Source organism: Pholcus phalangioides, unplaced genomic scaffold (genome assembly GCF_987345545.1).
Source record: "Pholcus phalangioides strain wild (caught in Gottingen) unplaced genomic scaffold, Ppha-v1.0 ptg000004l_1, whole genome shotgun sequence".
NCBI lineage: Eukaryota > Metazoa > Arthropoda > Arachnida > Araneae > Pholcidae > Pholcus > Pholcus phalangioides.
In genome coordinates, this window is record NW_028301597.1 from 30,972,017 (window position 1) to 31,083,512 (window position 111,496).

Genomic DNA, 111,496 nt, shown 5'->3' on the forward strand with positions numbered 1-111,496 from the left:
AATAAAGATTCACGCGCAACACTAGATACGCACTCAAACTGTTAGGTATACATACTCATTTCCGGCAGAACTCAATCGTTATTACACTGCCCACATGGCGATAGACCGGAGTTGTGCTTGGTTTGAAATAAAGAAATAGAAAGGGTGCTCGATCGCACCCACAGCATCCCTGGCTCCGACGTCACCGTCCATTCCATACGGGTCATTTATCAGTTTTTACACTAAATGCGTCACCTAAACTTTTGGCCGAAAATCCACCGTTCAAAGGCCAATTCATATTTGAAACACCCCATGACTAGTGACCTGGGGAAACCAGGGCCCTGCTCCTGAGCCCCAAGCCCAATGGGGGCCCTATAGAAGTTCATATTTGTTTTGCACAATAATAATAAGCTCGATGTTTGAAGAGAAGCCAGAGCAAAACCCTTACAAAAGAGTTGCCCTAAGGAAAAGTCTGGCCCGGGGCCCCGCGAAGGCACACTACGGCCCTGAAACACCCCATCATGTTATTTCCACGGCACTGCAATATTTGTACGCTCCCCATAAGGAACGCCAAACACAGTAAACAATAAGAGACACGTGACCGTCCATTGCCGTAGATTTGCGTAATGTAAGTGTGAATTCCCAGAGATCCCCCCCCCCCCCACCACAGTCGTTTTCCTTTTGAGAAGCTCGACGACCTCTATATCGTCTTTCACTTATTACAAAATACAGTACAATAAAACAAAAAAAAAACGTCCGTAATAAACAAAGAGACGGCTTTACGGGACGGTTTTAATGAGTCCATTGTATTATGAGTTAATGGTCCACCGCGATGGGGGGGGGGGGTTCCCTCTCTTTCCAGAGAACATTCAAGAGTTCCGAGAGTGAATGAAAACAAAAATGTGTTATCCGTTATTATATTCAGTATGCAATAATCACCGACGAGAAAAAGGCCTTGAACTCGAATCTCGCGGTGTTGAGTTGCGGCCCGATCGTCATTTTGAATTGAATAACAAAAACTTTTCTCATTTATGTTTTGATTTTGCGTGTTTCGATTATTATATTGTTCGCGTGGCATCTTTTGCGAATTTCCCCCCCCCCCCCGACTTTATCGGGTCGTGTTTATTTGCGCAATGTTCACAGGCGTCAATATGAATAATCGATTCGTTTCTCCGACTGATAATAGAATTGGCAGTTGTGAGCGAAATGACACAGTTCCCAGAATACAGGCGTCCCTCGCTTTACACGATTAATTGGTTCCACAAAATGATCGCGTAAAGACTGTATTTAATATGGGTAAGGGGCCGTTCAAGTATTACGTCAGCATCAATGAGGGGGGGGGGGGGTTTCCGATTTGCTAACTTTTGATGAGAGGGGGAGGGGGGAGGGGTTTGGATAATGCTTACGTCATCAACCAACCTTTATGAAAATATGAAATATTCTTAATGGCATCTTATTCAGTGTGCCAAAAACGGGAAAACTTTTCGATAGTTTGTGGGCACTTGAGGAATGTTGCATTCCTCCCTATTGATAAGTGCCCTAGACAGAGCCACTTTAGTGATCTCTAAATGCTTCGCGGATCCAAGTGATTTGGAAATGTGCAAGTGCTGTGGAACTGCGCCACGCATCACTCAAGTGATCCGTAATTATGTGTCGCGGATCACTTAAATAATCTGAGAATGTGCCGCGGGTAATTTGAGTGATGTAGAACCCCACTGAGGGCCACTTAAGTGCTCTAACACTATGTCACATGTCACTCAAGGGATCCCTAAATGTGTCACGGATCGATTAAATGTTCTGGAACTGTGTCCCGGGTCATTTAAGTGATCTGAAAATGTTCCGCTTAGTTCATTTTTACAAAATTAGGTTTGAGGAGGGCAGGCCACATCAGATAACCCCCCGAGCGATATTCGGTCCAAGGGCCTTTATGCGATTTATCATTGTATGGCTTAGAGGGTGGGTCGCAATGAATTTATTAAAGATACATTTTGAGTTCATGGCCTTCAAATAACATTGAAATTAACAGAAATTGATTGTAATAACACATTAAGGTATCTCCTTCCGAAATTTCAATTAAAACAAATATTTTTTTGTATTCAAAAAATAAATTTTTGATTTCCGGGGGGGGGGGGGGGGAGAACGAGCCTCCATGCCCCCCCCCCCCCGTGTACGTCTCTGATCCCACCAATATATGGCGGACAAAGATATGGCGATTCAGAGGGGGCGGACAAAGCTGATGACGAAATTTTGCTGACAAGGGGGGGGGGTCAGAATTTTGCTGACCAGGGGGGGGGGGGGGTTTATCGATTTAATCGAGGGGGTTTTAATCGATTCCCACCCTTAATAATAACTCATATGATGGAGAAAAACGAAGTACATATGCATTTGATTAGCGCCGTATGTAACAAAACTTGAGGAAGATGTTCATCGCTATTTATAAAAAGGGGTCTTCAAACACCGTAATAGATTGTGTGTCACCAGCTGGTGTTATACAAAGATCCCGTATAAGTGTGATACCGACTCTAGAATACATAATACTAAACATAATGATTCGAAAGACCCTAACATTCCTTTCCTGAAATCCCTGGTATGATTATTGAACGATTCCACGATTTTTTTCTTCGATGCAACGTCCTCTATCGCCAAAAAAAATAAATAAAATAATAATTTATTTTTCTATTCCCAAAAAAAATAAAAACTCCCTCCGCGAGAATTACCTTTTTTGCAAAACGCATTCAAATACACCAAAATTTCTTCAATTTTTATGAATTTTCAAACTATTTACGAATTCATGGGTCTTAAGTATTTTGCTGCCCGGTGCAAAAAAACCAGCTTCGCAGCCCTCTATAAAACAGGTTCTGTCAAAACCCTAGGCTAGAGCGTTCGATGGGTGAATTTTAGATTTTAGATGTCTGAATTTTTTTAGTCTTTGACAAAATTTTAAACTATTGCTGTAAAATCAAAATGTAAATTAAAGTCATTTTTTGAAGTCAAAATGTAATCAAATAAGTTTTATCCCGTTTTGCGGCCCCTAAAATTTAGTGGCCCGGTGCGGCCGCACAGGGGCGTAGCCAGAAATTTCGTTCGGGGGGGACCAAAGTGACAGAACAATGGATTTGGCCATCTTTTTCCCTTTTTTCGGTCATTTTCTCACATTTCGGGGGGGGGGACCAGACCCCCAAGTCCCCCCCCCTCGCTACGCCCTTGCGGCCGCACCCTTTGCACCTGCCAAAGTCCGCCCCTTAAGGCACCCTGTACATTCCGTAAAAGCTGACTCTCATCCTTTCAATTTTTGAATTGTTCAAAGTCCCCTCCAACACCCATTCTGCTAAACTTCTTAAGGGGCCGTGCAAGTATTACGTAAGCAAATTTCTTGCCATTTTTAACCCCCCCCCCCTCCGTCAGCAAAATTTCGTCATCAGCTCTGACCCTCCGAATCCTAACGCATATTGGTGGGATCAGAGACGTACACGGGGGGGGGGGGGGGTCATGGGGGCTCGTGTCCCCGACAATCAAAAATTTATTTTTTTAATTGAAATTTCGGAAGAAAATACCTTTATATGTTATTACAATCAATTTCTGTTAATTTCAATGTTATTTGAAGGTATGAACACATAAACCTAATTTTGTAAAAATGAACTAAGCGGCACATTTACTGGTCGCTTGTGTCCCGTGGTATAATTCCAGAGCATTTAAGCGGCCCGTGGCACATTTTCAGATCACTTAAACACCCGGGACACAGTCCCAGAACACTTAAGCGATCCGTCACACATTTATAGGTCCCTTGAGTGACATGTGACTTAGTCTTAGAGCACTCAAGTGGCCCCCAGTGCGGTTCTACATCAGTCAAGTTACCCGCGGTGCATTCTCAGATTATTTAAGTGATCCGCGACACATAATTACGGATCACTTGAGTCATGCGTGGCACAGTTCCACAGCTCTTAAGCAGCCCGGACACATTTTCAAATCACTTGGATCCGCGAAGCATTTAGGGATCACTAAAGTGGCTCTGTGTAGGGCAGTTATCAATGGGAAGGAATGTAACATTCCTCAAGTGCCCACAGACTATCGAAAAGTTTTCCCGTTTTTGGCACACCGAGTAAGATGCCATTAAGAATATTTCATATTTTCATAAAGGTTGGTTGATGACGTAAGCATTATCCAAACCCCCCTCCTCCCCCCCCCGTCATCAAAAGTCACCACCACCACCAAACCAGAACATGGCTCCCCGTCACCAAAAGTGAGCAAATCGGAAACCCCCATCGATGCTGACGTAATACTTGAATGGCCCTTAAGCAGTGGCGTCGGAGCCGGGGGTGCTGTGGGTGCTGGAGCACCCACGGTAATTTGTGGCACGGGTCTGAGCACCCCCAGAATTGATTGAGAAATCTTAATTTCCAATATAACGCTCAAGACGAGCACCCACAGGTTCGAAACATTTCCGACGCCCGTGCCCTTAAGATACTATTTATGTGATTAAAATATTTCTTTCAACGATTATGCCATCACAAAATACAGGGTGGGCCAAAAGTCCATAGAATTTTTAAAAATGAATAGAAACCGGAAAAAATAACCGAAATAAAAAATGGTTTGTAGGGGTTATCACCGCTAGGTCACGGGAATTTTTTTGACAGGAAAAAAGACTCAAAAACAGCCGCTAGGTGGCACTGGTACGAGTGACTTCGGTGAAAATGAGAACGGTTATAAGAACTTGCGTTCCTAATCCACAATCATTTCACCGTTGTAAGCCGTGTATGTGGACCTGCTGCACTCTGAATTTTTCCCACTCTGCTGTTGCTGGATTTGTGACTAACCCGCAATGTGTTATACAATCACGTGGTTATGTTCTTTGACTTGCGTTCATCAGCGCCACCTATCGGCTGATTTTCTGTTACTTTCATCCTGTCTTAAAAAAATTCCCATGATCCAGCGATGCTAACCCTGTAACCGTTTGGTTAATTTCGGTTATTTTTCCGGTTTTTACCAATTTTTGAAATTTCTGCGGACTTTTTGCCCACCCTGTACAATTTATCCTTGCGAATCATTCGATCCCCCACAGCAGAGCCGAAAGCAGAGCCGTCTTAACGCATGGGCACCCCCAACTCCGGCCTCGGGTGCCACAAGAGAAAATGGGGGAACCTCATACAAAAATTATATCTGGTTGAAATTTTGTAGAGTAAGCATGTAAATTTACCAAGTAGGGCCTCAGAAAAATCACTCACTTAGAACGGGGACCCATCAAGGGCGGCTTAAGCGAGGATGCATGGGATGCGGAGAACCCAGGAGGCACATTGTAAGGGGCGACACAATAGAGACTTTAGTTAAACTCCAAAAATTTAAAAATTTCACACAGTAAAAATTCACATGACATCACGCTTTTGTTGAGCCATCATTCAACGAGATATAGTGATAGCAGATAATAGACAGGGCCTGGGATCGTGGTCCCAGAAACAAGAATGCAATCTATCAGGGGCGGCTCGAGGCAGAATCGCTACCAGTGCGGGACTTATTTTTTTTTTAACTTCTGTCTATCCCTTCCCCAGGGACCCACATCCTGCGTCGGGGCCCCCATCTGGAATATTTCGTGGCCCTCAAGCCAGATTTTTCATGGAAGCTCCCTTGAGTGTCCTGAGCCTCCAAGCTAGAGCCCTGTCATCCCCCTCCCTCACAATTTATCAAAATCCTAACAAAACAAAACTTATTCTTTTCAATTTTTTTTCTTTGCCCTTTCATCTCAAATTTGGGGCCCCTCCAAAGCGGACAGAAATAATTTTCTTTGATTTTTTTCAATTAATGAAACTTATTTTCCACCCCCTCGGACTTGGCACACCTCTTAAGCGGTGCCCCTGCGGCCGCAATGGGTCACGTGGACCAAGGGCAGCAGCCTCTATACTCACCACAAGGGACAAATATGTATTTTGGTTCTCTCTCATGTAGCATTTTTTCCAAAATTTGTCAAATGAAGGAAAAAGGAAAAATTCAGGTTTTCACTTTTCCGGCCCCTGGAGCACCAGAAACATCTTCGAGATAAATTTCTTACTAAAAATTACCTCGTTATACATCATTTCTAAAGGATAAGTGCAAGTGATGATGATGGCTCACCAATTGTTGTGTTTGGAGGATTAACTTATCTAGCATTATTCAGAACGATAAAATAATTCTGTATAAAAGAAAGCGGGACGTACGTTCACAACATGCCCCCCCCCCCACAAGGTTAGGGGGCTAGGAACCCCGAACGATTCTCATAATTTTTTTGTTTTTTCATGCTATAAATTCACTGTAAAGGAAGCCCGTGAAAGTTGGTCTCTGGGGCCAGTGGAATATCTCAGCCTGGGGGGGGGGGCCCATGCTCTAGGATGTGGGGGGCACAGATCATGAATATTTTTCACGCTACACAATAATGAAAAAAAATCAGGTTTATTTCGAGGTCCGTGTAAATTGGACACCTGCCAACCTCTCACCTGGGCCGTCTTTAGGGGCGACCAAGGCCGTAACGGGGGGGGGGGGGAGGAACCTGGGGGCCTGGTTCCCCCTTCCCCGAAATGTGAGAAAATTTCAGAAAAAAGAGAAAAAGATGGCCAAATCTATTGTTCTATCACTTTGGTCCCACTCCCGAACGAAATTTCTGGACACGGGCTTGGGGGCGGCACTTCAGGCTTCGCACTCGGGTAACAGGTAAGCTCATTGACCCCACAAGGGGGTGGTCTGGCAAGGCTCTAGCCCTGGGGCCCGGGACGATTTTCACAATTTTTTTACTTTGTAACGCTATAAATTCATCATAAAGGGGCCCGTGAAAGTGCGGTCGGGGGGCCCCCGCAAAAGATCCCAGCCTAGGGGCCCCTGCTCTAGGATGTGGGGCCATGGGTAATCTCGAGCAGTCCCTGGGACCCATGACAACCTTAAGACGGCCGTGAACGAAATGCTTATTTTTATATTTTGTTGGGGACCCCCACGTCCCCCCCTCCCAAACTCGTTAAGGCAGCGCTATTTATGTGAATAAGATATTTTTTCAGTGTTATGAAATCGTAAAATATAATTTCCAATATTTCATCCGCGTGAGAAGATCCAACACATACGCACGTATTTTTATGCATTTTGTTGAGGGCCCCCACGATGAAACCGGAACATGCTTTCACTATTTTAGCCAATGGCAGATGAGGTCCACCCTCCCCTGCGTCTTGGCAGCAACGGAAGGTGATACGCACGCTCAAATGCAACGCGATAAGAAAATTTGGGAAGAGGGGGGAAAAAAAATGACAAAACAACAAACGTCGAGTGACGGCCATGTGCTGCTGATCCTTGTGTGTGAGTGTCTGTGTGTGTATACTCGTCATCATCAACTTGCATTGGATTTACAAAACTGTTGTTGTTTCACCCTCCGTAATTTTCCCGTGTTGTGTGTACGTACGTAGAGCTGTGTGTTGTACACGTGCTTGTCTTGATGTCACAAAGGATTCAAGGATGGCTCAAAGTAGCAGGTAAGTCAATTCATGATGCTTTTTGGTGCCCTATATTTCCGGCATCAGCGTGGGGGGTCCAGAGCATCTCCCCCCGCGTTTCACCATTTCGATGGTCGGAAAATCGGCAGCAAATGCGCCAGGGCCGCTCTTGCCAGAAGCGGGGCTGGATGCGAAAAATAATAGCCGGGGCCACAGAGGCAGGGCCGTGTCAAGAGCATCGTAGGTTCTCCCTCCCCGGGGCCAAGGGATTTTTCTTACGATCTAACTGGCGAATTCTCGAAAATTTCAATCAGATCTCATTCTTGTGAGACCCCCCTCTTCTCTTGAGGGCCCTGGGTTAAGACGGCACTGCTCAGAGGTGTCTTGATGACATAGGCGGGGATAGACTTGTAAGTCTGGGGGGGGAGGGCATGATGCTGATGGCCGTTCATATATACGCATACACAGGGCCGCAACTGGGGGGGTGCAGGTGGGTCAGGTGATCCGGGCGTCGGACTCATAGACTTAAGATATAAATTAGATAGTATTATTACTCTGTGGTCGGACTAGAAGGGGGCTCTTTAACCTTTCCTTCAACAAAATTCCTTAATTACAGTATCAACAAACTTCCTTAATTACAGTATTAACTAATTATTAATTTATTACCAATCACAGTAAAACCCCTCTTAACGGACACCCCATCCCCCCCCCCCCATGTAGTTGCGGCCCTGCATATTTGTTAGATAAGTCGGCTCACCTTTGACGATGGGGGCAACAGTGCCCTCTCCCGGTATCTCAGCACATGATTGATAATTTGGGACACCTTAGCTGTTTTAGCACCTTTCTGTGGGAGAGGGGAATTGAAAATTCAGAAAATTAAATTCATAAAAATTCAGAATAAGTGCAAGAAATGATTCAAGAATCTCTCAAACTTCAGAATAAATGAAAGTATAGTAATACTTTCAGAATTGATGTAAAATTCGGAATTCTAAAAATGATGAAAGTCATGGGAGGAGATACGGGGGGGAGGGATACATATTCATATATACAGGGTATATAGCCATAATATATATTCAGGGTATATATATTGATATTTACTCTGATCTAATGTATATATGAATTGACATCCTCGTGCGCCCCCGCCCCCAGCAATAATGACAGTGCCCCCCCAGATTTCCAAGTCTATCTCCACCTATAATGGTGCGACCGCACCTGTTGCACACCTCTTAAGGGCGTCTCCTACAATGAAGCTCTAATTATCAGTTTGACTTCAAAAATCGTGATTTTTGAAGTGATTGATTTCAATTGATTGATTCAATGATTGATTTCAATTGTGATTTGGGACATATTAAAAAAAAAATGCATTAAAAGCAGTTGTAACAAATGGTTAAATGATAATTTCATGTGAGAAGTAAAATTCATTGAAAAGCGTTGCAAAAATATTAATAAATACATTGAAAATTGAGAATAAATGAAAACAAGCGCTTTTGTTTTAAAAAAAATTGTTTTAGAATTAATGAATTTCAGAACCAATGAAACTTGACTAAACCAAAATCAGTATTTTATAAAAGAAATAATTTATGAAATTAGTGTTTAATGGAAAGTAATTATTTCAGAATTACAGACAAAAAAAAAGGTTTTAGAATTAGTGAATGAAATTTTTTCAGAGTTTATGGAAATGCGTAATTAAGGAAAGTCTTCATTTCTCTCAATAATTTGAAGGGACCCTGCTTTATTTCCATATGCGATCGGGAACACGTTATTGCAGTGTTTCCCAAAGTGGGCGATATCGCCCCCTGGTGGGTGATGGAATGGTCCAGGGGAGCGATAGAAGCTACGAGTATAACATAGGATCCTATGGGTTTGCTCGACGAGGGTTACGGTTTCCTTGAGTTGGGGGCAATGTGGAACAAAAAGTTTGGGAAACTATGTGTTAGTGCTTCATACAGCCAGTATAACAGAGACTCTAGCATTATTAAAGATCTTCAGTGATTTGGAACTTACAGGATTAACTAATTATTCATTTATTACCAATCACAGTAAAACCCCTCTTAACGGACACCCCCCCCCCCCAAATGCGGTGATCTCTTACGTGCAAATAATAATTTCCTCTTGTATAATAAACGTATGCATTTCAAACTCCTGATTAACGGTCACCCCTCTTTTACGGACAATTTTTTTTTCCCCCATCGGTGTCCATAAAAGACAGGCTTTCCCGAATTTCTTTCATTTATTCCAGGGCTTGACAAATCGAAAATAAACTTCGACGCCAACCGAATTCTTTAGGAAGCCAAGCATTTTTTCTCTAGTTTTCAGGGACTCGCTGATTCCTTTTTTCATGCTGACAAAAATTTCATGTTTTCAGACTTTAAAAAATTTATAATCACACATAGAAAATTTTAGGTGCCAAAGCCAATTTTTCAGTCGCCATGGTGACCTGGCGCTTGGAATTTGTCCATCACTGATTTATTCTCAAGCTATTTCTTTCATTAATTCGGAATTTCCATAGTCTGTGTATATATTTCTAAAGGTGGCGTTTTTTTCAATATATCTATACATTCCATAGTTATGAAAGCCTTCTGGGATGACGACTGCTCTCTTCTGCAACATTTATAAAATAGGAGCTCGAAAAGGTCCTGAAGAAATTTCCGCCCCGGAACTCGTTCAGACGGCATTGTAGCACCACGGTGCAGCCACCAACAGGTTGAAAATACCCGGCATAAACCTTATAGGAGGAATAATTTCTTCTCTAAAGGCATAGACCTGTGCTCCGAATTTAAAAAGAAAAAAAAACAAAAAAACAATCAAGATTTCTGTCCTGATACTTGTCAATCATCGTTGTTGGGTATTATTTCAAGATTTTCTTAATCCATCGCTTTGTCTTTTTATCAACCAATAGCTCACGGACAACAGGAAAACCAGTTCCTCCATTTCCCATCTTTGGATGTTTCTCCAGATACTTATCTCCATAAACATCACCGATACGCCTTTTTCCCGTGTATTCTCTTTATTTCAAGATTCACGTTATCTTTTCCAATAACCTCAAGGGTTATCGCGAGTTCAAACGTCTGTGAGGGGACTTCAGATAAATTAACACTCTTTTATAAAATAGAGAAATTCGTATTGTATCAATTAAATCATTATTTTCCGATCGAGCCCTCACAACTACACGGAGAACTTAATAGAAAGTTTGGTGTCTCCGGACTGAGATGTAGAATCGGTGTGTGACTTAATTGCCTAAATGAGCAGGTGTGTAAAGGTAATAATCCGGGTCATTAGCTCGGCACGATAACCAGCAGGTGTTCTTGCGCCATTTACAGCCGAATAAATAAATGACAAGTTGAATTAGCACCGCTGGAAAAATACATTTATTCGCATAAGGCTGCTGCTGCTCTCTGGCGAACAGAAACATTGACATAAATATCCAAGGACAGAACAGAAGAAAAATCGTTATGAAATGTATCAACTGAGACTGGATGTTTTAATAAAAACAGCTGTTTTGGCCAGAGCTTGAAAAATCTCAGGGCCCCAGGTCACCCATGTTGACTGAAAGTGGTTGTGGCCCCTAAACTTTTCTGTTTGTGACTGCTAAATTCGAGTCCATGAACGACTCAAAATTTTCTGATTTCATGGCAGTGTCTTTTAAAATAGGATAGAAAATCCCGGAAAAGTAGAAACATTATTTAGGACTGTTTTTCTAAGAGATTAAAATCACTCTCTTGGCTCCAAAAAAATTTGTCTACTACTTTACAGCACACTAACTCCGGTTTCTATCGCCATATGGCAATGTCCATTCAGTACAAGGAGATTCCATAATTCTCCTTTGCCGCATTTTACTTGTGAACCGATTATCTTGGAGGCCTTCTTCCAATTAGAAAAAATATCCAAATAACGTGTAGACCTCAGATACATCATTCATGTTGTAAGGAGTTGTACAGCTATTGGAATTAAAAAAAAAAAAACTTTTTTATACAAACACCCTGTCCTCAAAAACTCAATTAGAAACTTGTTGCTCTGTCTCAGAGAGATAGGACAAAACTTTGTAACTGGGTTTTTTTTGAGGAGAGGATGTCCGTATTAAATGGTTTATATTTCAATAACTATACAACCCCTTGTAACATGAACTTCGTATCCCAGTTCTACACGTTATTTGGATACTTTTCTAATTGTGACTCTAGGATCAACGGTTCGTCAGTAAAATGCGGTAAGAGGAATCATGGAATCACCCTTTATATTGCGTAGTATATTGCCTAATATGTTTTCCTGGAAGAAAAATCATCCAGCATTACTGGAAGGAAATTTTCATAATTTGTAAGATTTATGTTCGTATTTTCGAGAAGACTTATGGAAATATGATGGTTTTCAGCTGTTGAAAAATGCTAGCATGGGAATAATGCACTGGTCTATGCGTGCACGGAAAAGGATGCGAGTAAACATGTAATTTATTTATTTTTTTCGCTACTGTATATTATATGACGGATACTTGGTGTGCTTGGTCGATCTATAATTTTATTTCCACAGCTTAATCCTTTGATTATAAGTCTTTGAATTTGGTTTTCATGTTTAGACAAAGCAAGCCACGACCTGATGCAGTCGTCTCTGGCCACTCAGAAGCAGAGCCGGAGGCTAGGCCGGAAGAGGAACAACGCCGCGGCCACGCAATCGGCCTGGCAGTCGTGTTATTGCAGCCTGCAGTTATCTGAAAGGACCTTGACTCATTCCCAGTCCGAAAGAAAGGGATCTCGGGTACGTTGACCATTCTTCCGAGTTTTCTGAGAAACCTATCTTGAATAATTATGTTGAAGAATCCGTCCACCACACCATTTTGTTTTTGTTTTACTGGACAACATTAGCGATGGTAATTCATCGCTTATCGCTCATTAAAAGCTAATTTCTAAACAGCAATTAATATAATCTAAATTATACATGCTCATTTTTCAACCCATGGTCCGTGGGATAAATATGGCCCTCAGAGTCATTTGATATATCCCGTGGCCTCAAACCTAATTTTGTGAAATTGAACTAACCTGCTGAATTTATATATCACTTAAGCAGAACGCGTTTTCTGGTAGGGATGCTAGTTCACATTTCGTCGCTGTGGTGGTCAGAGAGATGGATTCGCATCGCTGTTCGAACCCCACCGTCGCCACAGTGGTGGTCGGCTGGACTTGGTCTTCTGTGATTCCCAACTTCGAGGTGTGAATGCGAGCCGATCTCCCCGTTAAAAAGTCTCACCACAAAGAGCAACAGGCTGTAACGGTGCAAATATTCAGTCCACTGCAGAAATTCACACACAACACTATACGCACACTCAGACTGTTAGGTAGTGGTCACGCTCGGTACTACAGGTTGTACTCGGTTTGAAAGGAAAAAAAAAGAAAGCTTGCAACGAATTTTTACACCGTTCTTGTCAGAAAACTTTCCTGACACGGGTACAACAAAAACGGCGACATGACCACAGAAAAATTGCTTCCGCAGGGAGTCCTCCATCTAAGGGTTAGCGCACCAACCTCTCGGTGAGCATAAAAAAACACGCCTGCCGTTCGAAATCGGCAATAAATTGTACGCCCCGGTCTAATTAGCCCTCGTGTGCAGAAAATGACCGTGGTGCGACAAAAACGATCAAATGATCAAATCGAATTTTTACACATTACTTAAGTGTCACTTAATTGCCGCGGTACATTTACAGATAACTTGAGAATCCCTCCGTAAATTTCCAGATCACTTAACTGACCCTCGGCATAATTTCAGATCGCCAAAGTGGCCCGCGACTCATTCTAACTTCAATTAAGTGGTCTGCGACGAATTTACAGATCAATTAAAAAGCTCTCGTCACATTTACAAAAGACAAAATATATCACTTAAGCAGGACCGTAACTAGGATTTTCGCCGCCCGGGGCAAACATGAATCGGCCGCTCGGGGAGGGGGGGGGCAAACATTATTTTTCCGCCCCCAACTTAAAAATTCGATAATTCTATGACGGTGTTCTTTGTTCCCACCTAAAATGCCGCCCACGGCAGTTGTCTCCCCCCCCCCCCCAGTTACGGCTCTGACTTAAGTTACCCGCGGTACATTTACAGATCACTCAAGTTGCCTGCGACATGTTTTCAAACCAATGAAATGACCCTCACTCTCCAAAAGGTTGCGCACCCTTGGTCTAAATTTTCTTTGAAATTTCTTTTAACTCTCTCACACATAAATGAACTAACTTTCCATTATTCAGATAAGAAATTCTGTTCCTTATTTCTCTCTGAGAATCCCAGCAGGTTTTGAACCCTCGGATTTCTAAGAAATCCTATTCAAAAAGTGACAATCCCCTCCCTTAAATTCCCTATTCTGTTCACTTCTATTGTAGGACCAGAACTTGCTGAATGGATCAACCCTTCTTTTGTATTCCTATATCCCCTTTTTACTGAATACAATAATATAATTTGTCAGCTGCGCTGCTGGGAAGGAGAGGGGGGGGGGCCTGCTATCTTCAGGATTAGTGCGAACAATGATGGCCCTAATAGAACTTGGATGGAAAGTATGAAAGAGTGTGCACTAGGTCAGCAGTCAAAGAACTAAATTGATGAAGACAATATTCGCATAATTTCCAAATTACATTATAATAATTATGATTGTAAATATTCATTTCACATGTTCGTCATGGTCAATCTTTTCTTTCTAAAATGCATTTTAATTCACTGCCATTTGTAGTAATTCTTTATTTCCCGCCCATTGGTGATTGTTTTCAGCAATTCGGCTTTAATTTAGCAGTTTCAACGGTTGCCTATTGGCGCAAATAGGCCCAGATAATTTTCAGTATTCCAGTGCTTTCTGCAATGATATCGTGCCTTTTCGGGGTTCCGACCCCCCCCCCTCCCTCCCTCCCAATAACTGTATATGAAATCATTGTTCAAGAAATCCCCCAGAAATATCTCTAAGTCCCAGCATAGGCAGCCGAAATCGTCAACCCGCCCCTGAAACCAGGGGTGCAACAAATGAATTCATAACCGGATCTAAAGTGGATCCGTACGACCCATCTTAGGAACTGGGTCGCAACACACAGGTTGAGAACGCCTTCTGAATGAATGAACGCCAGAGAGCTTTGCCACCGGACCTATCCCGTTGCCTAGATCTCTTCCCTGTTCCAGCCCATCTTCGTGGCAGAGTCTGGAACATGAGAACGCCTGCTGTACATTCCATTATAATCAGCCCTAGTACGCATTAAATGAACTCGAGGCGACCGCCGATAGACAGCGCCTTCACTTCCAACCTATCTCACTAATGGCAGTAAATTGCAATATAGCGATTTGGCCAGAGTTGGTGTTTGGTGAAGTAGTAGTAGTACGCATTAAAAGAGTGTTGTACGGCGAAGTTATCCAATCAGACGCCGTTACAAAGCAGGAATTTCTCTTTCGATTTGCTTTCTTGAAAACAAGACTTTTTTTTTTTTATGAGAATATTCATTCCTCATTAAAATAAAGAATTTAAATACGAATATCTCTACATTTATATTATTATCTTGGCACAAGAACCTCTCTCTCTCTCTTTATTATCTTGATCTATTTGCTGTGTAAACGTTATTGCCTCATCCTAGAACCAACGTGTCATTGTTTTTGTTTCCGAGGCACTGTTGTTAGAAGAAAAGGAAAATTATAAATGAGATTTTGTTATTTTATCTCTCTTTTTTTTTTGTCGTAGCCTCTTTCATCTCTCTAAGTAGAGATAAAAGCTCTCTCTTTAATTTCCACACACACACGCGAGAAATTAACTGCCCCAATAATCTTCAAAAGCTTTTCCATTTGAGATAAAGGACTCTTGGAACTGGCAACAAGATTGGATGTGGAAACATCTGTCTTCTTTTCCTTTGCAATGATGGAGTAATCATTCAACTGCTCTCAAGAGTCACCCGTGGAATCAGTCGACAGCTCATAAAATCATTGATTAATTCATGCTTGTCTGAAACAATCAGTTTAATTAGTTGACGTCATGTTTGTAACATTAGGAGCGTTGCAGTTTTTATCGCCGTTATCTTATCATTTTCATTTGCTAGAAACCGACGTTATGCTTAAGAATGATCACATTTGTCGGATCTGCAATTTTCATATCGTTAACGTGAAATATGATGATAATATTTCATGTCTAAAGGTCAATCAAATCAACTCTGTTCGAGCGGATTTATTAAGATGGATGGAATGATAGAATTTTTACAGTGCATATAGGGTGATGCTATTGTATACCAATTTCCTTTGGCAAGCAACGCTGGGTGCGAATTCATGATATACAGTGGCGTATTTACAGGGGGGACTTGGAAAAATTTAGAATTACTAAAAGAAGTAATTTTTTGAATTTTGTGAATTTTTGCGAAACAAATAATTTTAGAATTAGTAAAAAAATGACTTGTATAATAAAAATGATTTCACAATCAATAAAAGAGTAATTGCACAATAATTGCAAGAAATTATTTCAAGATATTCACAAATGTCTTGTGTCCCGCCCCTAGAGGCATACACGTATAATGATTTCAAGATAATATCGAGAAGGAAAATAACTTTTCAGAATTACCGAAATGAATGATCAAAGAATAATTTAAAGTGATTACAGTTCAAAATTAATTTCGGGGTTAATTAATTTAATCAGTGAATTAATCAAACCTTTTTCACAATTAGTGAAAAATAATAATTTCAAACTAAATGAAAAGAAGGGATAATTATTTTTGTCCCTCCCTGTTTAACTCGGGGGAGGTCAATTAAGGCGTCACTAAATTGCATCAGCTAATCGCCCACGGGCTTCGTGGGAAGTTTCAATTTAGCCCGCCGTGTCTGAAAGGTTGAAGGCTCCTGCTCTCTGTGTAATCATTCGCTCTACCTCAATGAATACGAGTACTTTACATTATATATCAGTGTGATAATTTGCATTACCTCTACTTAATTATTTGCATTATCTCCATGGAATCATTTACATTTTCTCTACGTAATTATTTGCATGATCTTTATGAAATATTCATAGGGAATAAAATAATTAAATTCCGACCGAACTTCTACGGCAGATATCACTCTCCAATGACACATCGGGACTGGCATGGCCCCATATCCTGGAGCAGGGCCCCTAGGCTGGGGTTTTTCACGGGCCCTTCTATACAGTTGATTTATTGCGTAAAAGACCAAAAAATGATGAGAATTGTCCCTGGCCCTGGGTTCGGTTTTGGAAGTCATTTGGGAAAATCACACCACAGGTAGAGCATACAGAGTCACATATTCTTTATTAAGCTTGCTCAACGTGTGATTGTAAGCCTACTGAAATAGGCGGAGCAGTAATTAGGATTTCGGGGGAAGAAGAGGCGAACATGATTTTGCCGCTCGCACTACTGTGAAATTCAAGGATTTCATGATGGTATTTTTGTCCTTCCTGAAATTTGCTTCTCGGGGCAGTTGCCTCCTTTGCTCTCCCCCCCCCCCCCCACAGTTCTGGCCCTAAGTGAACTAACCGAAGCACAATCGGACGGGGACGGTATCCACCATCTCCTTAAAAGTTAAGGATTGTTTTTTGATAAAAGTGAAGAGGAAAAAAAACACGGGAGTCGATTGATCAAACTTTTCTGGGAACTCTGCTCGAGAAGTTGAATAAGAGAGAAAGAGGGAGAGATCAAAGGTTTCAAGCTTCTTTACGGATTAAATTGTTTTAATTCCGCCGCACCATCAGATGGGAATTTTGAGCAGCCCATAATCCATAAATCGAACGGGTTCCTCATTTGATCGTCCCTTCAAAGTTTTCAAATGATTATTTTGTACGGTCACTGCTTGACTTTTAGAACCAACACGTTTTTGGGAACTGGCCATCTGGTCCCGAACAATATGCAGAGGCGGATTTGTGGTTTTGCCACCTACACGAAATTTGCTGCACCAGTCTAATTTTTTTGAGCACTCATTACTCAAATTTGCCAGCCCGAGCTATTACCCACTTTGCTCCCGCCCTTGTAATTACGCTTCTGTCATAAAGTCACTCATTTGGTCACTCCCATGCTATCACACTCTTTTAGTGTCACTGACTTGCTTCCTCACTGTTTTGGTCTCACTGACCTGCTACTTCACTCTCCGGGTCTCTTTTTTTCTTCACTCACATGCTTACACACTGTTTTCGTGTCTCATATACTTGCAAGCACTTTAAGTCATCACCTCGTGGGCCTGGTTCCTTGCTCTTTGAATTACTCTTTTGGTCGCTCACGTGCTTGACACTGTTTCGGTCACTTACATGCGTGCAAACACTTTAGATCCACTCTTCTGGTCACTCACCGACCTAGTCCCTATAGCTCTTAAGGCAGGGGCGGATTTATTGTTTTACCACCTGTGGACTTTTTCAATTTTTCCGCCCTTCTCCATTCTACAAATATTCTTGACCATCCGTTCCTCAGTTTTGCCGCCATGGGATAATGCCCCCCCCCCCTAAACCCGCTTCTGGCAATATGCCATTTCTAACGTCTTTTCAATTTAGGAACTAATTGTTCGAGTCCGTTAGAGTTGGTAAAAATTAGCGTATCAAGCAGCATGTAAAAAGTATGTTTATTGAAACAATCTACCACATTTCGTGAGTGGATTATCTTGGCGACTCATAAGTCCACCATAAAATAGCTAAAAAAGGACTTCTTTATAGAGATGAATATCCTCCTATTTTATTTGTTCTTAACTCTAAATAAACAGTCTTTTCTTTATGGAGGAGTTCGGTGAACTCTCTCTTGTCTTTTGAATGTCGCGTCTTTTGTCTCCATGTTCTTTTTTTCTCCCACCATGTTTCTTATTACAGTCTGTAGCATACTCGCCTACGTACGTCCCTCCTGTTAAAGATGGTCGGGAACTTGAGAGCAAACAAAAAAAAAACAACCAAAGAGCCCTTGATCTTAAAAAAAACATAAAAATTTCCTCCCACGTGTTTTAAAGGAAAGGGGGGGGGGTCTCTTTCATATTTATCATCATTATTATTATCCATAGCCGGCATTGTTTAAGGAGGATGACCCGATTAATCTTATCTATATAATGCAATCTTTGAGATGATAATTGCTTTAAAATTGTGGCTTGATTGACAAGAGCTATTGTACTCGGGTTTTTTTTATTTATACCAGTTGCGTGACTTATTATCCTTGCAAAATCCGAATATCTGTTTTTGTTTTCTCTCGCGTGTACACAGGGCCACCCTTACCAGAAGTGGTGCCCGATGCGAAAATAATAGCGGGGGGGCCCTCCTTAGCCCCGATTTTTTTTTTTTTTCTGTGAGAGTGGGGAATCGAAAATGTTCGGAAAATGAAAATCCTGAAAATTCAGAATAAATGCGAGAAATAATTTCAGAATTGGCAAAAATACAGAATAAGTGAAAGAAATACCTTCGGAATTGATGAACATTTAGAATCTCAAAACTGTAAAAAGTTCAAATTCTCAGAATTGATGAAAATTTAGAATTTATTAAAAAGAAAATTCAAGAAATGGTAGAAATTCACAATTTGTGATAGAAATAATTCCAGAACTATTTATTTCTAGATTATAATGCAAATTTACAGAATTGAAGGAAATGCAAATTTACAGAATTGATGAAGATTCTGAATTTATGAAATAAATTTTTTTTACTGTAAATGTGGGAACCCCAAAACACGACTGCACCTGTTGCCCACCCCCTAAGGACGGCTCTATACAGAAATGTTTAGTTTATAGGTGGCCCGTGATTCACAGCCAATATACAGGGTGTGCATAATTAAATTTCTTCTAGTCTGGGAGCTGTCTGCGCCAGAGAGGCGTGGTGGTAAGATGCTCGTCTACTACCGTGAAGGTTGCTGTCCCGGGTTCGAACCCGAGGGAGGATATAGATAGGTAAGATATTTTCCCTAACGAACTTGATGCGACTACCATAATAGAGAGAGCCTTCATTTCCAACCCATCTCATTAACTGCAGTAAATTGCAATATAGCGATATGGCCAGAGTTGGTGTTAGGTGAAATAGTAGTCTGAGCTGTCTACAGCGTCAACTACCGATCAGAAAATCATTAAAGTTTAGGAACGTCTCGATGAATTACGAGACGGGGTGAATTTTAAAAGCCCCCTTTAAAGACAGAAAATGTCTGCATGCTTTTTGTGGTGCTGAATGTCCCCATGTTTTTAAGAGTTTTGTCAGTGAACACGTTCTTGCAAAGTCAACGGTATAATTTTTAATGAAGAAATTGGGATGGAAATGTGGTTGTGCTGGAGGTGTTTAGATACCCTGCCATGAACCATGAGCAGTTCGGTTACATTTTTGAAAAAAATTAGGATGCTACAATTTTTTTGTATAGACAATGGCCCCTAATGTTAGATGTAGAAGCATTTTTTTTCTCATCCCTTCATTAAGGCATTCCAAAAGTTTTGTAATTTTTTGGTGAATAGTTATGGCGGTCGGTAGGCTGCTCAGAACCAATAACAGTCGGTCCCACTAAGTCGGGTAACGGATAAATGGATACTTCACTTAAACGGACTGGAATCGAAATTTCTCCTATAGAGACAATGTTGAAGTTTCCCGCTTTACAGAATAATTTCAACGACTTTTCCGTACTCAATCAAATATTACGATTCACTCGACAACTGTAAATGTATAGTAATACTATGTACATAGTTGTACTGCCAATTTTCGGTTCAAAATATGTCTTCCACTCATGAACTTTCTTAAAATTTTATCAAATGTAAAATAATAGTCACCTTAAATATACTGGATCGATTACACGCCCATTAGTATAATATGGTTCTGGACGTGACTCTACGTCTCTTAGGCCGGGATTACACTATAAAAGTTTGATAAAATCCCTTTTATAAAACTTGAATAATCTAACCAATAAGGTTATTGGTTACATTCTAGAAAATGCAACCGGTGACCATATTGGCTGCATTTTTCAAGTTTTATAAAAGGATTTTTACCAAATTTTTATAGTGTAATACCGGCCTTATATTTTCTTGTTTCTACATCTTTTTCGATATTTTTTGTCACCGTTTCCTTCTTTAATGGAAAAAGAAAAATCCTTGGCTTCTGTTGATTTTTTTTTGTCTTTTTTTCTTTTCCTTTTCCGTTTTGTAAGTGACGTGCACGAAAGTCGATACGTCCGTGATCACATCACGTACTCTATCACGAAAACAAGAAAATAATTTTAAAAGAAAGAAAATAAAAACCTTTTGTTGCATCGTCCATTCCTGTCAAATAACAAGAATGGAGCTCGAGCACGAAAACGGTTTCCGTGTAGGAATAGAGTATAATACACACACACACTCCCTCATGTAATGCGTGGGCTCGTGAAAGACACTGACCTTCTTGTAATGCGTAACTCTCTTCAAGAAGAAGACACGGAGGATCGGTCACACACACACACACTCACTCAACATGAAAACAACAAAAAAAAGCCGTATTCTTCCGCGGAACTAACACAATAGATTCCCATCGGTATTATGCATTGTATATCTATCGGCCCAGTGCAATTTCCAATAATTCATTTCTAAAACTGACCATGATAATTGCTTACATCCTGTCCCGGAAATTCCAGTTATATAACTATTTTTAAATTCAGAAATAAAATATGATAGTGGGATATTGAAAGAAATCGGATCGAAGATGGGCTTAAAAATATTTTTAGAAGGAAATAATGAATGTCTAGTCATGACCTATATCTATTATCTTATATTTTTTATTTTTATGGTGCTAGATTTGTTTCATTTATCCTTTCAACGTCGAGTTCAGACTTCTCATACCGTCGAGTGACGTAGTAACTACGTCGCGGTGGCTAACTGCATATCCTAATGTTTTTAATCCATTATATTATTTCGCGATCTCTGCATGTTTGGTATTCTTCGAAGAGAAATAATGTACTTTGTACCCCAACATGGCTATTATATTATTTTCATTTGTCATATTTTATTGTGGGTAATGAACGTTTGCTGCTTGACATGTGGGGGATCCGAGACGTTATTGCAAAGATCATGTTTCATCCCGTTGAGCTAAAACACCCTGTATAATAGAGTTAGTAGTTTTTTTTTTTGTTTTTTGACCACGACACTGAGTTATAAGTCTGATTTTTCGCAGCGGTAGAAAAGAAAAAAAAATTACCAAAGAAAATATCGTATAAATTTTTAGGTAATTTAGGTAACACAAGCGATACTTACAGTATATAATATACAAATAAAAATACACCAGGCAAAATGCCCAACGAGGTGGCTGAGAAAAAGATGCCCATAACAAATATGGATGCCATATATTTAAAAATTCAGCAACCCAATTAAAAATGCAATTACAAACAATATATATATACATAATGAAATATACAATGCCCATAAATACTTATACGCCATACTTATGGTTGTGTCTTATTCTAAGTGGATAGCTTCTCGATTTACCCCAACATGTTTATCGTATTTCTTTTTAAACGTGTCAATTGTGTTAGAATTTACTACCTCCATTTGCTATTTCATTTATTAACAACCCTATTAGAGAAAACTTCCCTGCGATACCATAACTTAGAATTGCGCCTTACCAATCGATACTGGTATCTCCTTTGCCAAAGTAGTCGATTGACGACGTATTAATAACTCATGAACCATCCTATCTATCCCGTTGAAAATTTTGAGCACTTCGATCATAATACGCAAGACATTATTTTATGAACATAAGAAAAATGAAATTAATTCAATGATTAGTTTAAAAGTTATAGCTAGAGCCCGGAAGTTTAGATAATAAAAATGGTAACAATAGGCAGGCAAAAAAAAAAGGCACTAAAAATGCCTAAAATAGGCGTTTAAAAAAACCTTTATAATTAACAGAAAAAAGGAAAAGTAACTAAAAGCTATATGATAGTAAGGGTTCGAAAACTAGCTAAAATTTTACCGCACTCACTGATTCTATTGATTCAATAATGGATTGTAAATTGGCGTAGAAATAGGAAAAAATATATAAAATATAAACTGAAGAGCCAAAAAAACTGGTACAGGCATGTGTATGCAAATAAAGAGATATGGAACCAATCAGAGTACGGCACTGCGGTCGGCAACGCCTATATAACACAAGTGTCTGGTATTGTTGTTAGATCGGTTACTGCTGCTACAATGGCAGGTTATCGAGATTTAAGTGAGTTTGAACGTGGTGTTATAGTCGGGGCACGAGAGATGGGACATAGCATCTCCGAGGTAGCGATGAAATTTGGATTTTCACTTACGACCATTTCACGAGTGTACCGTGAATATCGGGAATCCGGTAAAAAATTAAATCTACGACATCGCTGCGGCCGGAAAAAGATCATGCAAGAACGGGACCAACGACGACTGACGAGAATCATTAAACGTGACAGACGTGCAACCCTTTCGCAAATTGCTGCAGATTTCAATGCTGGGCCGTCAACAAGTGTCAGCGTGCGAACCATTCAACGAAACATCATCGATATGGGCTTTCGGAGCCGAAGGCCCACTCGTGTACCCTTGATGACTGCACGACACAAAGCTTTACGCCTCGTCTGGGCCCGACAACACCGACATTGGACTGTTGAGGACTGGAAACACGTTGCCTGGTCTGACGAGTGTCGGTTCCAATTGCTTCGAGCTGATGGACGTGTACGGGTATGGAGACAACCTCATGAATCTATGGACCCTACATGTCAACAGGGGACTGTTCAAGCTGGTGGAGGCTCTGTGATGGTATGGTGCGTGTGCAGTTGGCGTGATATGGAACCCCTGATACGTCTAGATACGACTCTGACAGGTACGTAAGCATCCTGTCTGATCACCTGCACCCATTCATGTCCATTGTGCATTCCGACGGACTTGGACAGTTTCAGCAGGACAATGCGACACCCCACACGTCCAGAATTGCTACAAAGTGGCTCCAGGAACACTCTTCTGACTTTAGACACTTCCGCTGGCCCCCTAAATCCCCAGACATGAACATATCTGGGATGCCTTGCAACGTGCTGTTCGGAAGAGATCTCCACCCCCTCTTATTCCTACGGATTTATGGACAGCCCTGCCTGATTCATGGTGTCAACTATCTCCAGCACTACTTCAGACATTAGTCGAGTCCATGCCACGTCGTGTTGCGGCACTTCTGCGGGCTCGCGGGGGCTCTACACGATATTAGGCAGGTTTACCAGTTTTTTTGGCTCTTCAGTGTACTTTGAAAATGTACGGGAAAAATAGTACAAGAAATTTACAGTTTTTGGAATTAGTTCATAATCACCAGCCGGAATATAATCTCATATCAAATGATACAGTCGATCCGGCGTATAATGTTTTTCAAAAAACAATCATGAAAAAACGTTGTAAGCGGGAAAACTTTTTAAACGGAAAATTTCGATGAGTACTAGTGAAAGTTGGGGACGAAAATAATTAAGCGGGAAAATGTATAACGAAGTGAACATATGGGAACATAAAAAAATGTATGTCCGGTCGAAATTTGTCTAGCCCTGTTTCCTACATTCAAAACTTAATACATAAATAATAGAAATGCATTACTTTTAACGTTATTTTAATATTTCAGAATCATGAAAGCAGAAGAAACATCGTATTGACCGATATTTCACTGAAGCCGATTATTTTATAAGTGTGCGCAACTCATCAGAATAATCAGTTATTCCACAAATTATAGACAAGTTGATTTCTAGGATAAAAAAGAACGATAGAATGTAAAAAAATATGACCAAAATTTTATACGTGTAAAATTAGAAAATAATATTCAAGTTCGAAGATAGATGACGCTAAATACCGAAACTACGCGCACAAAATCGAAACTTGAACTAACTCGAAGCGGAATAAAAATTGCCCACTGACCAAAATTAAAATTAAAAATTATATTAACGGATATTTGACTGCATTAAATTTCTAAATAACCGAGTTTGACTAGAATAAATTTTATTTAAAATAATAACTTAAAATATAAATTTCTCCAAAAAAAAAAAAAAGATTGTTTCTATTATGTTCGTCAATTTAGAAATTTGTTTCAAGTCAACAGCAGAGGACGCTAGTGAGCATTTCTCCTTTCTTTTCGCAGGTGAATCGATTCATTTTGATGAAAATCGGGTTGAGGGGAAATCGATCAAGCCCTTTAGAAAATGGTTGAAAATTAAAAAAAAAGTTTCTGAATGTGCTAAAATCATCTAAGAGTATGTATATGTGTGTAAATATATAAACTGTAATATCGGTGACTACTACTATAGTCTATATGTGTAAATTATATAGACTATAATGTCGGTTACTACGTTTCTGTGTTTACCACAAAATAATTTTACGGAAAGATGTATAATATTATGATACATAAGATTTACATCAGTATTCAGCATGAAAATAAACGATTTTTGGCGTGGGTAGCCAACCTTTTAATCAAGATTATTTTCGATGCTTGTGCTACTCTACAAATTTCAACACGCAGACCATGCATCCCGTTTTTAGGGGTACTCGAGCAACCTCTTTGTTCTTGCACAATATTGTTCGGCAGTTTTATTTTCGTAAAAATATTCAGTTTGTCACTCTTTTGAGTTCAAATTATTATTATTATTATTATTTTTTTTTTTTTTTGGTCGTAAATTCAATAATGCAGGTTGTGTATGTTCGTACATCGGTAGAAGTTCATCTTAAGACGCCTATACACTAGCGCGCGAATCATGCAATGAAAGAATTCGAAGTTGTTCAGTAATTAGTACGGTGTTGTGAACGATTGTTTCAGTTGACCCAGCTGGAATCGGTTTTTTCAACGAACACAAAGGAAAGAAAGGAACGCAAAGGAAGTTTGTGTTGCCACGAGCGGATTAGAACCTCTGCAGGGGGTCGTGCGTTGCAAGATCGGCGCGCTAGTGTATACGCACCTTTATGTACTCCATGTTGGGCATAGACACCGGAAACGTAGGACGTGGAACACATTGAATAGTCATAACATAATTAGGCTTATTACACTGCTGGCCACCGTAAATGCAACACCCTGAAGGAAGCATGCAAATAATATGAAATTTACAACATGCATTAGCGGAGGTGAGATATGCAAATGATTAGAATTTCAGCGCAGACGCACATCACGCGCGCCTGTGGCGCCACTTCAAAGCGCTATTTAAGGCTTGGAGATTTCGACGATTTGAAGTACGGCAATTGTGTTTTTCTTGTGGTTTTTTCAAAAAAACGATCAATTATGCCTCGTAGGAAACAGCGATCATCTTTTGATCAAGTATCCGAGTTCGACAGAGGAAGGATAGTGGCCTACCGAGATTGTGGATTATCTTTCAGGGAAATCGGTAGTCGTGTTGGACGAAACCAAACAACTGTAATGCGGATATGTGATCGTTGGATGCAGGAGGGTACGACGGACCGACGTGTTCGATCGCATCCACCTCAGTGTACCCCCCCCCCTTATGACAGGCGTATTGTGCGTATGGCAGTGACGGATCGCTCAGCCACATCACGAACCATAGCACAGCACATTCAGTCTGTACCGCATCATCCAGTGTCTGCGCGTACCATTCGACGCCGTTTACAGCAGAGTGGTCTGTCCGCAAGACGTCCATTGCTTCGTCTACCCTTGATTGACGCAGAACCACAGACGTCTCCGCCGCCAATGGTGCGATGAAAGAAGGATGTGGACGGCACAATGGAATGAAATTGTCTACTGACGAGTCACGCTTCTGTCTGCAACACCACGATGGTCGGATTCGAGTCTGGAGACACCGTGGAGAGAGGATGCTGAACAGCTGCGTTACGCACCGCCACACTGGTCCTGCACCGGGTATTATGGTATGGGGCGGTATTGGATATCACTCTCGCACTCCTCTAGTATGCATTGCCGGTACTTTAAAAAGCCAGCGAGCTCCTCCGAGGTGTTGGAGCCAGTTGTCCTTCCTTACCTTCAGGGCTTGCCCACAGCCATATTTCAACCGGATAATGCGCGACCACACGTGGAACGCATTGTCCAAAGGTTCTTCGTCAATCGCCAGATTGAATTGCTTCCCTGGCCAGCTCGCTCTCCTGATCTTTCGCCGATAGAAAACATGTGGTCCATGGTTGCTCAACGATTGACCCAGATTACATCCCCAGCTGCCACACCAGATCAACTTTGGCAACGCGTGGAAACTGCTTGGTCTGCTTACCCCAAGAGCACATCCAAAGTCTCTTTGAATCAATGCCGAGGCGTGTGGCAGCGGTGATCTCCAACAATGGCGGCTACTCTGGCTACTGATTTTGGCAGGAACCACACTTCACAGAAGTCTATAAATTTAATCATTTGATGCTTGGTCAACATGTTATCTACAAAATAAATATTGTTGCGATATCTCTTGTCTTTCTTGGTGTTGCAATTTGGGTGGCCAGCAGTGTATTTTAAGAGCGCGTACCTTTTTTTCTTTAGTTTCCGAATCTTTTCTCTTCGAATTTCTTTGATTGTAAAATTGGAAAGAATTTCTTTTTTGAAAAATGCTTACGTGCCACTTGTGGTTCACCACTTCTGATACATGGTATCATACCATGTAGCTTTTTTTTTTTTTTTTCAAGCTGCACCGGTGTAAAACCAAGTCAATTTTATTTGGAGAATTTATAACAAAAAGTTTTGTTTTATTTTAATAGGTGGCGCGACAGAGGTCCCAGCGCAAAGTTTCTATATTTCAATCAATATTCATACGCATTTCTCTTCGATACAATTGTATCGAGAAAGCAAATAGAATTCGAACTCATTCATCAATGTTTTAGACAACATAATGTATCATTCTGGCATTAGCATTTTATTCATATAGTATCAATATATGAGGGTTTTGCTCGAGAATTCGGGGGGGGGGGGGGTGAAGCGGGATGTGTATATAATTCAATGATCAAGAATTCGTTGGTACGCTATACTGATTACTATACTTTTACGCAAACATTTCTGACAAATAAGAAAAAAAAATTACGCTGGGACCCCTGCTGCCATCTATGAAATAAAAACTACCTTATTTGCTATAATTCTTTAAGTAAAATATACTTTTGGTCTTAAACGGGTGTGCAGCATGAAATTAAATAGTGCCAGGTATGATATCATATATTTTTTATTTTCATGCTACGTATTGATGTAAATTTTAGGCACAAGCATCGAACACCAACTAGAAAAAGAAATGCACTCTTTCGCCTGGGGGCCAATTATCATTTTGGTTGAAAAACAGTAAACTCATCGCTCTTAATGAACGAGCGCCCGGCACACCAGAACTCCCAAACTTTCCTTAGTTGCGGCCTTGTCGAGCAATCTTGGATGCTTCCGCAGGCGTGCACCGCGAACAATAATAGAATTGCATTCTTCAATAGATTTTCACTATAAATTATGAATTAGAGATTATTGAAATCATGTAAAGACGCACACGAAAGATTTTTCCCCTTATTGATGCGAGTAATTAAAAATTCATTCTTTTCTCATTGTAACGTAATAAATAATCCCCAAAATCGGTGGAAGTAGGATTAGCTTCATCTCAATGTCAAAATAATCGTATCCAAAAGATGACATGGCTCAAGGTGTTTATTCACGCATTAATTCCATTTTCGACATTCATAGAAGATGTCTTTGGAACTTAATTGCTAGTAAATAGCTTTTTGAATGACAGCTGGAAATCATGTTAGTGAAGTTCGAAGCAGAGGAACGTTCTGAATGACGTGCAGTGAGAAATATCGATAATGATAACATTAGCTACGACAGATGGCGACACTGCTCTGGTTAACCTCATGAAAATGTATAGTTTACTGCAGCTTTTCTTGGACTTCTTTCGCCCGTGACCTCTTTTGGAATATATTTTGTACTCATGTCCCCCCCCCCCCCGGTCTTACCCAGTCCCTCCTACCCCCTTCACATAACAGCAGGACCCTTTCTACTTGGTGAATTGATTCTTCAATGAATATATAGTGAACAAAAAAATTTCATAAATAAAATCGGTCTCCGGACTCGTGAACCCTCTTCTGGTTCCACGCTGGGCCATCAGAACATTATGGGCCCCTGGGAAAGAATTTTACGGGGTGTCGTAGATAGCTGGAATTAATTGCTTATATATTTACAACTCTACTTTAGAAAATCATCGTACCAGATCTCATCATGCAGGCTCCCTATACCAGTGTCGTCTTAACGCGTGGGTCCTCCCGGGCACGACCCGGGGCCTCAAGAGGGGGGGGGCTCATAAAATTGAAAACCGGTGGAAATTTTGGAGAATTTGCCTCAGAAAAATCACTTGGCCCGAGGGCCCATGATGCTATTAAAACGGCCCCGCGCCTATGGACATGAACCCTCTTCCCCGGATGGCCCATGCACTGAGGTGCATTTACGGGGGGAGGCTCGGACTATATCCGAGGGTGGCTATTTTGAGGAATGAGTGGTCATGAAGATTAAAGTAGAATGTTTGGAAGGTGGCAGAATTTTATAGCCTCCAACAGGTGCCATAAATCCACGTCTGCCTAGAGAGTGAGGGGCTTAATAAGTGAGCTCCCGAAAGAGTGACCTAGAGTAAACATATGAGATGGGGGTGGGATATACAACGCCCCCTTATATACGCAAAACCATATTCACTCCTCTGTTCATTCGTTAAGCTGGGCCTCGTATGGGCACTGCTACTAGATTCTTAAAAATAGTCACACTTTTTGCCTCATTAATATAAAAACTTCATGCCTGGATTTTTCCACAGTTATCTGTGGCTTTCCTTAACCCATTATTTACCATTGTTTCTTTTTTTGGGACATCCATTACTAATTAAACAGTAGAATTTTTAACTTTGATTGTTGTCCTTATATTTTGAAGTGACTGCTATGAGCGTTACAAACTCAATAAAAAATATACATAAATTTTTAATAAATTTATGTTAATAAATTAAATTAATAAGTAATGATTAATAATCTTCAATTTGATGAAACTTTTTCCCCCCAAATTTTTTTTTTTTGAAAAAGTCGAACAATAGAGTTTTGACATATGGATGGTCAACCATCTGTCATAGCTTCATTTCGACTTCATTTCCACCTATGGCCTCATGAAAGATCCCAGGGGATCCTATGGCTCCCGGTTGAGAACCGCTGATTTACTGGATTCCTCATTATCAATTCACGTCATTCGGCAGTCTTTTAATGAGACCAATAATGTGACACACGTTCGTTATTTTGTGAGGTTATCGAGAGAAGTTGGTATTCACAAAGGACTTATTAAAAATAACCTTCCATGCGAATAGAACTCTTTTGTTTTTCTTGTATTAAAGCGCTCCTTTTTTTTTAATATTCTACCCTATCATATTATTTCTGTTATCTGGGCGTCGTCTCAGGATGGTGTTAAAAGCTCATCAGTCTTTACGTCCGGAAGGTCAATGGGTTGATTCCTGTTGAAGACAGATAAAAGCACATGTGTGTGTGTGTGTTTGCTTTTGATTTATACTCTAGCTGTCAGTAGTATCAGCTGCTTTTTTGGAGTGTCAAACACTCCCGAGATTACAGTATTATTAGCCGAGATGCCTATCTTGCTGCGTGCAAAGTGTTTCCAGATGTTATTATTTAGGTTACGGTGTTGGGATTTTTAGCAACCCTAGCTTCTTTTCTCTCCCGTCAAGTGGCTGTGGATGGATTAACTTTGACGTCTGTCCAGCGAGAAATTATTCTTTAAGTTATTATCTCTACATCTACTTTTATATTAAAATAGGAGTTGGATTTTTGAGTTACGTGTAGGCTACATACGCGTGGCTAAACAGAATTTACGCTTATGATTCATTTCCTCCAAATTATACATTGTGACAGTGGTTCTCATTGTATGCGTCGCAGCTCCTAGGGGCGTCGCCAACCTCTGTCAGGGGTGTCACGAAGCATGGGTGGAGATACGGAGGGGGCATGCCCCCCAGCATCAAAGGTAAAGTCGACTGATCTAATGCATATATGTATAGATGAATTGACATCATCATCGTGCCCCCCCCCCCCAGCAGTAATGACTGTGGCCCCCCAGACACCAGTCCACCTATGTCACGAAGATTTGGGGTAGGATTTGTAGTGCAGGGGTCTTCAACTGCTGACACAATTAGGGCCACATTTGACGTTCTAGTCTGGCCCGTGGGGTCACGCTATCAAAGAGCTCGGCGGGCCACAATTATCCCGTGCACCCTCGTGTAGTGATTTCTGCATGTTTAGTGCTTTCAGGTGATTCTTTTCTAGACTATTCTGGGGGCCACGGATAAACGATGATAAATTTGAGAACCACTGCTTTTTGATGTTATTTTGAAATGAAATTTTTGGTGTGAAAATATGAAAGTTCAAAATTTAATGAAGCCATCGCGCAGGCACGAAATTAGTGTTCCCATATGTGTGGTTTGAATATTCGGGTACAGCAAAACATTTATATTAGTGCTGCCATCTATATTTCAAAGTGCAAGTTAAGTGTAATGATTGCATATTTATATGGTTGTGCGGACTGTTGCTTTCTGCGGTGAGACTATTTAAGAGGGAAATCAGCTTACATTCGCCTCTTGAAGTTGTAAAAACACAGATAACCAACTTTGTATGATTACCCACATGAAAAACTGCAGAGAAACAAACTTGCGACACACTAAACGAACTCCTCTCAAAGCTCAGTTAGGCATGCTTGCCTCGGCTGACCACTTGCCTATTTAGTATTTTAGTTGCGAACTGCAAGCTGGACACGGTATTGCATTAGTATAATTTTTCTAATTATTATCCTTATAATCTGGCATTCATATCACAGTTCATTCACACCCACCAACGAGTTCATAAATCCAAAAATTCCATTCCAAAAACTTTCTAGAAAATAATTCTGTCTTGAAAGACGACATCAACCTTCTCTGAACACGCATTTTCCTGAGTATCGGATAACCGGAGTTATAAGCTATAAATGTGTGTACTTTATTTGTATGACATAAATCACTGTGGTTTGATTTGATAATAATTAATTTTTATTTTGTTCCAGCAAAGCCGTGGACGTACATTGAATGATCTTCGTCTGCGATTGGAGCGAGGTCGCCGCCTTGGAGGCAGCGGCTACGATGTCCAGACGCCATCTCCTCTCACCGAAGAGGACGACAGTGAACTTTCCGAGACGACGTCCCTCAGAGACGACCGACTTCTCTTGCGGTCGGCACCAAGTACTGGTAGCGGACAGTTTCTTCAAATACCGTCGATAGCCAGTACGTACGGTTTATTTATTAACTTTTCGCTGAATTTTCTTGAGGGGGTTTTCAATTTGTTTTTCTTCTCCGGGGGGATGGGGGGGTTTAAGTTTTTTACCTGAAAAAAAAAGCACTATAATCTCGGCTTGAGTGGGGGTTAGAACCCCAAAACCCCCCTTTGCATACGCAATGCACACGTGCAATCGATACCTAAATAATGCATCAGAAATAACACCCTGTTTAGAACGTTTTGGGACTACCTCTCTATGAAAATTGAATTTCCACACGCCTATGACAATGTTCATTTTCATCATTCGATGTACAGGGTGTCCGGGCTAGAGGTATTCAAAACTGATAGCTTATGGTGAGAAAAACGCACGTGATCTGTACATAAAAAGTCATAATGTCCTGACTGACTGATTCATTATCGCCGGGCCGAAACTGCCGTAGTTAAAATATGAAATTCGATCAGTTGTTTTATTTCATGGCGGGAAGACTAACTAAGAAGGGGTTTTCCGAAATTTAACCCTTAAAGGGGTCATGAGGGGGTTCAAAGGTAACAGAAATCGTGCCGAGCTGAAACCGCTGAAGCTATAAATATAAAATTCGGTCAGCATTATCTTATAATGTAGATACCCTCTAAGACGGGATTTCTGAAAATTCACCCCCAAGGGAGTCATGACGGGGTTCAAATGCTATATGGGGGAATCATCACCGAGTAGTTTTCAGATCACCAAATCCACGCGAGCGAAGCCGCGGGTAACAGCTAGTTACTTATAACTTCAAGTTGCATTCAAGAAAGCGGCTTCCCAAGTTTACTTGCAGGTTAGTAAAGTTCAATGTGAATACCATTAGTGGCTCTGCAGATGTCCCATGTATTCGTTGGAACATTGTTGTGTGGTAGGAAATAAATTTCCCCACATCAATTTTCACATTTCCGTTTTTACAATCGCTATGAACTTTTCTCGTTCATTTCGATTTCAGTTCAATACCATATAGGATTAATAATGGCGAACGTTCGATATAACGTATCTAGAGATATAGTTCTAAGGCAGGTCTCTTCAACCTATGACCCGCGGGTCACCGAGTGACCCATTTCATAATTTCAAGTGACCCACTTGAGTTCCGAAAATAAAGTATACTTATATTCGGGTGTGGTAGGTGTATAAAATATATACCCGAAACGTCTTCTTAATACACACATTTTGGTTGATTTTGACCCGCAGCCAAAAAAAGGTTGCCTACTCCTGGTATAAGGTAGGTATAGTCTGTATAATATGAGGTATATAGACTTATAGTCTTTAGTTTTTATGGCTGCATTTTGAATTGGGAGTTGGTTGCTGTTGTTTTAGAAATATATGACATCCATATTTGTAATGGGCATCTTTTTCTTAGCCACCACGTTGGACACTTTGCTTGTTGTGGCCTTGTATTTATATTAGTAGAATACGGGAATATTTCCGTTGAAATGCGATTTTGACTGCTCTTGTAGATCGTCGTGAAGTTGATCGTATTGTTGATTTCGGGTCACTACTGCCCCTGATCTATTCCTTCATCAAGTAGATTACTCACGTGTTTATGTTTCGTATGAAAAATCTACGTGTTTATACAGTATGAAACTATTATTTCTAGATAACGTAGAAACTTTTTGTTTGCCTTTATTGCAACTTTTAAGCTATGAAGAAAATAAAAAGGGGGAAAAATACTTTTTTTTGACAGACATCCACGTTACGTGAATGAAGATCCCATAAAAGTGTTGAATTTGTCCCGGAAATTAGTTTGTTGAGATCAGTATGTGTGTGTGTGTACATCTCTCTTTTTTTTTCACGTTCAGGGACTTTTCCTCGGGAAATTGCATTTACTCACGGAGAGAGAGGAGAAGGAAAATCCATGGCGTGCATCTTGCTCATCCCTCGCGGTCCGCATGAATAATTGGGTTTCGTTTCAGTACCCGCGGTACAGTGCGTTGTATGTACTGTTGATGATAACAGTTACGTAGTTGATATTGACATTCCTCTGTATCCTTCTCAACCCCGATACGCATGCGTTGGGCGGCTCTTACGTCACCCTTCCAGTTATTGATTCCTGGTGGCGATTGTCCAGCTTTTCCCACAGAGCACAGGAAAAAAAAGGGTGGTTGGTGGAGAAAAAGATACTCCCTCCTCTGTTTTTTTTTTCTCTCTTATATTTTCATTTCTCTGTAAAAATGTTTCCCAACCCCTTGCACCTTCCGGATGACAGCAGACGCCATTGTGGTTGTTCCAGTCGTACAGAGTGTAGTTCGCGTGCTGCCGTGTCCTTCAAGGACGCACCACAGAGATGCTGCTGCTGCGCGCTTGTACATAATCATACATAGAAATGATGACTTTTTTTCGTGATTTCTTGTGAATGACAGTCCGTAGCATTTGAACGCCCGTCCGTATTTGTCTGTTCGGTGAGTGCTTTTTTATCTGTCTGTGTGTTTATCTCTGTCTTTTGCGTGCATGCAGTGCTCTTTTTTTACCGCATGTCAGTGTCATGGTTGTTGGCGGTTAATTAATGTCACGTTAATTAATTTATGTGTCGAGTAATTTGATTCCAGCTTTTTCTGTTTTCGTGTTTATGTATTCTCTCATTTGTGTCAATGTTTTTGATGGTTTATATGACAGGGACTGTCCACTAATGGAGCTTCAGAGTATTAAGGATTGATTTCACGCTGGTAAATGCTACAAATGCGCTGAGTAATCTAGTTGAAATCATTAATAATATGTCAGTCGCACTTCATAAGCTTTCGAAATTCATTTTTTATTTGTAAAAACAATAAAAACCTCTCGATTATAACGATACTCTGCGGACCAAGAAAAGATATCAATGTCGAGCATATGTGCTCAACCCGTGGCCAACGACCTCAAAACTGATTTTGTAGAAATGAAATAAGCGGCACACTTACAGAACACTTCAGCGGCCCGCGCCACAGCTCCCCGTCACTCAAGTGGCTCGCGGCACACTTCTAGATCACTCGAATTACCCACGTCACAATTCCAGAGTATTTAAATTGCCCGCGGCACATTTTCAGATATCTCAAGGGATCCGCGGTGTATTCATAGTTCATTCGGGTAGCTCGCGGCACAGTGCCAGAGCACTTGGGTAACCCGAGACACATTTTCAGATCATTTAAACAGCCTGCGGCACATTTCTACAGCTCACTAAAGTGGCCCGCGACACGTTTTCAAACTAATGAAGTGATCCACACGCTCTCCAAAAGATTGGGCACAGAAGCCTATTTACAAGGGGTCTTGCGGGCTCTAGCCCAGTGCGAACTTGAGTAATTAATGGCGAAGAAAGATAGTAGAATGGAGATGGGCGGCAAAATTGGAAAAGCCCACAGGTGCAGTAAAACAGTAAATATGCCTCTGCGTAAAGAGGTAGGAACTAGGTTAAAGTGTGACCTTGAGAGTTTGCAAGCATATGAGCGATCAAAACATTGTGCAAGCATGTGAGTGACCAAAACGGTATGCCAGCATGTGAATGACGAGAAAAAAGAGCCAGAGAGCGAAAGAGTAGGTCAGTGAGACAAAAAAAAAGTTACCTAGAGTGTGTAAGAATGGAAGTGACCAAACATTGACTTAGAGAGCAAGGGTACAGATTAGTGAGTGATCAAAAGAGTAACCTAAAAATCTTGTAAGCATGCGAATGAGAAAAGGAGTGACATAGGGTCGCAGATCGGTGAGCAACCAAAGAAGTGTGCTAGCATGTGATTGACCATAACAGTGATTTTAAGGCAGAGGTGAATTTACAAGGGCGGTAGCAAAGCGGGCTATAGGTTCGGGGTGGCAAATCTGAGTCATGAGTGTTCAAGAAAATTAGACTAGAGTGGGCGGCGAATTTCGTAAAGCCCACAGGAGGCAAAAATATAAATCCGCTTCTGGTTGGGCAAGTTTGTTGTAGAGGGATTATCGTTATATCGAGAGGCAACACTATCACGTGTAATCAAATTTATGCTATTGTTGTCATCTTTCCTAAATCTACATCGTTAGTACCATAAGGAAATTTGCTTTTGTGCATTTATTCGCCTTGAAAAATTGTAATTGATTAGTTGATTGAAAAAAAGTTCAGTTGGATGCTTTGCCCTTTGCAAAGTTATTTACTTCATTGTACTTTTGTGCCGTACACAGAAAGTAGCAATAACTTTCCTAGTAGTGTCGGTGATCCTGTTCGGTGTGACGGATGTTTTTTGATGCCTTCAGAAGAACGAAAACAAGTGACGAAGTTAAAATTAAATCAAAACAAATTTTAGCAAATTACAAAAAAGAAAAATAATCATTGTAGCGGTTTATCAAAAATCTCCTAAGGATGTCGTTGTGTAGAAAGAGGAGTTTATCATTGTACTATAGGCAATTCTCCAAACGAGATTTAAAAAAAAAATATCGTAAAGAGATTATTGTTTCATCGAGAGGCAACATTACCATCACATGCCATCGAATTTGAGCTGCTGTTGGAATCTTTTCTTAATGGCGTTGTTAGAACCGGCGAAAAAATTCATTTTTCAATATCTATCCGCCGCAAAAAATTTTAATTGATTAGTTGATAAAGAAAATTCAATTAGATGCATTGTCCCTGTAAAGGTCCATCGCTGTACACTTCGGTGTATTACACAAAAAGTAGCGATACCGAAAAATTCATCAGCAGTTTCGGTAATCAGGTGGTACCAAATACCGATATTAATAGACCTCCTCAGAAGAACTGAAATGTATGACGCGTTTGAATAAAAATATTAACGATGATATTTTGAGATAAAAGATTAAAGATAATTTCTAGTTCTTCAATTTGAGGGCTTGGCCTTTTTGCAAAAATTGTGAAGTTGATTTTACACAAGGAAAGAAGGGCATGTAACTCAAATCAACAGAAAATTATGATTGCCTCCGCCAATTACTGAACATACATATATTTGTGATATGATAGGCTCTTTTATAATATCACTGGCAAAAGTGTTTTTTAACCCTCTCAGTGACATTTACGAGATATGTCGACTTCTTAAAACCCTCTAATTTTTGCAATGACGAGCCCAGACACTTTATGCATACTGTTTCTCCTAAGAACATGTTTTCCAGCCCCCTCCCCCAACCATTCAAATCAGCTGCCAGTGGGCAGAGTTAGCTTTTGTTCAAATTTTGATTGCAGAAGGAGAGAGAGACGGTATTCGAAAAATAACTTATTTTTCCTCTCCCCTTTAAGGTAGAAGAGATGATAGAAAAAAAATTATTTCTCTTCCTCGGTTCCATTGATATCGAAGTTGCGAAGAAAAAACCGTTGTCACCTGCACAAAATCGAGAAAAAGTTTTCTCGGTGAAAGATGTGGCATTTTTGAGAGAGTTTGGTTATATATTTCTATCGTACAGTTATAGTGTGTATCAGTGAAATTTACAAACAATTCTCTTAAAGGCTTAAGAGATCTGGTTAAAGTTGGGCCGGTTTTACGAGACACTCCACTACACTCCATTCATACTTATAGTCTAGTTGAAATGAATCAAAATATGACATTCACAAATTTTTCTGATCAATGATAGCTCTTATTTATTCATTTGGCTTTGTCAATGGAAGCTAGGAAGGTCTTCACTACTGTTTGCCTAGAATCTTAATGATTTGCTAACTTAACAAGCTTGAGTCCACGAGTCGATTTTTCATCCTTGAAACTTAATCATTTCTTAATTTATCTGCACATCTTACAGGATTTACACATAGAGCAATAATATGTTTAGTCTATGGATTTACATCATGACATTTTTTACCCCTTATACCATAACAAAATATCTATAAGAATCATACATGTGTGTAGAACGTATAATAGAACTTAAGGACGAACGTCCTGAATTTTTATTTTCAGCTCTGGGAGATGGGAGGGGAAGGTGATGATGGGGCTATCAGCTCTTCTTCCAGGTTCCCAACTTCGAGGTGCGAATGCAAGCCGATCTCCCCGTTAAAAAGCCTCAGCACAGAGAGCAACAGGCCTACAACAGTAAAATCTTCAATCATTAAAACTTCACTCATGGTTTGAAAAATAGGAGGCAGGTGGCAGCACTATAACAAGCATTACACAGAAACAGGCTTTACATTACGGACACGCACATTCCAACATGTGTCAATTCGTTAGAAGTTCCGCAGATGAATTTGGACGAGGTGCATGTAAGGTTAAGTAGTAGTCCTTCCCTTCTTAGGGGAAGAAGGGCTTATAAGTAGTTATAAGCCCTTCTTCTGGATTCCCGCTTGCAATGGGCACAGATTTGGAGCAAAATTTGCTGAAGGATGTGTAAATAAGACTGAACTCTATAGAAAAATCCCATTGTCTTCGCGAGTAGCTCGTTTTTTTTTAATTCAGCACGTGATTCATGCATATTGCAATGATACTCGTAAACTGATTCATAGTACAGCTCACACTGCTTAATGTGATCACATAGGGCTTTGGTTTCTGATAACAATAACCGAATGATAATTATATCCGGAAGTACCGTTTGCAAGTACGGTGATCATACATACCGTTTTGTTGAACGGAACGTATGGAAAATTGATATTGGTGAAAGGGGACAACGGTTTTTCTTTCCCACATAATTGGTTGCAAAATGTACAATTGTTCCACTTTTATATTCTAAAAAGGCGCATTGTTTTTTTTTTTCCTGTAAGCTAAAATTCTGCATTTTTGTTATTCAGCCATTGTTAAGTGTTAGAATACAACTGTCTAATGTACATCACAAATTGCGATATTTTCTTTAATGTACGCAGTACGTTTCATAGATTCCTTGTGAAAGTCTCTCGGGAAAAAAAATATTTGAATCTAGTCAACTGAAAGAAACTGATCAAGAACTGAAGGAAAGCAGATTTTTTTTCCGTCACACATTTGCCTTCACTATAGGAAGCCCGTTGCAAAAAGTAGCTACATGGATCACAGCGAATACTATGGACTGATAACGACATGTTTGTACGAAAATGTTTGCCAACAAGAAAGGGGGAGAGAACACCTTCTAGCCTCTTGCATAATCTTGCAGCCTGATAGCGAAAACGTGAATAAAAAAAAATTAAGTTATTTTAGGTTAAACCTCTTAGCTTCAGAATGTGCAAAAAAAAAACTTTCGACGCAAAAATAATTGATAACATTATCCGCAGTCCCGATAACGAAAACGAATTTTTTCCCATGTTATAATATTAGTCCGTTCCTTGCGAAAGTGATAACATTGTCTGTGATTCTAATAAGTGGCGTGTCGACTGTATTAAAACTACAACCCCGTAATAAATTATCGAACTCATCATAATATGGTTTCATTCAAATCTGATGTTTAAATCTCAACGTTGTGAATCTTTACAAACCGAATTTTATTGGTCATTGGGATTTTATTCTGAAAAAGTGTTCTTTCCGCTCAAATTGCAATTCATTCGAACTGAAAAAAATTTCCGGAAATGATTCTAATTGAGACACTCGTCCCCCTCGAGTAACCGAAATGCAGCTCATTTCCCATAATGACCACCTTCCGAAAGCATCCACTTCAAGCCAAATACCTCATCGAATGGACTGTTTCCAATGACAGCCGCAATACGGAGTTTTCAACTCTTTCAAGTCTTCGATCAATGCTAGAAGACATAGTGATGTGTGACCGACGTAATGGGATGAAATTGGCACGTGATACGTCAAAATGTCATTTAAACTCCTTTTTCTATACGTTTGTAGGAAATGGCCATCCCAAAAAGTGGGTTGTGTGTTTAATAACTGACGTATAGCTTTGGCAATTCTGGAAAAATGGGAACGGAAGAAGTCTATTCTGGGTCATTCAAGCTCCTGGAAACGATTTCCAGTGAAGTGCTTGCGCCTATTCCACGAAAAGGGGCTCCTTTTTAGTATTGGCATTTGCTCAATTTCTCCTCATTTTCCTTCTCTCGTCAACCCCCCGCCCTCATAAGCTTCCATTCCTTTTAAATCGATGTCGATTTTTAGGAGAAAGCGTGTCGTATCGATTCATCATTAAACTCTCGCTGCTTCGTTTCTCATCCCATTTTCAGCCACTGCTGTTCCAGAAAGTATGTGGGTCATTCAACTTGGAATCGCTATCATCATCGGGCACGTATAGCAGCACAAGACATCTATCCTTTCTAGGAACTGTAATCGCGTGTATAGCTGTTCAAATTGCGACTTGAAAAGCTGTCGTGGGGTGGAGGAGAGGAGAAACATGGTTCCTATTCGGTGTTTTACTTATCTCTTGATGTTGCTACCTGCGATCAAAGCGTTGTGGAAACGACGATTCAAGCTCTTAAATGTTCATTAACGGGAGTTTTCTTCGTGTTATTTTTTCGTTGATGCGGGTTTAATTTTGTTCGGAACTTTGATGATGTAATGTTTGATCTATATTTTATTTCATACGGGTAATCGATAATTTTTCGTTTCTCTTTGATGGTGTTTTTTATTTATTCATTTTTGTGAAACTAATGCTTGAGCAAGATATTGATGGGTTATCTGGCACAACACTGAAATTGATGCAAAACTGAGCATCAATATTAGCCCCAAAGCAGAATGTTATGCATTGTTCTGCAACGAGCCCTCGGATGACTGGAAATTTTCTGCTGTAAAAATTCCCATAATAGTGTTTTCTATACAAGAGATGAGTTATTTTCTTAAAGTTCTTACCGAGATTGTTCTGTGACGTGCACCGCAAAGTTCGGCATATTCTGCTTTGGAGAGTATTAGCTTGGACAATGTACAAACATCGCCTAGGTGTGCCTCGGTTCCTATCACTATAAGTATTAGCTATTATACTTATTAAGTGTTTAAATTGCATTACGAATTAATGAATAAAAGTTTGAAGTTCTAATAGACTGTCATACAGATTGCAGGTGACAATGTTTACTGTTTCCAGTGGTTAGTATCATAAGGAGATGTTTCCGGATCTTTGTGAGGCTGAGGGATCTCCGCCTATGTTCATGAACTAGCTTAGCTGGGATGGAACTGCATTGTGATTGGTCTCTCTCACCGTTCGCTTCATGAGTTGACTGATGGGCTTCTCTCTGCATTTTTTTAAGAATTTCTTATAAATCCAAAACTTTTTATTGTGATTCGATATTCATGCAGTTAAACTAGGGGCCACTTTATACACACACACACTTTCCTGTATGCACCAAATCGTTAGAAATTCCTCAGAAGAATGTTTACGACGTCCAAGTACAGTTAAGTAAGTAGTGCTCAACTCGTTTAAATACGAGCAGTTTTAAAATGAGTTTTGGTTCGATATTGCACTAAAAATTTTAAACTTTTGACAAATTCTCGAATAAAAACTTCTGTTAATGTGAGAAAATTTTTCTTAACCTCGTGTGAATGAATTTTGTTTGTAAAGCTTAGTCCGAGCATCAAGGACTGGATAAATCTATTGCCCGACATGCCCTGGGTATGTAGAAATTTCAACCTGGCATGTATTTTGTCTGACCACATGCCTGACGCGGGCACATATTGAAGAGCCAAAAAATGTAATTACTGTTAAATTATTTATAATTTTAATTTTAAAAAAGTTAACAAACTTTCGTTTTTTTTAATTTTTCCATCCACGATAATGCAGGTGTTCCTATATACATGCATGAAATTCCACAGAAATGCTTTCTTCGGAAGCCATAATATGGCTGTTTTGATAACTTTAGAGTAGTGTTATGCGAGCGAAAGACGTTTGTCAAAGATTACTACTAAACATTCGTGTGTGTCAGAAGGATAAATCACGTTGCTTTGAACATTCATGCATGAGTTCGAACCCTATTAGCCTACCTTTTCCAAACAATAATTTTTGTATGGAAGTGAAATGTGTAGAAATGTGTGTTGCTTGAAATAGAAAAGCTGTGCGCTAGCACTTCTGCTGCCATCTATCGAATAAAAATATAACTATCTGTTATAATTCTTAAAATAAAATTGTTTTTAAACTGATGTGCAACAAAAAAATGAACAACAAATTTTTTCGTTCAGTTTTAGCTGCACACATCAGCTTAAACAAACAACAATTTTATTTAAAGAATTGTTTCAGATTGTTTTGTTTTCATTCAATAGGTGGCAGTAAGAGTCCTAGCTAAACGGTGTTTCTAATCGCATATTTATAGTTATTATTATATTTTGAATTTTTATAATAGTGACTGTTTATACAGAATATAAAGACATTTTTCCTCCAAATCGTTTTTTCCCCAGTTTGAAAATTATTTCTCCCATTTATGACGATTCGCGAAAATGTCCCCTTAATTTCATCAGTTTACAATGAGGAAAAATTTGAAGAAGACTGAACTAAACCGTACAAGGTCCAGGCTTTTAGTGTCATTAATAATCTTATCCATTGCTTAACAATTCGACACTATAATGCCCTCCGAATTTTTTCCCCCAAGATGTTTCGGTTTTTATCAGATTTTGTTTCGGTTTCACAGTCGCATAATCTGGCCACCCTATCATAGGCCCGCGATTGCCCAAATTTGGTCCCGAACCGTGAATCGGTTATGAATCTATGTGCAAGGTATATTGTAACTTCGAAATCTTTCAAAATTGCGATTTAAAATTTTTTTTCTTAAACACGTTTAATCTTTTTATGCTAATAAATCAATTTGTTTTCAAAAAAAATTTTAAGTTAGTAAACTCAGTGATAATATTTTTCATGCATGTATTATTTTGAGTTGTATGCTCTGCCGGACATATTTTTGCTAGCTTGATTTTGTATGTTGTATTATGTATCTGGGAGCCCAGAGTAGTATATTCATGATCACGCTACAGTAGTATTTACATCATCATGTATATACCTGTCGTGCTTTTTAAAAATAAGGAACAAAGTTAGCGTTGAACTGATCTTTCTTACAGAATACAAGTCTGACTGTGAATCTCATGCCCCCTTTTATAATAGCCGGCTTTAATGAAGCTTTTCCGATCGAGAGCGAGGCTGAAAAGTCGATAATTCCTTGTCGGGAAAGTAGTTTTTCACTAAAAAAATCATGAATTAGTATCGGCATGACTCAGACACGCCGCTCATTCCAGATGCGCGGAAATTAGTACCAACTGATGATGATACATACACCCATGACGCCGAATGACTCACATTACTGGGATGCAGCCTTCAAATAGGATCTTACTGTGCTTTTGCTCCCCCCCCCTTCCCATTTCTTCATTCAGAATTTCAGAAATAGCTCTTTTATTTCTTGCCTTTTTATAATTCTGTGACCTACATAATATTCATGATAAAAAGTAGATTTAATTTTTTCTCGCAATACAGAACATTTTTGATGGTGAATGCACGACGAATGAATCAGCTGTCTCACCGAACCGACTCCATTTTAGGAAAGTTCGTGTAATACTCTTTGATACGCTCACATCTCGGAAAGTATTGGAAAAACATATCTAATTTTTTGGTGTCCACAGGTAGATGCCGAGTCGAAGTCCATGGCATTCAATGGAAGTAAGTACGGAGACTCCTCGTGCGGGGGGGGGGGCGAATGTCCACCTCATCCTTCCGCCTATGCCGTTAATACAATTTTTTCACTGAACGGGGAGAAGGGACGTTTGTCCCCTTGCCCTTCCCTGTATACACCTATGTTCGTGAGGGCCTTGCAATCGTAGTAATAGAAACGCAAAAAAGAACGATTACATAATTTTTTTTTTTTTTGAAGGTGGCTGTGCTCCAACTACATAATGAAAATGTTGATGAAAAGCTAAATGATATATAGAACTAACTTATGTCCCACGAAATGTGGGTGTATCAATGATTTCGGGGGCATGATGAAAATCTAAAATGAATGAATGAAATAATTAAAGGACCAAGAAAAATTCGGAATTGATGAACAATTAAAATCGATGAAAATGAAATTGAAAATTAATTTTAAAAAATTGGTGAAAACAAATAATTAAAATATCATGTTTAGTGAAAGCTTTCAATAATTTGGAGGCTCCTGATTGACTCCGGACATTGCGTCCGGGTGCCGAATCGCCCACCAGTTGTGACGCCGCTGTCCGCGGAAGTGCCCCTCCCCCCATTATTATTTTCTCATCAAGCACCAGGTCTGGTAATATTTCCAACTATAATAGCTGTAAAATGCATATTCACAAGTTTTTGACTTGTCGCAAAAGTAAAGCTGCCCAGACTTTTTTTTTTATGGAGTTCTGTTGCAAAAATATTCTTTATTTTTGGGAAAATTATCCATCATTTTATTAAAAGTAGATTGTTTTGTGAGAAGTGAAACAATCTAGTTAATTTTGTACAAAAGAAATGAAATTTCAAATTTATATGGTTTCGTTAATTTGTATTCTGTGAAGGATCCGTTTTTCAGATTATAAATTTTGTGAAGCGACCGTAAAATGGACCTGAATTTCGGCAGCAGAGATTCCTGATTGTCGATGACACTACCTTTTTTTTATGTGTACATTTAGCGCTATTTATTGAGGCGTTGGGAGTGTAAATTATTGTAATCAACGCATACCTCTCACTTTTAGTTGAAAGCGAGTTTTGAACGCCAATAGCCGAATCCATACCTCATTTATATCGCACTCTTTTTATAACATTCAACTATTCACGTGAACAAGAACTTCAAATAACCCGGGAAAACGCTCTGTGGAAGTACATATTTCCAGGCAAATGCAAAATGACAGTCATATCTCTTCGATTGTAACGAATTATGACCCCCCATAAAATAGTCTGGTATCAGCATCACATTCGAGATAATGGCAATGATTATAGTCGAATTACCATTCGACAAAAACGATGCATAATTAAAGGTAATGACTCGGCTTTTTAACATTAACCGTTCATTGACATTTTGCGAACTCGCCGAAAAATGACCTTCAAGGGTAATAGTCATTGACGATAACTGTCAGAACAATCTGGCAGTTACTTGCATTTTTGATATCGGACATTTTACGTACTTCGATTAAACCATATTCTAAAGAAAAATCGGATAAAAGAAAATTTATGGACGTAATATCACACACACGATTGGGTGTGGCCAAGACAGTAATAATACAGAACCTAAAATTTTCTCTCTTTTTCTTCTTTTTCGTTGAAAGAGGGAAAAATGAGATCCGCACACACACGCGTGTGAGTTTGAAAACCAAAAAGATCTGCATCCAAAAATAAAACCGAGAGAGAGAGTGAGAGATAGACTAGGAAAAAGTACTATTACATAACTTTGAAATGATGACGTTTCGCTGCCTCTCCTGGGGAATCATGGGTATATGGGAAGGTTGGGCAGCAAAAAAGAAAAGAAAAAAAAGCTTTTACCCAGGAAAAAGAAATAAAAAATGAAAGGCCCTCCATCTAGAGTAGACGGAAGTGAGGGCGCGAACGTGTTGTGTGTGTGTGCGTTGCTCTACTGCCGCCTTTTTCTGTGCACGCTTTTCAATTAAGACGGCATGATGGCCAGCTCTGCCATGTGGGCGTCGATATTAAGGCGGAGGAAATATCAGCTGGGTAAGCTTTGTTTATGATAAAAGAAGAGTAATGCTGTTTTGTGCTAATAAGTAATGAATAATAATGCACGTCAATTTCGGGGGATGGTGCTTTCTCATTTTAGCGAGAGGATTAGATTTGTATTTCCAGTGTGTGTGTGTGTGTGTGTTGACGTAATCCGTTGTTTACTAACATTTTTGGGCGTTTGAGAACGCCGGATATAACGAAGATAAGCTCCAGAAAATGGATAAATACTCTGTGGACTTTTTAAATTTTATTTTGATGTTGTTTCGAGTATATATATATATATATGTTTTTTTTCTAACCGTGTTCTTGTGGTGGTTGCTCTTGATTTAATGTTGTTGGAAAATCTTATTTGGTTAGTGTGTTTAATTTCCGAAATTATGTACCATACGCATGACATAGCTGTTAGGAATATTCATACTTTAACAGATCGTATCGCTAGTATGAATTTAGGAAAGTATACCCCCAAAGCATGGGCTATAAATGTACTCGGCACTTATTTCTTGTGGTCAATGCAAATTGAATACGTGTTTGTATACTCGTGCCACGCAGGGGTGTGCGTAGGATCGACCTTTGGGTGATGGGGGGGGGGGAGGCACAAGAAATTTAGTGAAATTTTGAGAATACCAACCTTCAAAAAGCACTTTGAATTAACAGAAATTAATTAAAATATCACATTAAAAAAAACTTTCTTTCCATTTCCCCCCCATTGTTATATGTGCATAGGTTTTTTTTATTTCTCAAGACAATTTTTGACAGCTCTTTCTTGTTTTGTACGATTTATATTCAGTTAAACTTTCACGATCACACAGAAAAAAACTTCACGTTAGGTTCATTCATAACACATGAACACGCACTTATCCTGCATGGTCCAGGTCTTTGACCACCAGCTTATATCTCTTCCTTGAGACAAAGCGGCGCGCGATGTAATATAGTATGGAAGAGTAAAACTTTCATGTAATGCAATCGTCTATAATTATATTATTTACACATTAAATTACTTTAATTTATAAGAATTCTCCACGGTTTTTTGTGAGTCGGTGTATAAAAGCTTCACTGTATGTATGAAAATAAAGTTGCAGCTTGAGAAAAATAGTCGTCTCGATATAAGTTAGGTAAAGTTTTCTGCATTGATCACTTTTTCTGGTAATTTATACATAATTCCCAAAAATATGTTAGGTCTGATAAATATTGAGGAAAAATCATATAGAAAAATAATTTATATTTAAGTAGTAATCAGTTTTGCCCGTACGATATACGTGCACTATATTACAATCAAGCGTGTACGGTATTTTGTTTTCGTCAAGCCTAATGTAACTGTGACAAACAAAATTTTGAGAAAAAATGTTTCGTAATCAATTTATGACGGAATGGTGTAATTATTCCGGATGCAACTAGGATCACGGATTTGGAAATTCTCATTGACGAGCGAACAGCTTAGGTTTCCTGAACACTGTTCAGCGGTGTTAAGAAAAACGAAAAGAATGCTCGGTTTCATTCTTAGGAAGGTGTCTTCGTATTCTCTTAAAGTGATTCTTTCACTTTTCCGGGGCTTAGTTCGTCCTGGACTGGAGTATGGCGTAAGGGTTTGGAGACCTTACGTGCAGAGGGATATAGACTTGATTGAGAGGGGGTGCAGAGAAGAGCTACGCGTGCTCCTGTTGGTACACAAGGCTTTAGCTATTAAGAGAGACTTGATTTCTTGAAGATGTTTATAAACACCGGTGTCGGGGGGATACGATCGAAGCTTTAAAAATTTTCAACGTGAGGGATGGGATAGACCACGAGTTATTAATATATCGTTAATCAACTGCTTCGACAAGGGGACACTAATACCGTTTAGCAAGAGAAAATTCTAGGTTGAGTTCTTCTTTGAGTTCTTGAATTCTAGTTTTTCTCTAATAGGGTTGTGAATAAGTGAAATACTTTACCCCCGGAGTAGTGAATTCTAACACAATTGACTGGTTTAAAAAACAAATTTCTTTTTAATACGTATTATTCGTATTAAAATACGTATTTCTTTTAATACCAATACGTATTTCTTTTAATACCAATACGTATTTCTTTTTTAATATCGTATTTAATACGATAAACATTTGGGGTAAATCGAGAAGCTATCTATACTTAAGGATAAGGTAACCATAAATAATTATTATGGGCAGTGTATTATATATTTTATCATATATAGTTTTATAATTGCACTTTTAATTAGGGGGGGTTGTTGTATTTTAAAAATATATGACATCCATATTTGAAATGGGCATCTTCTTTCAGCCACCACGATGGGCACTTTGCCTGTTTTGACCTTATATTTGTATAAAAATATATTTCTGTTGATGGGCAGCAAAAAAAAAAAAAAAAAACTCATTCTTGAAAATAATCAGAACATATTAAATTTTTAGTGAAATGAAATTAATGTAAAAGAATTATACTCTCTCATTGAACCTCTTCGATTTCCATGAAATCATTATTATTCTCAAAAACATGAGGAAATCGTCTAAAAATAATAAACAAAACTTTACACACAAGCAACGTAAGTAAATAATATCTCAAGTGTTGGTTTTTCTATCCGAGGGGTAAATCAAAATTTCTAAAAAATACCTTAATAGATTCGCAGAGGAAAAAACAAACTTTTTTAATAATTCATGAATCCGTCGATGTACAAATCGTTGCCAGATATTCTTTTTAAATTAAGGTTTTTTTTTTGAAAATGAGAATGATCCCAAAATTACAGAAAAAACTAATACAGTGTTGCATAATCGTGACAATTCTTCTACCTATTTTATTCTTTATAGTATCTCATTAAAATTAAATTCATATTTAAATATATTGTTATTTTAACATATTTAAATATTAAAAATATATATAAATATTTTTTCTGTGACACGAAGACGAAAGAAAGAACATTTTAAATCTGAGTTATCATGCTTTGATTTTTTTCAAATTTAATTCTTTTGTTAGAATGGAGTAATTCAATCCCTCAGCGAACTCATATTTGAAGGCTTCAATGAAAAAGAACAAGAGAAAAAGAAAAAATACGGGCAGACGCTCGTTAGCGGATAAAAGTAACATCATTTTAAGCTCCCAATGTCTAGTCTTGTTTGTTATATTCATACAAAAACAAGGAACAAATGTGTGCAATCTTCAACTTCCGTTTCTGTGGTTTTTTATTTTACTTATTTTTCTCCTTTGGTTTTTGGTTATGGCTGCTCCTGTTGCGAATAGAAAACACACACACACGCACGAACACACAGTCGTCGCGTTGATGTGGTCTAGAATTTTGTAGAATTTCTGACTCACTAGATTCAGAATCCAGACAACTCCTCAGGGTTGGAAATGAAAAGGCTCTCCCTCATTACTGGATACTTGGAAGTCTGTGAAATAAAAGCAAGAGCTTAATAAAATGTGTAGTTAACTGTGGGTAATGGTCTGATGAATACACGAAAGCGTTGCGAGCGTTTGAATTTTTAAAAGAAATTTTGCATTCGGTAGCAATTAATAGTCAAAGTTTCATTTAATAACTTGTTCGAATGCGATTATTATTTGATTTTTTTCAATAATTGGAAACGAAATTCACGAAAAAAGAAAAAACAGAACGCGAATCAGTTCCTCTCATTTCTCTAATGATCACTATTCGTTGACCGACATCATATTTGGAATCCATATCTAACGTCATTAATTCAAGTTAAAAGAGAATTGATCAAAATAATGATCATCGGTGCGATATTGATTTATTAGTTCCATTATTTTGAAAAGTTCATTTCATTTAAATGATTATGGTATATGACAGAAGTGCAGCTAAAGTGATTTCGATCATCACCGTGAAGTAATTTTGTGCGGCCAGCGACAAGGTAGAAGTACCGTGAAAAAATTAAATTTGTGATCATTATTTGAACTATCGGTTCCAACAGCAGATTTCTTGATTAACAAACTGCTTACGAACTTCTTATTTCTAGTGACGAAATTAATTTAATAACAAGCTAATTAATTCAGTTAATAATGGAGCGGCTAATCCACCGAAATTGCACCACTGATTCGGCCTCGACGCTATAGCTGACCCTTATGTTGGCCCGCGAATAGAAAGAAGTTGGCTACCCCTGGTATATATGACAATGTTCTTCAACCGCTGGTCCGTGGGAATTTCCTGCGAAAAGTTTCGCCAAATTCTTGAAGCAACTACAGTCCATAGTTTCCCAAATTTTTGTTCCCATCGCCCCCTTCTTCAGAAATTATTTTCTCTCATCGTCCCCAACTCAAGCGAATCCATAAGATCCCATTTTGTACCCGTAACTTCTATCGCCCCCCCCCGGACCCATTCCCTCGCCCACTTTGGGAAACACTGACCTATACGATGAAGAAGTTGCATTGTTGAGGGGTGAGAAAAGGATGCAAAAAAAATTGCTCAGCGTGTCAGTAATAAAAACCAAACTATACTTGACGCCCGAAGCAACCTGATTTTGATGTCGAAAGATTTTCATTAAAGCCTCTGATATTTGTCTATTCCCCCCCCCCCCCCGTCCAGTACCCACGCCTACTGCCTCGCATCAATTACACTACTTATTCACAATAATTTCTATCCAGGTTATTCGTATATTGTGATTCATTTGCTGTTTTTGATTGTAACCTACAGGTTCGACCGATGAGAATCCGAAGCGACACACCATTGGCTTCTCCGTCATCCCAGATTTGGAATATTCGTCGTCACCAACGCCTCAAACCTGTAAGTTGGCAGAAATCATTATTTGAGGAGCTTATTTTCAAAAGGGAACATTTCCACATTTATTATTATTTTTGAAATGCACTTCCTAACGGTTTATGTATTGGGATAAGTTCTGCCAGATTGTGCAACCAAGATTATCCAAGTGGGAATATTTTTGGTAAAAATTACAATTTAAAGTTAGTCATTTCTATCGTAAGGGTACATATAGCACCTTTTTCATACACTTCGGTATTTTTCACCTCCCGATAACGGACACCCATAGGACCTAAAATTTTGTCCGCTAACGGGGTGTTCGTTAATGTATAGAAAGATACATATTGAGTCCCATCAGTGGAGGTGTCCGTTATAGGAGGTTGCACTGTAGGATGATCGTGTTTCTTATGTTAATGACGCGGGGGGCAGTAACTGCTAGTTAAAATCTTCTGGAATCAACAGGTGATGTAGAAGTTTCTCTTTTTTCAGACTTGACCAGTTCAAATTTAAATCAAAAGGTAACATTCCCACTAATTTTCTTTCGAAACGGAACATTTCCGCGGGTAACATTCTTGAATTATTTTTTGAATCTTGATCAAGAAACATATTATTTAATTATTCAATTATTCTTCAACCATCCCTATTTGCTACCCGTAGAGCTATTTTCTACTTTTGTAAAGCAAACGTATTCTGGAGGAATGCGACGATTCATGGGAGGAGATACGCCCCTCCCCCACACACACAGCGTCAAAGGTACAGTCGACTGATCTAATGTATATGTGTATATATTAATTAACAACATCATCATCATCGTGCCGCCCCCCCCCCAGATGTTCAAGCCTATCTCCGCCTACGATACGATTTTTACTTCTGTAAATTTAGCAAACGTGGAAATCTTCCCTTTTGAAAATTAGCTCCTCTTTTCATGTTTAATTTGTACGTTATCTTCACGGTTGAAACCTATTAACACATGGTTTGCTAAAACTTTTCAAATATGCAGTTGAATATTGAAATCAGTGAGAAAGATGGTAGGAATTGCCGATTGTGACATTTGAAAAAAATAATAATAATCTGCGATGTCTGTAGTCTATCTGTATTGGTTATTGAGTGTGATTGTGTGAGATGTTATTTACAGAGCGTGTTCCCTCTCGAGTGAGTATACTTTGAATATTTTTCAAATTGGGGAATTTATGAGAAAGTTTCTGAGACCAATTCAATCCTGAACCACCCATTTTATCTTACTGGCAGTAATCAAAATTCAACATTCTCACGAATAGAAAGCGAGATGCATTTGTATATGAAAAAGTTCAAAATTATCAAAAATATCAAAAAAAAAGAATTTTAGAATTAATTAATGGAAATCCAGAATTGATGAAGTCTTTTTGATTGACTCGATGCTTTCTTAATCTACCAATAAAAACTATTCTTGTACTTTATATAATATTAATAATCGAATTTCATTCCCCAAAGAGTACACAGAGAAATAACATTTAGTAAATGTGTAAATCATTAGATGGCAGCACTACAATTTCTTGCATCAACTATCAAGCCATGTAGAAAAATCGGGGATAATCAAGCTCGTCAGGAACATGATTTTTGTTCGATTTATGATAACCACACGTAGGATCGTAAACGTCTTTTTTTTTTTTGTATAGCCACCTCCTGTATGGTAAATTAAAATCGGAGCCGCCTGTAGGGGTGTGCGACAGGTGCGAACACTATGATTTGGGGAGGCCCCCCCGCACTTGGGGAAGTGAAAAAACGTACATACAGTAAAACCGCGCTACAACGATTCTCGATATAACCAGAAAATACAGTGGTTCTCAACAACTTTGTCACCCGCAGCTCCCTTACCTAATTCATGGTTCGTCAACTGCTCCCCGGAATATTTTAGTAGATATTTTCACATGTAAAAGAATCACTTGAAAAAATATAAACAGGAACGCAAATTTATATCTCTAGCTCGCCACACGCCCCTAGGAGTCGCGCTGAGAAACAGGGCCGCAACTAGAAGATGCTTGGTCACCCGGGGCAAGCGCGCATTTTGACGCCCTCTCGTAATGTTGAAGGAGAGGTTTCAGAATAAAATTTGCGCCCCCTCGGCTCTAGCGCCCGGAGCACGAGACCCACCTGCTCCCCCCCACCCCAGTTGCGGCCCTGTTGAGAAACACTGCTCAGCAACAATGTGTTTTCTCAAGTCTTGTTCGAAAATGTCTGTTCTTTGAAGTTAAACTGCTGCTTCTCGATACAACGATATTTTCTCTTGGTTCTCAAAGTATTGTTATATCGAGATTTCCCTTTTGTTTCAAATAATTTTTTTTTTTAGTAAAACCAGGTGTCTGCGCTTCAACTGATTTGATTCCGGAATTTTTATAAATTCTGGGATTATTCTTTCTTCAATTTTAGGATTTGCAACAAAAAAGTGTTAGCGCCATTTTTGTTCCACTGGGCCGAGAAAGAGTCAGCCCTATCGGCGGCGATACGCGGGGGCGTGGTGGGGGGGGGGCTTACCCTGCTAAGTGAATAGGTCACATTAAAAACCTACGGTGGTAAAATTCGAGAAACCCTGCATATAATTTTGACAATTAAATGCTGTGAAATATTGTTGAGAGACATGGGTGGAGATATGGGGAGCATTGCCCCCCCCCTCCCCAGAGCAAAGGTGAAGTCAGCTGATCTAATGTATATATGTATGAACATCATTATCATCGTGCCCCCCCCCCCCAGACCTCCAAGTCTATCTCCGCCTATGGTCAGCCCCCTCGTTTTATTGCCCCCTTTCTTGCAACGATGGTGTTAGCTCTATCTATGGAGAAACACAGGAACTAACTGCTGGAGTTAGTTTCGTCTAACACCAAACGAATGGAATATTTTTTTTTAAACAAGAAAGTGGTCAAAAGTGATAAAAATGGAGCTAACTCCCCCCTTCTTGCTGCAACCCCTTTCAGTTCTGGAATTTCTGTCGAATCCCGTTATAACGAACTCCAAGAGACTTCAGATATCACTTCGTTATAACGAAATTTTGTTGTGTTAAAACGGGATTCGACTGTATTTTTTTCATCAAATTCGAATTTTCAACAGTTCTGGTATTTTTTTTCTTCCTTCAATTCTGAATTTCCATTGGTTTTGAAATTGTGTCTTTCATATCTTTAAAAATTTCCATTAATCTACATTTAACTATGACCATATCTTTTTGAATGGATATTTTTCAGAATTCCTGTATATATTCTGTGGTAATGCATGAATCTTTGGACGCCGATTCAAACAAAAGCATCAACTTCAAAAAGAGAAACGGAACTTTCGTGAAAGCTGGTCCCACCTTACTGAAATAAATATCCGAACCCCGTTTATTCATCATCTAAAAGTCCTTTCTCGGTAAATTAATAGAATGAGAGAGCCACTTCAAATCACAGATAACGTTATCACTAATCCGTCCGTTGTATTCGCAGTTATCCAAGTACGCGTCGAGCTGCTTATGCAATGGCCTTCCTATCGTCAAAGCAAATGTATGACTATAAAAAAACCAGTTATTGTTTATATTAAAATTACATATATTTCCTTCAGTTAATTGATCAGTTGACTAGATTCAAATTTCCTTTTCCGAGAGACTTTCTTAAGGAATATATGAAACGTATTGTGTACATTAAAAAAAAATATCGTAATTCCTGATTAGACCAGTGATTTTCAACCTATTTTTGACTCGCGGAGCCCTTTTTAGTGCATAATTTCTATTGCAGAGCCCCGTAGGCTCCTTTCTATTATTTATTCATAAAATATACCGACATATTTTATTGTCCTATAGCGGCCGCGGAGCCCTCGGGGAGGGCACATGAAGCTTCAGGGGGCCCTGCGAAGCAGAGGTTGAGAACTCCTGCATTAGACAGCTTCATTCTAACGCCTCCTAATGGTTGAGTAAAAAAATTCAGAATTGTGTAGCTTAAAGGAAAAAGAAGTCCCGTTTTACAGTTAAATAAAAACAAAAATTCAACGATTGCACATTTTGCAACCAGTTATGTGGGGAAGAAAAACAGTTGTCCCGTTTTACCAACACTCATTTACCTTACGTGCCATTCGACTAAACGGGATGTATGGTCACCACATTTGGAAACGGGAATTTTTTTCGGATAAGTCCATTCGGTTATTGTAATCAGAAACCCCGAGTAATCACAATAAGTGGCGTGGATTGTATAGCTAGAAACAGTATAAACGCTAGTAATTGATACCAGTTGTCCAGAAAGAAGAATTATTGCTATCAATCAAGGCTTTCTCGATTCTGTTCGAGTTTCGTAATTAGAGAAGATGATTGTGATCCGCGTCCATTTTTTGTGTTACTTATCATACGCGAGAATCGTTTCTGTGAAATCGGGTTTATCGGGGAAAAACAGAGTTGAAACACAAAAAGTTGACGCAATAGAACACAGGAAATCCTCGTGACCTTCCGTCGGATTTGTGTTTTCCTTGTTTCCGCTTACGCTATTCTCACATTTCGATACCGACCACTTCAGCTGCTTTTCCAGAGAGTACCGTGTATGAGAATAGCTTTCCCCCCCCCCCCTTCTTTTTTGGAACAATTCCAAATCATTTATCGCCGAATCGAATTATTGTCATTAATGCAAGGTTGCTTCTTTGTTTTTTGGACTTGAATGCCATTTCGATCGACAAACCGTTTTTTGAAAGTTGATTGAGTAATATTCGAATTACGAGCAGGAATCTTCAGATTAAAATTATATTTAGCTTGGGAACATTAACGGCAATGAGATTAGAATTTCTGATATCTCGCTACACTCTCTGGACTTCTCGAGGCAACATAGAGTGCTGTTGGAAACTATTGTTCCAATCACCATGAAAAACAGGACCCCCCCCCCCCAAAAGAAAATGGCAACCTAAAGTTAGTCTATAACAGTTTTCTTCAACAGGAAGTACAAATCAAATCCTGGAGTTACCGGGTACACCCACCCCCCCGGGGAGCTAAATTAAAAACCTTGGATAATGAACACACAGCTATTGATGGTATATCGATAAAATGCTAAAAAGGGGTCATTAAAGTATTACGTCAGCATCGATGGGGGGGCGGTTTCCGATTTTCTGACTTTTGATGGGGAGTGGGGGGGGATTTGGATTATGCTTACGTCATCAACCACCCTTTATGAAAATATGAAATATTCTCAATGGCATCTTATTCTGTGCACCAAAAACGAGAAAATCTTTCGCTAGTTTGTGAATTAACATTCTCCCTAATGACAGAATCCATTACAGAGCCACTTTAGTGATCTCTGAATGTTTCGCGGATCCAAGTGATTTGGAAATGTATACGGGCCGCTTGCTTAAATGCTTTGGAACTGTACCACGCATCACTCAAGTGATTCTTAATTATGCCACGCATAACTTAAGTAATGTTGGAATGTGCCGTGGGCAACTGGAGTGATGTAGAGCCGCACTAGAGGTGCCGCTTAAACGGCTGCTCTAAAACTGTGCCACATATCACTCAAGGGATCTCTAAATGTGCCACGGATCGCTTAAGCGTGCTGGAACTGTGTCGCGGGTTACTTAAGTGATCTGTGAAAAAATGTGCCGCCCAGTTCATTTTTACAAAATTAAGTTTGAGGTGCAGGCCACGTTAGATAACCCCACAGAGCCACATTTGGTCCGCGGACCAAGGTTTTACCATACATGGCTAATTTTTTTTTTAATTTTTTGCATTAAAAAAATAAATTTTTGATTGTCTGCTGGTGTGTCAGAGTCCATCTATGCCCTCTTCGCGTACGTTTCTGATCCCACTAATATGCATTAGGAGGGCGGAGCTGACAAAATTTTGCTGATGGGGGTGGGGGGTGGTCAAAAATGGCAGAAAATTTTCTGACGCAAAACTTGAACGGCTCGTAATGAATCGATGGTCTATTTAGTGATTTACAGATTTTTATGCTTTTCAGGCACCTCCTGAAAATGCTTTTGATTTTCTTACCATCTTTTATGTTGAGAATAACTTTTTCCATTTTACACCTTTTTATCATTTCTCGGCCATCAATGACCGGGCAACTTTTTCGCATATCCCCTGCATGGCCCATCAAATAGCCGTGGGGCTATTGATAGTGTACGTGTACCCACCACAGCTCCATAATTTTTTTTTCTCAGAATGATTTCTCAATCGATTAGATTCCTCGCTCTCTACCATAATATTTGTAATCTCAACGCAGCCATTACCGATAATGAGAGACGTTTAACAGTCCGACTTATCCCCCGTTTATCTGACGTGCATTTAACCATGAAGAAGTCACGTTGTTTTTAGCGCAGGTGTGGGGTCCCATACAAATTGGGCAGTATTCCGTACCGTTAGGAAGAGTGCACTCCATCATACTGCAACCTTCCACTCTACGTCAAGGGAATAAATATTACCAAGAGGAGCATGAAAGTTTTTTTTTTTCTTTTTTGTTATCAGTTTATCTGATGAAAGGAGTGGGGCACTCACGTTTCCCAACCACATTGTCGTTCCATCCTGTATTGGGGAGGGGGGGGGGATATGTTGGGCACGCGCCATTGAGACACCTGGTCGGTCAAATTGCCTGCTACAGACCAATCGTGTTTCTCGAGGTGCCTTGGAGCAGCTGCTTTATTACACAGTAAACAGCAGATGGCACGCGACATCCACGCTCCGTTCCGAAATCTGCCGTAATTTGAGGGACAATATATAAATATGAAATTGTATGTTGTCTGTGTGCGATGGGATGGGGTCTATCGAGGCTATACCTTCCTATGCAGAGCCCTTCGTAGAGTACAGTATAATGATTCCGAAAGGGATATACAGTGGCACCACACACATCGATTAGTGCAGTGGTTCTCAAATTTTGTCACCCCGCGGCTCCCTTCCCCAATCCGCGGTTCATCTGTGGCTCGTCAGAATAGTTTTTGTAGATATTTTCACTGATAAAATAACCGCTTCAAAGCATAAATAGGCACACACAATGGCGGATTAATGTCGGTTGTGGCCCCAGGTGCAAAAGAAAATATTAGGCCGCTTAATTGGAAAAAAGAATGAAGTTTGGGTTTTTGGGGCCCTTTAGAAGTTGGGGGCCCGGGCGCGCTCCCGCCGTTAAATCCCCCCGTGGGCAGACAAATCAATATATCCCGCACACCGCGACGGCTCTGACAAAGGTTGGCGACGCATACTTACAGAAATCACTGGACTTGTAGTATTGCGAGACATTTCAGGGAATGGATTATATCGAAAGAGGTATTGTGTGTGTCACGATACTTTGTGGTGCAGCCGAGAGCCTCGAGATCACGCAAGGGTGCCTCGAACGTGACAATTATGGAAATCACTCGGATATAGCGTATACCTTAAGGATATAGCTCTTTTCTGGATATTATGCCAAGGTGAACTCGGAAAACTCATCTGGTCTCCATCGGGAATCAAACTCAGGTCGTCCTGCAAACCGGGCAAGTGCGCTACCATATACACCACTGGAGACACGACTTTGCCTTTCTTATTCCACGAACTGTTTTTGCAGAAGTGAGGGGAAAATATTAAAAATAAAGAAAACTCCACTTCCTTCATTTCTATCAGCCAATTCGACAGATCCCTTTTTAAGATAATGGCTCGACATGATGTCGCGGAAGCAGTTGCAGCCTTGGGTAAAGTTTGGATTAGAGGCCGGTACACAACGCGGACAGGAATTTCAAAGTGTTTAGTTGGCTATTCAATGCAGTAGGACTTGGGAAAGTGACCAAATTAGGGAACTCACTTAACGTATCTATGTCGTCTGAATTTCTCTTGTTCCAATAGTGCCGCCATCTGTTTTCTGTATTTTGAAGTGATAACGGCAAGTGCCGGAATTTTCATATCATTTAAGTATCGTTAAGACCTGCCTGCTATCCACAAAGCGTAGATAAGTTCTACTGTATATTTTGTCAACGAGATCGCGATCGTGTATGACAGGGATGCACAAATCCCAGGAGCCAGGTCACCATGGCGAGTGAAAAATTTGTATTGGCTCCTAAAATTTTTCTTTGTATAATTACTAAATTCCAGGCTAAGAGCAGCACAAAATGTTTTGAATTTCTAGCAGCATATCTTTGTCGACATGGAAGAGGGTCACTATGCCCTGAAAAAAGTCAAAAGAAGCATTATTTTGGTTTTTTTTTTTTTTTTTTTCCTCCGGGTAAAAAATTTTTGTCGAAAAGATCTTTTTTGCGATTTGTAAAAATCTGGTCTATGGCGATGACAGGCAGTAGTTTATCAAAGAAGCAACACATACAGCAGACCACGACGTTTTAAGACTTAAGCCAGGTTTTCCTACGAGCAGGTTCCTACAGCGCGTGCAACGTGAAAACACTGATTGGTCAAAAAACCTGAATTTCAGGTTTTTAACCAATCAGCGTTTTCACGCTGCACACGACGCCGAAATTCTACTCCTAGGAAAACCCGGCTTTAGGGTGTGAACATAGTGCGTCCGTATTTCCGATTCTGGAAACCCGCGACGTCTCAGATTGGTTTAAGACCCGAATTTCAAGCTAAAAAAAAAAGTTGAAATTCGGGTTTTTAACCAATCGGAGACGACGCGGGCTTCCAGGTTATATACTTCGTGACGTTCTCCTCTGCGGGATGTGATGGCGTTGATGGTTTCGGTGGAGGTTTCTGAGACTGTAATTTCCAGTTGCAATCTTTCCTTTGAGAAGGTTCGAAATGGCATAAGTGATGGGAACCTGGGTGCATATTCTGTTTTGATTCTAAGACCTTAAACTTACGAGAGTCCAGGGTAAATGCTTCACTTGCCCATGCATAAATCATGCTCAGCTTGAAGTAATATGCTGACCATTAAAAAAAAATTAAAACTGACATTATCTTACAATTATTGACGTTATCTTCAAACTCACAATTATCTAATTATTTATCCGAAAATAATTGTGTTCCTTCTATGGATGCATCCTTATAAAAAATTTAAGTCTTACCGAATTATTTATAACACGGCAAGAGTATATATACATGCACACTCTTCTGCAAAAAGTTTTCTCGTATTCTTTTATGTGTTTTCTGCGAAACTACGTGAGATCCGTTGCTTTTTTTCCTCTCTTCCCCCAAGTGCTGTGTTTCTTCATTTCTCATGTACAATTCAATTTGAGAGTTTGTTTCCACGTCAGTCAGTCACTGGGAGAAAAAATAACAAGAAATGAAAATTGGAGTTTTGCCGAGACCAAACCTATGGAAGTTTCTGTATTGCTTACAGCATGGAACTTTGAAATTTATTAAAAAGAGAAAATTTTCGAGTGAAAAGCAATCGAGTGAATTTCGTAACGAAAACTTTGTACTTCATTTTTGTTTATTTTGCGTTTCCTAGAAGTTTCGAACTGCAATTTAGTTGGCGCATGTGAAAATCGGTTGAATCATAAATGAAATGAGATCTCTTTCCCCCGTGTCTTTTAAGGTAACTGTTCATGCAATAGAACGATGGGATGTCATAATTACTTGATGGATTAGAGCCGTTGTATAGAGCACATACCGTGTTTCTTCAAAACGTTATTCATCGTATATGCGAGACTTAGGACCGAGTTTAGGCACATTTTACTACTCTTCAGAATGTTTTCCAACTTTAAGGCGCGAATGCGAGCCGGTCTTCCATTCGGAAAAGTCTCTCCGCAGAGAGCAGGCAGACCTTCAACACGATACTTACATAGTACAAAAATTCAGGCATCTGTCATTCGCACTTCGAAATAAGGAAGACGGTTTTACAGTCAGTGAAATCCGGCATACTGATTCGTTGGAATTCCCTGAGAGGAATGTGCATGTGTGGCTGAGTAGTAACCCCTCCAGATTCCCGAGTGGCATGTTGGTAAGATGCTCATCTACCACCGTGAACGTTGCCCTTAGTTCCTAGGTTCGACCCGGGGGAAGAGTATAGACAATAAGGTATTTTCCCTAACTAGCTTGAGGTGAACACCGATAGATGGCGCCTTCATTTCCATCCCAACTCGTTGATGGCAATAAATTGCATTATAGCGATATGGCCGGAGTTGGTGTGTAGTGAAGTAGCAGCCCTCCAGAATTATCTATGTATAGCCTCACAAAGACGAAGCATAGGATAGAAAGCGTTTCTTAACCTGTGGTCTGCAAAGATGGAAAAGAGGTAGTCCACAAACAGATTTTAAAATTTAATTCTAATTAAAATATACTATTCAGTTGCATTCCTTGAATATTACGTTTACAGAGAATATACAATGGAAGTTAATAGTCTGTATCGAAATATTTCAGATATTTTACTGATCCTTCGGTTCAGAAAGGTTGAGAAACGCTGGTCTCGAGCAATTCCCTCCAAAGTGCCCTCAAAGTTGCACATATGCATGTATGGTGAACATGACACCGCATATGCAAAATCACTGAATACGCCATTAAGATTGATGGGGGATTTCAGGGTTCCCAGCGATCTTTAAAATCGGGAAAAGTCATTGAAATGTAAAATATTTTTCGGAAGTGAGAGGGAAATATTATTTAAAGGGGAAATAACTGGAACTCGAAAAACATTTGGAAGGTTAACATTTTGAATTGTATTTCTTTATTCAGGAAATTTGGTCTGGGAAATTATTAAGCAGATTTTGCAGGGAATCGTGTATTGGCCTAATCATGCGAAGAAAAAGAACAGTCAGTTTTTTTTTTAACGAAGTGACCATTCGTTAGTCCGTCACTATGACCACTCTACCACCACAGTGGCCCAAGAGTGGGGCTCATAAAGCTTCAGCTGGTGGTCCGGGACCATTCTTATAATTTTTTTGTTTCTCATCCTATTTAATCATTACAGTGGGGCTCGCAAGAAATCCTAGCCTAGAGGCCCTGCTGCAGTTTGTGATGTCCATGCAAGTAGGAAACCTATGCTAACCAGTGCTCAACCTTTTATTTTGCAAAAAATATTGTGCAATATACATTTTCCAGAAAATCACTTCAAGATGGCCGAAGAACGACTTGATTTAAGGTCCATTACCCTGGCATTGTAGGTCGGGAGTCCCTGTCTGTGCGGTTTCCGTTAATTTAGACGTAAAACAAATTTTTTCAAATGAAATTGGGCTGTAGAGCAATTAAAATCAAAACGAAATATGTAATCTATGTATTTTCATGACCCCTAATATTTCACCTCCTAGTACGGCCATGTTCTTCACACATTCGTAAATTCTGCCCCATATGCGACACAGGGAGGGCTAGCTTATAACTGTTATTTTTAAAAGTTGATGTTGAATAAGGAACATTTATTTTTCAATCGAACGTAAGTTGAATTTAAGATATATTCTAGCTCTTCGTTATCTCAGAATTGTACCTATAATTTTCACTTTTGCTGGTTTCCCCCTCATTCTGTAATCCCTCAACCTATGTGGGGCCTCCGACTGGTGGTGGTAGTTGTACACGAACAGCCTGTTGCCATACACTGCCCCGTAGACTCGAGAAGGTGCGGGGTGTAATGAATACCCCCGAATGTATATTTTTTTTCCTCTCTCCCTTCCGTATTCCTGTCATATCCTACCAATCTGTTCCGAGCCTGTTGAGGTAACATCTGCAGATGCGAATCGTACACCATCAGTCAGATTAGGTTTTGGAAGCGGCTCATGCGGGTCTTGCGAGTGCCTCTCGTGACGTCGTCTTCGGTACCACACTATTCACGTCTGTGAGTCTTCTTTAGGGCTGTTTTTATTATTATACCGTAATCGTGTTGGATATGGGCATACAGTCACCGGAAAGCACATCGGGAACCTTAACAGCACGTATGTCCGCTGCATTCCGCGATTGTTTAGCTTGGATCGGCGAGTCGGACTCATCGTTTTGTGGTAGCGTGTCTAGTATGGACAGTTACAGCAATGGAGAAGGTAACTTTTATTACATATTCAGTATTTTTTAGATTAAAACTATGATATTCATGGTTGCCGCCCGGACCTCTTAAGCTGGATAGGATGAGAATATTTAAAAATTTATTCAGTTCAGTTTAAACACTTTTATAGATAGACTCACTGGTGTATAGGTTATTGTGGCTGACAGTCTAGTTATAATTAGAGATAGGACGAATATTGGGCTGTTATTCGGCCCGAACGAATATGTAAGCACACCAATCTAATTTTGAAAATTTATATTGATTGGGATTTTTCTCATGAATCGAATTTCGCTGTGGCGTATATCCCTTTCTGTGAAAGACGTTACGTGAGGTGAATTTCTAGGATAAGGAAAAAACATGAAACTGAAAATAGAATCCTACTGTAGTAAGGTGGAAGTGAACATGAATTACACAAGCTCACTAACTGAAAGATTATATTAAATAAAAAAAGACTAAAATAAAAAAATTATATTATATAAAAAAAGACAAGATAGGTATTGAGCTACTGGAAGAGAGGCAAAAGGGGCAAAGAACATCTAAAGAAGAAAAATAAGTAAATTTTATGATACATTCCTAGTTGACATTAAATAATGGTTGACATTTTCTTACTCAGATATAAAATTGGTAACAAGTGTTACAAAAAAAATTGATTGTGTAAGTAATATCAAAATACATCATCGTTAAATTTGTCATTATCATGACAATAAAAATCTTTCAATCACCAGTTTTTTAATATGCATTTAAATGATAAATTAAAATTCAATATCAATCATTTGAAATTACCAATGATTTTAATTTCGGTTGAAAATATCAATTTCATTTACAATTATGATGAATTTCCAGAAAATTGAAATTCGGTCGCCGGGTATTCGGTTTAATCACTCTTCGTCCCATCCCTAGTTACATACAACTCTTTGTAATGTTCATACAGGTTTTTGAAATATAGAAATAGATAGGGCTGTGTCTTGTGTGATGACTTCAAATTTCAAGGGCCAAACAATGTTTTTTGGAGCTCACGAGCCTAATTTAAATTAATTTAATCTCGTACTTGCATAAAATATAAATCTTAAATCTTTTGAGAAGACACTTTCACCCTGGCCTTGTTAGTCACCCGCTACCACGCGGTCACTGGATGTTATATCAACGTAGGAGTTATAAAATATTGTTAGCATAGAATCGGCTCATGTCAAACTCAATTCAACGGGTGAGTTTAAATGAACGCCGCCTCGAATAGGCTTGAAATTAATTTTTTAATATTTTGTAAATACTTTATTGAATAAAATATCATTACGCTTTTAGAATGTGTTTGTAACAAGACCTCGAGAGTGACCCATAGGTCCGTAGACAGATTTTTTGGGCATCCATTTCTGCAATATTTTTGTGTAAGAAACAAAATAATTGTAATGAGCTTCATCTCCGAACTCTAGGGGTCAGACTCCTTCATATGGCCCTCAAATCTTGCAGCAGGGCCTCTAGGCTATGATCTTTGGTGGACCCACTTGCCAGACTTTTCACGGGCTCCTTAGTGAATTTATAGCGTGAAAAAAAAAAATAGAACTGTCCCAAGCTGGAGCCCTGTCAGCTCTCCCGGCCCTTTAATAGAGGTGAACGGAATAGGGTGTGGAGGAAAAATTTTATACCGACTGAGAGTGGCCCTTTAGAGTGGTTTAATTATGTTCATGTTCTGCTTTTACGGAATCTTTTGGAGCGAAATAATTTCTATACAAAAATATTGATAAATTTCAGTATTATACACTGTACCAACAACTTAATGCATGATTTTTTTAACGTTCACGATACAGTAAACCTCTCTGTAAGATCGTTTCTGTAATGGGGGCCTCCAGAATGTACATGTATGTATTTCACAGTAAGACCAATTTTTTCTGGTCCCTCTAGTGCTATTTCACCTCTATTAAGCGGCTAACTTTCTGAAGGGGGGAAGGTGGTCTTCCTAGAAGGGTTTCGCTGTAATTTTCTTAAATATTTAGTCCTGTTATTCACTGAATTTCTCGTTAATCTTCGAAAAGAAAGCACTTGACGGCTTCATTGAACAATATTGCTCCGGGGGTTATTATGTAGATAGAACAATTTTTTTTTCTCTGTATTTCTACCATTGCATGGAACTATTCGAGAGCAAACATTGAAATGAATGGTATAAAAGAGAAAACGAATGACATTTCATCGTCCCTACGTAATAATTCGTCATCATATACATACATACTGAAAAAAAAAAAAAAAAAATTCCTCTTGCTTGAACCATCCGCACATCCGGCCTTTTGTCAATTTCACTTTTTTTCCAGCCTATCTGTACAGTTCGTAAAATTCAAAAGAGGTTTTTCATTATTATTATTTCACCTTTTTTTTTCCCAACATGTCCCCTCTCAATAAAACAGACCTCCCACCCACGCTGCATTTGTAATAATAATAAAAACGCTCTAGGTTATAGAAAAGAGAGGACATTTTCTATGGCAGCTGTTCGGTCCAGTGAAAAGGCATTTTGTCTGAAGCAAAACCTGGCCGTTTTTTTGGCAAGAACAGCCGCTGCCAACAAACTAACCACAGAGTGTAGTCGGTCACAGAGAGTAGTGCTCGTGTTCTCTTCACGGCAAGACACACACACACACACATGCTCTCTTTTCCGTGAAGAGAGAGCCAACGAAAGCTTCAGTGCTTTCAATTACCAACCTCTTTCAATTAGTTCCACTTAAATCATCTATGAGGGCTGAGAGGAAAGAAATTTCGAGCTCCTGAAGCAGCTCGATTTCGTGTTTGTCGAGTTTTGTTTGGTTTTTTGTTGTTTTGTTTCTCCTTCAGTTTCGTGGGTGTCGGTTATCCACATGTTTCTGTGTCGCGTGCTTGGGACACATGCATGAGCATTTTCAAGGCTGAAGCGCATAACTAATGTTGTTTTTCGGATCATTCATTTCATAACTGCCTTGTGTACCTGTCGAGCTTTTGTGTGATTCCACATTCAAATGATGGCCAGAATGCCGTACGTGTGAACATGTGTGCGTCAAGCTTTTCTCCCATACAGGATAATATCTGTTTGATTTATTGATCTGCTTTCAAGAGTGATTTGGAAGTTAAATTCGAACTCTATGCTATGATGATCAAATTTTTATTAGAACATGGAAATATGAGACACCAATTGATGATCAAGATGTGACTGATATTTGGCTTTTTGTGTCATGGTGCGGAGGAATTGTTTGATGTACCGCGGCAATGTGGAATGAATTTGATGTGTGCAGTGCAACAGATAACGTTATGCAACTGAAATAACGGATTATTGGTGTAAAAGGAAATAATGGACGATTCTAAAAGCTGCAAATCGTCATCTAAGAAACGTCGTCGTCGTTCGAATCTTAGACTGCATGAAATCATGGAAAATTCTCGTTACCATAGCATAATTGTTCAAGGTAATTGAAGATGCTCGTTTTTTTGTTTTTTTTTTTAGTATTTATGGTTATCAAATATTTTTCTTTCGTATCAACCCTTAAGGGGTCTCTCACTACTCTTTCGACTTGAAAAAGTCGAATTTTCAAAAATGACTTTAAAAAATATTTCATTCAATTGCAAATACTAAAAATTTCGTGTCAACCGGCTAATTTGTTCTTTCGTAATTAAAGAAAGAAATAATGAAGTATAGTGTAAACGTATACACTTTGAAAACACTTTGATACACAAGAAAACACTTTGAACGCGATTTTTTCAGATTTCAGTTTTTGAGCTCATCCGTAAGATTTAAAGAAAACTACTGCCCCAAAAATTCTGAATTTTTACAGGAAAGTTTAGTCGACATGTGTTAGCAGAATAGGCCTCGGACTTTGATATCTGACCATTCGTTAGAGTTTTATGAATTTTTGAAGTTTGAAAAGATATATAAATTAAAAAGAATCTATATTAAACACTTTTTAAAAAATGCTTCCCATTAGTCGATTGTTATTCTACTAACACGTATCTGCTAAACGTTTCTGCAAAAATTCAGAATTTTTGGAGCAGTAGTTTTCTTTAAATCTTACGGATGATCTCAAAAACTGCAATCTGAGAAAATCGCGTTCGGAGTGTTTTTCTTGTACACGTTTACACTATACTTCATTATTTCTTTCTTTAATTACGAAAGAACAAATTAACCAGTTGACACGAAATTTTTAGTATTTGCAATTGAATGAAATATTTCTTGAAGTCATTTTTGAAAATTCGACTTTTTCAAGTCGAAAGAGTAGCGAGACCCCTTAAATGTCCAATTTATTTTTCGAGCTGATAATTTTTTTTCATAGTTAATAACACGTATTGAAAGCTGGGAAAATCATTTAAAAAAATATTTTCTAATGCTTATACGTTATTGAAGACATACAAAACTTCAAAAATCGCACATAATATAAATGTATTGAAGTAATATAACTTTCCAAATATATATAATTACCTTCTTTGTGAGTGTGATTCGAACTGTAGTAAGAGAAAAAATTCGGGTAGCAATAACAAATTTCAAGGTAAAAAGAAATTCAAACAAAACATTTTAACAAATCAGCGAAATCACAGCCACACATGCTCTGCAATCAGACAAAGAGTTTTTGTTGTTAATTGGGACATCTATCAGCAAAGTTTGAAATGGTAAGCATATGATAATCGCACCTTTTATGCACAAAACAGATTCTGAATGTTTGCCTTCAAACTGGCTGTCGTAATGAACACTTAACCCTTTAAGCGGTTTTTAAATTTTTCCTGATCCGCATAACTGCCACATTAGAAATAAAAGCGTGTAGCAGATCAAGTTTGACGAGATATCTCGGGATTGCCGCTGTAAGGGTTAAAGAACCCTATGCAATTATGCAAAGCTATCCATTCGAGGGTTGAAATTTAAGAAAAAATATATGCGAATGCCAATGTAAAAATAACTAAAAAAATTTTTGAATTCAATTTTTTCAGATTGAATTTTCTACGTTTCTCGATCCTGTCCATAAAATTGTGTAAACCAAATATTTCACCAAAAAAACTGCTGAAATTCTGTAGGAATTTTTATACAACGTGTGTAGTAGTAAAATCAACCTCCGCTTTGGATATTCGATTTGTATTTGTTTATTTTATTGAATTCTTTTTTGGAAATCGATTTTTTTTTCCTTCAAAATACTCACCATTGGCCGATTGCTGAAACGGAGCGTCATCTTGCTGGCACGTGCCCTAAAACATTCCTAAAAAACTAGCAGTTTTGGCGCAATATATATTTTTTCCTTTTTAATTCAATCTTGCGGACAGGCACCAAAAACTTCGATATAAAAGAAATCACGTAAAAAGTGGTTTCTTGGTTATTTTTTTACACCGTCACTCTATTTCTTTAAATTTTAGGAAAACTATCAAATTTTTTTGCATTTGATTTTCATTGAAGCCTTTTTGAAGTTATTTCTAAAACATCGATTGTATTTATTTTATCTTATTGTAATAAGGCGTCTGATTACCTTTCTTAGTACTTTTCTATAAAATGGTACTGGAGTGAACTTTTAATAACTTTTTCGATAGAAAGCGTCCCAAAATGATGAAAACAATAAATTCTGAACTAATTTTAGGGGTGGCCAACAGCTGGCCCGCGGGTCACATGCGGCGCATGAATTGATTTTGTACGTCTCGCGACTAGGTTAAATTACTGTGTATTAAATCATTTTTTTTATCATTATTTAAGCCATCATTTTCCACGGCAGACTTTATTAACGGACCATTTGCATACATTATTTCTAGTGACTATATTAGCTATATTCTAATCGCACTGCCTTTTCCTGCACACGTATTGCTCTTAAAGCTTGTTTTATGGGAATTTTTACCCCATTTCTTTCCGTCACATCGTTGAAAAACTTGCATTTTTGTAGCTTCTGTATTTGTAGCTGAATGCGTCATATTTGGTGTTCTGCTCATAGTGAGGAAACTTTTCCGAATTTTGAATGTCAACTCACAATCGCATCTCGAAAATACAAAAAATACAACCGACTATATACAGGCTACGCTGACCCCAATAATTCCAAAGAGAAAAATGTGTCATATGGGGTGGTCGGGTTCATATCGCGAGTTTCACGCCCAGGCACGATCATTTTCTGTGTCGTAAACAAAGAAGCAGTCATTTCTAAATTTCGACACAGCCAGTTGGTGGCATTCCACGTTGAAGTTGACTAGACTCAGGGCCGTAACTAGAGGGGGCGAAAGGGGGGGGCAACTGCCCTAGGTGGCGAAATTTACGGGTGCCAGTTTTAGGTGGGAACAAAGAACACCATTACAAAATTATCGAATTTAAAATTGTGTCGGCGGCAAAATAATGTTTGCCCCGGGCGGAAAAAATCCTAGTTACGACCCTGACTAGACTAACACTTTTCAAACCAAAATACCGATAATCTGTTCCAAAAAGATAACTCAAGTAATAAGGATACATATATCGCAAATCTGGTTTCGTGTAATCTCATGTACATACAAGAGCACCAGGTTATGGTACTTTTCCGCACATCTACAGGTAGACTGTCAGATCCATGCGAAACTTATCCATTTTATCTTGGTACCATCATGGGTTTGCCCATGATAGTCACACGACTGGCTTTTGGCGCATTTTCCATCCCAATAATAAAACTGCTCTGTGGAAGTCTACTGGTGCGTGAATCGATTCCTTGAACATCTGTTCGACCCATGCAACCCCACCGGTTTTCAAATCAAGAATAAGGGATAAAAACTTTGGAGAAAAATATAGAAAAAAATGTTTCGTCTAAAATTCAAACCATGGATGTAATTGAATGGACTAAATTTTGCAAAAGAAACAGTAGTTTTTGATGCACTGTATCTACTTTCTGGAAACCTGAAAAACAATGGATACGTATGAGTTTGTAAAGTGGAACCGAGGGTAAAATTTTGACCAAATGGCCCGTTTTTCACCATATTATTTATGACGGACACAAATCTGCGAGTGTTCTGTGTAGTTTTACGGATGCGGCGCGGCTTATACATCGGAGTGTTGTCCATTGCACGACGCTGTAGCTGACATTATGTTCACCCTTGAATAGTGAGAAGTTTGCCACCCCCCTTACTTATGTCCTTTTCCATAAAAAAAAGTCATTGTTATGGCAAATTTTAAGCACAGTTCATGTAATATTCGACACGATTGCAAAAAATTCTATGAATACAATTTTTGTTATTTTCACAGTACATTTTTAGCTAATGATGATTCATGTTTGGTACTAAACGTTAAAGAATTGTATGGTACGCTCATAAGTTACACCGAAATCTTTTGATGTACGTGTGAATTTTTTTTAAATTTCATTTTGCATATCGTGTATAATGAAACATATCACTGTAACTAGACAAATACATATGATAGACCTTAAATTTCGGTTCATAGCCTCAAATATGGCAAAATATCTTATTAAAATTTCGTAATCACATAATCAATAGAATTTTAGAAACCATGTTTCAAACCCAAGTAAAATGTCAAAAATAGCATTCTTTGCAAAATACGTTTAAAGTTTTTATTCACAGAGTACTTGACGTAAAAACACAACACAAAAGTGAACGTAGCTTCTGTACCAAACGTCATACTGTATAAACAAAACAAGGCTTGTTTTGGAATTTCAAGAAATGAGGTTTTCATAAAAAATGGGGGAAAAACATATTTTTTTCCAAAATGTGTGACGTTTTCAACGTAGTCGGATACCTTAAAAAGTAGATTTACAATGCAATTTCCAAGTCTCACCCAGTTTTATTAAATGAAAACACAGTGTGATATTCACTTATAAGACTATTTTTGAGTGAATAATTCAGGAAAATTCTTGGCTGCCCTTACCAGGTGCGGTCCCGGTGCTAAAATAATAGCAGGGGCCAGAACAGAAGAGCCTTAGTAATTTCACCCCCCATCCCCGATTTCATATATTCTGTGGGAGAAGGGGAATTGCCATCCAAAAATACATACATAATTACAAAATATGCAAGAATGCCGAAAATGTTTCACACAAAAAATAGACACAATTAAATGTAAATTAACAAAAAAGATTTATAAAAAATTTCGAACTGAAGATAATTTTGAATTGATGAAAGAAATATTTCCAAAACCAAATCAAAATCAGGATGTAAAAGAAATTATCTGAGAACTAATAAAAATTCAGAATCTATGAATGGAAAATAAGAAAAATAATTGGCAGTGATAATTATTTACATCTCCCATGCGAATTCAGAACAAATTAAAACAGTAATGCCAGCACCCATGAAAATGTAGATTAAGCGCAAGAAATATACTTCTAAAATTTATAAAAATTCAGAACAAATGAAAAAATTAATACCAGAATGGATGAAAATACATAGTTATGAAAAAAATAATTCCATAATTGATGACAGAAATAATTATATAATTGATGACAGAAATAATTACATAATTTTGATGAAAGAAATTATTAGCTGGGCCCGATGCGACCGCACCTATCGCACACTCCGAACTGTGACTATGGAAAAATATATTAAGTTATGGAATCTTTTCTCATAAAAATTTAAGAATATTAGCCATTTTCCGCAACATTATTACTGTAAATTTTTATTAACAATGCAGTTTCTCTAAAATTTTGCCTATGATGACATTGAAACTCGTCGTGCGTAGATACGGGTAACTTCTCTTGAAAAATTGTAGTTTTATCTTGAATAGTTTTAAAGTTCCTATCTCTGAATAAAATAGGAAAAAAAAAAAAATTACCCGTAAATAGCCTTTTAGTAGTGATAAAAGACGTGTTTTGGATCCCTAAAATATTTACTCATCCCTCCATTGAGAATATAATGGATGCAATGTATACGCTGTATTGCCTCATTTTTTTATACAATCTCTTTTTTATACAATTTTTATACAATCTTGAAGAGAGCGTTGAGCTGCATGTTGGCAAAGAAAAAGGTGCCTTTTTTTTTAAAAGTGGAATACCCAATGTCGATCATCTCTTTTGTTGATGAGGGCATTATAAGGGAGCTTCAAAAGAGAGGAAAAAAAATGGATGGTATGGAGCTTCTCCCTCACATTTTATCTGGAATTCCACATTCCTGCCGCGTTCGTGAAGTAACGGGGAAAGAAATTCCTATCATTTTTCTATAGTTTTTCCTAACACATATCTTCACCTATTCGAATTTTTTTCGAGAAGGGAAAACCCCATATTTTGTTTGTATAAAGAATAATTTTTTTTTTTTTGGGTGTATATATATATGCACCATAATCAAAATGTGTGTTTCGTGAAAGCTTCTTTATATTCAAACATTGGCTTTCAAACTTGTCCTTATTGTGAAATGTGGTTTTTTCAAAAAGCCGTTCTTCAGATTTCCTTTTTTTTAAATATGTAATGGATGAAAATCTCCAGAGCCTCCTTGACACTTTCGTGCTTTCTATTTTCTTCTCCGTGAAATTTTCTAGAATATATAGATTCATGCGATTGTGTTGTACGTGTATTTATGTTTCGGCTTTGAAATAAGAATGTTTGAGAATCATAAAAAAAATGTATCATAATTTTAGATGAAAAAAAAATACAGATTTCTCTCCGCATAAATTGTAGCAACACGTCACTAAAGCGACAGTCGTTTTCCGAATTTCGATGCTAAAAATATTTTCATCTTGGCTATTTGTAGCAATGGCTCTAAAATGCTCTTGCTAACAATGACTTTCGGCAACGCTCTAGATAACAATAACTTTAGACAATACGTTTGCTAGCAATGACTTTTTAACAATGTTTCGGTATTATACAGATTATAATACCTGGTTATTGTACATCATATAAATGCTATGCCACAACAGGCGAAATGCCCAACGAGGTGGCTGAGAAAAAGATGCCCATTTCAAATATGGATGTCACATTTGTAAAATACAGCAACCCAATTAAAAATGCTATTACAAAAGCACAACCTTTCTTAAGTGTCACCATAATTTTAAGCAAATCTAACAACAATTCTCTTGGTACGATCCTCTCGATAACAATGACTTTCAACAATTCTCTCAGTTACAATGTCTTTCAACAATTCTCTCAGTTACAATGTCTTTCAACAATTCTCTCAGTTACAATGTCTTTCAACAATTCTCTCAGTTACAATGTCTTTCAACAATTCTCTCAGTTACAATGTCTTTCAACAATGGTCTTCGTAACACAGTGCAAGGTAATATGTGGCATTATAGTAGAGCCTTTCTCAAGTGCCACCATCCTATGTGGTCAGTTCAGCAACAATGCTCTTGACAACAATGACTTCCAACAATGCTTTCGACAACAATGACTTCCAACAAAAATGACTTCCAGCAATGCTCTTGACAACAATGCTTTTGACAAAAATGACTTCCAACAATGCTCTTGACAAAAATGACTTCCAGCAATGCTCTTGATAACAATGGCTTTCGACAATATTTCATTTCTGAGAAGAGACAGTTTTTAAAAAAAAGTGAAGTGTGACTGTTTTAGAGGAAGTTTCACTATAATAGCTTTTTACGGATTCGATTATCATAGTAATTTACTTCACGTCTTATGACTGTGGCCATGGCCATATTTAGGCATGCGTAGCTGCACATAATTTGAGGCTTCAAAGTGATTGTTGTACAATATTGTGTGTGTACTGAATGATTGATTGTTATCAATCTTTATAAAATCATGTATTTTGGAGCTAAAAGAGTGTCCGTTCGGTTGGCTTTAGAATAACCCTCTCATCAAAGACTACTGCGTGAGAATCAAGAAGCACTTCAAACTGCCATTTCGAAATTTGGTTGAACTAACGGGTCATAATATGTAGAAGATTGAGCGAAAACTTGTTTGAGAGAGACTGTATCAAAAGCGCGAATTTTTTTTTTTTTTATTTTGGGGGGGGGGGGACAGTGAAGATATATCTAGGGACTTGATACATTAAACCATTGATGCATTTCTTTTGTACTACAGTCGACGCTCGATACAACGATCTCCTTCGTCCCGTCGAAAACGGACGTTAGATCGAAGGTAAAATATATATGATAGTAGTTCTATGGAAACATTTGGGATTTATCCTACCGGTCGTTGTAATGGAATGTTCGCCATAACAAGAGTCTCGACTGTATATTCATTTGTACTGTACTATTTTTTACAACCGATCAACCATAAATTACGAAATTCTCCTTGTAGAAATCTGCGATATTTATCATTACGCAATAAAGATTTCAATCATGAAACCTAGAATGTACTACTCAATGGAATTAACTTTTTAGCACCGTGTCGAAATATACATGTATTCTATAATACTTATTTCATTTTTGCGATCATATGTAATATTTAACAACCTTTCTGAATTCAAGTACTAGTAAAATATCTGAGACTAGTTCGATGGGGACCTCTAACTTACAGCATGAGTGGCGTGACCATGCGTGCTGTATTTTACTGGGCATTCCTGTGCTTTTGTCCGTTCCGATTTCATACGATTGTTTCGTTTTTTTTTCTTCATCGAAGCTTATTCGAATTTATCATTTTTACTTTAAACGGAATAATAAGATAACTTTCATAACATAGATTATACTGGAATAATTATGACTAATACTCATCTTTTCGATCTTGCATATTTTGTCACGTTCAACGTTATTCCCTGAAATGAATTTCAATTCGCTGCGAGTCCCAGTAGCCTTTCATTTTTCCACCGATTCATAATTTTCATCGATTTCAGCAAAAAATTGATGATTTTGCCTACTTATGGCAACGGTTCTGGTGATAATTGGCACTGTCCCCCGTATTGTGCTGTATTTTAGATCAGTTTCCTGTAATGAAAGTGGTCCCCCCCCCCCCAGTAATGGTAAATGTTTTTGTTTCTATGTGAATATATACATTTACAGCGATTTACTGCAGTCCTTTATTTCCTGACTTCAGCAGTTTTTACAAATTTGTCATAAATTGCATTTTTTGGTTACAATTTACTACACATTAAATATTGTGATTTCCAGTACTTTTTTCGATTAGATATGGCTGCCTCAAGTATGGTGGTATAATTTTTGTTTGAGCCCATAAGAATATTAATAATATCACTGAAAACGTCTTTTAGTTAGAATTAAAATAATCAAGTCTGCCTGCTGACCACCTGTATCATCGCCGCGGACCATAGGTTGAGAAACGCCATTCTTAATGAATTATTTCTCTTTAACGGAGTGAAATTTTCGTTGATCACATGAAACGTGCTTTTCTATGGAGGAGTAGTAGCAGCAGCGATATTTGATGGAAGCGTGGCAGGAATGCTTTTCTCACACGCATTCAGCCCATGGGTCAAGGTTCCAGTTATGAGTATAACCAGCCAACCTAGGAATTGAAAAAAATAATAATAAACTCTTCTGGCAGCGTGTCAAGATTCGTTTACGATCACTTGGGTGTAATAATAATTGGACGCGCTGGCTGGCGATTCGCTCTCGCTCGCGCGTGATGATGGATTACGAAAAGGCCGCTCTCCACCATCTTCGATAATAATAATCGCAGTGGACGCATTGGGCCAATAGTTTGAGAGGGTAACCCCCCCCCCCCCCTCCTCTTTTTTTGGTGAGATTGTCGATTGACGTAGAGCGGGTGGCTTCTGGCCCGCGACTTTCTTGGAAAAAAACAACTAAAATTAGGCCGAAAGGGGAAAACGACCATTAAAAATTATACTGCTGCCTATCACGTGGCATATGTGGCAACGATATTAGTTTAATAGGCGTAAATGGGATGCGTCCGTCTGTTGTGGCAAAAGAAAAAGAAGAGATGATTGTAAACCACGTGATGTTTGTTTACGGTTCTTAGTTGTGAGTCATAACATTTATATTAACATTCTATCACATCCTTTTGAATAGACAACTTGAAATGCAGCCCAAACTCGTTATGCGGTGTTTTTGAACTCTGGGAATTATTCCTTGCAATTGGCTTAATCTTTTGATGGGTGCTTTTTATCAACAATATTTAATGAAATTGCTTAATGAATGTAATGTCTGGGCCGAATATCACTCATCACTATATTTCACAATCACTGAAATATAGTGATGACAATGCCATTTCACATGACTGTGAAATGTAGTTTTTTTTTTTTGTATCCCTCGGAAGGGAGGTCGGTAGGGTTTTAATGGCGTAATCACCGCCCCTGTATAACATTATATTGATGAATTTTCAAGATGTTATCACTATTTTTCCTTTTGATGCAAAACTATATAATTATCTATCATTTCATTTGTTTATTAATAAAAGAATGAATTTGAAAAAAAAAAAAATCTTTTAGGTTATTTAAAAATATAATGGCAAATCTAGTATTTATCCTGATTCTATTTCGTACGATTTTGTATCAACCAATATTGAGCATAAATAAAAATGTGCGAAATAAAATCAACGTGCAGAGAAACTCTTGCTTAGCATTATTCAATAGAAATTTCTTATTTTAGAAATTTCTAAAATCATGCGAACACTTCTAATAAGTACACAGTGGAGTACTGTACATAGTACTTGTTCAGCGGGGCTTCTCTTTGGTATTACAAAATTCACATCTTTATGATGTGTACTTTACCGGCACACGGATGTTATTTTTTCTTTTTCTTCAAAAAAGGGCAAGGACACCAATCTCCCCAGAAATACATAATTCAGTAACTCCCACCACTTGCAAGCACATCATATTACACCTCAGCAAAGAGAAAATCTGATACTTAGCTCTAAGTCGGTGGTGGTTCACCCATCGAACCACCTAAAAACTTGTTAAAAAAATTTAAGAAATTACCAATAATTTTTCTTGATTTTAGCAAATAAGAGGTTATGCGGCTGAAAAATTTATAAGTTCTGTCCAGGGGTTCACATATAGGTCAATTTAGAAAAAACTATTTTTTGCTGCCATCTAATAGCTTTATTGAATGTCAGAAAACATTTTTCCAAATCAACTACCCGTAAACCACGGCCCAGCTGAGGAAAAATTTTTTTGAACAGGTGGTTTCACTGCGAAATCACCGCCCCTCAAAGTGTGAATAGTGTCATAAATTAGAATGCCATTAAAAATTAGCTGTTTTATCTTTCTAGTGCTGTGAATTCATGAGAAATATGACAATTTTTTTGACAATATTTTGACACGTCTTGTCGTCAACATGTGTGTGTCATGAATATGATAGAAATCAACGTGTCTTATTTTTACTCTCAAGATTATCAGGAAAACTAATCGGAACATAATAATTGAAAGTTATTAAATTATTGACTTAAAAAGTTGACGTTACTTATTGTTGAGAAAACGTGAAAATAATTACAGTTCGCCTTATTCATGAATTGTGTTTTATATGACATGAATGTCGCTCTCCACTTGTTAATACAAGATATACAGTTGACTGGATGTTGTGAAGATATTTATTATTTTAGATGTTAATTTTTTTTTTAGTATGATGAGTATGTATGATGAGTTTTTAAGCAGAGATGAGTTTTTTCCTTCCTTAAAAAATTAACATCTAAAATAATAAATATCTTCACAACATCCAGTCAACTGTATATCTTGAATTATGTTTTAAACATATACATCTTGCTTTATAGAAAGAACTCTGAAATTTTTCATTCATCTTCAACTGTTGTGGTCATTACTTAATTGGATTACGTGCTTCACAGTACAAGGGCGTCGTCCCTAAAAGACGGATCTACGCGGGTAGATAACCATGATGTGCAGCTGAGCGGTTACACTCCAGCCGAGGTTAAAGAGTTACCGTGTTAATCTTCATTTGGAATCAATTACTGGCTTGGGCATGCAGACATGGATTATGGATTGGAATATCCGCCTTACATAGACGGCCTGCATATATCGCATTTCTTCACAGCTTCAATGTTTAAGACGACTAACGGCTAACCATCGATGGGCGAACCAGCACTTTATCTCAAAAATATCAGAATTATTATGACCATAGACATGACAAAAAAAAATTGACAATTTTTTTCCTTTATACTGCCCAAATTTTAATATTCTTTATAAGCTGTGCATTGCGAGCTGTGTAAGTAATCTTTCGTGCCAAACACTAACGTTAACAATTCTGATTGTGGTCTGGACATGCAAGCCTTTTAGAATAATAATTTAAATTGTCTGAAGTATAATTAGGTCTGTATCGCTCCCCGAATGATCAATAGACGGGGGTTGAGTACCTGAACTGCAGCTTAAATATCAATTGTCAATTGAATGGCTTTTGAGATAAGTGTTATAAAAATTTACTACATTGCATTTTTGATTATTGTTAAATAATTTTCCCCCGCCTTGTATTTTCCAGGTTCCTCCCATGAACAATCTCCCGTAGGAACACCGAACAAGACCATGGAGGTACCCACGCCGTCTAGGTTTGCGGTAAGTCAGAAGAGTTGATAGATGAATTAATGGTTTGAAGACAATTAGGAACAAAAATGTTGAGCGAGTGTAAAATCAGTTTCTTTTGAAAATTTTATCTGCCCAATTTGTTAACACACCCGTTTTCCAAAGGGGTTTTTTTTTTCCCGTGTGTAAATTTTAAGATTAGAATGGGAAACAAAATTGATCTTTTTCTCCTCTACTTCCTAAGATGAATGTTACAAACGATGTGGGCTCCATTTTGCATGTCAAGCAGGGCATTGTGCGGGAAACAAAGAAATAAACGTGATTTTTCAGGATAACAACACCACTTCCGTTCGACTACGCCACTGTGTACTTACTCATTTGTTATGGGAGAACTCGTGCGCAGAGCGCTTTTGTGACGGCAAGAAGCAGTTTACGCTTAACGGATAAGTTTGGATGCGGTCCAACATCCATTGTTCCCGAAAATGTTTTCCTATTTTTTTTTCTTTTTATATGAATATACACAGACACACGTTCACCAAAGTTTCCTACAAGCTCCGTATCATTCTCGATGTTTCCTACTCGAAAGAGAGAAAAAATAAAGTAAAAAACGCGCCCAAGTTTTATACCGATTAAGTGCACCCACCAAACACCCTCTTTTTCCCGTACATTTTTGGAATAAAATAATAAAAAATGGAAAGTATGTCTTGCCGTTGCACCCGATGGGCGGTTGTCTTTTTTTTTGGCCGGTCTGCAGCATAAATCGCAGCGGAAATCTTAGGAGATCTTTTCTTCTTAATCGATATTTAACGACTTCATGGGTGGAACTGATATATATTATAATGGGAAACGAGCCAAAGTAATTCTTTTTCCCATGAACAGCGTGTTCAAATAAGTTTTGTGCGCGAAGTTTATCGAGAGAGAGAGAAGAAAGCAAAAAAAAAAAAGTTCTTTGTTCCGAAATTGAATTTGTATGATCTTGATTGTATTTACTGGTTATATTAATGTCAGCTTGTTTAGTTGAATGATAATTCTATTAGTTATTGAATGAATTCTTTGCTTGGCCGTGAAACTATTGAGATTCTAGGTCTTGTTAAAGCAACTGAAGCTAAGGAACTGAACTTATAGCTTAGCTACCTTTAACGCTGAGGAACTCGACAAAACAGAATTTAATTTATTTCGTCGTCTCCCAGCCTAATGAAGCTGTCTGACGACTTCGCGCTATTTTATTTCTACATATTTACGCTAAGAAAATATATACTTTTTTATGAATTGTTACAAAATACTGTACGCAGAAAATACGTTAGTCTATTCAAAGAATTTTACAGCTGTAACCTGAAGTCGGATAGATATAAAAAATTTATGCCCATAATATTCAAAAAGATGCGCTCAAGCACACAATGATTCTGCAATAAACAATAGTGACAAATTTGCCCAGTAGAGGACGAAATATAATACAATACAGTAATTCGATATTAACTTCTTAATCGATATTTAAGACCTTCATGGGTAAGAACTGATATAAAATCTAATGGGGAAACGAGCCTAAGTAAATTATTTTTCGCACAAACAGCGTTCAAATTAGTTTTACGTGCAAGTTTATCGAAGGAAAGAAAAAATATTCTTTGTGCGGAAATTTTTGAATTTGTACAATCTTCATTGTGTTTACTAGTTATATCAATGCCAGTTTGTTTGGTTGGGTAATAATACGATTATTTATTAGATGAATTCACTGCTTTAGTTCATCTACTAGATTTTGACCCGAATAATTTTGAAGCACGGTGGAGGTGGTTACCACCACCCTTCCTGTTCGACTAACCCTAATCAAATTTCGATTGGCAACCACGATATAACACTAGCAAACGCCCTCATATACAGGGTGAATTCAATCTATTCTGCCAAACGGGGGGGGGGGGGGGGAGTGACGAGCCCAAGTGGATCATGGAAACACCCAACCAACCCTGTTCTATCTCGAACCGTTTTCGAATTATGGTGGATAATCGATTAAGGGGGGGGGGAAATGCTTGAAATCTGGAAAAAAAACCGGATTTGTGAAGTTTTTGAAAGCCCTGTACGCAAAGTAAGCACTTATTTGAAACGACCAGAAAAAATGCTATAAGGTGTCACCAATTGCATCGAAATATCTGGTTGTAATGGCGAGCTACAAGCGCTGAAAGATTGGCAAAGTTCGAAATTGAATTGTTGCCAAAACTTTTAATTGCCAATTCTGCTAATACTCTTCTAGCTACAATCGGTAAAATTTGCCAAAAACTTATCCATTCCACCAGCTTCCGAAAGAGCTTACAATAAACCATATCGGTTTTCTGATTTAGGAGAAATTTAGTCTTTTATTTGCAATACATCACTGAAATCAGCGTTTGTCGAAGTAAGCACAGTTGAATACCGTTATAGTGAAAATCTTGTTTTAACGAACACTTTTCTAATCCCACAGATAAGTTTAATAGGAACAAAATAAAAATATGGAATTCCTTTATAACGAACTGATTTCTCCGGTCTCTTGGAGTTGGTTTAACGAAATTCGACTGTATTAAACGAAAATTTGGAATTGGCGGTTACAGATTTTGGCAACAATTTGATTTTGCACAAACAATGCAAATCATATAAAATGACACTACCTCTATCTACAGGACATCCGTATTTAATAGCAATGGCATGATAGGGGGTCTCTAAATCCTATACAAGTCAAAAATTTGGACCGATTTTGTCCCCCACACCGACGAGTTAGCACACCAACTTCTCAGTGAGTATAAAATACGACAAAAAATGTCGGACGCTGCCGTTCGGAATCGGCAATAAATAGTAGATCCCGGTCAAATTACTCTTCATGTACAGAAAATGATCGTGGTCCGACAAAAATGATCACGATCAATGAGATCAACACAAATGTATACACAGAAACTTCTAAAAAAAATTGTTGAAGAGAGGAATTCGTTAAATCGGAGTTCGTTACGTCGGAGTTCAACTGTAATTTTTATTTTTCATGTGTACACAAAGCTGTAAAACCGCACGCTCTGTAGAGGGATTTCAAACTATTTTTATTACACAATTGTTCTTACCCTTTGAATAGCAGGTTTATAAAATTTTGATGTTCCGACTATTCATTGCAGCTGCAGAATGCTGCGAATACGCTAACGTATTTTGTGTCCATCTTGAAAATCTAGTGCCTTTAACTAATCATGGACCACTCAGCTCTTCATGATACCAATTAATATACTGTATAGCAGTGTTTCTCAAAGTGTACGCCACGGCGAGCTAGAGATATTGATTTGTGTGGTTATTTATCATAGGCTGAGATAGAATTGAAAGTCTGGGGGGGGGGGTGCACGATGATGTCAATTAATATATACTCATACATCAGATCAGTCGACTCTACCTTTGGCACTGGAAAGAGCAATGCCCTCCCATGCCCCCCACTCCCGTATCTCCGCCCATGCTATTTATGATTTGAAGTGGTGGTTCTTTTGTAAGGTAAAACATCAAGTAAACCATTATGACGAGTTGCAGGTGAACCATGAATTGGGCAAGGGAGCCGCGGGTGACAAAAGTTTGAGAACCACTGCTGTACCGTAACACAAGATTTAGAAAAATTTCTAGGAGGTGGTGGTCAAACAAATGACGGCCGTCAATCATCTGGAATATACTTGTATGAATTTTTTTTTAATATTATTATTGAATATTATTATCAGTCAGAGTGTAATTAAGATTTGTTTTGCAATCTCCGCAGAACTTTTTCTCAAGAAGAACTCTGAAAAATGTTGGCCTTAAAAGGACGAAAAGCGTGACAAAACTCGAGAGGAAACGATGTGCATTGGACTCTGATGCGTATGTACACAATGCCGTTCTCACAACCCTTCTTTCTTTGGAGTGTTAATTAAAGATTGTGTTTTTCCGTAAAATTATGTTTACAAATAAAATAATTATATTGCAGGATGTCTTCGTCTCAGTTGAGAGGCTCCAGATCTCACGAATCCCTCCTTCAATCTAGTCCTAGTATCTTAGGTACGGTGGATTTATCCACCGGCGATATCAAAGTTTCGAGTGTACATAATAGTCTCCTAGATCAGAACTACTGCTTTCAGCTCACAACCAAAGATCGTACAACATATTATTCATGCCAAACTAATCAAGAAAGAGATAAATGGATCCATAGGTAAGAATTTATACAGTTCAGATATTGACACCCTCTCCCCCCCAATTTTAATTTTTGGTGGGAACTCTATGTGGAGTATCAATGTGCCCGCTGTTATCGAAAAAAGAAAAGCAGTACATTATAGGTAAATTTGATTTAGATCATATTGTGCTTATTTTTCAGTTTGCAACAGACAATTCAGCCAAATAGAGATCATGAGCGACGTACAGAAAAATCCCTCCACATCTGGTTACTAGAAGCCAAAGGAATATCTGGAAAGAAAAAGTAAGGTTTCATTTATCATTCTTTTAACAATGACTATTCACTTTTCTCAATATGTATATGGTGCTCTCATATTTCATTGATTCGTCAACGATTGTGTCGCATATGTTACACGCGGCTCTTCTTAGCCCGGGTGCGCACTGGACCTCTACGATAAACGATACAACCGCAACATCGATTGGTTTAAAAACCTGAAATTTAGGTTTATCCGATCCGTGTCGATATCGCGGATTGTAACGTTGTAGTATCGGTCCAGTGTGAGCCCTGCCCTAATTGCTTACAGGCTCGCAAATTTTTAACGTACCACCAACTGCTCTAGACTCTGTTCATGCGTGAAACATTTTGCATTTTTCTTGCACATATAAAGTTTCTTGGTTACAATATTGTGGAACGCGGACTTCCGGCATGGACAGACATTGGGTTTACGTCGTGCATGTTACGGTTTAGTAGCATGGACGGGCAAATAACACCGTGGATAACACCTCAAATGAAAAAAAAAACAACGCGTGAAAGAAAACTTTAGTTTTACTGTTTAGATCTTAGTTCCCATTTGACCGTCCATGCTTCAATCATTCCCCCTCCCCGAGAAAATTTATACTTATAGGATTGTAAGTATAGGCTTGATACGCGCTTTTGTACCTATAGAAATGCGTAGAAGGTTTACAAACTCCTATATTGTAGAGTTTGTTTGCGTTGCCCTTCAAATGTGTAAAACGCTTGGTATCCTTGGAAATGCGTGGGAAATGTGTTTGCGCCTAGAAATTCGTAGGACATCAGTATTATCGCGATAGCCAATCGCTGTTCCCTATCCGTGCTCTTTGTATGTCACTTAGAGCGGCTAAAGTTTTTTGTTCAAAGATGGAGGACGATAAGTTCGCTCTTCTCTCTAGACTCCTTAATAATTTCAAATCATATTTGTATGTAAGGTGTCAATAGACGAGCGAACTCATCGTCTGTTTTTGAGCAACGATCTGATTTGCCACTCCAAGTAATGTTTCGAAACTCGTTAAAAAAAGCAGGATAGGGAACAGCCAGTAGCGTATTCACAGGGATGGACTTATCGGGCTATAGCACTCAGGGTGGCAAATTTGATGGCTGAGTAATTTGCGGTTCCGCCTCCAAAACAAGAACTGACAGCTGTGACGTCACGGACGATCTGTGTGGCTGCGCACGTGCAGGAAGGAAAAAGAAAAGAGTAAGTCGATCGGTAAACACCGAAGCGTGTAAACGTTGGTTAGTCCTACGTGCCGTTAGTATCTGACGAATGTAAACAAAAAATATTTTTTTTTTAAATTAAGAAGTAATGTCTCTAATTACCGAAGCCAAATCGCCTCCCTAAACGACGAGTCGTTGTAAATTCTTTTCCCATTTTCCCGAGAAAATCAGCAAAATGGGGAAAAGGATAGCAAAACCATAAATCCATCTCTGCCCTGGGGGGGGGGGGTCAGTGAGTGATCCGCGTAGCGGAGGCCACTCTTTTGAAAAACATGTGAGTGAGCAAAAGAACGCGCAAGCATGTGAGTGAACAAAAGAGTGACCTAAAAAGGGGGAATAACCAGGTCCGTGATCAAAAGTGTGACCTAGAGTGCGTGCAAGCGTGTGAATGACCAAAGGCGTGACCTGGAGCATGCGTGAGTATGCTTGTGAGCAAAATATAGCCCTACAAGCGTATGCAAGCATGTGAATGACCTAGAGAGTGCGTATGTGAGTGACCACACGTGCACGCAAGCTTGTGAAGGCCCAAAAGAATGACTTAGAGACAGAGGCGTGTTTATAGGAATCGGGGGGGGGGGGCGGGGCATGTAAATTATAGCACACAGCAGTGAATTCGAGGAACGAGTAAGAAGATTGCGCTAGAATGGGAGAAGAGCGGCAAAATTTGTGTGGCCCACAGGCGGCAGAACCGTCGATGTCTATAGCGATAATACAAGTGTCACACTTTCGCTCAAAGATGGTAGATGAGTCAGCCTGGTATTTCAAGATACATGCATGTTGTCATCCAAGAATGAACGACATAATAAATGATGCCTAATACTGCAATGGCTAAAGACCGCTGCACGCTACTCTGATGTGATGTGGTCCCACGTCACGTCACAACAGGATAGTAGCCTTTACTCCGACTAAGAAAAAAAAATGCTTCTAACACGCAAATAGTCAACATTGACGATGGTTGATTGATGAATGCGTCGTCAGTTTTTCCTTTAACGTGTATCATTTTAATTTGTAGGTATTTCTGTGAACTTTGTTTGGACAAGACATTGTATGCCAGGACATCTTCGAAACTGAAGAATGATCTCTGTTTTTGGGGAGAGCACTTTGAGTTCAAGTAAGGTTCTGACTTTATATGGCTTTCATTTTATTCATTATTTCATTAATCATTTTCGTGCTAGTATTTGACATCAGATTGATTCTGAGAATAGCGTAAAACGAATTACGTTTACACTGTAATAGATTGGGAAAGGTCAACAAAGTCCTTGAACGGAATTTTGTTTTTCAAGAGTTCTTCAAGAGGAGTTTTCGGTTTCAAGTCTGAAGTCCTTTTGATATTCTTCTCTTTCCCTTTCCCCATATGAGGCGTAGGCGAAATGGTAAGCGTTCATTAGTACGATCATGATACGTATGGTTTTTAGTTCTCGAAAATGGAATTTATACACCAATTACAGATTTCAGGGCCACAACACTGACGAAAAACCAAGCGAGGTGGCTGATATGTTGCTATCAGAAAAATAATTTCAGACTTCTTATGAATTCACAGGGGTTTTATAAAAATTCGGAATCAGAAGTTGATTGAGAATAGCTACAGAAATAATGAAAGTCTTTAATAACTTGGTGACCAGTCACTGTTTGTTTACCCAGTAGGGTCGATTCACATCTACAGACACTCATCCAGACTTCAGCATAAGAAGGTATGTCTGTGCCTGCACAGCCAAGGGGTCATTCAAGTATTGTGTCAACATCGGGGTGGGGGGGGGGGGGTTGAAGGTTGCTTACGTCATCAACTACCCCTTCTTGAAGATATGAAATATTCTAAGCTGCTGACGGGGGGAGGGGGTCAAAAATGGCTGAAAATCTGTTTACGTAATACTTGAATGGCCCCAAGGTGTGATAGATATTACTACGTTCATTGGTTTTATAATAATGTTTGCCGTGTCTGACACAACACGGTTTATGTCTGTAGATATGAATCCACCCTTAAAAGGGTGGACTATGCAAACCACTTCATTACATGAATTTAAATATTTTATAACAAATATAAATATTTGTTATATTGATATTTCATGCGTGGAAAGTTCATTTTTTAGTGAAATTCGGAGTCCGAAAGCCGGTAGCTGAATATCATGGCCGAAATATGTAAGTATTAAAACATCTGCAAAGACCGGTTGGAAACGGCATATGCAGTGCTTTTGTCACAATGAACAAGTTGTGGATTATCATCCTGATCAGATGATGTGTATATCCGGACGATATACGATACCTGAATCTTTCCACAGAGTTCATGCAGACCTTTCAACACATCTCAGGCACATACCCCTTTCACTTCCAATGTGGAAGACAGATGGCAGCTCTTCTCAATGTCGTAGCTGACATCATGAATACAGTAGAAGTCCATTATAACGACAGCTCGCAATCAATGGAAAAATTGTTGTTATAACGGACTTCTCGTTATAAGCGTATGTTTTTGTAACATTGACCTGTAAATCACTCGTCATATCGAGATTGTTGTTACAAACCTTACTCGTTATAACGGACTTTTACTGTACTTAAAAGAACGCGTGAGACCTTTCGACCTTCAACAATTCGTTAGAAATTCTCCAGAGAGAGATGTTCGAGGTGTATGCACGATGTAATAGTAGTATTTGCATTGGCGTATGTAAAAAAAGGGGGAGTGTTTGAGATAAAGTCCTCAAGCCAAGCTTAGGGTGTAGTTTTGCAGTAAAAAACCACTTGGGGGAGGGGGGGGGAGGAACTAATCTCCTTCCCCCCCCCCCAATCACAAAATCCGGCATACTCTACCAAGTGAATAGGTCACATTATAAAAACCTACGGTGGTAAAATTTGAGAAACCCAGCGTATTATTTTGACAATTAAATGCTTCAAAACATTGTTGCGAGACATGGGTGGAGACAGACCCCAGCGTTAAAGGTAGAGCCGACTGATCTAATGTATATGTGCATATAAGAATTGACATCATCGTGTCTCCCCTCCCCTGAGCAATAATAACCCTGGCCCCTCAGACTTTCAAGTCTATCTCCGCCTATGTTGCGAGATGAGTATGAGAAAATATAAAATTATCAGCAATTTCTGAAGGAGAAAAAAAAAAAGTCCTTTAATGCATAAATTAGACGTGAATGATTTCTCCATCTAGAAAAACAAGTTCCGTGCCTGTATGAACCGTCTTCAGGATTATCACAAGGTTCTGATGATTCAACAGCTGGAAAATAGAAAAATGATTTATTTAGTAAAAGTATGTTGTTATAATAATTTTTGTTCCAACTCTTTATACGGAAGACGCGGACTCGAAACACGCGTTTGAATTATGTCTTAGTTCTGATGAAACTCGCCTAAAACGTCGTGAAGATGAAAATGTTCAGTGATATGATGATTGCTGCTGCTGGGTAGAAGACCGAAGGTTCTCGACTTCCTCTTCTCTCGACTTATAGAGCCTATTCGCCAACTCCTCTAGATGATCGAGCTTTTCCTTGAATTCCTCGATCTCGTCGTGAATGATTTTTCCGGATTGATCTATTTCATCGCCAGTACTTTGCATTCCATCATTCATATACTCATTGACATCAACCGTCTCGCCGTGTTTCTGAAAAACATAGTGGATTCTCCTTACCATTATGCCGTACAGAAAACAAACTATGATGAGATAATACTCCAGAGGAGTTCTGAAGGCCGAAACTCACTACTCTGACGTGACGCGATTTCACGTCATGTCAGAGACGACGTGAAGTGTGAATTTCACGTTTCGGGAGGGGCGAATTTCGTGGGATCGTTCCGTATTATTTTACGGAATAGACAAACTTCCCCCATATTATTCTTGGGAGCGATTTTTCCTATAACCCTCCCGGATCAGTGCCTCAACTAAGGTAGACATCATCTACGAATGAAGCAGTGGCAGACATCTTCAGCTAAGAATGAAGCCGAGGTAGATATCTTCAGCTGCGAATGAAAAGGGGGTAGATTTCTTCAGATTGGAGGCAGGCACCTCCAGCTGCTAATGCGCCGAGGCAGGGATAGCTTCAGCTAAGACAGAAGCTGAGGTAGGCATCTGCACCTGCGAAATGGAGTGGAGGCAAGCGGATCCAGAGCGAAAGAGATGTGTCGGAAAAACTTATTAAGTAGGTGCATCATTGGATCATTCCGTATTTTACGAGACAAATTTCTCTTATATATTATTCGGCTCTTGGGAGGGGCGATCGTCCCCCCCCCCCACCTGGATCTGTGCCTGTATTCCACAGTGAGATTGTATAGGTGCTCTCTCATTCTACCAGGTTTTACTGTAACTGGTTAGAATAACTCGTATTGATTATTTGAATATATAGGCATACATTGTTTTGGAAATTGAAAATAATTACATTAATTGGGTATTATGGAGAAATCATTATTTATGGTCGAAAGACCAATCACTTCGAGGAACTTGATGTTGAGAAAGAGCATAAAAAGGAATGTTGAAAGCCTGAGTTACCTCGTAGATGATATGTTTCATGCCTTCGATTCTCTCTACTACTTCATGAACAACGAAATTGTTGTGTTCGATCTGCTGACTTGTCTGACTATTCACATTCTGTAGAAATACGATCTGTCGAAAGAAAATTTTTAATACTGAAAATTAGGGCTGGTCCGATTAATCGGGTCGGTTAATCGATTATTTGTCGATCGCACTTAAAAATTTAAGTTGAGTTAATCGACCCGATTAATCCGATCAAAATTCCATTAAAATTTTTATTAACAGTATAATTTTACCCGATTTATTTGACTGAACCGATCAAATGTCTCAAATTATGTTCCTATACATGACATTTCAGATAAGTGACTGTTATAAATACGTTCGTAAGTTAAGAAATTCCAGGATATGAAAGCATGTTCAGCATATCGTCCCTCCTTAATGCTAGAGACGACCCCCAATGTGCAAATTTTCACTTTTGGGTTTATCAGCTGGTCGGATCACTTAATTTGCTAAGTTTTTATAGAAACGAGCAAATGTGCACCCCCTATTGAAACACATTTTAGAACAACTTCCATAGAGTAACATGGGGCGACTAACATTCAAAAGTCGTTTGTCAAGTTCTAGAAATTTGCACATTCATGTTTCTGCAAAGGAGGACGATATTAAATAGCTTCAAGCGGGCGGCCTTTATTTGTTAACCTGTTTCTGCATTTATTTACATCCATTCAGTAGAAGGATCCGTCAAATAAATAGAATATTTTTTTATACCGTCAATTAATATTACATAGTTACCAACACTATTTTCTATGAATGAATAACATTTGAAAATATTCGATTAATCGATTAAATTTTTTTTGATTAACCAGTTAAAAGTTTTAAACGATTCCCAGCCCTACTGAAAATGATACCCTTCAAGTATATGCAGTGGTGTTTTAATCGCTGGACATAGGACCGCATTAGGACGCAACGGTATTAAAAAAAACAAAAAAACTCCATTACTATAACAATTCCTTACAATTAAGCCCTGTCAATTCGGCTTCGAGGCAGAACTCATAAGATATACAAAAAAAAACGCAAAGAGTCAAACATCCAGTGGCCTTCTTCATTGCGGGAGAGGCACTATAAAGTACGAACTGTACCAACGAGGTGCCGAGAAAACCTTTGTACCGCAAAAGCACCCCAAATAATTGAATATTCTTATTAATACGCCTAAACAAGATTCTTGACCCTTACACAGCGGCAGTGACGACATATCCCGTCCAATTTGATCCGCTTTATTTCGGCAATCTCGAAATATCTGCTCTTAAAATCCTCTCATTTCGGCAATCCCGAGCCCAGCTACTGCGTTGAAGTTGTTTTTTTACATCCTAATATATTTTCCATCCCCCCCCCCAACCTGTCGATCAGAGGCCTGTGGGTGGAGTCGGCTTTTGTTCAAAGTCTGATTACAGAAGGAGAGAGACAATGTTTTTCATATCCTTTACATTGTTGTATAGGATTATGCGTGCAGATTCCGGTCTGTTTTCCGGATTCTTCACAAAATATAAATTAACGAAACCATAAACCTGGCATTTCATTTTTTTGGTGATAAATTGACTGTTTCGCTTTCTGTAAAATTGTTTACTTATTACAAAACTAATGACCATTTTCACAAAAATAAAGGAACTTCACAAAAACATGAGCTTAAAAAATGTTATGGACAGTGCCCGGTATTATTTTCATAATACTTGTGAGCTTATAAAATGAATGAAATTTGATTATGAAATTAAAAAATGCTTTAAACTTACGGAACAATTCAATTCATTTGATAAGTCACTTTGGTTTTTCTTGATCATTTCCAGCGCTCGTTCGATGGACTCTTCGACTTTTTGGCCATTGTCCACCGGAATCTATTCGGATTTCAACGATTTGTTTTTAAAAATTAAAAAAAAATACAAAATATAATATTACATGCACATAATTCAAATAGTCTAACGATTCCCCTAAAGTATGTTCCGTGAGATTAGTCGGAGATGCGGTGTTAGCAAAATAGTCTATGCAGGGAAGTGTTTCCTCAACCTCTCTGAAAACAAGAACCAGTAAAATATCTGAAACAATTTGACGGAACACTTGTGTCCCGTATTACGGGACATTTTTGTAATTTTCTTTCCGATTTTTTATAATACATTTGTCCCGTTTTTTCAACGATACTTTGATTTGAATTTGCAATAATTACTAAAGTCGTAATATGCACACACACAGCGTTTTCATAATATATTATATTATGATTATAGCAAATTATAAACATCCATCTCGCATATTTGACAAGTTTAACGTTTTCTTCTGCAACTTTAAGTAAGATCGCTGATTGTGCCTCCTTTTTTGGCGACAATTGGCGATGTCTTGTACTTTACGGATTATTATTTAATATCCCAAGTTACCGTATTTTTCTCAATATGAGATGATCATCAGATCATTTGAATATTATTTTTCGTGAAATACTGTACATTTTTGTTAACAGTGATTTGTAGCAGCTCTTCATTTCCACACTCTTCAGCAATTATAGCAGTAATTAGCAAAATGCATTTAAAGTAATAAATTACAATTTTTGGCAAAATCTAGCAATATCCCGTATTTAATACCGCAATTTCCTGCATTCTCCTGGATGATGTACGATGAGCCTGAGTATAATGGCATAATTTTATTCTAACCCATATGGATATACGTATATTACTAATATCAATAACAACGGAATACGGTTTATATCAAGTCTGCCTGTGGACCACCTATGCCATCGTCGCGGACCATAGGTTGAGAAACGCTGGTCTAAAGATAACCGATGACGATGAACTTTTGACTACGTCCAAAGTGGCTTGGAACCAGGTTGTGCTCAAACTTTGCTACCCCATAATAGTCGGGTAAACTCTGATTCCTTCCAACCAATAAGTAGATGCACATGAATATCTTCAGCTCAATGCGACCATCTTGACAGCTGCTACGCATTCTCTGAGAACCAACTATCCAAGAGCATAAGCAGAAACAGGTTCTTGGAACGGGGGGGGGGGGGCAGATTACCGAGGGTGTATAAAGTGAACGGGGGATATTGTGAACCCCCTGCCCTACCGTCTATGCTCATGTCGAACCACAATTTTGGGATGGCCTTGTTTTTATAAACTACTCGTACATTGGTTTGTGCGAAATTAATTGCACACGTAGATCAGTTTGTACAGGCCATTTGCTTTTAATGTATACATATTATCAATATTAGCAGCACTCTGGTGCTTGTTAGTTTGAAATTGAGGGGACGGGGGTTGTTTCACAACGGTTTATGGAAAATTCGCCCCGGACATTTCGCTTGCCCTGACCATGTGGGTAATGAAACAATTGACTGTATGAGTGACTGACCTTAAGACTGTCGCAGTGAGTGATGAGCGACTGTATTAGTGAAAACAAGTGTGACAGTATGTAACTGTATGAGAGACCAAGTGGGTATGGTCACTTATGCGGTCACTAACTTGATTACTCATACAGTCGCTAAAGCTAACTTGATCGCCAAAACGGTCACTCACTCGATAGTCACTCGCACTTACTCATACGATCACACACATACACACTCCTATGGTCAGGGCAGGGGTGACATTTCTGGGGGCAAAAGGTACCAGAAGCGAATTTTCCCGATCCCGTTTTCACCATATACATAAAAAAATAACGATCGGAATAAAATATAAAAATACACATAGTCTGGGGGGGGGGGAGAAGCCTTCAACTTTTTTCCGCGTAACGAGCACCGTTCATGCTCAGCAGAAGATGATCACTTATAAATGTATGTGGAACCCTTAAATGCTGAGTACCTGCTTAATGTGCGAATTCATTTATGCGCTTTAATCGAGATATCGATCAAGATTTCGCGAACATGAAATCAAATGATCATCAATATGTGTTATGCATAATCACCAATCATCTCGGTATGATTGATAAATGTTTCTGCATTTATCATTTCCACCAGTGATTATGCATAATTCCCGAATGAAATTGATAAGTGTGATAAATATGGAAGAAATCATGCTTTCATATCACTTAAATCCAATCACTTATCGGCATCACCCATACGTGATGGATGAACTACCCATATGTTGTAATAAAAGTTAAATGAAAATCACAGTCATAATCATCGGTCAGTATTCGGTGCTCGCGAGCAATAGATTAAAGAGGCCTGGACTACTACTCACTGCGTCCAACTTCATCCACCAGTGGATGAAACAAATCAACACCAGCAAGGTGCAGGTCCACAGGATTATCGGTAACCGGCTTTTACAAGATCCGATCGGGAACCCAAGAAAGCTCACATTCTGTGCTTGTCCCGACTCATTTTCATCTGTCGGGGAATCGAGATACAGCTTACGTTTCATGAGCTCGACGATTGTATATGGCGGGGATGACGTTGCCGCGTCGAACGTCGCGGGTTCTTCTGGCGCGTCTTTTCCGTTCGGGCGATCGGTCAAATCATTCGATGCGGGTTCCGGTTGTCGAATCTCGTCGTCGATGTTTGCGGGACGTACCTTGTTGCTGCTGCTGCCATGGCCGTCATTGTCGCCGTCCCACGATGAAAAAAGACTCATTGCTTTCATCGGATCTGACTCGTGGTTCCCCTTAACATCCAGCAGGTTCTTTCCGAGTTCCATCAAGTGAGCATCCGATAAATGAAGAACTTTCTCGACGAAGTCGTGCACGTTCTGAAGAGTTTCGTTGGCGAAACGGACTGCGACGTAACGATACTTGGACAAGGTTTCTTCATAATAAGACGGGACTGTATCTGGATAGAGAATTAAATTTATTAAAAATTCTGTCGGAAAGATCAGTTTTAATAGGAAAAATACGTGCTTTAATTCTTCGAAATGAATAACAATTTGAATTTTAAAGCCTGTCAGAATGCTTTTGAGAATGAGAGGTATACGTAAACCTACATCTGTTTAAAAACTATAAGTATATATCATAGACTAAAGATATATACTACTATAATACTATTTGTATTACTCTATGGTTTATATCATATATATGGACCAGTGGTTCTCAGCCTGGGACCATATGGCTTCCTTATGGTCCTGAGATATTCCAAGGGAGCCGCGGATGAAAATGAAGTTAAAGGGATCCAGGAGTCTCTGCTACGAGGGCCACAAAGAGCTGTGAAAAAAAATTCGGATGTGAAGAAATAAAGCTTCCAAGTGGAATATGAAGGAAAAGCGCGACACTAGTTTTAGAATCTAGTGTGCCCATAGAACGAATGCTGCCTTAACGCAAAGACCCCACGCGGAAACGTCTCGAGTGCTTGAGGGAGCCTCATTATAGTATTGTCTTTCGAAAATAAGTACAGCATGTGTAGGTAGTTAGGTACTTCTAGTTATCCGAGGATGATATCTCTCCGCTATCCATACAAAGGTTTTAACAGCTGGCTGATTCGAAGATATATTTCGGAGAGAAAATTCAACTGCCCCTGCAGGGAATCGAACCCACGTCCTTTCACTTTCCGGGTGAACGCACTAGGCTACAGAGGCAACGAATATCTCAAACTTTCCTCGGAGCTCGTGTGCACTGAACGGACCGTCCACCTGTTAAAAACTTCCAGTTAGGTAACAAGGGATCCCTTATGCTGTTAAGACGGTCCGGCATAGAACTAGTTATCCGATGTCTATGGGGGGGGGGGGGTGGCCCTTCATTTGGTACCATGATTTTTGAGAGTATGTAAATATACAAGCTGTTACTTTTAGGCTCATGGTGTTGAAACGGCCATGCATAGAACCCTCACTGAATCAGATAGCGGAACTTCATTTGCAATTTTTTTTTTTTTTTTTTTTTTGCAATAATTATCGACATATCCCCTTATTTTTATGAAGGAAATATGGTCAGCGTGTTGTGTGTGTTGAGAATTTTCTACCAGAACGTCTTTTGCAGGCCAGATGGATCGTCTTGGTGGGCCGTATTCGGAGGTTGTGCACCTTTGCCTTAGAATGTCCCATGACCGCAAGGGTGCCATATGGCCTCAATTCAAGAACTACTGCACTAGTCGACCACTAATTATGATAATCGTTAAGCTTTGATAAAAAGACCACTGGAGGTCATCAGTGACGCTGCCCATGACGTGAATATAAATTTAATCACCAGATTTTATTCCTAAAAGAGGTGGAAAAAAATTGTTCAAAACTCACCTTTCGAATTATCTCCCAGTATGGAATACGACCCTAAAAGTGATAAGAAAACAACGCCGCAAAGAAAAATCATTTTTTCTCTCCTCACACGATAATTCACTTGCGACAATCAATCGAAAAGCGGAAAATAAATCTCTATAAAAAACGCCTTTCTTCTAAAAAAAATTTTGACCAACGGAGAAACTGGTGTCGCAAGTGTGAGTATTCGTATTATTGTGTGTGTGACTGCGATTGTTTCTCTGAACCGGAATCTGTCCATTATTGATTTCTTTAACAAAGCATTTCCTGTTAATACAATGATTTCATTAATTCAAGGCTTTCTAAAGCGCTATTCGAATTGTGCTAAATGAATAATTAGATATGTATAACACAAAATTTTTGTAGTAGGAAAATTTACGACGTGTCAGTAATCGGTTTTCAACAGGAAGAGCAATGTAAATTTTAGATTGCTTGCAGTAGTCAAACTCTGTTATAACAATAACGAAGATTTTTCGTTACAACCGGGTTGTCGCTGCAACTGGGATTGAAGTTTTCAAGGCCTTTATTGATGAAATATTTTTATCATATGCGCAATTTTTTGAACACTGCGAATAAAGTTGCTATATACCTATATGTAAATCTATATATTTCATTAAGATTTACGTGACCATATTTTCAATTTCAATTTATTTTATTAAATAACACAGTTACATTCGCAGAAATAACACTACCCAAGAGGCAAATGGCTGCCAATACTGGGGTTATGGTCATTCGGCCCCCTTCAGTTGGGCGCTTTCTGCGGCCGCGTAGTTCGCAGGATTCTAGATCTGGCTCTGCATCGCCCCCAACAAAAGCGAACCCATAGGCTCCTATGGTTATTTATACCCGTGGCTTCTATCGCCTCCCTCTCGGACCATTCTAAATATTGCTCACTTTGGGAAACATGATGAAAATCGACGATTCTCGCCAAAATGTTGCTACTTGTTGGTGAAATCGCCACATATCTCTTATAAATAACGATTGGGAGGAATCGAAGCGCTACAGCAAGTCTGTAGTGACACGCTTCTTGCCAAAATTGACATCTTTCGATATTTTAATTTTGCACAGAAATATTAACAAGTATTTTTTTTTTATCGTCTCGGGGAGGGGGCTCGCCCCCACCCCCCATCCTGCATACGCCTCTGCCTCAAAGAATGCTATATACAGTCGAGTTCGCTGAGAATATACCCCTCCTGATCATACGAGAAGTACGTTATGGGCGAGGTCTTGAGAAATTAGCTTATGTAGCAGTTTTATACGTGTGCATTGAGATAGTCACGGACAAAATGAACTTATGCAGTACGAAATTAATTAGGCGCGATAGCCCAGGTCGGTAAGATATTCTCCTCAGCGCCGTCTTAACGCATGGGCCTACCCGGGCATGGCTCGGGAGAAGAGGGGCCTCACAAAAAATGAGATCCGGTTGAAATTTTCTAGAATTTACTATTCTAGAAAGGCTAGGGCCTCAGAAAAGCCACTTGGCCCGAGGGCCTATGATGCTCTTAAGACGGCTCTGACTCTCCTAAAGTACCAAAGGACGTTTAGAGGTGTCGCGAGTTCGATACCCGGTTCGTCGATACGGGTACAACAGAAATGGCGACATGACAAAGAAGATTGCTACCATAAGGAGTCCCACATCGAGGGGTTAGCGCACCAACCTCTCGGTGAGTATTAAAAAAAAGGGCTGCCTTTCGGAATCGGCAATAAATTGTAGGTCCCGGTCTAATTACCCCTCGTGTGCAGAAAATGACCGTGGTGCGACAAAAATGATCAAATGATCGAGATTAATTTTAATACAGCTTGAAAATAGTTCTTGGTTCTTAACTTTTGAGAAATTTTAAAAATTGATTAGAGTATTTTTCTGCATGATATACCGAACACATACTGAAATTTTTACTTTATTTATTCCAATGATATTATTTGAGTTTATCCTAATAGTTTTCATTCGAAGTTGTCAACATTTGTAGAATTAATTTAGAAGACGGTTGCTAATGTTCCTAAATTTTATTTGATATCAGTCAGCATACTTTTGCAATGTCTTTTAACATTTGGTGCTTTTAAAACAGTGAGGATTTCTGCTTCGAATTAGTGGGAGCAAAGGGCGTGCGGTGAACATACATTAAATATATTACGAAAATTAATTAAACACAATTTTATGTGAAAAAACAATTATTTTTCATTTCAAAATTTCTAGCTCTTGGTTTGGGGGGGGGGGGATGGAATCGCCTCAATCGCATTTCTTTGACCCGTGCCTGATTCATTACAAAGCCGTCTATCAGTAGCAAATGTAACTATTTTGACTAAATTTTTCGTTATTAAAGAATCAATCTTCCTTGACTTTCTCTGAAAGCATTCATCAAGATATCACCCGAATACAATGGATGTTGCACAAATAAGTCACTTTCCTTTTGGCTTCATTTTTCAAGGTTTTTGTTTGCGGTGATGTTATATTCGAAAAGAGAATGGTTTTTGGTATGTTGTGTCCAAGTGTACTGTTTTAAGCCTGGTACATAATAACTGAGGTAAAAATATATGAAATGAATGAGCCAAAAATTTGGAGATTATAGAACTGTATGTTATGTCCCCCAGGCATGGCCCTCCCATTCTCATCATTTTTTATTTTGTCACCCTATAAATTCAGTATGGAAAGGGGGAGGGGGGCTTAAAGAGTCTGGTTTAGGAGCCCACCAAAAATCCCAACCTAGGGGCCCCGCTGCGAGATGCTGGGGGCCGTGTATCCAGGGTATGTTATACGTGTACCCTACTGTATTTAACTACACTATAAATAAGAAATAAATATTTCCATTCACACGTTTCCGTCGTCGACCTTGCCGTGCTTGTAGTTAGGCGTTGGCTGAGCTGATAGTGGATTGTTTGCGGCCGGACTTCCGGATGAAACATGTCTGCTTGTTACTACCCGGGATTTGCTATAAGCAGCATGTCTCGCCTTCCTGTTACCAAATCTATCGTCTTTCTTTTTTTTTATAAACTATATTTGAATTTTACATCAACGCAGACATTGCGACCACATCATAAATATTCAAAAACTTGACTCGTATATTTGTTTATCTTGTTTTAATTTTCGAAACTAATATAAACGAATCACCTGTTTTTATGACAACTAAGAGCCATTCCGATCGAGAGTTTCACTGCTTAAAGCTGATTCGAAACGACTGTGTTCCCATGTCCTTACTGGAATCCGAACTTCGAACTGGACGTTGGTACTGCTAGATCAAGGGTGGCTCAATCTTTTGGAGAGTGAGGGCTACTTTATTGGTTTGAAACTTGTTACAGATCACCTAAGTTTCAACATATTTAAACTGTGCCGCGGGCCACCTTAGTGATGTGAAACTGCACCGCAGGTGACTTTAATGATCTATAAATGTGCCGCTTATAGTTCGTTTTTACAAAATTCGCTTTGAGGTTTTACGGGTAACATATCTGATGACTCCGAGGGCCGCTGGTTGATCATATATTTGCCAGAGGGTTATGATGATCATATGAACATCATAAGCGACATTCCCTCATTTTCACATATTCTTGGCCGTACCACTTTTTTTTGAATAAAAATACTCCATTTTTCAACACAAAAGCCCACTTTAATTCTATTTTTTACTTAAATAAAGGGGCGAAAGATTATTTTCATAAGAGGTCATTCAAGTATTACGTCAGCATCGGGGGGGGGGGGTTTGAGGTTGCTTACGTCATCAACCACCCTTTTTGAAGATATGAAATATTCTAAGCTGCCGACGAAATTTTGCTGACAGTGGGGGGAGGGGGGGTCAAAAATGGCTAAAAATCTGCTTACGTAATACTTGCATGGCCCCTAATTTACAAAATATAAATATATATTTATCTCACGTATTCACGTTTTTTTCGTGAAATATGTTTTTATTCGCTTCAATTCGCAATAGCATTAATTTTAGTAATTTACACAATAATTATTGAATTTTCGATATTTAGCGACTTTTTTTCTACTGGAACAATTGACGATGCCGTGTATTTGAAAGTACTGTATTTAGGATCTCAATCTGTCAATGGCAAATGTAACTATTCCAGCAATAACTTTTTTGTTGTTTAAAAAAATAATTCTAGTTTTTCAGTGCATATCTGTGAAAATTTCCTTGTGCTTTTTGTCTATTCTTCTTGAATCAGTATTTCTTATGTTACTTTTGGATCACCTGGAATTTAGTGATGACAAGGGGAATTAGTGTTTTTCTTTATGATACGCTTGAATATCAGTTGTGTCAAAGTTCTTGTGTGTATTGAAAATAGTTTTCAATGAAAAACTATTTTCAATACAGACAATGAAAACATCCTATGTAATTTCATGTATATGAACATTTTCACGTTTTGATTTTAAGTTTTTTGGTTTTCTTTCTTTTATCCATGTAAAAATGTATCATTATAAGGTCTATATGTTTGCATACATATGTGCTTTTGTTCTTTTTGCATACATAATGTTGGCCAATTTTTCTAAATTTTTAAAATTATATATTTTACAGCAATCTACCACAACTGGATACTATAACTGTAAATCTGTACAGGGAGGCTGACAAGAAGAAAAGAAGAGACAAGAACATTCTTATAGGTATATTAAAACTAACTTCAGAAGAAATATATCTGCCCGTATTTTTGAAACTTTGTAAATATGCAATTTGATAAGTGACTGATGCTATCTCTGTACCACAGGATGCTAATTTAATTTTAATTTGTTTAAACTGATATGACAGTGATATTCTCATATATTTGCTTGTAGGAACTGCTGTGATTCCCACAAATTCACTGAATAATCATCACATAACTGAAAAATGGTGAGTAAATAATAAACAGCTTTAATATAGCTCATAAATAGCTAAGTGAGGCTACTTTTTTAGTGAAATTTTTCACAGTCTTGAGTGAATGAGAATTTGAGTAAGTTTGCCAGATCTTTGGATCAAGGGATGATTTTCAAGAGTTTTCAAGATTTCAATACAATATTTTCGTGATTCTCAACCTTTTCTGACTCGCTGAGCCCTTTTCAGTGTATAATTTCTATGCCGGAACCCTGTTTAACTCGAAGAGCCCTTCTTAGTATATTATTTATATGGTGGTACACTTTTAGGCCTCTTTTTTTTCTTCTTTTTTGTTTGTTTGTTTATCAAATTTACTAATTTATTTTATTATCCTCGAGTGGCCGTGGAACCCCTGGGAAGTGAGTTGCCCGGAGCCCTGGTTGAGAACCGCTGCAATATTTAGTTCATTACCATATTGCAATTCGTCATGATACATAAATCAATAGGCAACACTGTATTTTGTAATTTTGTTGCTACTATCACAAATTAAACTAATGAATTAAGTTTTGTAAAACTACTTGAAATAATTTAAGAAATTCTCTCAAAAAAATTATTTTTTATACTAATTTCTGCAACATAAATTATGTGAAATATTTTCTTTGAATATAGGTATCCAGTCTTTACAGAAAAGAGTTCCAGTGGTAAAGAATGTCCATCAGTTAGAGTCAAATCCCGTTTTCTTAATTTGACTATTCTTCCTTTTGATGTTTATTCTGACTTCTTACAGGTAAAATACTTTTGCATTTTTATTAAAATAAATACTTTCATTTTTGTTAAAAATTCAATGCAATTTATTATAATTTTTTTAGCATTGTTATTAATATTTTTAATAGAGTTGATTTAAAAGTTCAAATTGTTTTATTCATCTAATTTTTATTTTTTGCAGTACCTGAAGACTGAGTACAAAACTATGTGTGAAATTTTAGAACCAGCAGTTTCAGTTAGAACCAAAGTAAGTGGTATTGAAATAACTATTCTTTTCAAAAAAGTTTATAAAATCTACTGTACTTGTTTTTTTTTTGTCATTATATGTTTTCATTCCCATATTTTATAGGAAGATATTGCAACCTCATTAATATACATTATGGAAAAAGAAAATATGGCCAAAACATTTCTAACAGACATAGTCATGGGAGAAATAGAAAAGAACGGTAAATCAATGTTTTGAGACAGCTTTTTTCTCAATCATGTTAATGAATGGCTAACTTGATAGTTTAGGATTTAAAAAAATGGTCAATAAAATTTACATTCACAGTCAAACCTTGTTGGTGTTGAAATTAGGTTAGTACAAAATGTTTTGTTTCTTTGACTTCACAAAGTTTCACTGTACATGTTATATGCGTTGTGTGGTGACATCTGTTGGCATTCTGTAAATTGTTATTGTAATTTTTGAGTCAATTTTATTTTCTTTACAGAGGATAGTAGTTTGATGTTCAGAGGGAACTCTACTGCTACCAAAGCTATTGAGGCATATATGAAACTTATAGGAGAAAAGGTGAGCACACAATAACAAAAATTGTTCTTGAGTTTAGATGGCTTTACCAATGTTGAATATGTTGGACAAAAAGAAAAAAACTGATCAAAATAAATGTGTTTATTTAATTAATAGTTTCAAATAAAACCCTTATCTTCAAATCTGATATTTTTTGATACGTTTGTCTTACCATAAACCTGTATGCATAATGTAGCCTAATCACTTTTTTGGGCAGATATTAGAATTTTGTAGCCTTATTTCTGTAAATTTTGTTTGTCTCCCAGTTAGGAGGATGATGGGGTTATCTTGGTATAAAAGTGTTGTTTTCATTTAAATCACTAGGTAGGTGATTAGTCGCAAAAATGTGACATTTGTGTTTTGTTTAGGCATTCAGAAACTCAGCATATGCCCTCAGGGCTGGAACACAATGTTTTTGATTACTATAGACCTAACTTTTTTAAATTGCATTACACTAAAAATTTTAATTACATTACGTACTTTGTTTTTTTTCATGTAGTGTTAATTTTTTTTTTTTTCCTCTTTTGATTTTAATACGTTTTCTTTCTTAGTATTTGCAAGATACATTGGGAGAAATCATAACTTCCTTAACTGAGTCTAATGAAGAATGCGAGGTGATTTTCACTTATATACTTTAAACTTTATTTATACATTTACTGATAATATTACAGTCGAAAACTTCACATGAATGTTAGGTATATAAATCTTTAAATAAATAAGTTATTTAAGGTTTCATGGTAGAGCTGATACTTCTGGCTCCTTAGACATAAAATTCTGAGTTTTTTCAGTTTTGACATTATTGATGGGTGCTGATGGAGAAAAATTAATCAATCATTGGGATCTGGTATTCCAGATCCCAATGATTGATTAATTTTACACTTATGGTTGTTAACTGGAATATTTTAAGAAAAGGGGGAGGCCAGGATTCTCTTCCAATGACATTCTTTCAGAAATTTAAAAAAATGAGTTATGTATAGCATGAATGCTCCCCATTTTACAATTTTCTCATTTTCATATCCTCAGCATGTATGAGAGTTTTTAATAATTTACTGTTGCAGTCATTTATTACGTACTACATGAAATTTATTTATTTCTTTTCTTGTCAAAAAAAAATTTATAGGTTGATCCAGTGAAAGTTACTAATGCTTCAGTGTTATTACAACATCAGAATAATTTGATCAATTATGTAGAAACAGTTTGGAACAAAATCATGGCATCCTCATCATCCTTTCCTGTGTGAGTATTACGAATATTTTTGTCAAAGAAATTCATTGAGAAATTTTTACTCATGTTTTTCAATCAACATTCACATAATATATATTTTTTTTCCTAATGGTACAGTGAGCTGAGGCAAATTTTCAGTGAATGCAGAAAGCGATTAACAGAGAAGGGTAAAGATGAAGAAGTCTGTGACAACCTTATCTCTGCAACTGTTTTTCTTCGTTATTTGTGTCCGGCCATTTTATCACCTAGTCTTTTCAATCTTGCTCAAGGTATGTAGTGTAAACAAAAGAAAAATTGTTGTTTTCAATTATTAAGTTGCTGCCTATTTACAATTTTGAGCAATTTTTTTTCATTCTCCATTAATGCAAGATATTCCCATCATTTTTTTGCCCTCATCACTTGTAAATAGATTATTTGATGTAATAATTGATTTAGTTTTCCTTCAGACTTTCTTTCGTACATAATCGTATCAGTTTTACATCCACACTGCAACATTGGGATTTTAAATATTTTACGGCACACTTCTGATATCCAGACACTTCATTACATCCTAAATTGCTGTGACACACCAGCATGGAATTGAATCTCTATTTTACTACACATAAATTTAACTTTCAGAAAATGTGGCACCATGGCACACCTGTTGCGAACACAGACTAGCTTATTTGCTTTGGCGACGAAGTCTCTTCCATTTCCATGCTGAAAATACTTGTATTCAGAGAGACATGTAACAAGTTGCAGTCTTAGAGAAAAAAAAGTCTTGAGAATCATCCAGAACTTGGAACTTTTGAGACATATTATCAAGACTCCATGAACTATCATATCATTTAATCATTTTGCTCATAAATAGTCTTTTTCTTCTCTACATTTGACAATTTCAATTTATCTTTAATAATTTTTTAATGTTTTATTTTTTCTACCAGAGTATCCACAAGGCAAAACCGCAAGGAAATTGACATTGATTGCAAAAAGCATTCAAACATTTGCTAATTTCACAAGGTAAATTTTACTCTAGGTTTTTATTATTCCTATGTGTCCACATCCACTCAACATGTTCTGTGTGCTTTCATTAAATGTAAGATTTTGTCACATAGTATGGTTACATTATTTTTTACTACTTATATATTGAATTTTTGAAACATCATTCATAGTAAATAGAGTATGGTAGTTATTAGTATTATAGTGAACTTTATCATTGTTTTATTTTTTAGGTTTGGAGGAAAAGAAAGCTTCATGGAATTCATGAACGAATTCCTTGAAAGAGAATGGGCCTCCATGAACATGTTTCTGAAAGAAATTTCTGTAAGTTCCTCTATTTTATCTTTCACTGAAGGATTTTTTTAAAGCTACTGCAGATTAATAATAACACACCTATTTACTATAATTTATTGATATTGTCAATTATTTTCTACTATTATTAAAATTTTGTATCTCTTATGACAGTACCATAATTTCTTGTATACATGTATAATGCACAGCTTATCCAAGAAGAACAGCTGTTTTTTAGGCTTGATGGGTGTATAATAATACTAGTAGTGCGACAATGTATTATTTTAATTGTGAAACAGAAAAAAAATGTAAATGCTGTTAATTGTGCCAAATGCTGTTTAATTGTGCCGAAAGAGCTTTTGAAAAAGAAACCCCACCAGTTGGGGTCTATAGGATGTGTACCAAACTTTTAACTTCAGTAAGGAAATCCTCCCTTTCAGGGCTATACACTGGAAATTAAGGTATAAGTTAGTTATTTAATGCATCTGTATCTCTGTTTTCAACAAGTTAGTCTCAGAGGTGCAGAATTTAATTGATTAAAAATTTAGAAATTGCTTCTTGTACTTGCGGAGTTGGTAGCAGTTTTGAAAATAAATGATCTTTTTTTTCATTTCAGAGTCCAATCTTATCCCAACCCCACACAGCTGTGGAGTTTGATGGGCATATAGATGAAGGGCGTGAATTGGCAATTTTGCATAATTTATTAGTGGATGCTGCAAGCAAAATCTCTGATCAGGTAATTTTAACAATTTTTCAAATGTTGAACAATTGTTTTATGGCAGAGCATCTGTTACCTATGATTGTACTGTGGCTGTAATGATTCTGTATACGAAAGAGTTAACAGGTTTAGAATTTGAAATGTTTTTGGGTTATTATTATGACCACTTTCTCACTGATTGTTTAAAAAATAAGTTTGTTTTTGTTTTATATATATCATCAATTACTTGTATGTTAATTTTTTTTTCTAGAACCAACCACAATATTCATCTACAGAACTCGAAAAACTACAAAGAGTTTTAGATGGCATTAGCGCTGCATTAACTCAACCTGTCTTATCCCGTCAGCTGAGCTCACCTGTACCCCCAAGTCCATCAACTTCAGATGCACTGACTACTTCATCTGCTCCTGAAAAATGTAATGTCCCGTGTCCTCAAAGATCGTCCACCATGCCACGGTTAGTTGATATACAGTTGATATTCGTGTTAGTTTGTACATCATGTATTCTATGTCATTCTCAATCTTCTAACTGGTGCATATGACATTTTTTGCAGCACGTGTTTGTCTATAATCAACCATACGCCTACTAATGACCTGAACTCAACAGATGATTATGTCACCCTAAGTACAACAAACATTGATCATTCGCCTACTCTGAAACAACTTTCAGTTCATACAGAGCATTTATTTGAAAGGGATATGTCCCGATCAAGCCAGGGAAGATCTTACATCCATCAGCCTACATCTGCATTTCAACAAGCATCACGTCTACATGCTGCTAGGAGGTCCCTAAACAATACACCCAGGAGTGCACCAGAAGGAACAGACAATCTGCGATATTCAAGGCGACGATTGTGGAAACATGCAGAAGATTCGCAGGAAATATCTCATGTTAAGCACCCACAATTTTCTAGTCTGCCTATTCATCAAGTGAGACTTGTAAATATTCCTTTTTTAAATATTTTATTATTCTGTAATTTTTCGTAATTGACTTTTCATTGGCTGAAGAATCAAATGAAAATTAGAATAATTCAATGCATCGTGTATCATAAAATTTAATATTCCAAATCAAACTTTCTCACAGTACTAATATAATATAATTTACATTGCACTTTTGAATAATATTACTTTCCATGAAGAATAAATAAACAGTAAATTTAGTTTTATTTTCAGTTTTCCACTCGTCACTTCAATTCCAGCACACACAGTCCAACAGATTCAATCTCAAGCAAATCCATGATGGATTCTCCTCGGCTGGCACCTTTAGCTTTCAATAATCCTTTATACCAACATCGAAGTCCTGGATTCATCAACAAATCAAACATAAGAAATTCTCCACTCAGTTCCTTCAGCAGTGACAGTGATGAGGAGATATCAGTAATAGGCCGAACATGTTTAGGTATATATGATTTACTATAATGTTTAGTGTTGTATGGGGGAATTTTCAAAAATTATCTTAAGAAAGTATCTCAGCAATATGCAAAAGATCTAAAATTTTTAATGCTGGGATATGGGGAAAATGTTGATTCACTGTAACTTAACTGATTTTAAAAAATCAGTTTTTTTTCACAACCCAGCCATTTTCTGTACTTTGAGAGCTAATTAGACTGGGACTTATGATTTATAAGCAATTGCAAATGGCTTTTTTCTTTTAATGTTTCTCAATGAGAGGTTGGTGCACTAACCCAGAGGGCATATGCATATCCTGCTTTTAGAAGGAGTGAGTATCACACTAGTGAATTGTTCAAAGAGAAGGTAAACAGAATCGCTTCCGGAGACATTTTGAATTACTTACTTTCACATAAAGTAACATTTTAAATTGTAGAAAATTTATTAAAACAGTATTTCAAGATTTTTTTTTTCAATGTTTTTATTTTATACTTCTGATCACCTTAGTGGGGTAAGAGTACCTTTAAACAGCTTTTTCCAAAAATTTCCATTTATAAATAATATCTTTCAAGTGTGAACCAAGGCCATCTTAAGATTATCATGGGCTTCCTAGGCAAAGTGGTTTTTCTGAGGCCCTATCTGGCTAGCTGGAAAATGCTTGTCCACCTTGCATGCTCATTCTCCAAAATTTTAACCAGATCTCATTTTTATGAACCCCCCCCCCCTGCTCTTAAAAGGGATGGGCTAAGACAACACTCTGTTGTGAACAACTGAACCAAACAATAAAAATGAATGGCTTCCACCAGTCACACTTTCATCCTGTTATCTCGCAAAAGTTCATATTGAACACTGCATCTTGCATTCATCACCATCACAAATTTTCATCATATATGAGATACAACAATTCATTCTGAAGTCATGACAGAGATACAACAATTCATTGAATGCACTGACAGTAAATAGCACAGGATTCAGCAACCTAGAAAGTTGGGAAAATAAAAAATGCAAAATATTTGGCAGAAGTCGGGGAAAAATGAAAATGTTTGGGTGTCAGTGACTTGAAAACACTGAAGCTTGAAAACACTTGGAAGGTTAAGATCTCTAACTATATTTCTTTTCTCAGCAGTTTTGGTGAGAGATGATCAATGATGATCAAGCAGATTTTGCTTTGAATCCCGTATAAGTTTGAGTTGAAACTTCTTAAGACTATCATCATAAATTGTACAGCCTTCATACTAATCTTTTTTTTTTTTTAAATTTCAATAGGAAGTGCAGAGTCTGAACCTGCCTTAGCACTCAGTTCCAGACGCTGTTGTACAAGTTCGTCATCGACAGATACTAATAGTTGTGAGTCACCACCTTTACATCAAATGAAAAATCGAGTAGCTAAACATGGGAATGACAGTCATAATGTATTAAAAAACCGTGGTCATTACATAACCCAGCCTTGTCGAAGTTCTAGTGATACTTGTAGTTTTGAACCAAAGCAGCACCAAGTGCATAGATCCTCAACAGATTCTGGTCTTCATAAATCCTTAAGGTATGTACTCAGAGTATAGAGCTTTATTTATAGCAAGTTTTTCAAAATAAAATGCTATCCTATATGCTGGCAGCAATTCATACACCAGCAATTCTTTCATTTTTTAAACATGAATGTCTAATCTGTAAAATTATGAATAAGACAATTGGAAATTCCCTCACAGTAGCACAGTATTTTTGTATCTTTGAAATATTATCCCTGTGGCCATAAAATTTTCCCATTGCTATTCATAATTAAATTCCTTAAACCAACCCTAGTAGCAAAATACTGCTCTCGAGTAAAAAAGCTAACAATTCTCTTCTATACAGTAAATACTTCATTCAGAAAAGGAAATAAACCTTATTTTATAATTATAAGGACAAAATATTTTTCAGGAAACAATCACTAAATTCTACATCATGCAAACTGCTATTACCCTCGCATAAAGCCTGATGCACCTTGTATTTCAGCATTGATAAGATATCACACTTGCTCAGAACCCCTTATTTCTGTACTGGCTAGCCGGAAACTTTATAGCTGATTTTTTCAATGAAACATTCTTTCTTTCCTATCTTCTATATCCTTTCCTACTGAAAATCACAAGAAAGCCAGCTTTATTTGAAAAGATGTACCATTTTGAAGAGGGTTTAGTTCGTAGGGGGGGGGGAATCTTCAATGCCCCTGGTTGCAGGATGAAAGTGGTCTACCAAGCTCTTTGGTAACATGCATAGTATATAGCTAAATGACCTGAGGGCTTTATTAAAATGTCAACTGTGGCCCACAATGTACCAATGGGTGGAGGCACCTGGTTTAGTGGTTTACTTCGATGGCATTTGTGAGGCTAACACTTGAAATGAATTACACCTGGAAGCGAGTTAAGACCCATGCAACAGCTTCAGTCAATTTTTCTTGGCCACAAATGCATGAAATGATAACTTTAACTTGATTTCATTAAAACATCTGAGACCTGAAAATATCCAAAGATGATAATTTTTTGGGAAAATTGTAGAGGATGACTTAATGCCGCCAAATAGCCCTTTTTAGCTCGAGAAGCACTCATTCTATAATCAATAAAATTTGTGCTAATCATGATATCTTAGCTAAACTGTCTGTGTCTAAAGCAAACTATACAGTATTTGCATTTGTCTGCAGTTAATTTATACTGATTAGAAAAAATATAAAACGTTTGGTTTATTTCAATGACCTGACTTTATGCAATGAAATTTCTTTGACATTTACAGTCAAACCTCGCTTATGACAACCTTCAGGGGTCTGAAAAGATGGCTTGCTATATCCTATCATAATTAGATCGGTTATAGCAAATATGACATCTTATGGGATAGGGCAAAAAACTTGGTCAGTTGAAATTGAAATTTAATTAGCACATCAAGACAAGACAGAACACAAATACACAAAAACATATTACATTCCAATGTTATGAGCCATGTTTGCTTTTGCAAGGCTCGACTGTGTATGTGCCATTAAGCTGATTTTCATTTTAGTTCTTCAATTCAAAAATAAGCTGAAGCTAACTAAAAGACCTGGCATTCTAGCTAGATTTGCTTTTATCAATAGTAATAGCTATATAGTTGGTTTCCCTGCTTATTAACAATTAATATTGCATTTCAGGTCATCTATCAAGTCAAGCCAATACTTAGATTATGCTGCATGTGCAGCGCAAGACAGAAAAATAGATATGAGATCAAGAAAGATGTGTACAAAGAACACAGTAGAGGAGGTGGGTTTGCACAATCTGCATGGCACATGACTTCAAATAATTATGATAAGACCAACATGTCATCCTGCATGAGCACTTACACACTTTGCATGATTTCTCTTCAATTTTAACCTCTTTTCAAAAAGCTATGCATGGAGCCTCCTCTTAAAAGTTAGAAAAAAAACAAATTTTTTTGGTTCTAATTTAAAGAATTCCTTCACTCAAACAATATTGTAGTATGAACACCAAGTTCGAGAACTTCGACTAATGATGGGACAGCTTCAATCAAAACTTCACGATGCTGAAATGAAACTGAATTCCCAAGAAGGTAAAACTGAGGCAGCTATAGAAGAATGGAAGAAACGAATGGAAGCTGAAGAAGACAAATTGAAGAAACAACAAGAAGAGAAAGATCTGCAGATGAAATCCATCATCACAAGGTAAATACAAACAAATCTAAAATAAATCTTGAAGCAAATTATTTTTCAAAAGCAGTGACTCTCATTAGTCTGGCTGTTTTCTACTCCAGCCCATCCAGTATTTTTAGACGGGTTTCCTCTGAGCAAAGAAGAGGAAAACATGTCATTGCGTCTGAGTGAAGTTTACATTATTTAAATGGACTTTTTTCAACTAACTTCCAGTAATCATGAGATTCTGGTAATCTGGAACACCCTGGTGTGATATGTGCCGGATTACCGGAATCTACTGTGTTGTAAAAGCTCAATTATTCAATACTTGCTTATCTTCTGAATTCTGTTATCCAGAGTAAATTTCCTTAAGGTCACTACACATGTCACACGCCTGTATAGGTACAGAAATGTGTACAAGGGTTTTTGGATATACTTGCAGTTTTTTGTTTTTTTCATCCAAACGAATTGGCTTCTTCATGATTTGACGTATTCTTCTAGACCTGTGGACACTCAAGTTGAGATTTATGTTGAAAATTTAGATTTCTTATGTCTGGGGTTGCTCGGCCCAATGCTACTAAATACTGTAAGTGTTTGAGCATACACCCCTCCACCCCCAGCTCTGAGGCCATTTTATTCCTCAGGAATAATGCTACTATTCAACATTATAATTGGTACAGATGATATGTGGTTATTTGGATATTTTGATTTGCAATAGCTTGTCCCAATCACTAAAACGATTGTTTTGTTGTAATATACATAAAACTATATATCAGGGCTTGACAAATTTCAGGCAGCAGGTCGCCATGGCAACTAAAAAATTACTATTTAGTGCCTAAAACTTTGTGAAATTACTAAATTACAGGTTGGGAGCAGCACAAATTGTTTGGAATTTATAGCAGCATATCTGCCAACAAAAAAGAGGGTAGCCCTGAAAAATTCAAATGGAGCACTGTTTTGGACCTTTTTCTTCGGGTAAAAAATTTTTCTAGCGCCTAGATTTTTTGCGATTTGTCCAGCCCTGCATATATACATGTATAGTAAAACCTCTTTTGCAGACACTGACTGAACAAAAAAATTTGTGCATAAAACAGTGGTGGCCATTAATCGGGGCTTTGAAATACATACTTTTATTATATACGGGAAATTATTATTTGGCCGTAAAAGTGGGGTGACCATTATGAGGTTTTACTCTATTCGAAATTTATCGCTGGGATACATTTAACTTTATTGCTACGTGGCAAAAAAAATTTTTACTTAAAATTTAATTACTTGCATCCTCATAGATACGATTATTGTTTTTAAAATAACAGCAGAGCTCACACAGCCTAAATTACTTGATATTTCTCGCAGTATATACATGTTTTTTTTTCTCCTTCTAATTGTCCATCAATTAGGTTGATAACAGTCGAAGAAGAATTAAGGCGAGAGCAAAAAGACATGCAGGCACTTATAGAAGACAAACAACGAATAATTGAAGCTCAAGAAAAGAAGATTTTGACATTGGATGCAACAAACACACATCTGCTTGCTGTCTTGGCTCAACTGAGAGCTCAGTGCCCAGTGCAAAGCCAGAATGGTTCAACTCCGTCTCTTAAGAACAACTACCTACATAGAGACCCTTTATTCAAAAGCAGTTCGTGTTAAAGTGCCATGCTAGTCATTCCTGTTTGTCTATCAGCATGTAATATAAAATGCATATGAATCAAGTGCTCATGACTTCGAAGAGAACAGTTATATATATATATATGTATCCTATCATACACAATGCGTGTAAAATATTAAATTATTCTAATTGTTTTTTTTACTGTGTCTTTCTCTTACTCAAGCATATTTTACTGATTTGATTGTTATCATTATCAAAATCACACAAATCATGGTTGAATGCAAAACTTACGGAAATTTAATCAAATCACAGTTCTTACACCAGCAACAAAATAGAGTAGGCCTAAAACCTTGAATTGAAAGTAACTTGGTTTACAAGCCTCTACTTGATGACTGTGCTCTTACATTGCAAGATCACTCATTTATCTCTCACTTATAAGACTATTTTCCGCATTCTTGGTTGAAAGATATAGGTAAACAATGCTATTCACTTCTCTCACTTATGCATCTTTTATCCTTGTGAGAGATCACTGTAATGTGCATGCCAAAGCCGCCTAGATGAGGATTAGTCTAAATGATGTAATTCCTTTAATTGTGATCATGTAGCAGACAACTCAAACATAAGGATCAGATTTAACAATATCTGTTTTTTTTCCCCATGTATATTTGTGATAATTTTAACTCGGATTTAACCCATCAAATTCATTAACCCCTTCACGTACAGGCATTTGGCAATCTGAATCTCAAAAAAACTTGTTCCCATATTATAAAGGGGGGGGGGAGATGAGATGAATGAATGCTGTAGATTTCTCTATCAATTTTTGAGGGAAAATAATTTGTCGCATGGGACAAATAAATATAAGCTCCACAAAGAAAGTTGATAAAAGAGGAAAACAAATGAGAGGGGGGGGGGAACTTCCATTTATAGGAGTAAGAAACTTTGCAATAAGAAAAGAAGTAAGGAAAGCTAACATGAATTTCTTTAAGTTGGGCTGAAATATCTTGTCCCTGATTGTTAAGAGGTTAAATCAGAGTTTGGCTTTCTTTATTCTTTGAGAAAAAAAATTTTGTTTCAACACTTTCTTTGTGTATATTTATATTAAAGTGGCTATCATTACCTAACATTTGGTTGAAGTTTTTGAGATATAGCAAAGAGGAAATCACATGAAATTTCAAATATTTACTGATTCAATAAAAAGAATAAATTTTTATTCTGTAGTAACAAGACCACAATCTTGCAAAACAATCGATAATTATTCTTTCCTAACAACAGTAAACTACAAATACACAATTTCATTTTAAACATCAATATTAACAATAACATTATACGAATGACAATCAGAGCACATATAAGTTGCGGCAAAATGTTATCACTCAAGTAAAATTCGATGATTTCGAGAAACAAGGAATATAAATATCAGCTATACGACATACTTTATCCTCTCAAAATACTGTTGAATAGCTTTGAGAATACATTAACATATGCTATTTAAAAGCTGTGCTCATCATTAAAATTATCAAAAAATCTGACAGATTTTTTTCATTGATGTGATTTAAATGTATTTTTAAATGTCAAAAACAGTTCAGCTCAGGTCCATCTTAATACATGTGGACATACCCTAGGGAACTCGATGACACAACAGCTTAACATAATTTTTGAGAATAAGCATGCAAACTGATAGGTGATACTTCCAGTCAGATGGGGGGGGGGGGGGGAAGGAATCTCTACCGGATGGGATGGAGCTATAATGCTGCAAAGGCTCAGCTGGCGATTAAACCAGGACTTACAAATCTGAATGAATGAACGCCAGGGTCTCTGCCACTGGACTTATCCCGTTGCCGAGATCTCTTCGTGGCAGAGTGTGTAGCTAGTGTTGTGTATGATATTTGAGTGCTGCCATCTATACTTCATATTGTGAGTGAAGTGTAATGATTGAATATTTGTAACATTGTACGCCTGTTGCCCTCTGTGGCGACACTTTTTAACGGGGAGATCGGCTCGCATTCGCACCTTGAAGTTGGGAACCACCGAAAACCAACTTCAGCCGACCACCACTGTGGGGTTCGAACCCGGATCCTCACATGGACTTACAAATCTAGGTGTGAACCAAATATCTTAGAAGCCGAGCATATTTTTTTTGCCCAAGTAAGTAATCATACATGCTCTGGAAATTTTAGGTGCTAATACCAATTTTTTAATCACCATGACAACCTGGTGCTTGCGATTTGTCAAGCCCTGGATTATGCCATCAGTTATATTCTATATTAATAAG

The 111,496-nt window shown here is 38.0% G+C and overlaps 1 protein-coding gene across 11 annotated transcripts; it reads left to right on the forward strand.

The window, feature by feature from the left end:
* The first annotated feature begins 7,245 nt into the window (after positions 1-7,245).
* On the forward strand, positions 7,246-109,418 carry LOC149087086 (disabled homolog 2-interacting protein-like). Of its 11 annotated transcripts, none has more exons than XM_089231316.1 (28): positions 7,246-7,457; positions 11,986-12,164; positions 31,321-31,537; positions 49,583-49,672; positions 76,706-76,779; positions 80,489-80,586; positions 80,693-80,914; positions 81,077-81,178; positions 83,403-83,501; positions 97,555-97,640; positions 97,809-97,863; positions 98,494-98,611; positions 98,771-98,836; positions 98,939-99,035; positions 99,300-99,379; positions 99,928-99,990; positions 100,497-100,612; positions 100,718-100,869; positions 101,524-101,599; positions 101,812-101,902; positions 102,486-102,605; positions 102,838-103,043; positions 103,141-103,525; positions 103,760-103,985; positions 105,242-105,515; positions 107,124-107,232; positions 107,449-107,651; positions 109,016-109,418. In XM_089231316.1, exons 1-28 carry the CDS (start codon positions 7,421-7,423, stop codon positions 109,263-109,265), a joined length of 3,891 nt encoding a protein of 1,296 aa, XP_089087442.1. In that variant the 5' UTR covers positions 7,246-7,420; the 3' UTR covers positions 109,266-109,418. The 11 variants fall into 11 exon arrangements, with proteins under 11 accessions (XP_089087442.1, XP_089087443.1, XP_089087450.1 ...); XM_089231317.1 differs by having other exon boundaries at positions 7,256-7,457; positions 103,141-103,516; XM_089231324.1 differs by lacking the exons at positions 107,124-107,232; positions 109,016-109,418 and having other exon boundaries at positions 7,256-7,457; positions 107,449-107,613.
* Positions 109,419-111,496: the final 2,078 nt, after the last annotated feature.

Coding starts and splice junctions, on each gene's coding strand:
- LOC149087086 (XM_089231316.1), top strand. CDS start 7,421: ATGTCACAAAGGATTCAAGGATGGCTCAAAGTAGCAG. Junction 80,587..80,692: donor TGTGCATTGGACTCTGATGC/GTATGTACACAA, acceptor ATTATATTGCAG/GATGTCTTCGTCTCAGTTGA. Junction 97,641..97,808: donor AGACAAGAACATTCTTATAG/GTATATTAAAAC, acceptor ATTTGCTTGTAG/GAACTGCTGTGATTCCCACA.